Source organism: Panthera onca, chromosome A1 (assembly GCF_046562875.1).
Source record: "Panthera onca isolate mPanOnc1 chromosome A1, mPanOnc1 haplotype 2, whole genome shotgun sequence".
Taxonomy (NCBI): domain Eukaryota; kingdom Metazoa; phylum Chordata; class Mammalia; order Carnivora; family Felidae; genus Panthera; species Panthera onca.
In genome coordinates, this window is record NC_138339.1 from 110,771,093 (window position 1) to 110,915,271 (window position 144,179).

At 38.9% G+C, this 144,179-nt stretch overlaps 1 protein-coding gene, 1 long non-coding RNA gene, 1 other non-coding gene and 2 pseudogenes across 4 annotated transcripts; 4 read left to right on the forward strand and 1 right to left on the reverse strand.

The window, feature by feature from the left end:
* Positions 1–23,823: 23,823 nt before the first annotated feature.
* Positions 23,824–109,917, forward strand: DEPDC1B (DEP domain containing 1B). Of its 2 annotated transcripts, XM_060635729.3 has the most exons (12): positions 23,837–23,941; positions 24,702–24,842; positions 31,445–31,710; positions 59,782–59,917; positions 65,363–65,490; positions 66,138–66,268; positions 68,192–68,239; positions 72,040–72,180; positions 97,106–97,272; positions 99,508–99,684; positions 107,455–107,640; positions 108,908–109,917. In XM_060635729.3, exons 3-12 carry the CDS (start codon positions 31,478–31,480, stop codon positions 109,067–109,069), a joined length of 1,509 nt encoding a protein of 502 aa, XP_060491712.1. In that variant the 5' UTR covers positions 23,837–23,941; positions 24,702–24,842; positions 31,445–31,477; the 3' UTR covers positions 109,070–109,917. The 2 variants fall into 2 exon arrangements, with proteins under 2 accessions (XP_060491711.1, XP_060491712.1); XM_060635728.2 differs by lacking the exon at positions 24,702–24,842 and having other exon boundaries at positions 23,824–23,941.
* On the reverse strand, positions 87,572–88,332 carry LOC132681359 (protein YIPF5 pseudogene; annotated as a pseudogene).
* On the forward strand, positions 102,836–102,966 carry LOC132682616 (small nucleolar RNA SNORA18). Its single transcript, XR_009611787.1, has one exon. It is a non-coding gene; the product is annotated as a small nucleolar RNA SNORA18 (small nucleolar RNA).
* Positions 109,918–111,161: 1,244 nt separating the features above from the next.
* Positions 111,162–117,584, forward strand: LOC132680179 (uncharacterized). The gene is made up of 3 exons (XR_009610565.2): positions 111,162–111,801; positions 114,955–115,025; positions 116,333–117,584. It is a non-coding gene; the product is annotated as an uncharacterized LOC132680179 (long non-coding RNA).
* A 26,371-nt stretch (positions 117,585–143,955) lies between these two features.
* The window catches only part of LOC132674505 (tubulin alpha chain pseudogene), a 1,272-nt pseudogene continuing 1,048 nt past the window's right edge, over positions 143,956–144,179 (forward strand).

Consider the following 144,179-nt stretch of genomic DNA (forward strand, 5'->3'; position numbering starts at 1 on the left):
GTTATTGCACTGTACTACAGTTAACTAATACCCTAATAATATCTACCTTACTCAAACTCACTTACAGATTCCCAGTCTTTTCCTGTGGTTATGAAATCCAAAAGTCCTGAAACCCGAAGTTTGTAAGTTTGCAGCACACTTATTTGGTGGCCAAACCTGACTTGGGCGCTGAGAGACCATTTATCTTTTTATTCATCCACATAAAGTAACTATTAATATATTTCACTGCAGAAATAGGAATGTGTTTGGTTTTTTTTTATTTTTTTTACATTTTACTTATTTTTGGGAGAGAGAGAAAGACAGAGCACAAGTAGGGGAGAGGCAGAAAGAGAGGGAGACACAGAATCCGAAGCAGGCTCCAGGCTCTGAGCTGTCAGCACACAGCCCAACGTGGGGCTCGAACTCAAACCACGAGATCATGACTTAAGCTGAAGTTGGATGCTTAACCGACTGAGCCACCCAGGTGCCCCAATAGGAATGTGTTTGACTATGGGGTGCTGGCCGAACCCTGCTGTGATGTTAAATAATACGTGGTATATGTACAGCATAATCCTCTCAGAAATATCCGAGACTGCATTTAGTGATCCTCAGGGAATGGAGGTATTTTAATTTTCTAGGGACCCATAGGGAATGGATCTGAAGAGCCAGAGGGATATCTTTGGCTCCTGAGAGCTCCCCTCATACAGAGCTCCTGAGAGGGGAACTTCACCTTCCTTCTGATAGTATTTCTGGAGAAGTGGTACTCCAAGAGAAATGGCTGCACGGGGCATTTGGTCAAACAGGGTCAGGAAGAGCCTGGACCCTAAGGTCCTAATGTAGAAAGGAGCTGCTGAATCCAAGAGGAGAGGGAGGAGGGTCCACAGACATCACAAGGCCCATCTCTAAAAGTCAGATGAAAAAGGCACATGTCCACCCCCACCTTCCCACTTCACAGCCCACCCTCCTGTACCTGGAGAAAACTGGAAAGAACTGAGGGTATAGTTTCATTGGTTGAAATACATAAGACCAAACCGGTAAGGAAAAGTTCAGTGTTAGAAATTTGGACTATAATAAAAACAGTTTTATTTTTTGGAGTCATGAGTTTGTGGACTAAAAATCATCTCTGACATATAGACGTAAAATTACATCTAGTTCTCACAAAGACGATTTTATTTTTGGTCTTCTTTTTATTTTATTGAAATCAACTGCTCCGGGTCTCACTTCTTGGAGGTCTTTGAATCGTCATTGAAGCCTGAGGCTACTGATGGAAAACTCACCTCAGTTTCTTCTGGTTTCTGTTCGTTCATCGCCCTGTGGTGTTCTGTGGATGGATTGCTTACATTATGGTACTTATCCGTGGGTTTTTCTCCACATGTGTACTGTGTGTCTCTCCAGCTTTCTTCTTTACACTATTTTGCAGGTGAATGGAGATAAATTCTTTCCACCATTCTCCTACTCACAGTAAGAGTAGTCACAGTTGCCGGGGGGAAGCTTTAAGACTGATTTTAGGAGTATGGATCAGTTTCATGCCTACAGGCAAGGTAGCCTAGCATGGCAATTCCTCATTTAAAACACATTCCTTTTGTCATTATTTACTTCTTTCACTGGAGAGCACTTTTCCATAAAACCTCAATGTATTTTGTCCCAGTGAAATCAAACCAAGAGTTACTTTAAGGGAGTTACTTTAGCCTTTAATTAGAGTTACTTGAGCATTTAATTTCTTGTCCCTGGCTACAAGAGGGAAGGGAGTGTCTGTTGCTGCTGGATGGTAGTGGTGATGGTGATGGTGGTAGTGATGCGACGTGTGATTGTTTTTCATTTCTAGTGGCCTCCTTCCCCACCTGAGTAACTGCCTCTTGCTTCCTTCTTGGCTACTACTGACTATGAAGACTCTTCTTGGTGTCCTCGGGTGGAACGCATGCCTCTCCAAACTGAACATAACTACTGCTTCAGAATCTTTTGCTATCTGAGCCAACCAGGCAGCCCTTTGTTGTCATTTCTTAATAGGCTCTGATACTTTAGGGTTGTGAGACCTGTACTACAATTAACTTAATCGTGTTTAATTCACTATTGTGTGCTTGTATCATTTTTTCCTTCCTTTTCTTTTCTCAGCTTTATGGAGGTATAATTGACAACTAGGAATTGTACGTTATTTAAGGTATACAGCTTGATGTTTGTATACATTATGAAACGATCACCACCGTCAAGCCCATTAACATTTTATCTCACATAATAACTATTCTCTTACTTTTTTGTGGTAAGAACACTTAAGATCTACTTTCTTAGTAAATATCAAGTATAAAATACAGTGCGGTTTAACTGCAGTCATCACACTGTGCATTAAATCTCTAGAACTTATTCATCTTGCATAATTGAAACTTTGTACCCTTTGACCAATACATCCCCATTCCCCACCACCCCAGCCCCATCCGCTGGCAACCACCATTCTACTTTCTGCTTCTATGGGTTTGAGTACTTCAGATCCCACATTTAAGTGAGATGGTGCAGTGTTTGTCTTTAAGTTGTCTGGCTTATTTCACTTTGTATGATGTCCTCCAGGTTCATTCATGTTGTCACTAATGACAGGATTTCCTTCTTCTTCTTTTTTTTAATGGTTATTTAGTTTTGAGAGACAGAGTGCAAGTGAGGGAGGGGCAGAAAGAGAAGGAGACACAGAATCTGAAGCAGGCTCCAGACTCTGAGCTGTCAGCACAGAGCCCAATGCAGGGCTCGAACTCACAGACTGCGAGATCATGACCTGAGCTGAAGTTGGATGCTTAACTGACTGAGCCACCCAGGTGCCCCGGATTTCCTTCTTTTTTAAGGCTCAATAACATTCCATTGTATATACACATACCACATTTTCTTTATCCATTTGCCCATCCATGGACTCTTACGTTGTTTCTGTATTTTGGCTATTGTGAATAATGCAGCACTGAACACGAGGGTGCAGATAACTTGTCAAGATAATGATTCCACTTCCTTTGAATATATACTCAGAAGTGGGATTGCTAGATCATAAGGTAGTTCTTTATAAATTTTTTGAGGAAACTCCATACTGTTTTCCATAATGACGGTAACAATTTATATTCCCATTGCATTGTGCAAGATGTGGATTTTCTCCACATCTTTGCCAACACAAATTATCTTTCATCTTTTTGATAACAGCCATTCTAACAAAAGTGCAGTGATATTGTTGGCCAAGACATAACTAGGGAAGTTACTGAAATCAGAGGGCTAAAAGCTATCAGCAGAGGGAGGAGAGGAAGAGACAAAAGCAGAGAAGGAATGTATTTTGTTTTGAAGAACCAACAGTTCCAGCCAAGCAGATGCCGAGCTAGGTCTTTTGCCTGATAACCCTTGTGAGGTGTTTTGCCTGATAGTCCCTTCTTACGAGAGCCAGTTTGAGCCAGATTGGAGCTGAGAACCTGCACAGAAGCCCCTCTGAGTTACCTTCAGCTCATGAAATTACCTTTTAGCTCATTATAATACTGAGAGCTCCTCCTATGTGCAGGGCTTTCCACCATTTTCTGAACATACAATGTATGCACTAGAATATTGACCTGGTAGGCATGCACAATTGAAACTTAGTTCCTCAGTAATAGAATAAGTTCCTTAATATATATGGAAGCTCCCTGCCACCACCCCCAATACACTGAATAAAAGTTTCCTGGACAAACTCCACAGGGAGACAGCACTTTGAGAGCTATACACCCCCCCCCCCCACACCCAGGTCTCTTTACTTGTAACAAAGTAATAAAAAAGTTATTTGCTCTCAACACCTCCTTGGGTTGTGGCCAATTTGATGCACCCCAACTGGCAAACTTGAGTTCATTTACAGTATCTCATTGTGGGTTTGGCTGGAATAATTTTTATTTTCTCATTTGGGGATGAAAAAAAACCCCTCATTTTTGTTATTAAAAACAGTATCTTCCCATTTTAAGAATTTATACCCCAAGAAGCAAAGATTATCAAATTGCTAGAAATAATTTTTACTATAAAACATTCTGCTCGAGGTGCCAGGGTTGCTCAGTTGGTTGAATGTCTTAACTCTTGACGTCAGCTCAGGTCATGATCTCACTGTTCCTGAGTTCAGACCCCATGTTAGGCTCTGGGATCTGCACGGGCAGTGCAGAGATTGCTTGGGATTCTCTCTCCCTCTCTCTCTCTGCCCCTCTCCCACTCATGTGCTCTCTGTCTCTCTCTCAATAAATAAATAAATAAAATCATTCTAGTCTTTGCTTTATTTTTTTTAATGTTTATTTATTTTTGAAAGGGAGAGAGACAGAGTGCAAATGGGTGAGGTGCAGGGAGAGAGGGAGACACAGAAACTGAAGCAGGCTCCAAATTCTGAACTGTCAGCACAAGAGCCCGCCGCGGGGCTCCAACCCACAGACCGTGAGACCATGACCTGAGCCGAAGTCGGATGCCCAACCGACTGAGCCACCCAGGCACCCCTACCATTCTGGTCTTTAAACCATTAGTGTATTTAATCCAATCATATTATCCAGTTTTAATTTCTAAATTAATCTTTGGAAGGAATCTGATTCCTTTTTTTTTTTTTTAATTTTTTTTTAATGTTTATTTATTTTTGAGACAGAGAGAGAAAGAGCATGAATGCGGGAGGGGCAGAGAGGGAGACACAGAATCGGAAGCAGGCTCCAGGCTCTGAGCCATCGGCCCAGAGCCTGACGCGGGGCTCGAACTCACGAACCGTGAGATCGTGACCTGAGCTGAAGTCAGACACTCAAACGACTGAGCCACCCAGGCGCCCCATGATTCCTTTTTTTTTAACGTCATATAGTAATTTCTACCTAATGTGGTTTTGTTCCCTTTCACAGGGTGAAATAAAGAAAAAAAACATCTTTTTCTCCAACAACAACAACAAAAAAGGGAAACTTAGATATTATGTTATTAAATAAATTATATATGTTTAAATACTTCTAGTTGCTTTGCCCTAAACTTTTTTTTTTTTTTTTTTTTTTTTTTAATGTTTATTTATTTTTGAGACAGAGAGAGGCAGAGCATGAACGGGGGAGGGTCAGAGAGAGGGAGACACAGAAACTGAAACAGGCTCCAGGCTCTGAGCTGTCAGCACAGAGCTCGACGCGGGGCTCGAACTCACAGACCAGGAGATCATGACCTGAGCCGGTTGGCCGCCTAACCGACTGAGCCACCCAGGCGCCCCTGCCCTAAACTTTTAATAAAAAATCATGTCTCCAATACACTGAGATTGTAAAACTGAAGAATGAAACCTGCTAGTCTAAAATATTTCAGTAATGTCAGATTACAGAATGTTCTTAAATTAACTTTTTCAAATGCATTCTTGTAGGGGATATGTTTTTATGGCTGTACATACGCAGTTGGCAAACATACATAAGACAGTCTTATAACCAAAGGCAATATAGACTAATATGGAAAAAGACGTGGAGTGTGCAGATAAATAACTCTTTACTGAGATACATGAAATGAGAGAATGGGACAGAGCATTACCATGGTTTATAAATGAGTGGGTGTGATCCTTCAGCTTTGTGAGGACTACATTTCAAATTCTTCCCCTCTAAGCAGTTGGTTATTGATAATGTATTGATCCTTCACAGTTTCTCCTTTCCTTAGGTTTACAATAAAAGGAGAAAAAAAGTTGTTAAATGAGGCAGAAATGTGTGGTTTGTGTGTTTAGAGGTAGTAGACAAAAGAAGGGTCTGTGTATCTGCCTAATTCGGGAAGCCTTTAAGGAGAAGAACACCAAGACAGGCCCATAATGATTTTCTTGTTAAGTTGTCATACTTTTTTACCACGTTTACAGTGTGAAACTCCCAACACTCATTGACTGATTGTAACCTTGCACACAATGTGGAAAATTAGCAATTTTGTTCTAGTGTAAATACAGAGTGAGAAGAAACATAATTATTTCCATTGTTTTGGGGTTTTTTCTCCTAATCCTTCTTTTTTTATTATTTTTAAATGTTTATTTATTTAGTGTTTATTTTTGAGAGAGCACATGCATGTGAGCAGGGACGGGGCAGAGAGAGAGACAGAGAGTGAGAGAGAGAGAGGAAATCTGAAGTGGGCTCTGTTCTGACAGCAGAGAGCCCAATGCAGGGCTCAAACTCACCAACTGATCATGACCTGAGCCGAAGTAGGACTCTTTACCCACTGAGCCACCCAGATGCCCCTATGATTCTTTCATCTTAACAGTAAGACAGCAAAACAGAAAACTTTCATCCTATGACCCGAGCCAAAGTTGGATGCTTAACTGACTAAGCCACCCAGTTGCCCCTCCTAATTATTCTTTTAAATTATATTATTTTTTTCCCACCTCAATTTAAAAGGTAACATAGGCTAAGGTTAGAAAATGTGGAAAACACAAGAAGTGAAAAATCTACCATATTCTATTCATCGAAAGAAATTAATATTTTGTTAGAAGTTTCAGGTAACTATTGGCAAGTAATGCTACATATCAATCAACTCCAAAGTCTCAGTAATTTATAACAACAAATATCTATTTTTTTCCACTCGTGGGTCTGTGCGTTGGTTGGACTGATTTTGGCTGGACTCAGTTGGATTTTGCTTCAAACAACCAATGTGGGTTAGGTCCCCTTCATGGGATTTATTTTGGGGGCCCAAATAAGACTGAAGAGCTTGAAGGGCACTACAATTTTCCAGTGAGTTGATATGGTGGGATGCATGTTGGGCTGGGTAACAGTGGGTGGGGCTGTAGATGAAACAACATTGGCCTTAAGTTGATCGTTACTGAAACTGAGTTTATTATACTGTTCTTTATACTCTTGTATATTTTTAAACTTTTACATAATAAAGAGCTAATTTATATCCAGGATACTGCCTTTACTATTAGCAGTTTCTTTAAACCAATCTTTAATGTCTACACACTGTAGCAATAGTAGTATAGCAGTTATTGTTGTTATCTGGTAGCAAATACTGTATGTTAGGTATTTAGTCTATAATCCTGTCATGGTCATGAGTTGCTCTTAAGATCAAAGGGCCTATCAAAGGCCCAGCAACTTTTATTGAAGCTCCTGACTTGTTTTATTTGTATCATTCATTGTATTTTACAGTGATAGATACAGACAAATCTGTGGAAAGCATTTTAATAGTGGACCCACCAGGATCACCACATGAGCCACTCTGCCTGCCACCTCTCCCTGGAATAATCATACCCAAAGCAATTACATGGTTTGTTTACTCATACCCCATCTGCCACCTGTGTATTTACTATAGAATCCCGAAGTTTATTGGCACTATAACTAGCCATGCCACTCTCCTGTTAAACCTCAAGAGAATCCCTGTTAGTGGGCACTGGGCAGAAGAAGGGCCCTCTGCCTCTGACCCAACCCTCCTCCATCTACTACTGCGTCCAAGAAGAGAACAACTCCTCAGTGAGGGGTTTCATCACACTCTCTTCCAGTCTGAGCTCTAAGGAACTCACAGCCAGTAGGGCCATATCTTCTTTCTCACACATGCACAGTCCTACAGGGCATCTTCTTTGTCATCAAACATTATGGTAATGTCCCACAGACATAGGGCATTTCCACGGATAGGAAACTCAGCCTTAAGATCTAGAATGATCTGCTTCCAAATCCTATCAGGACTTCACCCATAAGAATAACTCTACCAGTGGTGGGGAGTCTGGGTGGTTCAGTCGGTTAAGCAACCAACTTCAGGTCATGATCTCATGGTTCATGGGCTAGAGCCCTATGTTGAGCTCTGTGCTGACAGTGTGTTGCCTGGAGCCTGCTTCGGATTCTGTGTCTCCCTTTTTCTCTGCCCCTCTCTCTGTCTCAAAAATAAATAAACATTAAAAAAAAAAAAAAAAAGAAGAACTCTAACAGTGGAATGAAGAGTTCCTAGAAAGTTTGACTGGTTGCTGGATATTCTAAATTGTTTGCTTTTTAAGCACCTATAACCCCAACAAGTCTCCTACCAGACACAGGTGAATCAAGTCTTAATCCGTAGTTAAAGTTATGTAATGATTTGCAGTGCTAATGACTTAACTATTTGTTTCAGTTACCTACTGTTGCACAACAAACTGCCCCAAACTTGTGGCACTGAAAGACAACTAACCATTTGTTATGCTCTCAGATCAGGACAGGACACAACATGCATTGCTTATGTCTACTGTGATATCAGGGCCTCGGTAATGAAGACTTAAAAGGCTGGAATGTCTTGAACGGCTGAAGGTTGAAATCATCTGGAGGCTTTTTCTACATCTGGCATCTAGGCTGAGATGATTCCAAAGCTGGGCTCAGCTGGGACCATCATTCATGCACCAATATTTGACCTCCCACCAGCTTGGCTTTTCACAGCATGGCGGCTGGGGCTCAAGGGGGAGTACCCAGTGAAGGAATTTACGTAGAATGAGCAGTCTAAGAAAACTGGGGCAAAGCTGTGAGACCCTTTAGGAACTAATTTCAGAAATCACTCAGTATCACTTCTGTTCTGTTAGTTGTAACTGTCACAAGCCTACCAGATTCACAAGAGGAGATTTAGAGCTCACCTCTTAATTGGAGGAATTTCAAAGTGCTTTGGGGCAAGTTTAAAACCGAGACACAGAGGCACCTGGGTGGCTCAGTCGGTTACGTATCCCATTCCTTATTTCGGGTCAGGTCACAATCTCATGGTTTTGTGGGCTCTGCATGTGGTGCTGCGCAAAGCCTGCTGAGAGATTCTGGCTCCCTCTCTCTCTGCCCTTCCCCTGCTCATTCTCTCTCTCTCTCAAAATAAATAAATAAACTTAAAAAAATAACGTTTAAAACCACCACATCGGTGTTCAGTGGCTTCCAGCTCCAGTGGGAACTGCTGTGCCTTCAGAACTCCCCAGGTAAGGTGCTTTGCTACCGGCATGATAATAAATATGTATGCAACTTATAACTCCCACCTGGCATTGCAGTCTTGAATAGAGCACTTTAGGAGGCTTGCCTTTTTTCCATAAAGGCCCCAGCATTCTTTTCTCTGAAACAAAATGTGTAGTTCATCCATCTCACTTGTGTTTTCAGAGCTTTTTAAGTGCTCAGTTTGAAATGCTAGAGCATTTCAAATGTATCATTGGTTTCAGCGTTACGGATGGAAATGTTTCCTCTGGCTGTCCAGCCTCCATTTTCTCACATTAAACGGATACGTCAGTTTGGGTTCTGGTCCTTGCAGAGCAGGACAGAAGCATTTTTGACACCCCTTCTGCTGTAGTAGCCACACAAGGTCCCTTCACTCTCTGTCCTCACAGAGGAAGTGACCAGAGAGCTAGACAGGGTTCCATCCTGTCTCCCCAGCCCCTGCTATCAATCCTTGGACATATTCATTGACTACTTCTGCTTCATCCCTGGCAACCTTCTTGTGCCCATCCTTTACCCACTTTTCTATTAATGTCTTTGTTTTTTTTAAGGAAAGTCTCCTTTACATTAGCATAGCAGCGCTTGGCTTCCATTTGAAATAAAACGTTTTTAAAGTTTTTTTTTTAACTTTCTTCTTGCATTTATTTTTCTTTTTTTTATCTCCAATTTTCACAATAAACATATGCACTTTTAAAATTTTAAAAAGTAAACACACACCTGTTAGGATGACTACTATTAAAAAAAATAACAAAATAACAGGGGTTGGTGAAGACATAGAGAAATTGAACGTTGTGTGGCTGCTATGGAGAAAACGATGGTAGTTCCTCAAAAAAATTAAAAATGCAAGTACCGTATGATCCGGCAATTCCACCTTTAGGTATGTAATCAAAGGGACTCAGAGATATTTGTACACCCAGCATTTGCTACATTAGCCAAAAGGTGGAAGCAACCAAAGTGTGCATTGACCAATGGATGGGTAAACAAAATGTGGTCTATGGGCACAGTGGAAAATTATTCATCCTTAAAAAGGAAGGAAATTGTGACACATGCTATGACATGGATGAACTTGGAGGCCATTACAGTAGGTAACATAACCCAGTCACAAAACGACAAATACTGTGTTGTTCCACATATATGATGTACTCAGAGTAGTCACATTCGTAGAGACTGGGGGTAGAAGGGTGGTTACCAGGGGCTGCGGGAAGGGGTAGTTGTTATTAATGGGTATGGAGTTGTGCAATATAGTTGCACAACATTGTGAGTGTGCTTGACCTCTACTGAACTGTACGATCAGAATGGTGAAGACAGTGTCTTTTATGTTGCCTCCTTCCCATTTGCATTTACTATGTCTGTCAGATTTGGTGTCAGAGCTATGCTAGTGTTTTGAAAGGAGTTGGAAAGCTTTTAAAAAACCTTTATGACACTTTGAAATAGCTTATGAATTGGATGTGGTTTTAAGGAATCATTCAGGTTATTCTCTGGCTCCTTTCCTCCCAGCTATGTCTGCTAACATTCATCTCTCACACATTCCCCGCCCCCACTTTACTATAGACTTCATTCCTTCCTGCTCTGCTTTCACCATTACCCCTGCTCTCTATTTCAAATCATTTCCACCGCTGGGACAGACCAGGTTTTTTTCATGATGCCACATCTTATGGTGGGAAAAGGGCAGATCCTATAGAGTAAGGGCTGGGTGTGGCAAGTCCTGTGCTCAGCCCTCCATTAACCTCTCATCCATCCTTTCCTCCTCCTCAAGAGAGCCAAACAAGGGAGCCTGGGTGGCTCTGTCATTTACGCATCCAACTCTTTTTTTTTTTTTTTTTTTAATTTTTTTTTCCAACGTTTTTTATTTATTTTTGGTACAGAGAGAGACAGAGCATGAACGGGGGAGGGGCAGAGAGAGAGAGGGAGACACAGAATCGGAAACAGGTTCCAGGCTCTGAGCCATCAGCCCAGAGCCTGACGCGGGGCTCGAACTCACGGACCGCGAGATCGTGACCTGGCTGAAGTCAGACGTTTAACCGACTGCGCCACCCAGGCGCCCCTAAGCATCCAACTCTTGATTTTGGCTCAGCTTGTGATCTCACAGTAGTGAGATGGAACCCCATATCCAGCTCCTTGCTGAGTGTGGAGCCTGCTTGAGATTCTCTCTCTCTCTCTCTCTCTCTCTCTCTCTCTCTCTCTCTCTGCCCCTGCCCTACTCTTGTGCACACTCACAAGTTCTCTCTCTCTCTTAATAAAAAAAAAAAAAAAAAAAAAGCCAAACAAATTTCTACCTCCTATCCCATCTCTTTCCCTTCCTCCAGAGACTTCCACCCTACTTGTGACGTATGTTTGGGTTTTGGGTTCTTGTACCTTTCTGTTCCTAAGCTCTTGCTGAGAGATCAACTCTGATCTCCCCTTTGTGTTTTCCCTACTGTATAAAAGAAAAGCGAGGAGCAGAGAGAGTGGGGGCTGGGAGGGAGATCTTAGGGAGGAGCCCATTAATTAGATTTCCCATTGTCTTTAGAAACTTTTAGAGAGCTGAACATGGGTGTGTGCTAGCTTCAGTGACAGGAAGTGACAGTGATGTTTCACAGCCACCACTCTATAACACATTACTTGGCAGCTCTCTATGCACTCCTGCAAAGAGCCTGCCATCTGGAGGGTAACATGCATCCTTTCCCCAGCCAATCTCTTCTGTATTAGCCATTATTCATTTGAAAATGTAGATCTAATTATGCCTGTCTCCTGCTTAAGTCCTTTAATGGCGTCCCTTTATTTGGAATATGGTAAAGACTAAACCCTGTAACTTGCCCTGAGCTTCCTATGGAGTTAGCATGTGCCCAGTCTTCCAACAACCCGGCTAGCCTCTTACCCTAGCTCTTGGCTGAATAAAGATCTCCACACCCTTCTGTTTTCTCAAGTTCCTCCCTTAACCTGGGTTTGGAACCTACTTGACTGACAACCCCCCTTACCTTCTGCTACCACCATCACTACCCCCAACATTACACAAATCCCCTACCCTTGGACTGAATAACTGCTCTCCATTTTTCAGTTCATATGTTTAATGAAGCTTTCCCAACTACTCAGAGTATATCAGATTCCCTGTTGTACGCTTAGAACTCTAGAATCATGTGCCTATATTTAGAGTGCTTACGGTATTTTTAAATATTTGTAGGGTCATCTGATGCATATTTGCCCTGCTCCCTAGACTATGTGCTCCATGAAGCCCACGAATGTGTTTGTTTTGCTTCACATTTTATCATGGGTGCTTAACATAACACTGTGAACAATAAGCATTAAAAAAATATTTTGAATCAACATAGAAATGTGAAGATAAGGTGTGAGTCTGTTCTTTATCACACTGGGTCATGTGTTGAGGTGTAGGGGGATTAATTCACAACACCGCAAATTCTCCTGCAAACATGGAAATAGATGCAGGAATCAAGCAGGTAAAGATAAAAACATTACTGTTACTACTGAACAGAAATGGTATGATAAATGCCATCTCTACTTAAAAGGGATGTCGGCTTCTTGGAGAGATTGTTGATTTCATGTCTAGAGAAGGAAATATACAAAGTGAGCCTGAAGTGTCTTGCAGTAAAAATAAAGGCCCTTCCTAAAGGCTAATGGAGACATGTTGAAAGAACACAAGAGCTGGTTTCAAAAAGACAAATAACAATAATGAATCATAATTTGTCAAATAAGCAAAAATCCATTGGTCCATAATGATACTCAAAAAATCAAGAGGGGTGCCTGGGTGGCCCAGTCAGTTAAGCGTCCGACTTCAGCTCAGGTTGTGATCTCATGGTCAGTGAGTTTGAGCCCACATCCGGCACTGTGCTGACAGCTCAGAGCCTGGAGCCTGCTTCGGATTCTGTGTCTCCCTCTTCCTCTGCCCCTCCCCCGCTCATGCTCTGTCTCTCTGTCTCTCAAAAATGAATAAACATTAAAAAAAAATTTTTTTTTAATAAAAATTAAAAAAAATCAGGAAACGGGAAAAAAGTAGGAAGTGGAGTAAAGGGGAGAAAAGCTCCTATTTATAGTGGAATGTCTGTTAAAAAATGTAGAAGGAATGGCAGAATTAGAAAATTGCTGTTGGCAACCACCATTGTCATAACTGGTTATCAGTGGATGCTAAGACCATTGGGTATAAGTATGTTGGGAAACAGGATATTCATATGGTTTAATAGTATCATCCTGCAGATTATTTATTCTGTATAAAGTAAAAACATACCTTTAAAACAAAGAGTTCAGGTGGGTGCCACCTTAACTAAGTGATTAAACTTAGCATTGGAGACAATGGGGCAAACTGACTTTATGATCTTCCTGATGTGATACAACTGGAACCATACAACATCATCAACATGGTATTCTTGCTAAATATTTAAGTTGAATCTTGGGGAAGCATCATGACTTTTGGGGTATTCTGCAACATACTCTGGCTCTTTTAAAGTTGTCAATGTCTTGTAAAAAGGAGGGAGATTATGCTAGATTATGGAGAGTAAAGAGACAAGTAAATGCAGTGTGAGGTCCTTACAATAGGTATAAAAGAGATTTTGTGATGATTAGAAAAATTTACTTTTTTAAAAGTTTATTTATTTTGAGAAAGAGACAGAGAAATCATGAGTGGGGGAGGGGTAGAGAGCGAGGGAGAGAGAAAAAATCCCAAGCAGGCTCCACACTGTCAGTGCAGAGCCCAATCCGGGGCCTGAACACACAAACCTCAAGATCATGACCTGAGCTGAAATTGGATGCTTAACTGACTGAGCCATCCGGGTGCCCCCAGATAATTAGCAAAATTTAAATATGGATTGTAGATTAGGTAATATTAGTGTATCAGTGTTAAACTTCTTGAGGGTAAAAATGATATAATGGTTAAGTAGAAAAATGCCCTTGTTTTTGGGAGATACCTATTGAACTATGCAGCTTCAGCAGTGGGTGGGGGGAGGTGGCAAATGAAGCACAGCGTTAACAATTAATGAAAGTGGGGGCACCTGGGTGGCTCAGTTGGTTAAGTGTCCAACTTCAGGTCATGATCTTGCGGTTCATGGGTTCAAATCCCACATTGGGCTCTGTGCTGACAGCTCAGAACCTGGAGCCTGCTTCAGATTCTGTGTCTCCCTCTCTCTCTGCCCCTCCCCCATTTGCACTCTGTCTCTTTCTCTCTCAAAAATAAATAAACATTAAAAACTACTCCATTAAAAAGACAATTAAAAGGGGCGCCTGGGTGGTTCAGTCGGTTAGGCATCCGGCTTCGGCTCAGGTCATGATCTCGCTGACCGTGAGTTCAAGCCCTGCGTTGGGCTCTGTGCTGACAGCTCAGAGCCTGGAGCCTGTTTCAGATTCTGTGTCTTCCTCTCTCTTTGACCCTCCTCCGTTCGTGCTCTGTCTGTCCCTGTCTCAAAAATAAATAAACGTTAACAAATTTAAAAAAAAAAACAATTAATGAATGTATGTGGAAAGTTATGTAGGTTGATGTTTTCCCAAATTAAAGCTGGGGAGGTAAATGTTCGAGGAAGATGGCTTCAAACCTGTTGACTAAGTGGGATTGCTGAAACTTCCTTATACCTAAATTAGATAGCCTTACCTTGTCGTTGTCACTTGTGCACAACCATAGGCTTCTCCCAGCTCCTGTTCCCTGTGCCCCTTGCCATAGGGCCTATCATTTAAAAAATTGATGTCTCCGAGTAGTAGAACAGATTTGGCACATTTTGTAGGCAGGCGGATCCCAAATCAAACCCAGCAGAGCCTGAGCCATGCTTGCTGTCTCACCTCCTGAACTCACTGCTCAGAGAAATTCCAAGGCCAGAAATATGGCTGTAGAGCAATGGTTCTCAAACTAGATTGTGCTTTATAAGCCCTTGACAGTCTGATGCCTGGGCCATTCCCAGAACAATTACAGCACAATCTGTGGAGGAGGAACCCAGGCATCAGTAGTTTTTGAAGCTCCCCAAGTGATTTCAAAGTACAGACAAGCTTGAGAACCACTACCCTAAAGAAGTCTCTCTGTGTGGAAATCGCATTAAGGCAAGGCTGGCAACACCAGTCAGAGAAGAAAAGCTATCCACCAGGGGTCCTCAAGTTGTAATAGGATGCAGGCTCAGAAAGGGAAAAAAGGCTCCTGGGAGCTTACACAATCTAGAACCCTTGTGCCCATAACCATGCAGTCCCTACATTGCTGGAGTCTCTATCCTTGGCCAAAGGCTTGCACAACTTTTGTAGCTATTTTGTAGACCTCATAGGATTTTCTGCATAGACAATCACATTGTCTACACATAAAAACAGTTTTGCTAATTCTTTCTAATCTGGATGTTTTTTATTTTTTTCTTGCCTCATTACAATAGTTAGAATCTCCAGTACAATGTTGAATGAAACTGATGAGAGCAGACATCCTTGTCGTGCTGCTGATCTTAGGGACAAAGTGTTCACTCTTTTACCAGTAAGTATGATGTTAGCTGTAGGATGTTCATGGGTTCTTATCGCATTGAGAAACCTCCCTTTTATTCTCTGGTTTGTTGAAGTGTGTGTGTGTGTGTGTGTGTGTGTGTGTGTGTGTGTGTGTGTTTAAATCAGGAATGGATGTTGGATATGGTCAAATGCTTTTTGTATTTTTTCTTTTCCCTTATCTTTAAAAAAGAACTTTTAAGAACAGAAATTGCAAACATAACAACAGTAGACAGAATAGTCATAGGGAGCCCTCATGTACCTATCATCCAGCTTGTTAGAAATGTAAAGTTCTCAGACTGCCAAACAATCCTACAGGACAGAAACTCTGGGAGGAGGGTCCAGTAATCTGTGGCTCACCAAGTCCTCCAGGTGATTCTGAGGCGTGCTAAAGTTCTATATCCACTGCCGGGAAGAGTAAGGAGGCTTGGAAAAGATAAATACATGGCGATGATCACACCTAACATTTTAAACTGCAATTCCTGATTATCTTCAAGTATTTGCTCAGTGGTTCCAACTCGCAGTTGTCTCTTTTAAAATTTTTTAGTTATTATTTTTCCACTTGGTTGAATTATAATTCAAATAATGTCCACACACTGCAATTAGTTCATGTGTCTCTTAAATCTCTTGGGGTTGTCCCTCCATCCTCTGTTTTCCCCCTTCGTTTCAGTGGCAAACACCTGCTCATTACAGCCTCTCCCACATTCCGGATTTTGTTGGCTGCCGCCTTCCATATTCTTCCATCCTCTGCATTGCCTGAAAACTGACAGTGGAGTCATAACAGTGAGGTGTGGCCAGGTTCAAGTTCTACTTGTAGCAGGGGTAGGGGGCAAGAATCCTTAGTAGATGGAATTGTGGTCCTTTTGCCTTTAAAAGCTCCTGGCCCAAACTGGGTTCTAGCTATCTGTACTGCAGTTCTGTGATTATACTCCATGCTCTGCCTCAAGCCCATGTCCTTGTACCTCCTCTGTTCCCATCTCCTTGAGTTCTTTATTTTTCCTGGCCCAGTTTGGAGACCTGACTTGACATTGCTTATGGCCTTTATTGAACATTCCTTTAGGATGCTACTTCTGGTAATGTCAGCTGTGAGTGTAGAACACACGGAAGGCACTCTCTCCTAGAGTGCTGCCCAGGCTCTCAGGACACCTCTTGGAGGGTCCGCAGAACCTTACCAGCAGCTGTCAGCTGGCCTGTGGGAGGGGGTCAGATTACAACATTTCTGTGGTCATTCCTCTCTTGTCCCTTCTCCCCAGAGCCGTTACTTTCAGGAGACCTGGAGTCAGGTCTGGCATCAGTATTTTCATTAGTTTTCAGTGTTCTGGTGTGTGGACAGCCTGAGGGGGGCCACTTCTTAGTGAACTCTGCGTAGATACTCTTCCGCCTACTCCCTCCTTGGAGCTGGAATCAAATCACTGTCCTGTTGTTAATTCCAGGAGTACCCCAATCAGAGATTTTTTAGAGAGAGCTATATAAGAAAATGCATTCAAACAGGTTTGAATGACTACAACATTTCTGTTTAATTTTAAATGAACGGAGAAGTCTAAAAATGGTATATGTCGGGACGCCTGGGCAGTTCAGTAGGTTAGGCATCTGACTTCGGCGCAGGTCATGGTCTCACGGTTGTGAGTTCAAGTCCTGCATTGGACTCTGTGCTGATAGCTCAGAGCCTAGAGCCTGCTTCGGATTCTGTGTCTCTCTCTCTTTCTGCACCCCCCCCCCCACTCATGCTCTGTGTCTCTCTCTCTGTCTCTCTGTCTGTCTCTCTCTCTCTCAAAAATAAATAAGGATTAAAAACTTAAAAAAAAATAATATATCTAGTCAAGCTGGAAACCACTGTGTTTTATCCACTAAATAAAATCCTTTCATCCCTTCTCCCTCCACATTCATAGTTGGTTTTTGGGTTGCCATATAGATGGACTAAATTCCTAGTAATTTGTGAGTTGACTCCTGTTCCCTCTTTGGTCTGGGATAAACTCCTTCTTGTTTCTTTTTTTTTCTTACACAGCAAAAGACCTGTGACAGTTATCCTTGGGGGTGGAGACCGGAGGTGGTGTGAGAATGTCTGCTCAGGCCATGTTCTGTTTCTGGATTGGAGTGCTTGTTACCAGGGTGTGTTCACTTCGTGAAAATTCCTCAAACTCTCTACAGATAATGTGCGTGTTTTTTGTCTATATATGTTACAATCCAGTGAAAAGTTGAGAGAAAGAAGGAAGGAAGAGAAGAAAGGAAGGAAAGAAGGAAGAAAGGGATCTGTGTCAGGAATGAACAAAAGAAAACTATGAAACAGAAAATAATCATCATTAGTAAGGACAAATGTTTAAAATCATTTTTTAAAAAATACATCCAAACCAGTTTCAGTTCCTTGTCCCTGAAAGAAAATAAGAGTGTCAATGTTGTAGGCAAACACAATAACCATTGTTGCCTTTGTAAGCCCTTCCAGATAGCTCAACAAGTACAGACACCCTGCCCCAACCCCCGCTCACAGACCTTCCTTGTTTGACAACAGCTTTTGCCACACAATCTCATTTGCATCCCTGCTCCGGCTTAGTAATGCTCACCCTGTCCCACTTACTCTCTGGGCTCCTGCGTGTGTTTGTGGTCCACAGGCCCTGGCTACCAGGATTATCTGTTGCTGCTGCCAGAAGAGGAAATACCCCATTCCATACCTTACCTTGCAGGATGCAACCCCTGCTACTACTTACAAGTGTCTGGCAGTGAGACCTGAAAGTAGTGTCTTCTCAAAGTTCTGCACATTATCCTTCTCTGTCTACTCTACTTTTATTTTTCCTTGGAAAATTGAATTCTTTTTTGGCTATATTAACTACATTTGCTATTTCAGGGACCACTTGTGATGAATCTTTTTATTTTTTATTTATTTTATTTATTTTTTCTAAGTAGGCTCCATGCCCAGCATGGAGCCCAACACGGGGCTTGAACTCACCGCCCTGAGATCAAGACCTGAGCTGAGAGCAAGAGTCGGATGCTTAACCCAGTAAGTCACCCAGGCTCCCCTGTGATGAATCTTTTAAAAATGCAGACGACGTCATCCTAGATTTTAGGTTTTTCTTAAAAGTGAGCTTAGGTGCTATGGTCAAGGCAATTGATCTACTGAAGCTGGAGTTTATCATTGGTCCTTTGAGAGCTAGTCAAAAGTTCGGTAACATGTATTGATTTGCAATTCTGGTGAGGCTAAAACTGGAATCTGGTGCCTTTGGCAGTAAAATGGAAGAGAATGTCTGTGATAGATGTCCAGAGCGTAAGCTTATAGACAGGGAACCAAGAATGGGGACAAGCTCCAGGGCAGCCTGGGGAAATGATGCAAGTGAAGTGACAAGAGTGAGCAGAAAAGCCTAGATTCAGGGGTGAAGCAGCAGGTTTGAGGGCCAAAGAAACAGGTCAGGCAGAGTAGTAAGCCCAGAGGTCTGAATGGGACAGTGGAGAAGTCCTTTCTTCTCTCCATATTCTTCCTTCCTCTAAGTCCTCATTTACCTGTAGGGTTCCAACTTACCCAACTCTGTCTCTCCTGCCCTTTTGATTTAATATTTTCAACCATGAGTCATCTCTATTTGGATGTTTCACTGTCAGTCAAATGCTGCATGTCCAAACCCTAACTTCTTTTGGCCTTTGACATTTATGGCTTGGGTGAATTCTCAAATACCAGTAGATATGTTCCCCATACCATGCATAAACATGAAGAGTTGAGAATGTCAAGGTCATATTGAGTGAGGGAATACCTACTCCTACCTAGGTGGTTACGTAGGCTCACTTACAATCTGGATGACATACTCTTGCACACCAACCTCCAAGGGGAGTTTTAAGGTTTTGCCTTATCAAAATTAAAAATCAGTACATGTCATGGATCTCTGGAGTCACTGGTAAAGAGTCAAACCATAAATACCTATGGAATATAGATACCTGTAGGTACTTCTGTGGGTAGAATCCATAAAACTGAATTTTAAACAAGCTACTTTGGTGGTTCTTATGAATAGTAAAGTCCCTTCTCTTTGTTCCTTCTTGCTTATTCAGACAAACCCTGTTTCATTGTGACCAACAGTACAGTCTTTCTGCCAGTCTTCCAGGTGTCATTTAGAGCCATATGTGGCCTTTTCTTCTCCCTCATCCTTATAGCTAACCGTTCAGTAAGCACTGACATTTCCACTATCCCCTCTATTGCTGTGTAGTAGCTAGAACAAACATTTATTGAGAGCTTGTGTGTACAAGATGTATCAGTTACCTATTGTCAAATAAGAGAGTACTATACATTTAGCAATGAAACACACTCGTTTCTTAGCTTATGTTCAGTAGGTCAGAAGTCTGGAGTGAGGTGGCTGTGCTCTCTGTGCAGCATATCAGGTGTCAGAAGCCTGAAGTCGAGACATCAGCCAGGCTTGGTTCCCTTGTGGAGGCTCTGGGAGGACATCTGCTTCCATGTTCATTCAGGGTGACAGAATTCTGTTCTACTTCCAATCTCTGACTTCTGCAACCAGCTTAGAGAAAACTCTCCTCTTAAAAGGCTCGTGTCATTAAGTCAGGCTCATCTAGCTAATCTCCATGTTCTGAGGTCAACTGATTTGATATCATAGGCAAATTCCCTTTACAGCAGCACCTAGGTTAGTGCTGATAAAATGGGAGAAGTAGGCACATTGGGCCTGGGAATGTTCGAGACCATTTTGGAATCTGCCTACCATACAAGGGAAGCAGAATTCTCAGAAATCTGCATGTATTTCCTTAAGTAAGTCTTTCAATAGCCCTATGAAGCAGATACCACTCTTATTTCCAGTTTTTGGATTAGAAACTGACACACAGGAGTCTTGCCCAAGGCTACACAACTGTTTTCATAACACTCCACTGCTCTTCGATTTTCATGTCTATGTTCATTTGACTACCTTCTAAATGGCTTCCCTGTTTCCACAATCTTCCTCCTTGAAATTACGCAAGCCAGACCAATGTTAGTTAAAAAATTTTTTGCCATCAAGTGGCTTTCCTAGATATAAAGAATCATACTTAGTTATAGCAGCAAAGAGGCATGGTTAATGTGCAAGAAACTGAACTTATACTCAAATATGAGAATCCATTCAGCTATATCCTTGGCAAAGGTTTTATTATGCTAACTTAGCACACAATTATGTAATTGTGAAGGGGCAGGAGGTGTGTGTGTGTGTGTGTGTGTGTGTGTGAGAGAGAGAGAGAGAGAGAGAGAGAGAGATTATAACACAAGGCATCAGATGTGGATTGTGTCTAAGAAAAAAACAGAATAGTAGGTTCAGTAGCAAATTTTATAGGTTATATTGAAAATATAAAAGTTAGCTATTATATTGCAGAGTACATGCAATATAATTAAGACATCAACTTAGAGACAGAATGAATTGATTTTTAAGAGACAAATAACTTATAAAGTTTCATTTTAATTTGTTCATCCATTTATTCCTTCAGCAACTGTTTGTTGAATGGCACTATGTGCCAAGCACTGTATCAGCCACATTTATTTATTGTTTTCTATTAGAGTGTTGCAAGCTTCCTAACTGGTTTTCCTGCTTCCACCCCACACCTACCCCCATTCCAGTCCATTACTCACACAGTGGGGAGAGTGATACTTTAAAGAACCCACTGAGATATTGGCACACTTTTAAAACTTTGTAATACATTTTCAACCAATTCAGAGTAAAATCCAAGTCCTGTGGCCCATAATGTGACCTCTGCTCTCTGTGTCCAAACTCATCTCCTCCCCTCTCCCTTTCACTCATTCCACTCCAGTGACACAGGCTTCCTTCCCATGTTCCCTGGGTGGACAAGCATGTGTCCACATCATGCTTTCACACGGGCTATTATTCCATCATCTTAGAAGGTCTGCCCCCAGACAGCTAGTCTTTTGACTCAGATTGTTTACTCAGCTGTCACTTCGTCAGAGAGAACTTCCCTGACCACTGGAGCCAAAATAGCATCCTTATCCCCTCACCCTCTCCTCTTTCTTCTTCTACTTTCCTTCCCAGCACTCAGTTATCCCTTGATATAGTATATGTATTTTTATGTATATAGTTGGCTTGCTGTCTCCTCCCACCCTAGGATGTCAGCCTCTGGACTTTGTTTTTTCTCATGAAGTATTCCAGTGATTGGAAGAGTGTCTGGCACATAGTGGGAATTCATACATATTGAATAAGCGAATGAATGAATGTAAATCTCTATTTTTGTGGTATTTATTTTTTAAATGCTGAAATAAAAATATTATTTAACAGTTTCAATGAAATAGTATGGTTTTACATTTTCCATATATTTTTATCCTTTCTTTGCCACCCATATCCCCAAAGAATATGATGCCCTTATTAGTGAATAGTATTGATACAATTTCTGGGGGAACATTTCCCAGTAGAGTGATGACAGTACAGACTAATAAGTATGGAAATCAAGTCACGGATTTTGCAACTTTTAAGAACCTCAGCAAATGGACTGTCTTGATAGCTTAAATGCCAAGGAACACGACTGAATGGGGTTACAGCATAATCCAAATGGCTCAAGTCTAATATAAGCAGTGAGTGACTTGGGTTTCAGCAGAGGAGTTCTTTCAAAACGACCCATCCAACCTGCCGTGAGACCTTTCAGGCAGCAGGAGGAATGAATGCTGCAGTCAGGAACCCTCTGGGCAGTGAGGGACTTGCTCCCAACCACTCCCTACTCAGTGATTGAGAAACACAATTTCCAAACCCACATTAAATACACTTGGTGCCTATGTTGCTTTTTTCTCCACAGCCTGGAATTTCCTAATGCCAGTGATAAGTTAGCTGGTGATGGTGAAATTGCCAATACTCACTGTACCTTATAAAGATGTTCTGAGGCTGAGTCAAAGTTTCTACAGGATCTTGATGGTGTCACACTTAAATGTGCCAGAGAAGAGTATGTACAGCAGTTTCCCAATTGTTTTTATGTGATGCTGAAAGACCGGTAGATTATCAGCAGCCCAATTTAAACTCCAGTCACAAAGACTGTGGCCTCTGATATGTAGATCATTTTGAAATATGTTTTTCCAGTAAAGGTAATTATCTTGTGTATGGCTCATGATGGACTCTTGGGAAAATGCTCAGGAGGCAGGGAATGACATTTTGTATCAGATCGCAGTTTACAACCCCAGTGGCTGGTGACAAGTCCCGGATGGATAAGGTTCTGAAGTTACATTTCTTCTTTCTCTTGTGCCTCATTGGAATCCTTTCTGATAAGGATTCACTCAGTGGAAGCAAAAATTACCTTTATATTATCTGTATTGTTTTTTCTGAATATAAAAGTAATACATATAAGTCATCTCTGAATTTTTCTGGGCTTTCTAAAATGCAGCTAACTATATATCTAAAGGAGCAAATGGAGGAGGGCTGTCATGAAAGTGGGGGTTTGATCTTATCCCGGGTACTCACTGAGGTGACCAGATATGAACTTTTTTTTTTTTTTTCATATTTGAACTTTAAACTCCAGTTGTAGGTATAGAGTGGTGACCTCATTTTTCCTTTAACAATAGCAAATCAGACCAGCACTTCATAGGCGGAAAATTCTGAGCGGAAAAACAGCCCTCTGGCAAAAGACAGAAATTTTTAGGCTGATATAAAATATAGAATTCAAATTCAAGGGATAGACCATCAAAAGAAAAAATAGATGAATTGGCACTCTTCCTGCTCTTTTTTTTCATTAAAAAAAAGTTTATTTATTTTGCGAGAAAGAGAGAGAGAGCGAGAGCAGGAGTGGGGTAAGCACAGAGAGAGGCAGGGAGAATTCCAAACAGGCTTAGCTGTTAGCGCAGAGCAGGACATGGCGCTCTATTCCATGACCCCGGGATTCTGGCTGGAGCCCAAACCAACGAGTTCAGATCAAGAGTCCCACGCTTACCTGACTGAGCCATCCCCGTGCCTCCCCTCTCCCCCCCCCCCCCCTCCTTTTCCCTCATTTTATTTATTTTAGAGAGAGAGCCAGTGGGGGAGAGGGGCAGAGGGAGAGAGAAAGAAAATCTTAAGCAGGCTCCACGCTCAGCACAAGCCTGATGCGGGGCTCAATTCCACCATCCTGGGATCAGTACCTGAGCTGAAACCGAGTTGGATCCTTAACCTATTGAGCCACGCAGTCATCCCTGTTTCCAGCTCTTTACTGCTTCTAGGGGCTGTCGACACTCTTTGGGGCCAGGTGACCTTATCCAGTGTTTCAGTGTCCCTCCACTTGTAGATGCCGTCCACTCGCTTCATTTCACTGCCCACTTCTCCCAATCCTACTAGTAGCACCTGCAGGTTCACTGCACATATGGAATGCTGACTCGGATTTGTTCACAGTCCACGATTTCCATCACCGAATTATACACTCTTTATTGACCCTCTACCAAAGAAAGCGTATGTATGCCGTTGTCTGAGGTGCACATCCTGGCGTGCGCCGGGTGGGATAAGGGAGTACAGCCGACTCGGTCCCCAGCTGGTCTGAGCTCACAGGAGACGCCAACGCAGCCACCAGTCGCCTACCAGGCGGGGCCCCGCCCCCGCCCCTCAGTTCCCGTCACGTGTCTCCGTGTCGCCCAATCAGCGTCTGTAGCGCTTAGGCTCGCGATTCAAACTGCTGCGCCGCCAGCCTGCAGGGATCCACGCAGGGGCGGCCGGCGCCGCCACTGCTTACCAGCTATGGAGCACCGCATCGTGGGGCCCGGCCCGTACCGGGCCACCAAGCTGGTGAGTGACCATGCCGGGGCTGGGCGCAGCCGCCGGCCGCGTACTGGTCAATCCTCCCCTCTACAGGGCTGGCGGGGCCCGGGTTTGGAGGCGGGACATATTTCGGCCGGTGCGGACGGGCCCCACCGGAAAACCGGCCGTTTTCCGGAGGGTGCGCTAGGAAAGGCTTACCGGGTCTGGAGCTCAGCACGTCGTTGGGGTGCGTGCAGCTTCGTCCCCAGACGTCGGCCTGGTTCTCGGCAGTAAGTGACGCCTTCCGATATAAAGCATCCGAAACACTAGTGTGACCCTACCCCCCACCCCCTTTGTCCTCTGGAATCGAACGCCTGCTGCCGGGAGAGGAAGGACCCACCTAGTCCGTAACCTCACGGCCACCCACCCTTTCTAACACTCACCCTTTGCCGCAATCCAGGCAGGGCGTGTCTCCGTCTTGAGTGTCTCGTGTGGTGACACTTGCAGTTCTTTCTAACGGTGCCCCCGGGATGGTGGTGGGTCTTAGCCGCTTTTCTGGCTCCCAGCGTTTCTGGTTCTGGCAGCACCGACCTAAATCAGCGGTTGACCCGAATGGATGTGAAAGGGACTTTGCAGCCCCTGATGGTCCCGGGTGCTGTCTTTTCTTCTGGGAGAAGAACTTTGGTGTTCAGGGCTCTTAGGTGTAGTTGATTTCTTTGTGACCTGGAGCAAGTAATTTTAGTGCTTTGCGTTTCAGAGGATTACTGTAATGGAGTAAGTGGTGACAATTTGTCAATGTCACTGGCAGGTTTTTAGAAGCTTTGTATGAAAGCCTGCTGATAATTTGGCAGGAAGGACATCGCTCCTTGGTCTGTTACCACTTCTGGCCACGTCTAACTTGGGAATTCGTTTCATTGTTCTCTGCCACCTAACGGATATCCAGGAAAAGGTAGGAACAGCACGGGAGGAATTATTGCACTCATCCTTGCAAACAATCTGTTTGTTACAGGCATTCATAATGATTCATTCATTAAAAAAAATTCAGCAAATATAAATTTAGAATTTCCATTGGGCTAGCCTCTTAGAGGTGTGGATGGTGCTGACAGAGAACAAATAAGGGTTTAAAAAAATCGTGTTTTCATATCTGCTTCCACTTCACAATTGCTTCTACCATTTGAAACCATCTGGGGTCGGGGCTATTAGTAGGTCCATCTTTAGGGATGAGATATAGATTGTGCTTCATCAGGAACTTTGAAAAAGTTTACTGTCCTTTGTGGAGGGAAAAGTCACATCCCTCTTCCCCCAGTTTATTCACAGTAGTTACGCAAGGGAAACAGAGAGGCTCAGGATCTTGGAGTAACTAGTTTTCATCCTTCCTGCTTTAGACTAAAACAAGTTACATCAGAATTGGAACTGTTTTTAATCTCACTGAATTGTATGAATCACTACTTTTCTTGGATGCAGAGTACCTATGTAACGAGACACCGCTTCATTCTGAGTCACATTAAAATATTATCAAAGGAATTTATAAAGGAATGTGTTCTTTGTCCTCCAGAGGCTGTCATCCCCCAAGGAGTGATATACAGGTCAAGTTTAGCCAAGCCTGATCAAGTTAAGCAGAAAATTACACGAATCATTAATGAACGCACCTCAATTTTATCAGAATTTCCCAGGTAGTCAGTTCATTTGTCACCTTTATTCTGTTTGAGATCCTTGATCCTAAACTAAGATTTTGAAAGCCCAAAAAACATTAGCAAAATTTTTTTAAAAAGTGAGACTTTCTGATTTATCAGTAATCTCAGTCATCTTTCTCCCTCATTATAAAATGTATGTTTCCCCAAGCATAATTCACTTGTGTCTTACACCTCTTACCAGGTAAATCATGAAGTTTGTGACCAGTCCTCTCTTTACTTATTTATCCCAGCTCCCCTTTCCATCTCCCTCTCCCCACTTACCATTTCCCTCTTCTCCCAGCATCACCCTCAACCCAATCTTCAGGAAAAGCTTGGGAAAATCTGTTGGCATTCCAAGAGCAGACCATTACTTCCTCCTTTCATGCCTTGCTGTACTTTTTCAAACCATGTACAGCTTCATTTTCTAAAGCATCAAAGTCTTATCTGAAAATAACGTTTTATGGATTTGGTGAATTTTTTATGCCAAAAATCAGATGACAGATTCTAAGTCATTACATGATGAATGTGGAAGTTGATTAGCAACTTACTCATCTTCTTTGAAATAGCTTTCACTTTTGTAACCCACATACAAATACAGTTTACCCTTAAACAGTATGGGGGTTAGGAGTGCCCACCCATGTGCATTTGAAAATTGGGGGTGTTTGCTGGCTCAGTCAGAAGCATCTGACTTTGGCTTAGGTCATGATCTCATGGTTCCTGAGTTCGAACCTTACATTGGACTCTGCTGTCAGCACAGAACCCATTTCAGATTCTCTGTTCCCTCTCTCCCCTGTACCCCCAAAATAAACATTTTAAAAAAAGAAAATCTGTGTGTAACTTTTGACTCACCTAAAACTTAAGTACTAACAGCTTACTATTCACCAGAAGTCTTACCAGTAACATAGTCAATAAACACATACAATAAAACCTTGGTTTGCGAGCATAATTTGTTCCGGAAATCTGCTTGTAATCCAAAGCACTTTATATCAAAGCGAATTGCCTCGTAAGAAATAATGGAAACTCAGATGATTTATTCCACAACCCAAAAATATTCATATGAAAATGATGACAATCCTGTAATATAATACAAAATAACAAAGAAAATACAAAATATAAAGAAAAATAAACAAATGAACATGCACTTACCTTTGAAAACCTTCCTGGCTGGTGTGAGGGGGATGAGAGAGGAGGGTTATGGTGTAGGATGACTTTCACTGTCATTAATGGAATCACTGCTATCTATTGGCTCAATGGAATTTTTTTCTGCATAGGGGCCATTGTATACACTCACATCGATGTTGACTACAGTCCAGTATTAATAAGCTCTTGTCACATACTGTATTTAATGAGACTGGCAATAAGGCAGCAGAGGATAGGGTCTGTATCTGCAGGCAGCCTGACCTAGAATGAAGCAAAGCATTCCTAAGCTTACTCTTGTATGGAAAAGCAAAGGACCGTCCATAGGTGCTTTGAAGTGACAAAAAATACACTGGTGCCAGTTGTGGGCACCTTCCAGCGTTCTAAAAAATCATTGATTTCTGCTAATCACCATGGCCTGAGACCGAGTGTCCGAGCACGGGAGATGATCACCCACAATCCCACAGAGAGAGAGAGAGAGAGAGAGAAGAACCATTGGGTCAGTTGTGATCATATGATGTTTGGTGTCACGTGCAACTCATATTGCAAGACACCTCTTGTTTAAATTTATTAGAAATGTTTGCTCATCTTGTGGAACACCTGCAGAGCAAGTTACTTGTAATCCGGGTTTTACTGTATTTTGTATGTTTATGTATTATATACTGCATTCTTAAAATGAGCTAGAGAAAAAAGTTATTAAGAAAGTCATAAGGAAGAGAAGATACGTTTACAGTACTGTACTGTATTTATAGACCAAAATGTGTATAAGTGGACCCACGTATTTCAAACCCGTTGTTTAAGGGGCAACCATAGTTGATCAGTTTAATAGAAATAATGAGGAGAAAGAAAATAGCTTTTTAAAAACTCCTATTATCTATGGATTCTTTCTTTGAACTTAATTCTGAGTTATTTATAGCATTTGAAGCAACTGTTAAACTTTAAAACACAGCTGTCATTGAATCTGAGAACTAGAATGGATGTGAATGATTGTCTAGTCCAGTCCCGCCATTCTGTTGAGACCTAAAGGGGTGAACTGACTCGATTAGGCCTGTCTTGTTAGTACGCGGCAAGTACAACTAGATCTAGAGTTTGGTTGTCTCTGCTCCCAGGTGCTATATCATTGTAGCACCGTTATCACAATATTTTTGGTACTAAGAAGGAAGGAAATAGAATAACTATCCTAGAGAAAAGAACAGGAAGCACATTTCAACACTCAGTGCTGTATTTTGTAGTTTGGCTCATGATGTGAAGCAAAAACAATTGTTTGATTCCTTATTTCAGATCCCTAGTTTAAGGGATAAATAAGTAAAACAAAAAAAGTCTTTTAATCACAAAGAAATCTGTTTTATCCCCTTTGCTATAAAGATTATCTCTTCAAATGTAATATGTTGTAGAACAAAATCACATTCTGAAGCTCTGCCTTGTTCTTTGTTGATGTAGGTTATTTTCCTTCTAAGTGTGACTGAGAATTGTAACTTGGTTTAGGGAGAACTTAATTCTTTTTTTTACAGAGTAACAAAATAGCAACATTATTAGTTCTGGAAATAAGTGGGAACAGAAATCATGGTTCTCACTAGGTTTTAGAATTCTAAAGCATTTCATGGATTAAGTAAATATAATCCATAATGATAAATGCCATTAAAAAGCAACATAAATTAAAAGTTCTTTTTATAATTTATTTTTGATAAATATGTCTTATTAGCAAATTTCTAGTGCATAATGAAAACCAGCTGTCCACAGAGTCAGTAAAAGTGTTATCATAATGAATTGTTTTTTTCTCGGTGGAAAATGCGTTGAATGAAAAGCTCATACAGAATAGTAAAAGTATGTTCAAAAAATTTTTTTTGGAAAAAAAAAAGACTGTAGGTGACCTTGACCTACAAGAAATTTAAACTTAGTATTAATTGATTGTAATCACAATTAATTAATTGTAATTAATTAATTGTAATTTCCTGTGGTATAGTATAGCACAGGAAAACACAAGTAGCACAGTGGGATAAAAAAGAGTTCAGATCTTGATTCAGAACAGAATCAAGGAAGATACTATGTAAGGTAATTTACTATTTCAATTCATTGAAAAAAGGGTATTCTTCCTCCTCCTATAAAAAATTCCAGTTGTAGATTCAAACAGTAAAAAAAAAAAAAAAAAAAATCACTCTAAAATATTTGATGAATACTTTTAGTACATCAGGATGGGAAAATGTCCAACTTCCTTCCTCTAAAGGGGAAAACCCTGAAGCTATAAAGAAAAAGAAGATATATTTGTTTCATTAAAGCATCATCATCAACAATAAAACCTTCATGTAGCTAGAGACTACATAAACAAATTGATAAGCCAGGAGAAAACATTCTTAATATATTTTAAAAAAGATTAATATTCCATATTTTTTAATTCAATACACCTTTATTAAATACATGTACACTGCCTTCAGTTGTGGGGATATGGAACTGAGCAAAATAGACTAACTTTCCTGACTTCTTTGTGCTTTGACTTAAATGCTAGATATAAACATTTAAAAAAAATTAAGAGACTACCCAATAGAAAAATGTCAAGTCTCAGATGAGTAAATGAAAATTACTAAAGATGAAGAGAGCAACATGCAAACAAAATTTAAGCGATACCATTTCTTGAACGCAGATTGGCAGAAACAGTAACATCTAGATGATAGTAACATCTAGTGATGGACAAAGGTAAGGTAGGATGCGCATACGCTGCTGGTATCACTGTAAATTGTTAATCTGATTTAAATATGCTGATCCTCTCTAGAAATCCATTGTAACAAAAATAAATAAAAACATTGGTCCTTTAGGTTTTTAAAATAAGAATATTTTGAAACAACAAATACTCATTATTTGAGTACTCATTGAAACAACTCATTGAAACAACAACTTATTCATAAGAATGAGTAACAACTCATTGAAACCACAATACTCATTGAAACAACAACTTATTCCTAAGAATGGGCTGGATCTACAGGTATTCATATAGAAAGACATCCATGCTATGTTCAGTGCAAAAACAAGTTGGGTAATGTGTGCAATAGGATTGATCGTATTTCTTTAAAAAGGAAGCAAACAACAGCAGTAATAATAAATAACACACATATATAAAACAGGAAAAATCTATATATATGTGCATATGTTTGATAGGTATGTGGGATTGGAGAGAGACTGGGCAGGCTCAATTGTATACACTTCTGCATTTAATTTGTTACAGTGTATATTATTACTTACCTAATTAAAATAAATAGAGGAACTGCTTACCAGCTTGAGTCAATTAATAGGCATGTTTACTTCTGTTTTGAAATATTGGATCCCAGGAACCCATGTCTCCATTACATTTATTAAGTAATGTATAAAGTACGATGTATTAAGTTTAACTGATAATGATTATGATAATTCAGTCAACCTAAAATAAATGCAAATCTTTTTTATTAACTCTTCCCACTCCCAATATGCTTGATCAGGACTAACGTGAAGGCTAGGTGTCAGCAGAGAATAAACAACAACAATGGTTAAAAATATGTGAATATTGTTTAAAAGTATGTTTATATTTATAGCTATAGGTGCTATAATGAAATGACCACTTAATGAGGAAACCACAGAACAGATTTCAGATTATATTCTGAGACTAACTGCCTGAGGGACATGTGCCATTTTGCACATCTTCCTTGGGTCTTGATTTTGCCCCAATTGCTTTCTAGCCCTAGAATAGTTTGAGCCCCAAATTTGTTGTAAGAGATTACCCTGGGGGTGCCTGGGTGGCTCATTCCAACTCTTGATTTCAGCTCAGGTCATGATTCCAGGGTTATGGGATCAGGCCCCTTGTCGGGCTCCGCCCTGAGCGTGGAGTCTGCTTAATATTCTTAAGATACTCTCTGGCTCCCTCCACCCCTCTCCCCCACTCATGCTCTCTCTCTGTCTTTCTAAAAAAACAAAAAAAAAAAACATCCAAAAATAAAAAAAAATCAAACTATAATTATTAGAAAAAGATTTTCTGATTTCAATGGGAAAGGAGGTGAAAAGTAAAAATTCACTTTGTGCAGTGATACAGAAAGAGAAGAGTGGGAGAAGGGACAGTGGTTAGAAGAGTAAGACCATGAGGTTTTAATACTTTTAGGAGTACTGGCAGGAAGCCTAGAGTCCTAAAAAGAAATTGGTATAATTATGTAGGAAGGATACCTTATGTGAACATTTCATTTAATTTACGGAAGGGGGATGAAGGGGTGGATGTCTAGATTTTTTTTTAAGAGGAAAATATTTTGCAGGAGTTTTAAACATGTTTTGACATCAGGACTATATCTTGTACATATACCTTTTCTTCTCTCCATTTGATGCTTTTCATGTAATAAATGATACATATTTGCTTAATGATGTAAAATCATAGTAGAGCTCCAAGAAGTGAATTAGGCATATTGGGCTCTGGTTTATCAATTTTTTTGATCATATGTTTGTCATTAATGTAAAAATCCATTAAATTCACATAATGGGACAACTTTCTGGTCTTATCTCCAGTAAATACCTATTGAATGAATAAAATACAGTTTTTTAAAATATAAAATACCGTTTTAAAAGTTATTTTTCTTTCAAGTGTGAAGGTTGTAAATAAAAAAAAGTCGAGGCTGTCATTAAGACGGTTTTCTAAGTGGAAAAACTGCATTCATCGTCTTAAATATTTGGGATGTAATAACTTGAACAAAACCAGTTGATTGCTACATGCTTTTCTCCCTTTTTTCCCCAGTGGAATGAAACAGTTGAGCTTTTTCGCGCTAGGATGCCCTTACGGAAACATCGCTGTCGTTTTAAAAGTTATGAACGCTGCTTCACGGCGGCTGAAGCTGTGGATTGGCTGCATGAGCTGTTGAGGTGCAGTCAGAACTTTGGCCCCGAGGTGACCCGCAAGCAAACAGTCCAGCTGCTGAAAAAATTCCTTAAGAATCATGTTATTGAAGACATCAAGGGAAAATGGGGTCAGGAAGATTTTGAAGACAATCGTCACTTGTACAGGTAACGGTGACAAGTAAACCTTAAGGGGGAGGACGGGCAGCTCTGGTCAGTCTCTTGAAACTGCCTCATGTGGAAGAATCTCTCTTGTCCACTGGAATGATGCTCGTCCTTGTGATTTGTTGAGTGAAGACCTGAATGTGTTGTCACAATAAAGCCTATTGCCGTGTTCTTAGGTCTGTAGAGTGCCCCCTGGCCGTGTTTTGTTGTAGTGAGTTTTCAGAAAGGACATCTTTTCTTGCCTTTTGCGCATCTGGGAGGGTGATCACAGTGGCTCAGTGCTTCTAGAGAATAGGAAAGGGTGAAATAGCTCTGGGCCGGGCCTCTCTGGCAACGAGAATGTATTTATTCAGGGGGTTAGCGGCAGAGTGGGTCTGATCTTTAGGCAGATCTCAGAGCCTGTATGAAGCGTTGTACTAGAATTCCCTGATGTATGTCTGCTTTCCGCCAAATGTTTTTTCTCATGTTTTAGTGCTATTTTGTGATTGGTCACTTACCACCCGATCGCCCAAGGGAAAAATGCATGTCTCTCGCTCAGACTTTCCTTCTCACTACATGCTAGGTTGTTTTACTGCTGGAGGCGGAGGGGACCTACCTAAGTAAGCTTTGGGGACTGGGAGAGTATTAGAGGAATGAAGCTGCACATGTCCTGAAAAGAGTAAGTATTGAGTTACTGACAGGCCTACCAAAGGGGTGAGAACCTGAAAGGGATTAAAAGAAGAAATGGAGAATATGGATCCTTAACATTTGTTTTCTTTTACTCCAAAAGAAAATTAGGCATGCTCTTACAACACATTTAGTAAGGGAGTTTGGGGTCCCTGGGACCCATGACTTTGAGCAGAGAAAACCTGTTTATTTCCTCCCTGAACCATTTGTTTGGCTCTTTTGTGGACTAGCTGCTGAGGAAGCTCACAGAGCAGTGTGAGGGTTGCCACCAGCCCCAAGGCTAAGACCAGACACTGCTGCACATTTAGCATTAACTTCTTTTTTTTTTTTTTTTAATTTTTTTTTCAACGTTTTTTATTTATTTTTGGGACAGAGAGAGACAGAGCATGAACGGGGGAGGGGCAGAGAGAGAGGGAGACGCAGAATCGGAAACAGGCTCCAGGCTCCGAGCCATCAGCCCAGAGCCTGACGCGGGGCTCGAACTCACGGACCGCGAGATCGTGACCTGGCTGAAGTCGGACGCCTAACCGACTGCGCCACCCAGGCGCCCCAGCATTAACTTCTTTATGGAGTTTCATCGGCAATCTCCAGCTTCTAGATAGCAAGACTGTCATGGGACATTTAGTTGTCTCTCCATTTGGCAGTTATTTCTGGCTTGCTCATCCAACTTTTAATTAGGATCTTGGGTGATTTGAGCTTATTCTGAGACCGTAGTGCTTGTTAGCGTCAGGCAGTGGAAACTCCAGCCCTGGTTCTGCATGCCATACTTCCCTGGGGATTTGTAAGTGATTATTTCTCTTGGGAAACTGTAATTGCTTGTACCCCGTCACAACTTAGCTAGAACACTTCTGAAAGATTCTCTGGATGAGTAACTCGCAATCTCTTCTCTTGTGACCACCTTACGTTGGGTAACATCCCTTGCATCTCAGGAGGCTTTCAGGGTCCTCAGAAGAGTGAAATGGGAGAATGCTCTAGGAGCCGGCCCCCCTGCCTTGGCAGAGCATGCTTCACATCAGGATGAAGATTTAATCAGGTGTCCCGATTTAAAACATCGAGTGTACAGCCAGAGTACATTTGTCCTTTAAATAGCGATTTTCTCTTCACTTTCTCTAATACTTGTGAATCATAAACGGAGCACTATTTTTTTCTGTTGTTTACCACCTGAAAACTCATAGCTTTCCATTTGCCCAAGTGGAAGTATTCTGAGTTAACCACTGGTGTTTGCCAATTTCTCAGATTACTGTCAGATGAAATCTATTCAGATAAGTAAAGCATTTGTTAAGGAGCATGTGCCCTGAATTGAGAGTGAGCTAATGAGAGAGGCGGCAGCTGTTGCCCGCGTGCAGCTTCCAGGACCGGAGCTCGGATCCTCGCAGCTGTGTGCCAGGGCTCCAGAGAAGAGTGGGACGGGGGCTGCCCTGCCCGCTCTGCTTGCACCTGCTTTCCTAGCAGAGTACGTCCTGCTGCCGGATTATAATGGAAGCAGATGAGGGAGATGAGGATCTAGAGGCAGGTTAGATTTGAAAGTAGATGGAGAGTCAGTATGGTGGAGAAATTCCAGAACATGCTTCTAAATATCAAGCCTTCCTAGGTAGTATCAAGGAGGCTGGAACAGATAGCCGAGGAGTCTTGCTGGCAAGGAAGGAGCTAAGGTACTCACACACTGATGATGTGCTGACTTGTCACGTTATTGTTATTTAATTCAGCATCTGTCGATGTAGCATATTATCCTGATTTTAAAGATTAGGAAGTTATTAAGGCCAAAGTTACTAACTTCTGCAGAGTCACTCAGCTGGTAGTAAGAGTAGGATTTGAATTGAGATGTCTGTGTCTGAAGCCTGTGTTCTTACGATAGGCTATATTGCCTCCATTTCCACAACGTGAGATTGACTTAGGTTATTAGATAGTGATTGGATGAGTAAACACACAGTAATAAACAAGATGCATTTGGTGTACCCAACATGTGTTTATGTATTTACAGAATTCCAGTAATGTTTTAAGTACCAGGTAATACAGTTAATGATCCTCTGTCTTCAGGAAATTGTCAAAGGATGACTGGGTGGCTCCGTTGGTTTAGCGTCTGACTTCAGCTTAGTTATGATCTCACGGTTCATGAGTTTGAGCCCAAGATTGGGTTCTCTGCTGTCAGCGGGGAGCCTGCTTTAGATCCTCTCATTCCCTCTCTCTGCCCCTTCTCTGCTCACGTGCTCTTTGTCCCTGAAAAATAAGTATTAAAAGAAAGAAAAGAAGTTGTCAAATAAAGGAAGTGAGGTAAACATCATCAACCTAAGCACTTACAAATATAGCAGGAGGTGGTGGTTTCTTGGGTTTGTGAATTACAGAAAGCTACATGAAATACCAAAGGCTCTTACAGCATTTTTTTGAAGACAGAAAACACACACACACACACACACACACATACACACACACACACACACACGCATGCACACACAGTATATGTGGGAGAATTTTGTAACAGAAAGTTAAGCTTTTATTTTGGAATGTACCAAATTTTATTTCTAGTTCTTAAAGACTGTGTGTCATATTTCTTCTGTGACTACAGTTACATTTGTTAACCATGATTTTTTTTTCCCCCAGAATCGAAGATGTAAGTATAGAAAATAGAAGGAAGTAGTGAATTTTAGCGTGCAAGAAAGGAAAGCAAGATCCCAATATCTGAATGTCCATCATTGTCAGAGATGTTGCAGAGAACTGCCTAGAGCTAGTTACCGAACCACATCCTTCTTGTTAATAATGCCATTGTCTGGAAAGAATTCTGAATTTGCTGCTACTAAAGACCATTTTAGATTTCACTAAAGGGTCTATGTAGTTGAGCCAGATGCTTTCATCTGTGTCTGACAAAGTTTCCTGGTCCTATACCTCTAATGAGGAGAGGCATTGATATATATTTGTATGAAAAATTTCAGTTTATGAAGCAATTTCCCTTCCATGATCTCCTTTGATCTTCATGGCGACCCTGGGAGGTGGACAGGGTGGATAGTTCATCCAAAGAGAACCAAGGATGTTTCTCTTTGAAATATCTAAACCAAACACCAGGAGTGTTCTAGTTAAGGAAAGTTCATGCTGATCATCAAATGTGTCCGTTTATTTATGTGAACAGGCAGTTATATAGGAGTATTTAAGACTAATGTAATGGGTCATATAAAAATTGAAGTCGATATTATGATAATTGCTTGTTTTGAATGATTTAATGAGAAAAGTGTTTGTCCTACTGTAGATTTTTAGGAGGATGAGGTTCCTGGTCTGGTGAGATACCTGGCCCTTGACCTGTTCTCATTACTGATGCTAGCTCTGGTGGATCATGTAAGTGGGAAGGTGTTTGGTGTTCACAGACAGGAATTTGCTTGGCTCAGCTTTAGTGGTTGAGATCTGATGTGTAGGGAACCACTTCCTCTATTTTCCCACCTCTCCCTGTCCCCTTTTTCTCTTCCTTTGTTTCTACCTCTTTATGTGTGTCTCTCTCATGTTCCTACTTCTTTCTCTTTGTTTCCTGTATTCTTTCTGTTCCCTTTCCTTCATATTTGCTTTTTTTCCTGTCCTATTTCCAAAATACTAATTTTAATTTGAAACTAGAATTTGTTAGGTAGATATTGCCAGCTCTATTGAATAATGTTACTTCCACATTCTTAATTTACAAAAGCAAGACTCATGCTGCCCAGTTTTAAGACTTATTACATAAAGCTACAGTAATGGAGACTGTGGTGTTGGTGAAGGAATGGATGCTTAGATTACTGGCACAGAATTGGTGGTCCAGAATCACGCACAAACTTGGCCACTTGGTTTTTGACAGAAGCGTAAAAGCAGTTTAAAGGAAAAAAGAGTAGTCTTCAGCAAATGGTGTTAGAACAATTAGATATATATCCTCTATATTAAAAAAATGAACCTCAAATGTAAACTGTGTACTTTATGCAGTGAATCATAGATTTAAATGTAAAACTAGGAAAAATTTAGAGAAACCAGAGAAGCTCTTTATGCCTTGGGGTTAGGTAAAGAGTTCTTAGACATGACACCAAAAGCATGATTCATAAAAGAAAAAAAAACATGATAATTTGGACTTCATCAAAATTAAAAACCTTTGCTCTGTGAAAGACGCTATTAAGAGGCTGAGGAGACAAGGTACAGATGGGGAGAGACTTTGCAAGCCATATATATGACAATGGACTGGTATCAAGAATATATAAAGAACTTAAAAAAACTCAACAGTAAGAAGACAAACAACCCAATTAAAAAATGAACAGAACACTTAAATGAACATTTCACCAAAGATAACTCAAGAGCTACTGATGCCTAAAATGATTTTTATGATTAGTATTAGGGAGATGCAAATTAAACCTGGATAAGATACTACTACATATTTATGGGAATGGTTAAAATAAAAATACTGACAATATCAAGTGCTAGAGAGGATGCAGAGCAGTTGGAAATCTGCTCTACTGGTGGTAGGAAGCTTGGATTGGTTATCACCGTGGAGAGAAGTTTGGCATTTTCTTTTAGAGTTGAACCTCTATGTACTGTATAACTCAGTATTCCCATGCTTGGGCATTTACCCTAGAAAAATGAAAACTTATTTTCACACAAAAACTTGTACATGAATATTGATAGCAGCTCTATAGTAATTGCCAGGAGCTGAAAACAAACCAGATGTTCTTCAGTGGGTGAGTGGATAAACATTTTACATCTATAAAATGGAATGCCACTGTGTGTGTTGGGGGGAGATGTGACTGTAAAATCAGAGGAGTGAGTTCTTGGGAAAAATGGAACTGTTCTGTTTCCTGATTGTGGTGGTTGTACAAATGTATACATGTATTAAAATTGATAGAATTGTGGACCAAAAAAAAACACATCAATTTTACTGTATGCTAATAACATTTTTTTTAATGCTGGAGATTTGAAGATCTCCGTTTGTACCTCTGGAGAAATAAATTTGAATTGTTTAGGTCCGTGGCTCTTTAGTCACATCCTGTGGCCCTGGGAAAATTTTTTCATTATCCATTTGAAGGGAACACTTTTACAGACCTCACCTTCAAGTTAATGGACTATGGCTCCCTCTAGTGGGCATCCTGTATTCTCATAGTAAGCTCAAAATGTGTGTGTGATTTTGTTTTTCTTTTGTTTTTATTCTTTTCATCAAATCCTGGGTCCTTGTCCTGTCATAATTGGAGGGGCCAACATGGGGGAGAAGTAGGGGGTCCATACTTCCTGTGTCTCTCAAACAAAGAAGTGCAGAAGCCAAAGGACTTTGAACATCAGAGCCTGGGAGGAAAAGAGACTGAATCTACCAGGAAAAAAATGGGAAAGCTGGAAAAAAGATAGGGCTACTGCAAGGAACAAATCAAAGCACACCTGGTGGAGGGTCCAAAATATCACTATGAGTACAGTAATAAAATAACCAAAGTCACAATAACAGAAAGCAAGTAACAGTCTGCGAAAAAACACCTCCTGAAGGGCCAGGCCCTGGACAGTGTATGACCCTCCTTTAATATAGCAGTGCTCACAGGTGCAGAGCACACAACAAGTTTTTAAAATGAGTAAGGGACAGAAAACTAGCCCAAGTGACGAAACGGAAGAATACTCCTCAAAAGAAATTCCAGGAAGTAGCCACAGCTAATGAATTGATCAAAACTGATTTAAGCAATATAACTGAACAAGAATTTAGAATAATAGTCATAAAATTAATTGCTGGGCTTGAAAAAAGCATAGAGTACAGCAGAGAATCTATTGCTACAGAGATCAAGCGACTAAAAAATAATCATAATGAATTAAAAAATGCTGCAAATGAGGTGCAAGATAAAATGGAGGTGGCCACAGTGCGGATTGAAAAGGCAGAGGTGAGAATAGGTGAATTAGAAGATAAAATTATGGGAAAAAAGGAAGCTGAGAAAAAGAGATTAAAAAAAAATCCAGGAGTACGAGGGGGAGAATTAGAGAACTAAGTGATGCAATCAAATGGAACAATATCCGTATAATAAGAATTCCAGAAGATGAAGAGAGAGAAAGGGGCTGAAGGTGTACTTGAACAAATCATAGCTGAGAACTTCCCTGATCTGGGGAAGGAAAAAGGCATTGAAATCCAAGAGGCACAGAGAACTCCCTTCAGACGTAACTTGAATCGATCTTCTGCATGACATATCATAGTGAAAGTGGCAAAATACAAGGATGAAGAGAAAATTCTGAAAGCAGTCAGGGATAAATGGGCCTTAACATACAAAGGTAGACACATAAGGGTAGTAGCAGACCTATGTACTGAAACTTGGCAGGCCAGAAAGGAATGGCAGGAAATCTTCAATGTGATGAACAGAAAAAATATGCAGCCAAGAATCCTTTACCCAGCAAGTCGGTCATTCAGAGTAGAGGGAGAGATAAAGGTTTTCCCAAACAAACAAAAACTGAAGGAATTCATCACCCCTAAACCAGCCCTACAAGAGGTCCTAAGGGGGACTCAGTGAGTGAAATGTTGCAAGGACCACAAAGTAGCAGAGACATCACTACAAGCATGAAACCTACAGACATCACAATGACTCTAAACCTGTATCTTTCAATAATAACACTGAATGTAAATGGACTAAATGCTCCAACCAAAAGACATAGGGTATCAGAATGGATAAAAAAAAAAAGACCCGTCTATTTGCTGTCTACAAGAGACTAATTTTAGACCTGAGGATACCTTCAGATTGAAAGTGAGGGGATGGACAACTATCTATCATGGTACTGGAAGTCAAAAGAAAGCTGGAGTAGCCATACTTACACCAGACAAACTAGACTTTAAATTAAAGGCTGTAACAAGAGATGAAGAAGGGCATTATATAATAATTACAGGGTCTACCCATCAGGAAGAGCTAACAATTATAAATGTCTATGCACTGAATTGAAAGCCCCCAAATATATAAAACAATCACAAACATAAGCAACCTTATTGATAAGAATGTGATCATTGCAGGGGACTTTAATACCCCACTTACAACAATGGATAGATCATCTAGACACAGGATCAATAAAGAAACAAGGGCCCTGAATGATACACTGGATCAGATGGACTTGACATATATTTAGAACTCTGCATCCCAACGCAACAGAATATACTTTCTTCTCGAGTGCACATGGAACATGGAAAAATATTCATGGTCATGGATTGGAAGTATAAATATTGTTAAAATGTCAATACTACCCAATCTACACATTCAGTGCAATCCCAATCAAAATTGCACCAGCATTCTTCTCGAAGCTAGAACAAGCAATCCTACAATTTGTATGGAACCACAAAAGACCCCGAATAGCCAAAGTAATATTGAAGAAGATGACCAAAGTGGGAGGCATCACAATCCCAGACTTTAGCCTCTACTACAAAGCTATAATCATCAAGACAGTATGGTATTGGCACATAAACAGACACATAGACCAGTGGAATAGAATAGAGACTCCAGAATTGGACCCACAAATGTATGGCCAACTAATCTTTGACAAAGCAGGAAAGAATATCCAATGGAAAAAAGACAGTCTCTTTAACAAATGGTGCTGGGAGAACTGGACAGCAACATGCAGAAAGTTGAAACTAGACCACTTTGTTACACCATTCACAAAAACAAACTCAACATGGATGAAGGACCTGACTGTGAGACAGGAAACCATCAAAACCCTAGAGGCAAAAGCAGGAAAAAACCTCTCTGACCTCAGCTGCAGCAATTTCTTACTCGACACATCTCCAAAGGCAAGGGAATTAAAAGCAAAAATGAACTATTGGGACCTCATGAAGATAAAAAGCTTCTGCACTGCAAAGGAAACAGTCAAGAAAACTAAAAGGCAACCAATGGAATGGGAAAAGGTATTTGCAAATGACATATTGGATAAAAGGCTAGTATCCAAAATCTATAAAGAACTCACCAAACTCCAAAAAACATCCAAAAAACAAATAAGCCAGTGAAGCAATGGGCAGAAAACATGAATAGACACTTCTCTAAAGAAGATATCCAGATGGCCAACAGGCACATGAAAAGATGCTCAACGTCACTCCTCATCAGGGAAATACAAATCTAAACCACACTGAGATACCATCTCATGCTGGTCAGAGTGGCTAAAAAGAACAAATCAGGAGACTATAGATGCTGGCAAGGATGTGGAGAAACGGGAACCCTCTTGCACTGTTGGTGGGGATGCAAACTGGTGCAGCTGCTCTGGAAAACAGTGTGGAGGTTCCTCAAAAAATTAAAAATAAATCTACCCTATGACCCAGCAATAGCACTGCTAGGAATTTGCCCAAGGGACACAGGAGTGCTGATGCATAGGGGCACTTGTACCCCAATGTTGATAGCAGCACTTTCAACAATAGCCAAATTATGGAAAGAGCTAAATGTCCATCAACTGATGAATGGATAAAGAAGTTGTGGTTTATATATACAATGGAATACTACTTGGCAATGAGAAAGAAGGAAATCTGGCCATTTGTAGCAACATGGATGGAACTGGAGAGTATTATGCTAAGTGAAATAAGTCAGGCAGAGAAACACAGATACCATATGTGTTCACTCTTATGTGGATCCTGAGAAACTTAAGACCATGGGGGAGGGGAAGGGGAAAAAAGAAAGTTACAGAGGGGGAAGGAGACAAACCATAAGAGACTCTTAAATACTGAGAACAAACCAAGGGTTGATGGGGGGTGGGGGAGAGGGGAAAGTGGGTGATGGGCATTGAGGAGGGCACCTGTTGGGGATGAGCACTGGGTGTTTATGGAAACCAATTTGACAATAAATTTTATATATATAAATAAAAAGAATGAACAGAAAAATAAATAAAATGACGTGATAACCTAGATCTTTAAGGACTTTTAAAATTCTAAATGTTTATGATTCCAAATATTCAGTAGTTTTCCCACATTTGTCATTCTAATGCAATATGACATGATTCATTTCCTCCCTAACTTGGCATCCTCTGGAGAGATAGAGTATACATATATGAAAAAGATAAGTAGCAGAAACAGGGTGTTATTTAATTAATTAGCCAAAATGAACCAGAACAAGTAATAAATTAGAGGTGTTACACTGATAGCCCTTGGACTGACACATCTGTTTTGTCTCACTGGCATAGTGTTTTTAGTGATTAAAATGTTTTCGTCTTGTTTTTTTTTTTTTTTTCCCAATTTTGGGTATTTTGGGAAGATAATACTTTAATGTAGTTCAAAATTTACAAAGTATAATAGAGTATTTGCAATGAAAAAATCTCCATTCCACCTCTCTCCTCCAGCTACCCAGTTCCTTTCCCCAGAGGCTCCTAATAATTCTGAGCTTTTCACAGTGTCTTAAGAAATTGTGAACCTGAAAGTCTTTAGTTGGGGCAAACCCACTGCACTTGATATTCTTGCCACCATTCCCTTCCATTATACCGCACTGTATCATGGTGATGTTGTCTGCCTGGCCACTGCAGGATTTGTGTTTGTGACCCACTTGCTGTGGGAGTGTTTTGAGATCTCATGGAGCAGGAGGTGGAGGACTTCAACCTGGGTCCCAAGAATGTGGTGGGATCTGGTTAATGAGAAGAGAGAGGGTATTTCAAGTGACGAGGATAGCAAGACTGAGGCTATTGTTCAGAAATGTCTAAGTGGGCTTTCCTAGGAGAGGAGAGAGGAGAATGGCCTGACTGGAGAAATTTAAGGTCAGGAAGTCATAGGGACAAATTTGGTGCAGTTTCTTAAATATGTGGTTGTGGAGCAGACTTTAACTTTTAAAATTTATTTTTAATCGAAGTATAGTTGACATATAGTATTATGTTAGTTTCAGGTGTATGACATAGTGATGAACAGTTATATACATTACAAAATGCTTACCACGATTAGTGTAGTTATTCTCCGTCACCATACAGAGTTATTACAATATTATTGATTATATTTCTTCTGTACTTTTTATTCATGTCTTATTTACTTTATAACTGGAATTTTGTACCTCTTAATCTCTTTGCCTGTTTTACTAATTTCTCTCCCCTCTCCCCTCCAGCAAACACCAATTTGTTCTTCGTCTTTATGAGTCTGTTTTTGTTGTTGTTATTGTTCATTTGTTTTGTTTTTAGATTCCGTGTGTAAGTGAAATCATATGGTATTTGTCTTTCTCGGTCTGCTTTATTTCACTTAGCATAATACTCCTTGGGTCCACCTATGTTGTTGCGAATGACAAGATTTCATTCTTTTTTATGACTGGAAATCCATCCTTTCTTCCTTCCTTCCTTCCTTTCTTCCTTCCTTCCTTCCTCTCTTTCATCTTCTTTATCCATTTGACAGTTGATGGACAGTTGGGCTCCTTCCATATCTTGGCCATCGTAAATACTTCTGCAATAAACATAGAGGTGCATATATCTTTTTAAATTAGTGTTTTTGTTTCCTTCAGGTGAATACCCTAATATGGAATTACTGGGTCATACGGTATTTCTTTTTAATTTTTTGAGATACCTTCATGTAGATTTCCACAGTGGCTGCACCAGCTTACATTTCCACCAACACTGCACAAGGGCTCCCTTTTCTCCACATCTTCCCAACCCTTGCTGTTTCTTGTCTTTTTGATTCTAGCCATTCTGACTGGTGTGAGGTGGTATCTCATGGTTTTGATTTACATTTCTCTGGTGATTAGTGATGTTGAGCATCTTTCCATGTGTCTTTTGGACACTGGTTATGTCTTTGGGAAAATGTCTCTTCAAGTCCTTTGCCCATTTTTAGTTGGATTATTTGGGGTTTTTGCTACTGAGTTGTAGTTCTTTATATATTTTGGGTATTAACCCCCAATCAGATGCATCATTTGCAAATATCTGCCCCTACTTAATGGGTGGCCTGTTTGTTCTGTTGATGGTTTCCTTTGTTGTGCAAAAGCTTTTCAGTTTGATGTAGTCTCAAAAGTTTATTTATTTATTTTTTGTTTCCCTTGCCTGAGGAGGCATAAATATGTTGCTAAGGGCAATATCTAGGAAATTACTGGGACTTTAATCCATTTTGAGTTTATTTTTGTGTATGGTGTAAGAAAGTGGTTCAGTTTCATTCTTTTCACATGTAGCTGTCCAGTTTTCCCAGCACTGTTAATTGAAAAGACCACCTTTTCCCCCATTGTATGTTCTTGCCTCCTCTGTTGTCTATTAGTTGACCCTATAGGCTTGGGTTTATTCCTGGGCTGTCTTTCCTCTTCTTTTCATCTACATGTCTATTTTCATGCTAGTACCATACTGTTTTGATTACTATAACTTTGCAGTATAGTTTGAAATCTGGGTTTGTGATACTTCCAGCTTTGTTCTTCTTTCTCTAGATTGCTTTGACTCTTCAGAGTGTTTTGTGGTTCCATACAAAATTTAGGATTAGTTGTTCTATCTAGTCCTGTGAAAATTATCATTGGAATTTTAACAGAGATTGCATTAAACCTGTAGATTGCTTTGGATAGTATCAACCTTTAAAAAATTTTTATTTTAGGGGCGCCTCGGTTGGTCAGTCGGTTAAGCGTCTGACTTCAGCTCAGGTCATGATCTCACAGTTCATGAGTTCGGGCCCCACATCAGGCTCTGTGCTGACAGCTCAGGGCCTGGAGCCTGCTTCTGATTCTGTGTCTCCCTCCCCTCAGCTCCTCCCCTGCTCACACTCTGTCTCTCTCTCAAAAATAAATAAAGATTAAAAAAAAAATTAAAAAAAATTTTTTTAAAGTTTATTTATTTATTTTCAGAGAAACAGAGACAGCTTGAGTAGGGGAGGGGCAGAGAGAGAGAGAGAATTCCAAGCAGGCTCCCCATTGCCAGTGCAGAGCCTGATGTGTGGTGCTCGAACTCATGAAACCATAAGATTATGACCTGAGCTGAAACTGAGAGTCGGACGCTTAACTGACTGAGCCACCCAGGTGCCTCTCAACATTTTAACCATATTACCTTCCAATCCATGAGCATGATGTATCTTTTCATTTGTTTCTGTTGTCTTCAATTTCTTTCATCAGTTTCTTAGAGTTTTTAGAGTGTGTCTTTTACTCCCTTGGTTAAATTTATTTCTAGGTATTTTATTCTTTTTGGTTTTTGGCTGTTTTGAGGTTTATTTATAATATCCCAAATATATAGCAGTCTGTATTAAGTCTATGGTCACTTAAGTTTGAACACATTCTAAAAACCGACATTTATATTCTCCCACCTGTGTATTTTTTTCATTTCAGAATTGCCTTATACTTATTGGCCTTTTCTACTTAAAGAAGTTCCTTTAACATTTCTTGTAAGGCTGCTTTAATGGTGATAAACTCCTTTAACTTTTGTTTGTCTGGGAAATTCTTTATCTTTCCTTCAATTTTGAATGATAACCTTATTAGGCTGAGTAACTTGGTTATAGGTGTTTTCCTTTCAGCCCTTTGAATATATTATGCCACTCCTGTGTGGCCTACACAGTTTCTGCTGAAAAATGAATTGACAGCCTTAGGGAGTTTCTGTTGTTTATAACCACAGCTGACCCTTGAACAACACAGGGTTTGACTGCATGGGTCTACTTATACGTGGATGTTTTGCAGTACAGAATTATAAATGTATTTTTTCTTTATGATTTTCTCAATAACATTTTCTTTTCTCTAGCTTACTTTATTGTAGGAATGTAGTATATGACATATAATACACAAAATATATGTTAATTTGACTGTTTATGTTCATCGGCAAGGCTCTGGTCACTGGTAGGCTATTCGTAGTTAAGTTTTGGGAGAGTCAAAGTTAGACTTGGGTTTGGGGTGCATGAGGGCAGTGAGTGGGGTGTCATTGCTCCTAACCCCCACATTGTTTAAGGGCTTCATTGCTATTTTTCTGTTGCTCCTGTTAAGATTCTCTTTTTATTTTTAATTTTGGGCATTTTAATTATTAGGTGTCTTATTGGGACCTGGATGGCCATTTCTTTCCCCAGGTTAGGGAACTTTTCTTCAAATAAGTTTCTGTGCCTTTCTGTCTGTCTTCTCCTTCTGGGACCCTTATAATGTGAATGTTAGTATGCTTGTTGTACCAGAGGTCCCTTAATGTGATGTGGTCCCAGAGGTCCCTTAACCTATTATCATCAGTTTTTAAAATTCTGTTTTCTTTTTGCTCTTCAGCTTGGGTGTTCTCTCTTACCCCATGTTCCAGAATGCTGATTCGTTCATTTGCATCCTTTAATCTGCTCTTAATTCCCTCCAGTGTGTTTTTTATTTCAGTTATTGCGTTCTTCAGCTCTGGTGGTTCTTTTTTATATTTTATCACTTTGTTGAAGTTCTCACTAAGTTCAATCATTCTTCTCTCCAGTCTGGTGAACATCTTTATGAGCATTACTTTGAACTCTTTATCAGGTAGATTGCTTATCACTGTTGTATTTAGTTCTTTTTCAGAGGTTTTGTTAATTCGTTTGGAGTATATTCTTCTGTCTCCTCATATACACTTTGTGTGTATGTTTCTGTGAATGAGGTGGTTTGGGCTGGCTGTGTGCAGCCGGAGCTGGAGCGGGGTGGAGGACCCTGCAGAGGAGACGTGCAGGTGGGATGGCTGGAGCTAGAGGAGGCATGGGCCGGGAGGTTTCCCAGAGTGGACCATGTGGTAGCCCTTGTTGGGCTGGGTGGAGCTGGGACAGGGGTGGGTGGGGTGGCCACCTTGGCAGCATGGCTGGAGCTGGTGTGGGCCAGGGACCCTGCGCTTGCTGAGGCAGCAGGCTGGCTAGAATGCCTTGGCCCTGCCCCCCTCTGTGTTGTCAAGATAGGGGAGGAACAAAAACATGACCCTCACTGGCATCTCCAGCCTTCGAGAGAGTTTCAGCAGTTCCCGCACTGTTCCATGGGTGCTCTAGAGTTAGTAAACGGGATTCTTCCACTCAAAGTCTAGTTGCCCTTGAAACTGCTATTTTTGCTGTGCCCCAGGTTGTGCAAATCTGCTGAGAGCCCTCTGTTGCTATCCCTTCCTTCTGCAGTTTATAGTGTGTGGGGGTGGTGGTGGTGTTCTCATCATCACCTTGTCTCTGTCTCTCCTGCCCGTTCTCTGTGTGGTCCCTCTATCCTTGGGTGTGCAGAAGCTGTTCACTGACCCTCAGTTCTTTAGGAGCAATTGCTGTACATGTAGGTGTAGATTCCGTTTGTCTCTGGGATGAGGTGAGTTCGGGGTCTTCCCATGCTGCCGTCTTGGATCTCTCCCTTCACCCCTTTGCATTTAGAATCTATACTGATGTTTAGCATTTTCTTTTATTGAGGTCTGGAGTCTAACTCTTACCTTTGTCAAGGCACCTGTCAATCTGTAAGTCCTTGCAGTTCTTCAAATACATCTGCGGTTAGTGAACATCTAAATCTTTAGGATTTTTCCTATATAAAGTCTCTGGGAGCTTAGACCCTCTGGAGCTGGATGAGTATCTCAGAGTCTCTGTACCCACTCCTCCCATAAAAGTCAAGAATGAATGTCCAGGTTTCCATGTTATAGTTGTGGGGTACTGATAAAAAACATATACTGGACATTTCACCTTTTTTGCTGCCAAACATTTTAAGCTCCTTTTCTGTTTTGTGAGATTCCCTGTTTTTGTGAGCCTTGGAGGGAAGCAGAGCCCTGTCTTCCTTGTAGAAGCCGAGGTAGGTGAGATTCTCCGTCTTTCAGCAGTTAGGGTTCAGGGACCTGTCCTGCCCTTGGCGGTTGATACACTCCTACCTACGACTTTGAATGTCAAGTGAGAGATGTGAAGGGGAAGGGACAGCTTAGAATTTCTTGTGACAGCAGTGGTGGCCTGCAGGAGCAAGGGCAGAGCACATAGAGGCAAAGGCATGCAGAGGCCATGGTGTCAGCCGTCGCTCTCTCACTAGACTGTCCCTTGTGGTTCCTGCTCTGTGTGCTGCTGTGGCTTCCTTTCTCCCTAGCACTTTTTTTCCCCCTTTCTGATGCTAGTTCTCCAGCTCTCCCTCCTATTGATTTTGTAACCTACTTGGATATTTTCAATTTTTTTGTGTCTGGTTAAATTAGTCAGAATTGGTTTTTGCAACCAACAACTCAAACTGATACGACAGGCAGTGCCTGTTGAAGGAGCAAAACTGGGGAATTGTTTTGGGCAGAGGAAACAGTGCCATGATTATGGTGTGTATATAGACTGCCCAAAAGGTAAGCAGCAGTGCAGTCTGTCCCAAGCTGTGGGGATGGATTCCACCTGAGGACCCTGGCAGTCCCTGAGGTGCAGGAGCAGAATCCACTAAAAATAAGCTGTAAGCTGGTTCCACTAAAAATAAGCCGTAAGCTGATCTCTGCCCTGGGGCAGACAGTTCTATACCAGGCTCAGCTCATCCTGAGGTTACATTATCGCTGCCCTCTTTGGATGTAAAATGTGCCAGGGAAAGTAGGTGTGTTAAACAGAGTATTGAATAGACTGTCTTGACTTATGAAAAGCATCTACTGGTTACTGATAAACTTTTGTGGCATCCTCATTTTTAGGCTTTTTGGTGATTACCTCAGGTTAATTTCGAACCTATGTTTTATCTTTCTACCCTGGCCATTCATGTGTGGTCATATTCTTGTGTTTCATGTTTTGTGTCATGTTTCTTTTTCCCTTCACTTTGTATTTGTTTCACCCACTTGGTCTTTAATTCTTTTTTCCTTTAATCCTTACCCAAGTTTCTTTCCTATGAATTCATGATGCCTCGTGACTATAATTAATAGAGAATGGAGTTTCATCAGTAGAGAATCCAGAAAAATCAGTGAACATAACCTACTGAACACTCCCCTTAGAAGAAGAGAAAGGTATTTTGGCCAGAGAAGGTAGATTGAACAGGAGTTCTTTTTTTTAAACTTTTTTTTTTAATGTTTATTTATTTTTGAGAGAGAGATAGATCGAGAGCGAGCAGGGGAGGGAGAGGGGGAGGGAGAGAGAAAGGGAGACAGAATCGCAAGCAGGCTTCATGCCATCTGCACAGAGCCCGATGTGGGGCTTGAACCCATGAACCATGAGATCATGACCGGAGCCGAAATGAAGAGTTGGATGCTTAGCCAACTGAGCCACCCAGGCGCCCCAGGAGTAGTTCTTAAATACTCTGACCTCAAAACAAAATGATCCCATGGGGATCCATCAGTTTTTCTCAGTTAACCCCAGGCCAGAAGTTTCTGAGAAGAGTGGGAACTTACCTTGAGGTGCAGGCTGTAAGAGTGACTTGTGAGGGCTGTGGAAGGGTGGGGCAGGCCACTCTCTGAATTTGATAAGCCTGCAAACTAGCAGTGGGAGAGGCCTGACAGGTGTTTTATGGGAGTGTCAGAAAGCATAGTCTGTTTCACCGTTTTTGTTTTTTAATGTTTATTTATTTTGAGAGTTCATGTGCGAGCTGCTGAGCAAGCAGGCTCTTCACTGTCAGTACAGAGCCTGACATGGGGTTTGAACCATGAACTGTGACATCAAGACCTGAGCTGGAGTCAGATGCTCAACCGACTGAGCCACTCAGGTGCCCCTGTTTCAGTGTTTTTATGCAACTGGTGTCCAGTCAGCATTTCACCACTTGCAAAATACTTCTGGGTTCTTTTTGGTGTTGGTCCTTGTTTGTTACGGTCCTTGTTAGTTAGATCCTCAGGTGTGCTGCTTGTTGCTGTCCTCTTTTTGCTTCCCTTACTCTTCTCAGGCATCTAGGAGTACCTACTTTATGCCAGGCACAGTGCTAAACACTTTGGATGCATGACCCATGCTTCAAAGAGTTCCATTTTAGTTAGGAAGACTGATAAATCTGAATTCATTATCACAGATGCCATGATTAGGGTGTGTTATAGGAGGACTGAGGAATCAACTTTGCTTGTGTACGTCAGAGAATATTTTGCCCAGAAGTGATGCTTGGGTTCAGTCTTGATGTGTCCGTGGGTGTTTGCCAGGCAAGGGAGAGGGTCAATCAGGGTGGAGGGAATTGCTTATAAAAGTGGTCATCACAAGTGAGCTTGAAGGATATAAGACCGTGGAAGGTGTTATTAGGAAGGGTGTGGTGGAAGATAAGGCTGTGAAAGAATTTGCTGTTATCTGTGTCCCTCACACCTGACACAATGCCTAGTATTCATTGAGAAAGAAGTTCAAAGGTTAATAAGGTCCCTTTAAACTGAGAAGTTAAGCAATAATCACTCCACCTGTTCCTGAGTCTGAGTGGCTCAGTCTTTTCCCACATCAAGTGAGCTGCAGTTAAGTATAATTGTGAAGTCAGTAATGGAAGGACTGTAACAAACACACTGGAGTGAGACAGGCCTGAGTCTGTTAGTTCAAGTCTCTGAGAAGAGAAGGAGATGCCATGATGGGGCTAGATGTGAAAGGAAATTAACGCTAGTATTTGGGGCCTGTCTGGAATGGTTGAACGGGGAAGGGAGCAAGGGGCTGGGACTCTGATGCAGGTCTGATCTCTGGGAAAGCAGAGGGGAAAGAATTGGGCAGGAAGGACCTAAGATGATAGGGTGCAGTTCTGAGAAAGTCTTGGCCAGGTTGATGGGGAGTCCTTGGACAATAGTTGCTTTCTAGAGGAGTCCTATGTCTTCTGGTTGAATTGGCCCAGCTCCAATACCCACCGTGTACTCACTGAGGTGCTGGAAGCATTGTGGCAAAGCCTGAAAGGCACAGCGGTTGGAGCCTGGGGACTGTCTTGGAGGCTGTTGGCCTCTTGAAGGGAGGTAGGGACCGTGCACCTCCATGGCTGGCATAGTCAATCACTTGTGCTGCACACATCTGCTTCTCTTTGCGTGGGCATGGGACTTTCCTCCTGAGACGACATGCAGGAGATGGAAATTACTGAGAAGAATATATCCCTTGTTGCCACAGCTGGTCTTAGGGCTACAGCTTGTCCTCATCCTCTTTCTTCTCCTCTTGCCACTGTAAAGTTCCTCACCCTCAGCTATCACCTTGACAAGCTTTGGGTGTGTTACCTCATAGTGTGACCCCAAAGTTCATTCCTGAAAGTGTCTGGACCTTTGACAACCATACACTTCTCAGGCTGATGTTTCTGTCCATACCCATGTACAGTTACAGTGGGACAAGGAAGTACCAATAGGTGCCATAGGTGTTCTTTTTTTGTTCTTTTTTTTTTTTTTTCCAATATATGAAATTTGTTGTCAAATTGGTTTCCATACAACAAGGTGTTCTTGCCCCCACAGGTGAAGGGCAGCCCACCCTCCTCCTGCTGGTCAGGATCAGTTACCCCTACCATGACAGCAGCCCCTCTTCTTGTCTCTGCTCCTTGCTGCAAGGAGTCTAAAGTGTACTTGCTATGTCTCCTGGCAGGAATACTTGTTTCTCTTTTGGGAACAGGACCTCTAACTGCAGAACCAAGAGTTGTGGGGATGGGTCACTGGGAGGGATGGTCAGTAGGGCTCTTCTTACTTCCACTCCTTGATCCTGGGCCGTGTACTCTTGCGGATATGGGACATAACATCATATTAAGTCCTGTGACTTAATTTATATATTGTTCCACTGTCCTGTATGTCCAGCTTATCTCCAGTACAACAGTCTTGATTACTGCAGACATATAATAACTCTCAAAATCAGTTAGTGTAAGTCCTCCAACTTTGTTATTTTTCAAAATTATTTTGACTATTCTAGTTCTTTTGCTTGTCCACATAAATTTTAGACTCTCCTTGTGCATTTCTATAAAAATTTCGTCAAAATTTTTAATGATATTGTATGGACTCTATAGATCAATTCGGGGAATTTGACAAATTAACAAAATTGAGCCCTCCAAATCACGAACATAGCATAGCTCTCAGTTCATTTAGGTCTTTAATTTCTCAGCCGTGCTTTGTTGCTGTGCATGTACTTATGCTGCACAAGTTTTGTTAGATTTAGATCTAAGTAGTTCATGTTTTTTGCTGCTATTGTAAATAGTGGTGACTTTCTTTGTAGATCTCACACATTTCTTTAAGTTATAGATATTATATTTTCTTCTGTTGTAAATGGAATTCATTTTCTAAATAGTTATTGCTAATAAGGTAAGAGTGTCTTTCAGACCAGATCACATTTCTCCCTTCCTTAAAAAAATCTTATTTGATCCTTTACTCATAATGGAATCTTTATTCATATGGAATAAGGAACGATTTCTGATCTCAGAGTTCATGGCTTCCTTAGTTTGGCAACTGTTCCAGCTTCATCTTTTATTCTCATTCCCTCAGTTACTTTATGTTTCTGATATACCTTTAAGCAGTTTTTGTGAAATATAGTCATTTACGGTTTTTCAGCATTTACACAATACTGTACTATATACCACTACTGGTCCTGAACAATACATTGAATGGGTACAGAGGACATTGGAGCCCAGCAAATTGCTACTGGTTTGCCTAATGCATGGGTTTCTTGGAAACCACAGTCTCAGAGAGGTCAGCTCCTATAATCACTTTCTGCCTGGCTTTTCTTGTACAGAGGCTTAGGTGACTAAGGCAAAGAGGCAAGCTGGCAAAAGCTGTAGATGCTGCAAATTTCTGCTGATGCTAAAGAAACAATTTTAGCATATGTAATGGGAAGAACTTTGTTAGTGCATTGTGTCATTTATGACTCAAATTTATTAAGATTTATAAACTATGTTCTCCTTGCAGTTTAGATGCCCTAGAATATTTTAATTGATTGATTAGTTAATAAATTCTAATTTGTTTTAAGTAAATTTGTCAAAATAAATTAAGTTCTGGGATAGTTTATTACTATTTATTTTATTTTTAGTGAGACAGATGCATGAGCTGGGGAGTGAGGCAGAAGGAGAGAGGGAGAGAGGGAGAGAGGGAGAGGGGGAGGGGGTGAGGGAGAGAGAGAGAGAGAGAGAGAGAAAGAGAATCTGAAGCAGGCTCTATGCTCAGCACAGAACACGATGCAAGGCTTGATACCATGACTCTGGAATCATGACCTGAACCAAAATCAACAATTGCATGCTCAACCAACTGAGCCACCTAGGCACCCCAGAATGGTTTATTTTTAACTGCTTTTTTTCCAACCAAAATTTGGCAATACAGGTAAGACCTGGATTGTTGTTGTGTTGGATGATTAGCTGGTGCTGATTCCTTTTCTGGTCTCATTTTATTCAGTGTACAACTAGATCATTTCTAAGAGACTATAATTTTGGAATCCATGATCATAATGCTAGAATTAAATTTAGAATTTTAAAAGCAAAGACCAGTATAACCCACTGGAGGGAGCTCTGCTCTTTTTAAATGTTGTCAGTTGTATTTAAAATATATGCCATAGGTGAGTGTATAAACTATCTGAATGGTTTATATAAGAATAGTAAACACCTGTTCACTGACAATTTGCATTTTCTTCTCCAAGAGATCATCACTATCCTGCCTTATGTGTTAATCATTTCTTTGCTTCTCTCTATTGTTTTAACACTTATCCTTGGATCGTTTTGGCTCCTGAAATATTTTTCTCTGCTTTGAAATTTATATAACAGATATCAAACAGTATGTATTCTTTTCTGACTTTTAGTTCTCATGATTTTTGAGATTCATCCATGTTGGTGTATTTAATTATAGTTAAGGAATTTTCTCAGCTACTTTATATTTTATCAGTATACCACAATCCATTTATCTCTTCCTTTTCCAATGAGATTTGGGTTGCTTCCAGTTTTTTGCTTTTATAAGCAGTGCTGCCATGAACATTTATGGACTTGTCTCCTTTTGTACATGTGTAAGAGTTTCTTTAGGCTAACCAGAGTTACATAGAGTGAAATTAGTTTAGAAGATACTGCATATTTGTTCACCTTTACTAGGTAATGCCAACATAGCATAGCGGCTATGCTAAGTTTTATCCAGTAGTAGAAAACATTTGATATTGACTGACTTGATCTTTTGCCAATCTGGTAAGTATGAAATGCTGTCTTGTTGTGATATTATTTGATTATTGATGGATCAAGTGTCTTTTATATGTTTATTCATCATTCCTGGTTCCACATCTGGAAATGCCTGGTTCATGTGTTTGCCCTTTTTCTATAGGATTTTTTTTCTTATATGTTTTTAGGAGTTAAAAAAAAAGTATATTCTGGATATTAATCATTTTTGTCAATTATTTGGATTGATAAAATTTTTGTCAATTATTTTGTCAATTATTTGGATTGCAAAGATCTCCTTTTTTTCATTTTATTGTGTCTTGATAAGCAGAACTTTTTTTATTTTAATGTAAGTGAATGTGTCAATCTTTTTTTAATAGTTTATATTGTTTTAAAGTTTTTAAAATATTTATTTATTTTTGAGACAGAGATGGGGGTGGTGGCGAGCACAAGCAGGGGAGGGGCAGAGAGAATGGGAGACAGAATCTGAAGCAGGCTCTAGGCTCTGAGCTGTCAGCACAGAGCCCAACATGGGACTCGACCTCACGAGCCATGAGATCATGACCTGAGCCCAAGTCGGGTGCTCAACTGACTAAATCACCCAGGCGCCCCATTTACTTTATGGTTTTTGTATCTTGCTTAACAAGAGTCCTTTTATTACTGAAAGTCAGAGAGATATTTTCTTATATTGTATTCTAAATTTTAAGGTTTTTACCTATGATTTTTATTCATGGTGTGAATTTGGGATTGTTCTGGTATTCTCATTCTGAGAAACAACCTTTCTCAAACATTAGTGGCTTTAAGCATTTTATTCTGCTCATAATTTTGTGTCAAGAATTGAGCAAGAGCACATCTGGCAGTTTGCCCATTACCCATAAAGCATCAGTTGGGCTGCACAATTCACTTCCAAGAAGACTTCTTTCTCTGCTCAGAGTTGTGGTTGGTGCCTTTGTGCTTCTTGGCCCCTCTCTCTTTTCTCATGAGATTTGATTGTATCGGGCATCTTCACATGGGTTATACTTTTCATGACGATGGTGTTAGGGTGGTCACTATTCTTATATGGTGGCTGGCTTCCAAGAGGTTATGTCCCAAGAATGAGCATCCCAAGAGCAAGTATTTGCTTGCAATAGGCTAAAAGAGGAAATTTACAATAGGCTAAAAGAGGAAACTGCCAGCTAGGTAAGGTCTATTCCTGGAATCAGCAAAGTTTCACTTCTGCCATATTCTATTTGTCAAAGCAGCCAAAGGGCCTGTTCACATTCAAAGAGGTAGAGAAATCATCTCATCCTGTTGAATATTTGACCTCATCAAAGTTACATTGAGGAAGAGTCACACTGGAGAAGAGTCACATTGGGGAAGGATGGGCAATACTGTTGTGGCCATTCTTGCAAAATACACTTTGGCCACAATGGCATTCATTGGCAAACTGCATTCATCCTCTGCATCATGACTCTCTAAATTTGTCCCATTATGGCATCACATAAAACAATGTTAGCCCATAGCACTTCTAAAATGCAGTTGAACATGTGTCTGCCATTCCTTGATTAGGGCCCAGTTCTGCTTCCTGTGAGTGATGGTACATGGTTCCTGGCTCTTCCCCCTAGAGACTTGTCTCTGCACACTTAGTCCTTTTTCCTTTTCCATAAAAAATGGCTCATGTTTGCAGTGAAATAACTTTCTGATAAACTTCCTGCTTACAGAAGCTTGAGATTCTTGACTGGTTTTTTTGCATTTTGAACTGTTCACTTTTTAGTCCAAGTGGATGGTGATTCTGCTAGTATTAGTGTCTTAAAAGTGCTGTGGCTTTTCTGTGAATTTTATTTTGATTTATTCCATTAGACAAAAGTCACACAAGTGTCTTTGAAACAGGCTCTTTTCTACCTGGGCTACTTATAAGTCTGCCATGATATAACACCTTCAAGATTCTTAAACTCTAACTTTAACCAAGATGATCTATAAGGTACTGCCTTAAATCTTTTTAAGGTTATAGTAAAAGTCTTTTATAGCCATGCATGCAACTACCCAAGGACCATGTCTTACTAGAAACATCTTGAATTTGATATTGGTTGTAAGGCCATTTTACTTTGAGAACCTTTTGTTGAGAGAGACTGGGGATGAGAAATAGTTTTGTTTATGAATCAAGTCATAGCTCTTTTATGTTTCCTTTAAATTCTGCTTAAAATTTGAAGTGGTCCTTCTTTAGTTTATCTTTGTCCGTCCATACCTGGTTATCAAGACTGAAAGAGACTGGTTGGCACTTTCAACATTCATCTTGGAAAACTCCTTATCCAAATCCACCTTTCGTATTTTCCATGTCACTGCAGGGGACAATTTTGACTGGAATTGTTGCCACTAGGCAACATGGGTCTTTCCTATACCTCCAACCTCAGCCTTCTCACAGCCCTTCCACGTTCCTGTAACAAGTCTCCCTGAGGCTCTTCAGAGGTCCACTGACTGCCTGTTCTGATATAAATAAATTTCTGTTCAGCTTATCTGTTGTTGTGTAACAAAACTATGCCCAAACACAGTGGCTTAAGACAGTTGTTGTTTTTACATAATTTTGTGAGTCAGGAGTTTGGAAAGTCTTAGCTGGACATTGGCTGGGACTGCTGAGGCTGGAAAATGGACCTCCATGATGACCTCTGCATGCACAAGTCTGGAACTGCCATATACTTGACCTCAAGTTTCTTTCCATGCAGTGTCTCATCTTCTAGGACCTCTTTTTGATGCTTAGGTGCCTCGCAGTATTCTGGTCTCAGAGTACTCCCCCTTCTTTACATGATGGCTAGTCTATATGAGGGAGCTTGGGAAGAAGAGTGGAAGCTCTTAGAGGCAGGAAGGGCATTCCAGGCCATTTTAAGGCTAATGCCCAGAACTGGCACACCCCCCCCCCCCTTTTTTCACACTTGAAGTATAAAATTTATTTCTTAATGATCTGAAGCAAATACAGGCTGTAGAACTGGCACCCTCTTACTCTTGCCATCCTAGTTACCAAAGTCCTTGGAGGGAGTCTCACCCAGAACCAAAAGAGTAGAGAAACACACTCTGCCTCTTGATAGAGTGGTGGCAATACCACTTGCAGAGAAGGATGTGGGAGGGAAGTGCCTTTGTAAAATATCTTTGGAGGTGCAGTCTACAGCAGGGGTGCAATTTCACGTTTCCCATGTGTGAAACTCTTGGACCAGAACTCTTTATTGAACAGTCCATACATTCTCACTGATCTGTAATGTCTGGTCTGCCATAAACCAGGTTTCTAAATAAGTGTGTATGTTTGTTTTAGATTATCTGGGCCCATGATTTTCCACTGGGGGCCATTTTGCTGGGGACAATGTCTGGAAATATTTTTGGTTGTCACACTTGGGAGGGTGTGCTACTAGCATCTAGTGGGTGGAGGCCAGGGATGCTGCTAAACAACCTATGGTACACAGGATAGCTCTCCACACAAGATTATCCAGCCCCAAATGTCAATAATGCTGAGGCTGAGAATCCATAGTCTATGCCATCAGTATAGCCCTACCATATTATCTTAATTAGCCTTGATAGCTGGTAGGGTAAGTCTCCTCACTTTGTTTTTCTTCTTTAAGAATGTCTTGATTGTTTTTGGCCTCTTGCATTTCCATGTAAACTTAGAATCAGTTTATCATATTTCATAAAAAACTTTATATTCTAATTAGAATTTCTCTGTAAGTGTATGTCTTCATGAGGAATATTTACATTGCCATTTTGCTGTTGAATATTGATATTGAATCTTATTTACCAATATGATACATCTATCAATTTACTTCATTAATGTCTTTCAATAAAGTTTTGTGATGTCCTTATTAAAGGGCTTACACATCTTTTGTGCAAGATGGTTTGTTCGCATGGCCAGTTAGTTGTGAGTCTTTTAATAAGTTGCTTTCCTCTTTTGGGCCTTGATTTCCATAAGTAAAGAACGTGACAGTTGGATTAGATCATCTGTGACAGCCTTTGAAGCCTGAGAAGACATGATTAAAGTGTTAGAATTAAATGGAAAACTTTCAATACACACAATAAAAACAGTCCATGAGAGGGAGCTCTTCTGCATTTCATCTCTGGCCAGGTGGCTGCAAAGACACCACATCTGTTATTGATCTTCCCAGGGCATCTTCTCAGGGCAAAGGCAGAAAGTGACTCCCTGGTATCACTTCAATTACAGTTCTCCACTTAGGAACTGCTGCTGTGGGTTTTGGAAGCTATTACTTGTTTCAGGGTGTGGGAATACAAGAAATGCATTTTGAACCCAGGAGGACATTTATGGATCATCCAATTTAATCCCTTTGTTTGACAAATGAATAAACTTATAGACACTGTTATTTTCCAGAGGACACAAAGACTGTTCCGGAGAGAACTAGGGCTGGAGCACAGGTCAAGTTTTCACAACTTTAGTTGACAGAGTTGGAGGGATAAGCAGTGGGTGTTAGTGGTGGGGTGAGAGTAGGGATGGTGTTTAAATTTTTTTTAATGTTTATTTTTGAGAGAGGATGTGTGAGAGAGAGAGAGTGAGGGGAGGAGCAGAGAGAGAGAGAGAGGAGAGTATCCAAAGTGGGCTCTGCACTGACAGCAGAGAGCCTGATGTGGGGCTTGAACTCATGAATTGTGAGGTCATGACCTGACCTGAAGTCGGACGCCTAACCGACTGAGCCGTCCAGGCACCCCGGGATGGTGTTTAATTTTTAAAGAACTGAGAAGTGGGTGATCTCCGAATTCCCTGGAGACAATTTGCTACACCACACATGTGTTTGAATGTGAGAGTGTTTATGTGTACCTGAGTGTGTGCCTACGTGCTGTATGTTGGCAGTAGGACTTGTGTTACGATTGTTGGCTTCTTAGAAATAAGCTGGCTTAAGTAAAAGCCAGCCTTTACTTAAGGAGTAGGGGCAACTGTGTGGCTCAAGCAGTTAAGTGTCCAACTTTGGCTCGGGTCATGATCTCACTGTTCGTGGGTTTAAGTCGTGCATCTGGCTTTGTGCTGACAGCTAAGAGCCTGGAGCCTGCTTCGGATTCTGTGTCCTTCTCTGTCTGCTTCTACCCTGCTCGCACTCTTTCTATCTCTCAAAAATAAATAAAACATTAAAAAAAAGAAGTAGAGTAACTTTTATGGGCTTTAGAGATTTAATTTATATTTTGGAATTGTTTGAAAATGCCTGTCTTTTAACTTGATTAAAAAATTTAAGCTTTCAGTTTATTTATCTTTAATTTGATTTAATGATTTCATTTTTTTCTCATTGACTTTTCAAATAAAGCATAGTCATTGCATATTTTTTTTTCAGAGAAGATGAAACTTATCTTCATTAGCCATCACTTTTTTTTTTAATGTTTATTTATTTATTTTTTTTGAGAGAGAGCGTGCAAGTGGGGCATTGAGAGGGGGAGACACAGAATCCGAAGCAGGCTCCAGGCTCTGAGCTGTTAGCACAGAGCCGGACTCAGGGCTCAAACCCAGGACTACAAGATTATGACCTGAGCCAAAGTTGGATGCTTAACCAACTGAGTCACCCAGGTGCCTCTAGCCATCCCTTTCAAGTCTATTGTGACTATTTTTGAAATGTTGCTTCATAGTGCTTATTACTTGTGATTCTTCTGATTCACCTCAGTACAAACTTTTTTGGTAAACTATAGGCATTTGAAAACTATTTCTGTCTTCATTTGCCTTAGGAATAAGATCTTTCTAGTTTATTTGGATTATTTTTCCTACAGGTATCATGGATAAGATTTTAAACCTTTATTTTGGCTTAAATAAATGAAAAGTAAACTACCTACTGACTTCCATGTCAACATGAAGAACTAGAGATCTTGTGTTACCTTTTCAATGTCCTGCAGCCTGTCTTTTTCTAACAAACTAACAAGAACAGTTACTCTGAGGAAAGTATGTATTTAGTTACCTTTCTATTGTTGTTTATCAGGTATGGCCTAGACTGATTTAAGGAGAGTTAGCGTATTTAGGCTTCTCTGTGTTGGTCCAAGGAGTGATGTTGCCAGTGACTTGGCGGTATGGGGACAGAGGAGGGGATCAAAAGGCAGAAGGACACTGGGCAGCTTTCACCTCCTCCAGGACTGAGGCTTCCATCTCACTGTGAAGTGTTCCATATTCAAGGGAAAGAGGATTGATTAATCTTCTTTTGAAATAGTTATAAAAATGAACATTAGGGTAAAAGATTCTTGTGCTGATATGCTCTTCCTCAGCAAGTAGCGCTGAGCATTCATTGGTCCATATTTTCTTTTGCATACGTACCACCTAGACATTTCAGAGAGTTGTGAGGTACTAAGGATTTCCAGCTGGGTGAAAGAACTGGCTTGCTCCAGCAGTCCATTAAGAACATCTTTATTCGTGAAAATCACTTGATAAGAGAACAAATTTTATTTATTTATTTATTGAATAATGTGTCACAGGTTTGATTCCTGTTTTTCTTCATAAATGTTTTCTAGTAGACATAATGAATGAATTTTGAAAAAAGTCGTATGTTGGGCCTAGTGAGCCATGTGTAATAATTTGAGCATTCATACTCTGATTGATAGTGAGAATTCCATTATCTGAAGTTTGGAATTATTACATAAATTCTCAAGGACAGAAGAAATGGGGGTTGTTGTTAAAATATCTGTGTCTCCCATTGACTGAAATAATAGAGATTTCCTTCTTGGTTTTTAGATTTCCTCCTTCCTCACCCCTGAAACCATATCCAAAGAAGCCTACATACCAAAAAGATGCTATAAAATTTCCAGAATGGAATGACCCCCCACCAGGGACTTCACAAGAGAACATCCCAGTGAGGCCACTTGTGATGGTAAGTGTGTTACTAAAAGAGTGGGTGGGATGGTCCGGGTGGAGTGGGGCGATGGTGGTGGCAGTGGCTGGGGGCGGGTCTAGCAGCTACCAGAAATAGGATATGATCTGTGAACCACCAGCCTTAGTCTTTTTTCTACTGGTCCCTTAGGAACAATGGTCTGAAAGTACTTTAAAATATCTTAGGTGTCCGTAGCTGAGAGAACAGTGACAAGGAAAGATTAGCTGTTGAACTCTTGCCTGTTGAGGCTTTGGCATATATATGGTACCTATTTTCATATGTTCAGAACAAGCAGGTTTATGTGACAACTCCCTTATAATCTCATTCTCTTGTGTTCTAGAATTTACTCTTCTCCCTCTTTGTCTCCTGGATTTTGTTCTATTACTAGTTGAGAGTGAGAAGGTTAGGATGTGAAGTATTGTGGAATGACCCCTGACACTATAGATGATCAAAGGTAGATTCTATTAGTTTTGGAAAACCTAAGCTTATTGTTGAATAATCTAATCTTTTTGGTACTCTTTTTCATTAAAATATTCCCAGTAGAAAACTACCATGATTGAGACGATGCTAAAACATAAAATACAAAGAAAAACTTTTATATGGCAGTTTTTAAGAATTGTACTCACACCAGTGTTTTAAGTTAGTCTAGTCCAATAGGACTAGATGTCCAGTTCATACGTTTGTTTGCGAAGGTAGGATGTACATATTTTTAGGCAATGTAATTAAAAGAAAAAACACTGGGGCGCCTGGGTGGCGCAGTCGGTTAAGCGTCCGACTTCAGCCAGGTCACGATCTCGCGGTCCGTGAGTTCGAGCCCCGCGTCGGGCTCTGGGCTGATGGCTCGGAGCCTGGAGCCTGTTTCAGATTCTGTGTCTCCCTCTCTCTCTGCCCCTCCCCCGTTCATGCTCTGTCTCTCTCTGTCGCAAAAATAAATAAAAAAAAAAAAAAAAAAAAAAAAAAAAGTTGAAAAAAAAAAAAGAAAAAACACTTATTTTTTAAAGAGATTGTATTTTCAGTTTGAAGAGAATAGCTAAGAAGCTTAGGCTTTATCAAAGATAATTCTAGAAAGAGAGTGGCACCAGTAACAGAAATAAGGACTCCTTTAAGGACTTGCAGGTTTGTCAGGATGGTGATGAATTTGGTTTTAAATATGATTGGTGATAAACCGGGCTTACCTTAAATGGAAGTGTCTCATAGGCAGATGGAGATAATGATCCTGGAACTTAAAGGCAAGATCATATTTGGAAGTCATTAATTACTTTATTTATTCAACAAAGATAATATTGAATCAGCGTCTACTGTGTGCCATGAATTGTGCTAGGCTCCACAGACACAGTAATATGTGATACAGTTTTTACTCTAAAAAGGCTCATAGTCTAGTGAAGCATACAGTACCAAAATAGATAACTAGAAAACAGAGTCAAGTGACTTAGGGTATTTGAGGACTTTTAATTAATTCCTAACAAGGAGTACTTAATTGAGGTCTAGTTGATAGTTTCTGTCCCAGAGAAAATTAGAATATAAGTTCCATGAGATCAGGTACATTTTTTTCTTTTAACATTTGCATTTTAAACATCTGATATGACCCCATTGGCAGAGTGGCTATTCAACAGACATTTTTTTCATTATAAGGTCTTCAGTGTTGTTTATACAAAGGAGATAAAATCCCGTAAATTAATATGTATTTATGTCATCGATAATAACTACTTTCCTTTTCTATTCCACTTGGTTCTATGAAGTTGTAATATTCCTGGTATCACCTGCAGAAGACCAAATGCTCATTAGCATACTTTAATGCTCTAGTGACAATGACTTCTGTCTTTTCTTGTCATTTTCTAATTTTTCAGGAGCCCTGAAGTGGTAGACCGATGTCCTAGATTCATCAACCATTTTAACCCAAAGCTTATCCTTTCCCGGGTTGAAATGCCCAGAGTTTAAGAGACCCCCAAAAACGAACCACCAGAGTCCAGAGTCAAAGCTAAGCAGCAAGGGTCATTTATTGCAGGTTCGAACCTGGACCTCTGCGCCCCCGTTGCCGGTGACGCCAAGAGGCCCTGAGAGAGGTTTTTACACCCCTTTTATAGACAGGTACAAACAAGTCATGGGGAAATCAGGAATTTTCCACAGTTACAGAGCTGCGATTGGTTGGTGTTTAAAGTTGGACACTTAACAGTATTCGATTGGTTCCTGCCTTTAGGTCAGACCACAACTGGGGGTACGGGTATCACAATGATTGATCAGGAATACACGGATGTGCCAGGCAACAATGATTGATCAGGAGTACACGGATGTGCCAAGTAACAATAGTTGATCAGGAATATACGGATGTGCCAGGCAACAATGATTGATCAGGAATACATGGGCGCGCCAAGCAATTGTACAGAAGCGGAACAAGCTGGTTAAGCTTGGTTAGGTTTCAGTTTCCCGTAACTTAAGCTTTTAAGTTTCAATTTTCTCAGGCCTCTCAGGGTCATCTGTACCTGTATTTGTTTTGATACTTTTGTCTCGCCTTCTCTTTCTTATACATCCCCCTTAATTCAAGTGGTAGAGGTTTGAGCTCCCTGCTCATTGTAATTCCAGCAAAGCTTAGGCTGCTACCTCTTGAGCATGGTTCACAGGAAGAATGGCAGAGCAGGATCTGTGTCCCCACTCGGGCCTTGGTGTAGGTTTTAGAATGATGAGGTTATTAGTCAATAAAGAAATGTCATCTTTCTTAAAAAGAACTTCAGCTCATCATTTATTTCTATTTTACTTTCCCTGTTTCTATCTTTGCTTCCTCTTTGCTCGGTGGTTTTTTTATCCTGTCTTTTCTCTTGCCTAGCTACTTACACAGATAAAAAATAAAATACTAAAATGAAACCATTGTGTTTGCTGAGGGGCAGAACAGTATGGAAAGTAAGATTGTGCACTCTGGAGCCAGTCGACCGGGTTTGGATCTTGGCTCCTCCATTTACTATTTATTTGGACTTGTTTCTCTGTTTTAGTCCTTGTGTTTGTGTCTCAGTTTTCTTATTGGTGAAACTGAGATGATAATAGTACCTTCTGAGGTAGGCTTGTTGTGAGAATCAGGTGAGTTCATATCTATAAAGTGCTTAGAATGGTGTCTGGCCCACAGGTAGTCAGTAACTGTTAACTGCTTTTGCTGTAATTCACTTATTCAATAGAATTGTTTTCAGGCAGAGATGAAAAAAAAAAATCACCCATGATATCATCCAGAGAGAATTAATATTAACATTTTTCTTCTGTATCCTTTTTTCTGTGCACATTTTTACCTCCAAAAGGAGATCATGTTGAGTTTTTTGTGGCCTGTGTTCTTCACTTACAACAATGTTTTGCTTCTTTTTTCATGTTACTATTAAAAAAAATTTTTTTTTTAATGTTTATTTATTTTTGAGACAGAGAGAGACAGAGCATGAACGGGGAGGGTCAGAGAGAGAGGGAGACACAGAATCCAAAGCAGCCTCCAGGCTCCGAGCTGTCAGCACAGAGCCCGACGCGGGGCTTGAACTCACAAACCGCGAGATCATGAGCTGAGTTGAAGTTGGACACTCAACCGACTGAGCCACCCAGGCGCCCCATCATGTTATTATTTTAAGTTTATTTATTTTGAGAGAGAGAGAGAACAAGTGTACAAGCAGGGAAGGGACAGAGAGAGAAGGGGAGGGAGAGAGAGAGAGAGACAGAGAGAGACAGAGACAGAGAAAGAGAGAAAGAGAAGAGAAGAGAAGAGAGAGAATCCCCTGCAGATTTTATACTGTCAGAACAGAGCCCAATGAGGGGCTTGGACTCATGAATCGTGAGATCATGACCTGAGCCAAAATTATGAGTCGGATGTTTAACCAACTGAGTTACCCAGTCACCCCCTTTTTCCATGTTTTTAAACATTTGACATCATATTTAGTATCTGTATCTTGTCTAACATAAAAGCAATATAGTTTATGTATCTAGTCCCTTACTGTTAGTATATACCATGTTTCTAGTTTTCTGGTAAACAATGTAATGAGCAATGTCTTTACAGATAATTAGTTGAGTATGTCCATGGTATTTCTTTAAGATAAGCTTTTGGAGACGCCTGGGTGGCTCGGTCAGTTAAGCGTCTGACTTTGGCTCAGGTCATGATCTCACGGTTTGTGAGTTCGAGCCCTGCATCGGGCTGTGTGCTGACAGCTCAGAGCCTGGAGCCTGCTTCAGATTCTGTGTCTCCCTCTCTCTCTGACCCTCCCTCGCTTGTGCTCTGTCTCTCTCTGTCTCTCAAAAATGAATAAATGTAAGAAAAAATTTTTTTTATAAAAGGTAACTTTTGGAAGTAGATTTTTTTGTGTGTGTGTTGCCTAGTGGCAGTTTTTTTAAATATGAAATTTATGGTCAAATTGGTTTCCATACAACACCCAGTGCTCATCCCAACAGGTGCCCTCCTCAATATGCCTCACCCACCCTACCTTCCCTCCCACCCCCCATCAACCCTCAGTTTGTTCTCAGTTGGAAGTAGATTTTCTAGGCAAATGCAACAATTTACATGCCTGCCTTCAAAAATGAACACCTAATTTAATTTAGATACTTAAAAAAAATTCACAAATCTACACGGTCTTCGACTTTCTTTTGTAATTCAGTAATTCTCTAAAAACAAAATCATAAAACAACTTTCTGGCTCCTTTCATCCAAATTTATAAGATTTTTCTGTAATGATACTTTTGTAAAAAACTATTACAGAAAATCTTTATAAGTGATTTCTTACATGTTTTGTCTGTAAAACCTCAATGTTTCTCTTTGTGATTATAAAAAGGAAGTTTTAAGAATTAAACGTTTAGTAGACTATGTGAGAAAGGAGATACTAAGAATGTTGAACTGGTAAAGCTGTGTGGCTTTGAGCAAATTATTTAAGCTCTCTGAATTTTAGTTTTTCTTCCTACTGTCTCAGTTTTCCGGGGAGCTCTTATTTTTTCTGCCTTCTGCAGTTGCCTAAGATCTGGGGGCTGCTCTTTAAATTGTACTTATTTGATTTTTGCTTATAAAAAATAGAGAGTTCTTGAAAGTAATAGACTTTAATTTTGTTTTAAACAGTCACTCGGTTTGGACAGCGTGTGAATATGGATAGGTATTTTTTTTTTTTTTTTTTTTTGGATAGGTATTCTTTGACTTAATTTTGAATTAATACAATTTTATTTCATGGCTACCTCGTTGATTAGTTGAAATTCCCACAGGAAAAAAATAGCTAGTCAATGTCATGTTTATTGCTATAGTTCTTTTGCAATTTACAAATACCCACTTATAATATGACCTGATCTTTAACAGTTATACTTCTCTGCAGTCAGTACAAAGAAAGTTAGTTTATATTTCTAGTTATTATTTTAAATCAAATTACAAATAACCAAGTCAAAGAAATTTCTCATACTACTGCCTGTTGAAATATTTATTCTCTTTTTCTTTCTACTCTCCCCCAATTAGAACTCTGAGATGTGGTTCAAGCGTCACAGTATTGCTATTGGAGAGGTGCCGGCCTGCCGTCTTGTCTACCGCAGACAGCTGACGGAGGCCAATGTAGAAGAGATATGGAAGTCTATGACATTATCATAGTATGTGCATTTGATATTAATGAGAACTTTCAGTGTTTTTTTTTTTTTTTTTTTTGTGGTTTGCTTCTCTACTACTCTCTGCATATTTAATTTTCTGAAATTATGTATTAAAAGCTTAACTTTGCATTATTTGCAGCTATGCTGCTTAGCGAACATAATTTAACTGAATTCTGGGAATTTTCTCTTGTCATTTATAGGACAGTTAAGAATAGAAGTTTAAAAGTTCTTCAACTTTCTAGTAACACTGAAGTTTTATGTTTAATGAAACACAGTGGTACATTTCATCTCCTAGATAGTTGCTGTACTATAGGTAATTAAGGTAAATGATGTTACAAAGCATTTTCGTTCCCTCACAAACATGTACTAATAGCAGTTTCTCATCATTGGGTAAGCTATTTTCTGTTTTTATCGTATCTTATGAAATGTTTTTCCTGGCATTGAAGGTGTTATATTAAATTAGTGAAGCAACATGTTAATGACCCAAGGATCTTTTAAATTTCTTTTGTCATATTTAGTTTCTAGCCTTTTTGCCAAAGATTGTATAAAATGCCTAAAAGCAGCACATTTTGAAGATTGATCTTTTACATGCCGGGTTTTTGGGTAATAATGATTTTTTAAAAGTAATTAATTATCATATATCTTTTCAGTTTACAGAAAGTCCTTGGCCTGGATTCTTTGGAAGAAGTCTTAGATATTAAACTGGTCAACTCCAAGTTTATCATCCATAATGTATATAGTGTGAGCAAGCAGGGAGTTGTCATCCTTGATGACAAGTCAAGTAAGTACATAAAAACCACTGTGGTCCCATTTGATCCACTATGCTGGCTGCACAGCTCCCTCAGCTTCTTTTTGACCATTCCTCAAACCCTCAATGAAGGTACCTCCTCATTATGTATAGCCTTCTCTCACTTTCATGCCTTTTAAATGATTGTGTGCATAAAGGAGATGTCATGGAAGGTCAAAGCCTCAGCACAGTCCATCCAGAGGCTAGTTCAATGTTAGTCACACTGGGCATTAAGTGGTTCTATATTATTCACAGAAAATCCCTGAAAAGTAGGTAAGTTTAAGACCTGAGTGCTTAAGTCAGTTAGAACTGGGTCTTGGAGAGATTAATTTTAGGTTTCAGGTGAGTTTGACTGATTTTAGGTTCTCCCCGACCTTTTCATTATGGCGTCTCTGTGGTAGATTTTCCAGAATAGTCTTGGTTTATGTCTTTTTTTTTTTTTTTTTAATTAATAAGGGTAGTTCTGTAAATGCTGAAGGTGCTTCAATTTTTTTTATACCTTTTATTCCAAGCCAGTTTACAAATCAGGAAAAAAAGACATTAGGCAGCTGCCTATCCTCTTTTTTTGTTTGGAAAAATAAGGTCATGGTACCCATGGTGGGCCAGAATCCCCTAACTGATTTACTGATTTTAAAGCTTACTTCGCTTGGATCAGGGATGGACCAGAATTAGATGGGTTTTTTGAACAGTTCTTCCTTTACTTCCAACCCTTGGTCCTGGAAATAGCTGGAACTAGAATGACCTTTGGATGTGGGAAGATGGTGTAGTACTTTTGGGTTTTTATAAATTATTATTAAATTTAGAGCTGGAGTCTCCTGGGCAACAAGATGGAACTCTACCAGAAGGAGCCTCAGCAGCTGTGAGAGGGGAAGAGGTTTTTCTAGGCCATGTTTCCTGACAGGAACAGAATGTGTCATTGAAACTTGAAACACTTCTTTCATATAGTCTCTGTATCGGGAATGATGGACATTAAGGAAACAAACGAATTTGTGACCTTGTGAGTTGTCAGGTTAATATCAACATATAAAATTAACTTACATAGAATGATGGAGGTATTGCCTTTGAAATACATCTAAAATCCTTCCACATTCTTTGAGTGCAGCAAACATGAATACTTTTACCTACCAGTTAGATGACCAGTCATCTTTTGTCTTATCAAGTTCTTCAGAAAGAAGAGCCTCAGGTTCATTAGATCTAACACAGTTCAGCCAGTATCCTTGCAGTTTTTAGAAAGTGGAGAAGGGGAAGCATGAGTGATGGTCCATCTCATCAGAGGTCCATCTCATCAGAGGAGGGGAGAGACTCCAGAAAAAAGGCTCAGCTGGGACTTTTTGTAGCCGTGTTAACAATTATTATTTTAAGACTGTCCTAAAAGGAGTAGCCTATATTAGTATGTCAGTAGCACTTTCTTGCCCTGAAACATTTTGAAAATTGAAATGTGTAAAATGATACTTATATTGGACATTGGACATACAGAATTTACCTTTTTTTTTTTTTTTTTTTTAGCTGTTTGCTGAACTGAATTCACAAATACAATTGATAACTAATATTTTTGCTTTTTCTGTTTTTTCTTTTCCTTCTTTAATTCCTAGGATAACTGATTTGTTAGTTTGCTTCTTTGGAATAAACTGTCAGATGTCTACTTTTCACCAAAGCTTCAACAGGTGCATCTTATCCTTAGAGAAATTTGTAGGCATGATTTATAAAAGCATATTGGAACACTGCTGCAAAAGAAAAATTTCCATGTTTTTAAAACATTCGGCTATATTCATAGGTGATTTGTGGTTTGCGATTAGCAGATAGGTTTCATATTATTTGGGCAAGTTATATATTCTTATGATACTATGTGTGTATATAATTCTTTGAGTTATATGCAGTTGAGTAAAATATCTTCTTTTTATTTTCATTTCTCTGCAGAAGAACTTCCTCATTGGGTACTGTCAGCTATGAAGTGTTTGGCAAATTGTAAGTACTAATTATCCTCCAGTTTTATGAGATTAACAGAAATTAGTGCCCTGAATTAGAAAATATTTTTGCTCAATGGCCTGAACATTGATTTGACACCTGTGAGACTGGCAGTTAATTATTTTGGGACTTGTGTGCTTTTAGTGATGAATTTGTGACTCGGTGAAATGGCTGAGTTATAGAACATTTTTAAAGGTATTTTGTGCTTCTTTTTTCTAGTGCATATAATCACACTACAGATTTACCCATACTACTACTTCTGACTGCTTCATCACAGTAAAGAAAAATTAGTAGTATTGAATATAATATTGTACAGATAGCTGCCTGTTGACTGTTTACACATTTTTATTTCTAAAGCATGTATTTTATTCCTAAAACATATATCCCTAAATATGCCCTATATTTACATCTCCATTTGCTCAGCAGATCCTATCTACTATTGGCTTTTTATAGGGCACCAGTTGAAGTGGGAAAGAAATATTTTAGACTAGTCTGACTGATAAGCAGGCTGGTTTGGAAGGAGAAGAACTTGGCGTGCAGAGAAACAAGAAGGGATGTTTCAGTAATTGGATGTAAAATGAAGGGGCCTGGATCACAATGGTCCTTCTGAGGATTTTCATAGGCACCCACAGTCCATTTCACAGGCATGTGATATCCACATCATCGGATGCTGTAGGCACTGTGAAAAATGTATTATAGTATCCCACTAACATTGCCCTTTTTTTCTGGGGATTTTTTAGAAGGGTTAACCCAAAGAAGGGATTCTAATAGTTAATGGCTTAACCCAAACAAGTGATTTTAATGAGAAGAATTCTAGTTCTTTTGCTAATAGTGGTGATATTTGGTCTATGAAGCCTTTAAGCCTCACAGATGGCCTGAGAGAGGTACCTTTTGGGTAGAACTAGCATGTACAGAGACAGGTATAATAAAATTATGAGTTAGTAGACCCTGAATGATTTATTTAATTGATGTTAGTTTTGTTTGATTATAGAATGAAATTAAGATAACCAGGCAGTTTACTGTAGGTAATTCCAGTCATAATATGTGGACAATGATTATATACTATCATTCTGAATATGAATACCAATTATTAGCTTGTATGAAGCCCAAGGTTCTCTGTGTTTATTAAATTTTCATTGGTTTTGGTTAATATTTTGGGACGTCTGAGACGTAGAGTGGTTTTAGCTTGGGAGAGTGCTTTTTATTATTCCCACTCAACCATTTGAGGTAAATTAAATTTAAATTATATCTTTGGACAGAGTTGGCAATGATGAGATAGAAGGTCTAAATGCAAAGTTAAATTACCCATTTCTAAATTCCTGGCAAACCAAGCTTTTGATAATTGATGAACTGGGAAAGAATAGAAGAAGCCAGTATGACAAATCTAGGCTATAATATGTTGTATAATGTATATTAAGGTGGGATTATGATACAGATTTTTCAGTGATCAAAACGTTGTGAAGAGTGTAACTTTTCCTGCAAGTAAGATGTATACATAAAGCCACAAAAACTTCTGCAGGAATATTATAATAATTGGAATTACTTATTAATGGAGAGGAAAGATGTAAAGAGCAACTTAATAATGTTCTCCATGTGTGTGGTGGTGTTATATTATTAGGTGGAAATTCTTGAGAACAGGGACATGTCTCACATGTATCAAGTGCAGTGTTTTACAGATAGTTGGCATATCCATAAAAATACTTATTTATGTTTCAAAGACAAAAAAAGTGACCAAAAGGCAAGAACATCCTTTTGAATAGTTTTGTGACATTATTAAATTTTCCAAATTCTCCTTGGCCCCTTGAGTTTACTTTGAGTCTATCAAAGTGATGACCTGTTACTTATCCTTCTTATCCTTATTGAGTCTAGATTCCCATTACAGTCATGTAATAGGGAACAAAAAGGATAGGCTGGCTGGTTTATGTGATATTTTGAAGGCTTCTTGCCTCCTTTTCTGTAAATTTCCTGCCTACCTCTTTCTCTGAGGCCCATTGGTAGACCATGTGCACATAGGCCTGCATACTTTCCTTGTCCAGCCTCATGGTTGGCCACAGCATGATGAACTGATACTAAGTATAAAACCAGGTTAACTGTGTTTTCTTTGTGCATGTACATTGCATTCAATAAAAAAAAAACAAAAAACAAAAACGAAAACGGATACAGACAACTCTTTTCCAAGATCTGTCAGGAATAACACTTATAAAAGCTATTCCGAAGTTCAAGATGATTAAGAAACAGAAGATCTTAGAAATATGGCCTCCTCTCATGGGGCCTACTATGCATTTGCATTTGTATGGAAACTGTTTTTGTTTTTGTTTTGCATATTTTTAGCAAGAATGATGAAATGTTTGTTCAGGGATACAGCTGCTTACAATCAACCGCATACTTATCTTGGGAGGAAGTAATTCGTGGCATTATGGATTAGTGAGACATTAAACTAATTGTTTCAATCGATGAAGCTTGGAGTATTTCAAAGGAGGAAGCAGGCAAGAATGATGGTTATGTTGGCTGCTAGGTTAACATGGTACCAAACAAGAGTCTCTCATAATTTTCATTATTTTAGTCAATCAAATTAAGTTATTTTATGACAAGTGTATACAGAATATTAAAAGGTGAGAGGGTTTTTAAGGAGACCAAGAAAAAGCCATTTTCACTTTGTCCCATTGGCCTTGGGATGGGAAGGCCCAGAATGTTTATCTGTTCTTTTTAGTTTGATCCTTTCTCTTTAGTTACAGTGGTACTGGAGGAAGGCTTTCTTTTAGTTTTTACTGGCTTTATCTTTCACTCTCCTCTGAGGGTAGAGTTCTGTTTGGATCTAGTTGTTTAGTCTTGTATTCTGCTAGCCCAGAACTGGCCATTGCACTTGCACTGCTTCTCCCTTCCACACTGTCAGAGCAATTGAGAAGACTGGCCAAACTCTCCCTCATGAGGCTACTTGCCATTTCCCCAAGGCGTGGGCAGCTCTGGTTTGTCTCTCCACTTGGCAATGTCAATCTGTAGTCTGTGTGTGGATTCTTGGGGGCATTTACTGCTATATCTGTAGAGGGCTAGGCATTTCTTCTTGTTCCTCTTTGGTCCCGGATACAACTGGATCTTTGCCTTGCTGTTTGCATGGGATATGGCTGGGACCACATTGTTCCAGGCTTCTTATTGTTACCCTAACTTTGGAATATGCTTTGCCTGATACACTATCTTTTAAAGGTTGGTTGAGGATCACATAGAGTTTTACAATCAAAATGAATCACAGGACCCAGTGTAAAATCTCCTTTTTAGAATATCTTTATGAAAAACAGTGTAAGTTTTTATTAGTCTGAAATAATTTAGTTAGAGGCAGAAATAGATTAACTCAACTCTGATTCTAGGATTTCATAATATAGCAATGACAAAATACTAAAAAGCTTTGAAAATTGCTTTATAACTTGTCTATTACATATGTGAGATAATTATCACCTTGGTCAACTGTGTTAAGCCTAGGAAAACATCAAATATTTCAAACAAAATAATCATTGTCTACATTTAATAAAAATGCCTTTCAGAAGATGTAAAAGAAAGAGTGGGTTTCTCTTAAAATGCAAGTAAGCCATTGATTTTCCTCCTTGTTTTATAATAGATTTCGATTTAGACATAAAGTATTCATGTAAGCAAATGTATAATGTCCTTTTAAATAACGTCAATTTTCCCCATGAAAACTTTTGTGATCTTGAATATCTATACACACCATACATATGCACAGAGACTAATCCTCATAAGTGATCGTCCCAGTAATGTTTCTTCTTTCTCTCTTTCTCTTTTTTTAACAGGGCCTAATTGTTCAGATTTGAAGCAGCCTATGTATTTAGGATTTGAAAAGGATGTCTTTAAAACTATAGCAGATTACTATGGTCACTTGAAAGAGCCTCTACTTACATTTCATCTTTTTGATGCCTTTGTCAGTGTATTAGGTAAGTTGGAATATAATGAACGTGTGTCTGTATTATTGATATGGAATCATTTCATTTTCCAGTGTCTTGAGATTTCCATTAGTCAAACCTCCATAGCGTTTCTAAAATAAAAAGGGATGAGGTGCTTGCCTGGTTACAGTCCTGCTCTGTGAAGGAGGAAAAGAAAATGGTTAAGCTCTGTTAAGAAGCTCAAGTCAAGGACCAATAGTTTTTACTTGATAAGAAAGAATAATATGCTATGTGTCACTTTTGTGCAAAACAGTACAACTTCTTTGGTAGAGAAGAATGTCAGTTTGATATTGACTGTTGCAGTAGATATACTCCTCTGGATGTGCCTTTATGAACAGTCATGTATGGGAGACAGATTTTCATTTAGAAATCTAATTTCTTTTCATAGAAGGAACAGGTTTCTGTAGGGCTATTTGTTATTTGTAACATGAAAAATAAATATAGTAACTTTATCATTCTCTGAAACTTGTTACTATTCTTCACATAGATCTGTATGTCAGAATTTACAGTGTCACAAAAGCAGGGTAGAGAGGAAAAAAAAATCAGTGTTATTGCTGTAGGCCTTTTTGGTATTGTTCCTTTCTTCTTGCATATCAGATTTTCCTGTTGCTATTGTGATTGTTCAATAAATATTATTCTTTTATTGTTTGCTTTAATGACCGATCATTGTGTAGATATCGTACTCTGTTGTGTAAATTAGTAGGAATTTGCATGCTCTTGTTCCTGAGTACTGGGGAGCTTAGCCCCCTGCCCTGCCCTGCCCCGCCCTGCCCTTTCTTCTGCTTTCCATCTTATTGGAAAGTATGGATGCCACCATAGAAAATACTCATAGTATGAGTAATTTACCTGATCTCATAGTACAGTACTTTAAATTTTAAGATTCTGTAAGTTTTCTGATAAGAAGAAACAAAGTACAAAACTATAAATCATGCGCTTAAGAGTGAGGTTGTTTTTAGAGGGATTAGTATTGGGAACAGATGAGAGGATTAGGCCTGTTACAGGTGTTTGAGACCACTGGGCTGTCTTGGTATTTTGTTTTCAACCAAAGGGGATCGAGTGCTTATGTCCTTTTGAACATCGTACCTAATGATGAATACTGGCTGTTGTTTAATATGCATTTGGATTCATTGAGTAGATTCTTTTAGCCACTCACTGCCATGTGCCACTGGTAAAATAAGAATTCTAAAGACTGGAATAAAAATTACTTAGGTTTTCTTTTCATTTTCCATTTTCATAATGTTATGTAGTAAAAATGATCTGGTTTGGAAACACAAGTACTTGGAACTTTTTTTGGAGAACAGATTCCAGTGTGAATCAGCTGTGTTTATGACATCACTGATCTGTTCTACCACAATTGTTCATTTTGATCTCTGCTAGGAATTAAAGCTGATTATTTCCAAATTGATGTCAGAATCAGCCTCCTTCTAAAGTATCACTTATACAGGGTTTAGGGTGGAGAAGGATGGATAGATTGGAGAATTTTGGCAGTTAAGTATCAGCAAGAATAGACTAATGTGTGCAGATAGTCAAGATTTATTATCCTTCTCTGATCCAGTCCTTCTCAAGTGAACATGTTTGAGACACCTTGCGATGAAAACCATATATTTTAGATCCTCATGCAGTAAAAGGAGAAATATAAAGACGTATAGATTATCATAAATTTGATCATTTGATCAATGAAGATCATCTAGTATAGTAATCTTGTTAAGAGTCTGTGGGAAAAGGTATTATATATAGATATGTGCAAAGCAGATATATAGGTTGAATCTTGGTGTGGTTGACTCAATTCTTCAAACCTTTTGACTTACTTGGACTGCAGTAGGATGCTATTAGATTAGATAAGTAAGTAATAAAGTAGGTAATCAGCATACTTTGTGTAGCAGCTAAAAATCCTATAGCATTTTCAGTGGAAATAGTTTTCAGTTTAATTAATGGGCTTTTTTGAGGTTGATTCTCTTGCTTCTAGAATGAAATAATGCTAGCTTGATGTAAAAGTTGTGACCTTGAGAGCTGTTAGTCATTGATATGTGAAAAAAAAAAAATCTAAGAGTTCTTAAACATAAAAAAAAGAAAAAAGAAAAAAAAGATTTTTTGGAGCTATGAGAATTATTCTTTAATCACTAGAAAATGATTTAATTTGGGTCAGCAGTCTGACCAAACAACATAGCTGTATATAATAATAAATTTTCATTTCTAAAATGTCAGTTTGTTATTAAGATAGAATTTGGCTGACTCTTAAGTGGGGTGAATGAGATGGTGTAGCATCCTTCACTCCATTCCATGTGTACCCTAGAATCCACTGAGCTGTGTAGCTTGCTGTAATTTGTCATATTGAGGAAAAATGGACACCCGTAGGAGGCACAAAAAGGCATAGCAGCAGGGGATGGTGTTTGGACAGTTGAGAGACTTGTGGGTTGTATAATGTTATAATCTTAGTTCCCAAACTGGTGATCTCTGGGCCAGATCTGAGTTATAAATACATCTGATTTGATCTCTGTGTTTTGTTTTATTTTGTTTTGTTAATGTTTATTTATTTTTGAGAGAGAGAGACAGAGACAGAGATGGAGACAGAGTATGGGCGGGGCATGGCAGAGGGAGACTCAGAATCAGAAGCAGGCTCCAGGCTCTGAGCCATCAGCACAAAGCCCAACGTGTGGCTTGAACTCCCGAACTGTGAGCTTGAGCTGAAGTCAGACGCTCAACCGACTAAGCCACCCTGGCACACCGACCCCTGTGTTTTAAAAAGAAAATGTAATTAATTGCCAAACTTTAAGAAACAGGAAGTTCAGATAAGAATTTGTAAATTTGTGAAGAGAAAAAGTGGAAAATGTGGCTGCTCTGGGCTTGAATTTACATGGGCACCAACTGTCGCATCTGTGTGGCTAGTGCCACCACTAGAAGGAGCAAGTGTTCCAGGGACACAAACTCCAATTTGCAGTGCTTCCCACTGCTTCTCAGACTCTCAAGCTAAGTTCACTTGACTCTTTGCTCATTTATCCCTTTTGTCTGCTCCTGCAGGCACTTGGGCTTTTGGCTCTGGTTTATTTGCTCAGAGGCTGGAATACTGAGTAGCTCTTTCCTGCTCCCTACCTTCTAAAATGTCAAGTTTAGAAAATGCCATTGAAATTCACTAGATTGATCGTACACTGGATTATCAAACTAAATAGCTGAGATCTTCTATGTATTTTTTAAGCCAGAGACACCTATAAGGGTTAACTTTCCAATCTTTGATTCTTTTGTCTGATGACTTCTCAGATATCCTGTGGAGCTATATGCCATCATGGACTTATTTCCTCTTGTTACGTTCTTCAAGTTATCTTAGGGTCTGTGTCCCATAGTAATTCTTAAGGGAAAACAATTCTTTTTTTCAGAGAGTGCCTAGTTGGTTTGCTTGACCAGACAGAGGGCTCTTGCCCATGTTAGTCCAAAGTTCTTGCTGGTGGTTCTCTTTGCTCTCAGAGCCCAGGGCTTATGGCTGGAGTTTTTGAAGATGTAGATGAGTCAAGGTAAGGATGTTGAATCACCTCCAAATAAAATGACTACTGTTAAGTCAGTTGCTGGAATAAAGTGGGGTTAGTTGCTCCTTAAATATAGCAATTTAGGAAAGTGCCTAGGTATTTCTTGGCTATAACAAAATATCTAAGCTGTTTGTAAATATACCAGTAATCACTAGGATAGCTGATAAAACTTCTGGGGGAAAAAACTTAAGACTTTTCTCATACCATTCATCAGGATAAATTCCAGCTGAATTAGAGAATTAAATGTAAAAAATGTACATCTAAAATATAGTTGATGTTGGGTGGGTGAAGGACTTTCTCAGCCTGAAAGCAAAAGAAGTCATAAAAGTGCTATAGCAGTTTGGGACTCTTCATGTAGGAAAGGGCATCATGTTGTGGTAGGTGAATCTGTGTCTACTTTTAAGCAATTCAAAGACGACTTGTTTGTGTTTCCTTAAAAGCCCCTAGAGAAATAGTCTCTCTTGATATGTCTTTCTTTAGGCAGGGAGTTCTGACCAATTGATGTGTAGTCTGAATTCTTTTGCCTTAGTATAAACCTTTTCCTTTTTATACCTCTTCTCTGTGAAAATGAAACTTTTTTTTTTTTTTATTCCTTTCGTTGTTCGAAAACTTGAGTCTTCTTGAGTCTCTCCTTCTCTGGCTGAACAGACTCGATCCCACTGGCCTTTTGGGGAATGCTGGGCCCTTTCAAAAGTCTTCATATTTCACTATTTTTTTTTTTGAAGCTCCCATAAGGGATCGCTTATTGATAACATAGCATATATTAGTAGAAATGCCATTTCTTCTTTACAGAAATAAAAATTTGTGTTTGTAATGATTTGAGAATGGAAATCTGATGTAACCACTAGAGAATGGGAAGGAGGGTGACAAAGGTAGTTGTCATACAAAGCACTGACAACTCTGAAGCCTGTCATCTGATCTTCATGGCTGAGGTGTCACCTAATCTCTAATCATAGAGAATATTATTTTAATTTTACTTATTTTTATCATAAGGAACACTTGGATTTTTTTGAGTATTCAATTATTTATTCACTCATCCTTCATCACTGGGGCTAAATAATGAAATGTTTCCCTGATTGAAAAAGTCTCAAAGATGAATTATTTGGTGGATTATTATCTTTTCATTATTTTATTCTTTTTTTGTTTGTTCATTATTTTATTCTTATTTTACCAATGGAAACATCTCCAAACTCAAGAACTTGGTTTGTTCACTGAGGTGTACCCACTTAGATGACTCACTCTGCCTTTCTAGACCCTGTTTTTTTCATTGGTAAATGGCAGTAATGCCTATTATACTTTTAGATATGAAAACATGAAATTTAAAGTAGTGGGTTACACTTGTTTTCCTACTAAGTTTCATTTTTTTTGTTTTGAAAAATACAAAAAAATGGCAAAATGTATAAATTAAGATAGGATAATCATATGTTGCTAGCTAGCCATATCTTCTTTCAAATGATAGCAAGATTTTTTTAATGTGAAACTACTTGTGATACATCTTTATAATCCATGATTGGGATAAGCACTAGTATATCATTCTGAAATGCAAGAAACGAGTTACCTTTGGGGCTGCCAAAGGTACTTGTCATTTTCTTGCAAAGGAAGACTCAGTATTTTTATGGTGATGTTGAGGTTGAAGAAATGATGAAAGATGAAAAGTTACTCTTTTAGCTTTTGTTCAGCAAAGTGAAATTAATCCAAAGAATAAAGTAGTTAGTCTTTTAAACTCTTTGGTTATAAAATGAGGAGAGCCTACTAATATCCCTCAGGAGCTCTTAAAACCTAAAACAGCCCCCAAGAAGCTCTTTAAAATCAGTAGTAGTTTATGATCTTGAAGAATCCAATAGTATTTGTTGAAGATGTGCTTTGAGTTCAACTGTATACCATCATGTGTATTTTAAAACTAAATTCTCTTGCAATCATTTCCCCGAGTTCTGTAGTGTGCTTTTGTCAGTAACATTTTATGAAAGAAAATAAACGTAATGGTCAGCAATGAGAAAGAAGTTAGGAAACAGAGAAATCAGATTAAACTGTTTTTGAGAATCTAAGTATTCTGCATGTGTTTGAACTGAGGAAAGCATTATGTCGCACTCCAACATTCAAAAGCAGAACTAAAGTGAGTCCTGCTTTGACATTTGGACAGATTGAAAAATAACATCCTTGGAACTGGTTGCCAAGAAGGACTGAAGTATTACAGGCGCTTCAAATCTCAGCTTTTCCCCATACGTCTTCCCTTTGATCATATTCATACCACTTCATGGATCACCCATGTGCTAAGGATTTCCACTCCTTACTTTCATCCTCGATCTGTCTCCTGAGCTCTGACCAGAATATCTCTCTGGCTCTGGCTGTGTATTCCTGGATGTTTGTTATACAAGAGCCTTGGTTCAAATTCAGGAGTCTTTGTAAGCCACTATTTCAGAAACTGTGTGTTGGATGTGAATTCTCTGTAGTAGAACAGTGTTAAAAAGACAGAATATACATAGTAGGTATATTTGTAGACTTTGTTTTAAATACCTATGTATATGCGTATATATTGTGACGTAACATATATTTCTTAATTTTTGTTGTAGTAAAAAATTTTTGAAAAAACCCCTACTTTAAATTTCATCTCCATTTACCTACATAGTAAGATGACTATGAGGATTTAATGAATGAGAAAATCTCTCAAAGTGTAATATTTCTCAGATATTACTAGTAATAGTAGTTAATGGTGAAAGATGCTTATGCTAAATGTGGTTTGTCCTTTAAATTTCGATAAAAAAATAACTTTTTACTTATGGATCATATATATTTTTTTAAGTTTATTTATTTTGAGAGAGAGAGGGTGGGGGAGAGGGAGAACACAAACACAGAAGAGGCAGAGAGGGAGAGAATCCCAAGAAGGCTTGGTGCTGTCAGCCCAGAGCCTGATGTGGGGCTTGAACCCATGAACTGTGAGATCATGACATGAGCCAAAATCAAGAATCGGCCACTTAACCTACTGAGCCACCCAGGCGGCCCCTATGGATCATATTGTTTAGAGTTACATTCAATTTTTCCTTCTTTTTGTGGTGGAATTAGCATTTTAAAGTGGTTTGGAGGTTTCTTCAGGGTTACACTACATTGTAGTTTTACTTGATGAGAGAGAAATGAGGAGAAGAAATGGTTTTATGTGCTCTCTCTGGTATAAAGGAACTAGTTTCAGATTTCACTATGTTGAGAAATTCTCTTCTTTTTACCATCTACTTCTGCCCCCAGTTGAAGAATGCAGAGTGATATTTTGACTATCTGCGTATGAAATATTTGTGCATATTCTTTGAGCCAACATTTCTACTTATAGGAATTTATCCTTAGGAAATAATTGGCCACATGGACAAAGTCAGTAATATAGAATGGTATTGAGGCGTGTCTGCCCTAGACCATGTAAGTAAGCTCACACCCCACTTTGCCACTAACTAGCTGTGTGATTTGGGCAAGTGACCTCATTTCTTTAAGCCTCACTGTCTTTATCTGTAAGTGGGATTAATGATGGTTAAATACCTTATAGAGTTTTTGTAAAGATTAAACGAGATAATGTTTAGTGTTTAGAACACTATTAGGTACATAATAAAGTATGTTTAATGTTAATTCCATTAATGTTAACTATTTTCTTCTCCCATAAAAAAATTAGTTTTATTATTATATATATTATATATATATTATATATATATAATATATATATATTAGCTGCTCTTATTTTTTTATTCTGATTTTTAAAGACAGAAAAATAAGCTTCAAAACCACTGTCACGCTTTTAAAATTCCTTTCTGTAGTGGAAGATCTTGTACTTTAGTTCAAAAAGTATTTTGTGAAATTCATGTGCTTTTACATGTAGTAGAACTATCTACTCTCATCAAGATTAATGGCATGGAAGTGTTGCAAATTGCCACATTCTACAAATATTTTTACTTTTAATCTAGTCTTCTATTTTTCTCTGGCATGTATAGTGATGTGATAAACTGGGGCACAGTTAAATGTCTTTGGGACCATGTTTTTCCCCTTGTCTATAATATCTATATTTCTAATGCTAAGGGAATTCTAGGACTATGACTTTTTATGCTATTGCCTCTTGAAACTTTCCAAAATATTTAAAAAGAATAATTTATAAAGTATTCCCCTGCCAGTTTTCTAAACTTCCTACCAGTTAATATTTTTGTGATTACAAGTTGTGGCTTTGATGTGGTTGAGCAATGCTATTAGTTTATGTCTCCTTTATTCCCTAGGTTCAATTTCTTTTAAAATATAGATTTACTTAATGGCTACTAGAGCTTGAAGACTTTTTTTTTCAGATTCCTGAAGATTTTGGTGGTAGACTCCTTAATGATATAACACGATGATGGATGGCTGACAGATAAACTTTTTAAACCTACTCCAAAATTATTATTTTTTTTCTTTAGGACTCTTAGAATAGTCAAGAAAAATATATCTGTCAGTGTTAATAAAGGATATAGAGTATGGTATTAATTCAAGAGTGTAATCTTTTAATTAGCAATTAATAATTGCTGACCGTCAATTTTAAAACTAAATTAAAACCAAGTAGAGTTTATTGGAAGCAGGTTGATGATTATATGTTGATAATTATGTGTGTAAGGGAGGAAGAACACATTGGTGTGAATCCCAGGTGTATTTTGTGTTTATTTATTTTTGAGAGAGAGACGGGGGTGGGGGAGGGGCAGAGAGAGAGGGAGACACAGAATTGAAAGCAGGCTCCAGGCTCTGAGCTGTTAGCACAGAGCCCAACATAGGCCTTGAACTCACAGACTATGAGAGGATGACCTGAGCTGAAGTCGTATGCTCAATTGATGAGCCACCCAGGTGTCCCCCGGATGTATTCTTGGGGCAAGTCTTAACTACTTTGGCATAGCCTTTTTATAAAACAGTTTGGCATTTCTTTAAAAAAGGTTAAACATTGCCATATGAGTCAGCAGTTCCACTCTTAGCTATATACCAAACAGTCGATAACATATGTCACACAACCACTAAATGTTGATGGCAGCATTATTCATAACAACCAAAAAGTGGAAATAATGGAGATCTCCATGAAATGATGAATGAGGGAGGAGCCAAGATGGCAGAACAGCATGGAAGCTTTTTGTGTGTCTCGCATCCATGAAATACAGCCAGACCAACACTAAACCATCTTACACACCTAGAAAACCGATCTGAGGATTAACACAACAATCTGCACAACTTGAACCACTGAACTCAGCAGGTACGTGGTGGGGAGAGGTAAACTTGGGGAGCGAGAAGCCACGAAAAGGGAGGTGCTTTTGTGGGTGGAGAGAGGACAGATACGGGGTGGGGGGATATGGGAAAAGCACCCCTCCCAAAAGCAGCTGGAGAGAAAGTGGAAAATTGGAAACAGCCGCAGGGACTAAACTGAAAAGGGAGAAAGGAGAAAGAAGAGGGTTTAAATTCCATTAAGACTGTAAACAAGGGGAGCGCAAAGACTGCAACTCCACAGCTTGATACCTGGTGGTCGCAGGATATATTCAGTGTGCTGAATCAGAAAAATATGCAGCCAAGAATTTTTTATCCAGCAAGGCTGTCATTCAAAATAGAAGGAGAGATAAAAAGTTTCCCAGACAAAAATTAAAGGAGTTTGTGACCACTAAACCAGCGCTGCAAGAAATTTTAAGGGGGACTTTTCTGAGGGGGGAAAAGATGAAAATATATATATACACACCAAAAGCAACAAAAGATTAGAAACGACCAGAAAACACCACCAACACTCCAACTCTATAAGCATCATAATGACAACAAATTCATATCTTTCAGTACTCACTCTAAATGTCAATGGACTCAATGCTCCAATCAAAAGACATAGGTTAACAGAATGGATAAGAAAACAATATCCATCTATATGCTGTTTACAAGAGACCCACTTTAGACCTAAAGATACCTTCAGATTGAAAATAAGGGGATGGAGAACCATCTATCATGCTAATGGCCGATGAAAGAAAGCCATGTTTATATCACTCAATCTAGACTTTAAAATAAAGATTGTAAGAAGAGATGAAGAAGGGCATTATATCATAATTAAGGGGTCTATCCACCAAGAAGACCTAACAATTGTAAACATTTATGCTCCAAATATGAGAGCACTCAAATATATAAATCAATTAATCACAAACATAAAGACACTCATTGATAATAATACCATTATAGTAGGGGACTTCAACACCCTCCTTCAGCAATGGACAGATCATCTAAACACAAAATCAACAAGGAAACAATGGCTTTGAATGACACACTGGACCAGATGGACTTAACAGATATGTTCAGAACATTTCATCCTAAAGCAGCAGAATATACATTCTTCTCCAGTGCACATGAAACGTTCTCCAGAATAGACCATATACTGGGACACAAATCAGCCCTAAGTAAGTACAAAAAGATCAAGATCATACCGTGCATATTTTCAGACCATAATGCTATGAAACTCGAAATCAACCACAAGAAAAAATTTGCAAAGGTAACAAATACTTGGAGACTGAAGAACATCCTAGTAAAGAATGAATGGGCTAACCAAGCAGTTAAAGAGGAAATTAAAAAATATATGGAAGTCAATGAAACTGATAACACCACAACCCCAAACCTCTGGGACACAGCAAAGGCAGTCATAAGAGGAAAGTATATAGCAATCCAGGCCTTCCTAAAGAAGGAAGAAAGATCTCAGATACACAGTCTAACCTTATGCCTTAAGGAGATGGGAAAAGAACAGCAAATAAAACCCCAAACCAGCAGAAGACAGGAAATAATAAAGATTAGAGCAGAAATTAATGCTATCGAAACCAAAAAAACAGATCAATGAAACTAGAAGCTTGTTCTTTGAAAGAATTAACAAAATTGATAAACCACTAGCCAGTTTGATCCAGAAGAAAAAGGAAAGGACCCAAATAAGTAAAATCAAGAATGAAAGAAGAGAGATCACAACCAACACAACAGAAATAAAAACAATAATAAGAGAATATTATGAGCAATTGTATGCCAGTGGGTAATCTGGAAGAAATGGACAAATTCCTAGAAACATATATACTACCAAAACTGAAACAGGAAGAAATAGAAAATTTGAACAGACCCATAACCAGTAAGGAAATCGAATTAGTAATAAAAAATCTGCCAAAAAACAAGTGTCCAGGACCAAATGGCTTTCCAGGGGAATTCTACCAAACATTTAAGGAAGAGTTAACACCTATTCTCTTGAAACTGTTCCAAAAAATAGAAATGGAAGGAAAACTTCCAAACTCTTTCTATGAAGCCAGCATTACCTTGATTCCAAAACCAGACAGAGACCCCACTAAAAAGGAGAACTATAGACTAATTTCCCTGATGAACATGGATACAAAAATCCTCAACAAGATATTAGCCAACCAGATCCAATAATACATTAAAAAAATTATTCACCATGACCAAGTGGGATTTATACCTGGGATGCAGGGCTGGTTCAATATCTGCAAAACAATTCATGGGATTCATCACATCAGTAAAAGAAAGGAAAAGAACCATATGATCCTCTCAATAGATGCAGAGAAAGCATTTGACAAAATACAGCATCCTTTCTTGATAAAAACCCTCAAAGTAGGGATAGAAGGAGCATACCTCGAGGTCATAAAAGCCATATGTGAAGGACCCAACGGCTATATCATCCTCAATGGTGACAAACTGAGAGCTTTCCCCTAAGGTCAGGAACAAGACAGGGATGTCCACTCTCACCACTGTTATTCAACATAGTATTGGAAGTCTTAGCCTCAGCAATCAGACAACACAAAGAAATCAAAGGCATCCAGATGGGCCAGGAGGCGGTCAAACTTTCACTCTTTGCAGATGACATGATACTCTATATGGAAAACCCAAAAGATTCCACCAAAAAACTGCTAGAACTGATTCATGAATTCAGCAAAGTTGCAGGATATAAAATCAACACACAGAAATCAGTTGCATTCCTATACACCAACAATGAAGCGACAGAGAAATCAAGCAATCGATCCCATTTACAGTTGCACCAAAAACCATAAAATACCTAGGAATAAATCTAACCAAAGAGGTAAAAAATCTGAAAATTATAGAAAGCTTATGAAAGAATTTGAAGACACAAAAAAATGAAAAAGATTCCATGCTCCTGGATAGGAAGAACAGATATTGTTAAAATGTTGATAATACCCAAAGCAATCTACATATTCAATGCAATCCCTATGAAAGTAACACCAGCATTCTTCACGGAGCTAGAACAAACAATCCTAAAATTTGTATGGGAGCAGAAAAGACCCCGAATAGCCAAAGCAATCTTGGAAAAGAAAACCAAAGCAGAAGGCATCACAGTCCCAGACTTCAAGCTATACTACAAAGCTGTAATCATCAAGACAGTATGGTACTGGCACAAGAACAGACACTCAGATCAATAGAACAGAATAGAGAACCCAGAAATGGACCCACAAACATATGGCCAATTAATCTTTGACAAAGCAGGAAAGAATATCCAATGGAATAAAGACAGTCTCTTCAGCAAGTGGTGCTGGGAAAACTGGACAGTGACATGCAGAAGAATGAACCTGGACCACTTTCTTACACCATACACAAAAACAAACTCAAAATGGATGAAAGACCTCAATGTAAGACAGGAAGCCATCAAATCCTCAAGGAGAAATCAGGCAAAAACCTCTTTGATCTTGGCCGCAGCAACTTCTTACTCAACTTACTCAACTTCTTGCCTCTTGTCTCTGGAGGCAAGGGAAACAAAAGCAAAAATGAACTACTGGGACCTCATCAAAATAAAAAACTTCTGCACGGTGAAGGAAAAAATCAGCAAAACTAAAAGGCAACCGACAGAATGGGAGAAGATATTTGCAAACAACATATCAGATAAAGGGTTAGTATCCAAAACTTGTAAAGAACTTCAACACCCAAAAAACAAAGAATCCAGTGAAGAAATGGGCAAAAGACATGAATAGACACTTCTCCAAGGTAGACATCCAGATGGTCAACTGACACATGAAAAAATGCTCAACATCACTCATCGTCAGGGAAATACAAATCAAAACCACAGTGAGATACCACCTCACACCTGTCAGCTTGGCTAACATTAACAACTCAGGCAGCAATAGATATTGGTGAGGATGTAGAGAAAGAGGATCTCTTTTGCATTGTTGGTGGGAATGCAAGCTGGTGTAGCCGCTCTGAAAAACAGTATGGAGGTTCCTCAAAAAACTAAAAATAGAACTACCCTACGACCCAGCAATTGCACTACTAGGCATTTATCCATGGGATACAGGTGTGTTGTTTCGAAGGTGCAAACATGCACCCCAATGTTTATAGAAGCACTATCCACAATAGCCAAAGTATGGAAAGAGCCCAAATGTCCATCGATGGATGAATGGATAAAGAAGAGGTGGTATATCTATACAATGGAGTATTACTCGGCAATCAAAAAGAATGAAATCTTGCCATTTGCAACTACGTGGATGGAACTGGAGGGTATTATGCTAAGTGAAATTAATCAGTGAGAGAAAGACAAAAATCATATGACTTCACTCATATGAGGACTTTAAGAGACAAGACGAATTAACATAAGGGAAGGGAAACAAAAATAATATAAAAACAGGGAAGGGGCCAAAACAGAAGAGACTCATAAATATGGAGAACAAACTGAGGTTTGGTGGAGGGGTTGTGGAAAAGGAGATGGGCTAAATGGGTAAGGGGCATTAAGGAATCTACTCCTGAAATCATTGTTTTACTGTATGCTAACCAATTTGGATGTAAATTTTAAAAAATAAAAAATGAAATTAAAAAACAAACTAAAAAGAAAAAAAGTGATGAATGAAAATATTTAATATATCCACACGATAGAATATTATGCAGCCATGAAAAGGAATGAAGTATTGTTACATGCTATAACATGGTTGAACCTTGAAACATTATTCTAAGTGAAAGAAGCCAGACACAAAATACCTTATTTTGTATGATTCCATTTATATGAAATGTTCAAAACAGGCAAATCTGTGGCTGTGATTAGTGTTTTCTACAAGGTGAGGGGAGAAGAGAATGGGGAGTGAGTGTTAATTGGTATGAGGGTTTCTTTTTTGAGTGACAGAAATATTCTGGAATTAGATAGTGGTGATGGACCTAACTTAATAAATATACTAAAAACTGCTGAATTGTACATTTAAAGATAATTTCATAACAAAAAACAGAGAAAAAGAACCAAATTGGACTTTAGGACTTAAAACACAATATTATAAGTGGAAATTTCATTGAATGGGTTTAGGAACAGATTAGACATTGCAGAGGAAAATATCGGTGAACTTGAATATACAGTAATAAAAGCTAGCCTAAAGAAAGCACAGAGGGAACAGGGTCCAGAAACAAAACAAACAACATGCGTCAAACATAGCCCTAGTGACATATAGAGCAATATGAAGTAGTCTAATATACATGTAATTGGAATCCCTGAAGGAGGTCCTTAAAAACTAGCTCATGTATTATATATTTTTTAAACCACATCCCTATCATTCTTGGAACACTTTCTTATTTTCTGGCAGGAAAGGTCCTTATTCTTTCTTTCTCAGGCATTTCTTCAAGGATTCTTGCTTCCTGTGAGTAGAGAATGATATATAGAAGCCAAGATTTAGTAGTTGTTGTGTTCATTTTTATTGGAAATATTGTCTGTAGAAAAAATAATTCTCCAATGACATGAAATGAGTGACCCTGAAATCTGATTTCCAAACTTTCACTTTAAGTACTATTTGGGAGGAGGATAGTGGTTAAATTGTCAGTGTGGAGAGTAATATAAGAGACATCTATGTGCCCATCACCCTAATTTAACACATATACTGTGCAGTGATACAAAACATCTATGTCTTTCTTATATCTAGAAGCTGAACTACTGGGCTGTTTGCTATTTACATCTTTACTAGTTGAAGCAAATTGCTTTCCAGAGTCACAGCAACTTACACATATATTAGAAATATATTTCTGTTGGACCATTTTTTTTTTCTTACCAATACTTGGTTTCATCAGGCATTAAATTTTTTTAATTGGGAAAAATTTAATTACTAAGCATCAAATGCACTTTACATCAATAACTGCAGTACTGAAATTGTGACATTTTAAGTATTTTTCTCAAAAAAGTGTTGATTTCCACCCCCCCCCCCCCCCAGGAAACTTGGAGATTCAACTATATACATTAACATGGCCAGTCTATGTCATTATGGTTTATTCAACGCTAATCTCAACAGGTGTTCATATTTCCATCTACAATAAAGTAGATTGTGAACTTCTTATATTGTTGAATTTTAGCAAAACTCCATGAGATAATTTAAAGGAATATCAAATTTTTGAAGGGCAAACTCCTAAAACTCTACATTGGGATTGCATTTTTGCTTCAAGCTCATCTAACTGGAGAATACAGGCGATTTTTCTTTCTTAATCCCTTGGAGAACTATTTCTGCAATAAGTCTTGTGTCTTCTTAACTATGACTGGGTGGTTTTGAGAAAGGTTATCAGCTCTGTGGTTAGTTTCCCACAGTTGTTAAAATTCTGTCAAAAGCATTTTAATAGTTTACAAGAAAAAACACTTGGTTTTTCAAAGGCCACAGGAACAGGAAAGAAATAGCACTTCTTATTTGTATAAGCACAAACATTTAAAGCTACTCATGCTGCAGGTAAATCCAAGATAGTATTCAGAAGTTCTATAAAAATGAACAAAAGATAATCTTTACTTCTACCGTGCCAAAAGCCAAAATTTAGATCTGCATGGGAGATGCTCTGTAGCAGTTCTCTGGTCTAGTTTAAGAGTTCAGAGTCCTTTTTGGCCCAGTGATGTCCACATGCCAGATAAATTCAGTTCATTAAATGGAAATTAGGGCAAAGACTCCGTTCAACAAAGCACAGGGATATGCTACTAGAAGTGGCTGTTCTTCTATGGCTAATGCAGAATTAAAAATTTTGGAAGGGGAAAAACTGCACCATCCAATAATTCCAGCAGTGAGTGACTCTTGCCATTCCTTGCAAAGAAAATATCACTGCAGAGCTGCAAAGTAGGATCATGGGAAGAAGACAGTATCCACGGACACTTGCCACACAACCAAATGAAACACCTGTCATACTCAGCTTAGTAGACAAAAACATTTCTAGACATCCAAGTGCACTTATGCCACATACATAGCCAAACTGGATTTTGCCAGCCAGTAACAATGTGGCTCCAAAGGCAAGGCAAAAAACCATTGGTCGTGCCAAATCAGTCACATTCATGATGCTGCCATCTGCCACTTGTAATGGATGTAACACTGTTCATGTTTTTTGCCAGATGTGGTCACAATTGATACCTGATTCTTCTAATAAAGGTGGCTTATCCTCAAAGTGTTTTCCATAGACAAGCTAATGTGTTAGAGTGTATGCCTGAGTTGGCTGGAAAATTGGCCCAGTATGTGGCTGTTATGGCTGCCTCATGTCTAGAGGGACAAATTGGCCTTGCTGTGAGTAGTCATAGCCAGCAAACTGTTTGCTATAGGGTCCTCCACTTCCTCCATAGTCATAGGATTGCTGTGATTGGTCATCGATGCTGTAACTTGTCTGGTAGAAATCTGTGTTTGTTATCAAAGCCTTTCATTGTACATGATCAAACGTGGCAGCAGTGTCAGCAACCCCCCAAAACCCCCAAACGTGGCTTAAGATCCCCAACTGGCCCTGTTGCTACATGTTACAAGGCCAAACAATTGCTGGGGCTTTTTAATTTTTGCAATCTGATGTGTGTGAAAAGCAATCTTGTTGCTGTTTATTGGTCATATGGATTTCTTCTTGGGTGAAATACTTTTTCTGTCTTTTACCCATTTTTTTCTCTTGGTTTCTTCTTTCCCTTTTCTTTCTTTCTTTCTTTCGTTCGTTCTTTCTTTCTTTCTTTGTTCTAAAAATATATTCTAGGTACTAATTCTTTATACCTTGTGTCTTGCAAATATTTCATAGTCTGTGGCTTCTCTTTTGGTTTTAATCAAAAGGTAAAAAAAAACCTTTTATGTTCTATTTTGGTCAAATTAATTTACTTGTGTATCTTAAGAAATCTTTCACAAAGAGATTCTGTACTTTTAAGATATTTAAGTTTTGCATTTTTCATGTTTAGGGCTCTAATTTCTCTTGATTTGTTTATTTAAATGAATAAATAATTTATTTTAACTTTATAAAGTTGACTTTATTAAGGTATAATTAACATACATAATATACAATTAATATGCACTCATTTTAAGTAGTTCAGTGAGTTTTGATGAGTTTATACTAGCATAATTAGCATTAAATTAACAGGTCATTTACATTAGTTCTGAAGGTTCTCTTGTGCTCTCTCTTAGTCCCCAACGCCACCACTGGCACCAGACAACCAGAAATAGAAGCTTTTTATCCGATAGATTAGGTTTTATTTTTAAGCGTTTCATACAAGTGGGATTATACACTATGTACTTTGTATCTGGCTTGTTTTGCTGAGTATTCTAGTGCATGGATATACTACAAACCATAATTGGTTTATCCACTTACTTGTTGCAGAACAGGTGGATTGTATCCACTCTTGGGCCATTATGAATAAAGCTGTATGAACATGTATCTTAACTCCTTTTGAGTAAATAGTTAGGGGTGGAATTGCTGAGTCATATGATAAATGTATATTTACTTTCATTATGAAACTGACAAGGTATTTTCCAAAATTGTTGTGCCATTTTACATCCCCATGATGTGTAAGAGTTTTGGTAGTTCTACATCCTTGTCAACATTTGATACTGTCAGTCTTTTGTTTTAGCTCACTTAGTAGGTGGGTAGTGCTATATCTGTGGTTTTTAGCTGTATGTTTCTAATGACTAGTTATATTGAGCATGTTTTCATTTGCCCAATGGCTTTTCTGTTATCTTCTTTTGTGAAGTGTCTATTGAAATATTCTGCTTTTTATTGGCTTGTTTGTTCTCTTATTGAGTTGTAAGAGGTGTTTGCATACTCTGCCTATAAGTCCTTTCTTTGATTATGTATCGTAAATATTTTCTCCCAAATTGTGGTCTTTTGTTTCTTTTCCTTAACAATGTCTTTGAAAAAGCAGAAGCTTTTAGTTTTGATGAAGTCTATTTTATCATTTTCTTTTATGGTTCATGCTTTTTGTCTCAAGAAACCTTTGCTTACCTTTAAATATCATATTTCTTCACATATGTTATCATGTTACCGTATCCTTTTTTTAATCTTTTCTATCCTTTCTGATATTATCATCATCCATTTTGTGTGATATATTGTTTTATAACATTTGTAATAAGCCCTACTGTATGTTATTTTTTCTTTGGGCAGGTAATTTTCTTTTAAAGAAATTAAGGAACACAAAGCAATCTTTTTTTCACATATTATTCTTTTCATTTATTCACATATTAATCTTTTCTGGGAATCTTCATTCCCTTATGCAGATCCATCTGGTATCATTACTATCTGGTATCATTTTCCTTCTGCTGGAATAATGTCCTGTGACATTTTTATGGTATAGGTCTCTTGGCTGTAGATTTTTAGTGGGAGGTTGGGGTTCTGAAACGTCTTTCTTCATACTTAATTCTGGAAAGTATTTTCAATGGATATAGAATTCTAAGATAATTTTATTTATTTAGCACTTTGAAGGTGTCTTCTGGCTTAAGTAGTTTCTGAAGAAAAGTCTATGGTCATTACTTATTTTTGTTCTTCTGTTTGTAATGTGCCTTTTTTTCCCTCTGACTGTTTTTGAGATTTTCTTTATCACTGATTTTGGGAATTTAATTATAATGTGCTTTTAAGAGTTTTTTTGTGTTTTTTGCCCTTTGATTCATTGAATTTTTTTATTCTGTTGATTTATCGATTTCACCAAATTTGGAACATTTTTAGCAATTATTTCTTCAAATATTTTTTTCTGTGACTCCTACTTTTCTAATGACACAGAGTTTAGGTCATCTGATGCTTTCCCACAGTTTGCTGCAGCTCTGTTTATTTTTTTCCCTACTTTTTTGCCTACTTTGCTTCTATTTTGGCTGATTCATTTACTGTGAATTTAAGTTTTCTTTTTTTGAAGTGTTAATCTGCTATGGTTCTCACCTAGTGAGTGTTTCTTTTGAGGATGAGGATTTTTCATTTCTAGAAGTTCCATTTGGTTTTTCTTTATATCTTCCATTTTCTCCTTCCTGTATTTATATATTTTCTAATAATATGAGAACATAGAATATCTTTTGTAACATACTTTTCTCTAAGTTCTTTATCTGTGGCTATTTTTATGATTTTCTACTAATTTTTTCTCCTGCCACGGGTCATACTTTTTTGCTTCTTGGTATGTCTAGTGATTTTGTTTGAACAAAATGTTTTCCCTTGTTGAGTATCTGAATTTTGTTATCTTCCTTTGAAGAGGGTAAGCTTTGTTCTCTTAGGCAGTTAATTTAATTGAATTTCTTTTTGATGCATTTGTGTCTTATTTTTAAAGCTGTTTTTAAGGCCAGATTAGATTAACCTTTACTGAAGTGAAGTTTGGTCCTACTATTGAAGCATAATCCTGCTGGGCTTTCTGTGGAATGCCTTCAGTGATCAGCAGGGCTCTCTTCTATGTGAGCTCTGGGAACTGTTCAGCTCAAAGCTCACTGGTTGCTTTTTGTATGACCTCCTGGAGTTTTGCCTTAATCATGTGTATGCATTTCAGTGTTCATCAGAGTCTCAGGGGATTTCTATGCAGGTTTATGGAACCCTTCTTCTGTTTAGTTCCCTGCAGTTGGAACTCTGCTTTGCAATGTCCAGCTGACTCAGCCTCCACAAACTCCAGTCTGTCTCTTCCGTCTGCTTGAGCTCTCTGTCTCTGATACATGTTTTAGAATGTGTCTCTAGGCATAATGTGGGGAAATTGTAGAGCTTGTTTGTTTTGTTCTCTTTTCTCAGGAATTATGGTACTGTTTCGCTATCCCATGTATAGAAATTGTTATTGCATAAAATTTGTCCAGTTTTCTAGCTGTTTGTGGAGGGAGGGTTAGTCTGGGCCTTGCTGTTCTATCTTGGTTGGAGTCAGAATTTTCTGTATTTTTAATAATTTAATTTTAATGATTTAATTTTTTTCCTGACATACGGTTATTAGGTTATTCCAAACACCTTTTTTGAACAGACCATTCTTTCCTTGCTGATTGGTGATGACATTTCTGTGATATATCAGGTTCCCAAGCATACTTGGGCCTGTTTCTAGACTTCCAAATTTGTCGTGTTGGTCTTTTATGTTTTCTCATGGTAGCATCATACTGTTTAATTAACTATAGCTTTGTAGCAAGTGTTGCTTTCATGTCAGGTGAGTCCCTACTCCTAATTCTTGCCACTTATGGACATGAGATAATTTCTTTTGTGTTTTTCTCAGTGAACTTTTTATCTATTTGAATTATTTGATTGGAGTAAGCAACCAAAGCAGGTCAGCTGTTGTAGTTCATCCTTGAAATCTTGTGTTCAGCCACACAGTTGCTATATCAGTTAGCAAATTAAACGCTGTTGAAAGGTAAGCCTTTTGCCTAAAGAACAACTTTCACCTAAGTTTTAAGACTGTAGCGTTGTACATTATACATTAGTAGTTAATTCTAACAAAGACTTCTATAATCTTTAGGTTAACAAGGGGCCAACTACCAAATATTGTGATAATTCTGTCATTGATGGCAACAAAGGCATCCACATTCTTTCAGCTAAAAAGTCAAGAAAAATTTAAGGGTTATAGATCCTTCTAACATCAGTAAGTCAGACATAGCTGTTTTTACCTAATAATAATGTGGGCATGAGATTGTTCCAGTGAACCAAAAAGTCATAATTGTGAGTCTTTCTGAATTACGCATGGTCAAGTTGACATAACCATTGCATGAGATGATGTTTACATATGTTTATATTTTTTTCCATCCTCTGTCATAGGGTTATGCAACTGCTGAGGCATATAGGCTTGAGGAGGGCATTCTTAGATGATTTGTTACTCAGTAATACAGTTCTGCTGGGGCATTGTGGGACTTTATTTATTCTCTCATCACAGAGATCCAGAGCCAAATTCATGTCTGTGTACTAGTGCACAGTACATTTCTTAACTGACCTTTTAAGAAAATCTAGCCAAAGTTGCATCTGATTTGCATCCTATTTTCCACCCTGGTATTAGTCTTAATGCTTTAATTTAATAGTAGTAATTGTAGTAGTAGCAGCAGCAGCAGCTATCATCAATGCTATTAAAAGTTTCAATTCACGTAGGCTTTCTTTTATAGCCTATGGGCCCTCAGTTCAGTACAATGATTCGGTTTTATGGCCGTCCACCACAATTTACTGCTGGGTTAATTGGGATTCATGGAGGTTAAGTGACTTGTCCAAGCATATACAATCAATGGGACCGGGGACTTAAGCCAGATATTCTAGTTCCAATCCTAGCAAGGGAGGACTCATTGTTATTCCTTCATTCATATAGTCATTCATTCACATGTTCACCACAGAAAATATTTAGTAAGCACCTGTGATCTACCAGGTAGTGTTCTACCTGTTGGAGGTATCAGTAAACAAAAGGAATCCCTGCCCATGTAGAGCTTACATTTTATTAAGTCAGAGGGGAAACAATGGTAGATAACAAAAAAGTAAATTCTGTAGTATATTAGGAGGTGATAATGTATAATTAGAAAAAATAGAGGTGCCTGGGTGGCTCAGTCGGTTAAGTGTCTGGCTCTTGAATTTGGGTTCAGATCATGATCCCAGGGTCATGGGATGGAGCCCTGCCTCAGGCTAAGAGTGGAGCCTGCTTGAGATTCATTCTCTTTCTCTCTTTCTCTCTTTCTCTGACACCCCTACCCTCCCACTCATGCACACTCTCTCTCTCTAAAAAAAAAAAAAAAAGAACAAGTAGGGGGTATTAGGAGTACCAATTTTTATACCTTTTGGGAGGTAGGAACACCTTAATTTTTTAATTTTATCTGATAAATTATTAAATTATGTCAAAATGACAGAATTTGTTGTAAACCTTTCAGAGTATGTTGTTTAGAACAATGTTCTGCTCCTTGCCTCCCTCCCCAAGAAGCAGTGCTGTAACGGACAGCTAAGTTATAAGATCAATTTACAGAATATACTTAATTCATTATGAATTTTAGCTGTAGTTAAAATCTAATGGTACTGTAGGCCTAATCAGTCCCTACAGTGTTTTGTTTTGTTTTGTTTTTCCTTCCTCTGGTAAAATGCATTCCAGGCTCCAGGAGGGAGTATTAGGAGCCTCATAGTTTCATGTTACTCTTCAAGCTTTGGGCATAAGCAACTCTCCTTCCTTCCACATTCTGGAGTGTTGTTCAGCAGGAGCTTCCCTCATTCAAACTATTGATGGTGGCTCCTCCACAGCCAGAGGCTGCGGCATTGTTTGGGGCAGATTAGGAATTTAATGGAGGAAGGGATCAGTAGCATTGCTTCTCTTTTTACAGGAGGTGGGAAGTTGGCAATTGGAATGAATTGCAGGGAGTTCTCACTTGGGATCCGTGGCAGAAGGAAGGGAGTCCCTGGCTTCACAGGGGGGCCAGTGAGTTATTGGGATGTATGCGAGTCAAGGGTGGACTTTGTCTCCTATTTGTGTAGGTTTGTGTAGATTAATTCCTGAGATGGATTTACTGATACATTCTCACCCTAATTTTCATAAAACCCAGAATCATGACCAACTCCAAGTTTGGGATTTAAGCAACTGGAAGTTTAGAATTTAGACTTTTTAAAAGATTTGATGAATGTAACTTTTATGTGTTAGTTTAACAGTGTCCCAACAAAGAAATCTGAAAATTAAAAGAAAATTGATGTAGTCTTGATCTTTTCCTTTTTACTACCTTATTTTTATAAGGTTTATTATTGTGATTTTCTTCATAAATATTGTACTGGAAATATTGTTCCATAACTTCAAAATTTACCACTTTTAATAGCCGTGTAATACTCTATCGACAAATAGGTATTTGAATGTTCACCTGTACTTTATCAGGAAGTAAGGCTTGCCAAAGGAAATGGATTATGCTTTCAATTAGCTTGCTCTCTCTTTCGTAAAACAATACATATATACAATATACATATTGTATATATACATGAATCATAATAAAATAAGGTAAAATCTGTCAAAAGGTGTTTATAATTTGGAAAAAGAAGGGATTTGTGGGCTAATGTGATAGAAAGCTTTATGGAAAAAGTAGAAGGCTTTGTGGAGAAAGAGATTTAGAATTTAATTAGTTCTTACTAGTTCCACTTCTTCTATCTTACCCAGACTGTCATCATGCTTCTCATCTTCCTCCTTCTGTGTTACCCCCTTACAATCTCTTCTCTCTAGAGCTAGTAATTCAGGTTAATGATTCCCCTGCCCAGAACCCTCCAGTGATTTCTGAGGTCACTCATAATAAAACTCAAAATTCTTAATGGTAGCCTACAAGGTTCTGCCTGGTGTGGCTCTTACCTTCCACTCTAACCTCCTTTCCTGTTTGAATGCTCTTATACACTCCTCTCTCTTCACACTGGCCTCACTGCTTTTCCTCACACACTCCAAACATACTCTCGTGTCACAATCTCTGTCATTGCTCTTTCCTCCACCTTGGAAATTTGTCTCTCAGATAACTTCTCTGTCTTACTCTCATTTCTTTCAGATCTCTGCTCAAATTTCACCTCCTTAGAGACCTTTCCCAAAAAACCAGAAATGTTTTTCTGAGCACATCCCATCACTCCCCTGCTCCTTTCTTTTTTCTCCATAGCATTTTTCCACCTGCCATATGTTTGTACCTCTTTGCTTATTATCTGCTGGAAAGTAAGCTCCATGACATCAGGCAAGGATTTTGTTTTTATTCCCTACTGTATGTCCTCTTCTAAAATAGTTCCTGGAATACAGGCAAGGCTTACTAAATATTTGTTGGATAAGTGAAAGAAAGAATTAATATTTGATCATAAACCTTTTTTCTTTTCATAGACCTGATTATATAGAGTTCAAAGAAGGTCTAGTGATGAGAATCAGCAGCAGTATTTTCAGTGAACATCTAGGATTGAACTTGGTGTATTAAAGCTCCCCTTCTGCCTCCTTTTCTCTCCCATGCCCACCCACTGCCATCAGGGCCAAACCCAAGCTCCTTAGTCTGGCGTTCAAGGCCTTTTTGGATCTCATCTCTGTTGACCTTTCCAGCTTTACTTCCATGCCAAGCCTGTGGTGTGTCCTAAGGAATGACTTATAATTTCCCTAATGTTACCCTTGCAGATGTCTCTTGAAGCACCTCTCATATTTTGCCATTTACAATTTTTTTTTTAATTTTTTTTAATGTTTATTTATTTTTGAGACAGAGAGAGACAGAGCATGAATGGGGGAGGGTCAGAGAGAGGGAGACACAGAATCTGAAACAGGCTCCAGGCTCTGAGCTGTCAGCAGAGAGCCTGACGCGGGGCTCGAACTCACGGACTGCAAGATCGTGACCTGAGCCGAAGTCGGACGCTTAACTGACTGAGCCACCCAGGCGCCCCCCATTTACAATTTTTTAATGGGTGTCTCCTCATAGCACATCAGCTCTTCAGAGTGAGGGACCTGGCATATTTTCATATTTCCAGGACTTGGCACAGTTCCTGGCATATCATAGATGGTCAGAAATACTTACTGGGTGCCAAAGATGGTTTTGCCTCTAAGAGAAACCATTGGGAACTTGAAGAGGTTGGACATGGAACAAATAAATTGATGAAAGCAGTTTTTTCTCATTAGAGGGTTTGGATGTGGATGTGTCTGGGGACAAATGTGGTTGAAGAGAGCACAGTATTAGAGAACCATGATTTTTAGCACAGTATTAGAAGACTGTAGTTTGGTTGAGGAGGGCTGGCATATAACATGATTGAATTGGTACACTTAGCTACGAAGAACAGCTTATGTGTGAGGAAGGGTTATTTGGTGTGTGTTGTTTGGAAAGAAGTGCAGCCATCTGGCAGTGGTCTGACTGTAGGCCAATCGGACCTGTTTTCAGTCCGTGAGAATCCTGTTAGATGGTGACCCTGCTCATCCCAGGGACATAATACAAGGGGGCAATTCAGAGCAGCAGTGGCACATTCATATTTTTGCTCATGCTGTCTTCATCCTATAGTAACTGTGAGTGTTGAGTGTTAGGTTAGACTTAACCTGACTGCTCTTGGTTTGCTGGGAAAGAATACTACACAAAATCTGAGAGAGGGAAATGGCTGTATTTGTTTTATATATTTGTCATCCTTAGTTGATGGTTTGTATTTTCGGTGCCAATGCATTAGATCTATAATCATTTGGCCCAGTGTAGTTGGATATGTGTACATGTTCTATATAATTTTAATAGTACATAATTTGAAAAATGTAAACATAATGGAGTCAAGTTGGCTATTGGTTTTAAAAGATTAAAAACTTCTTTCTAAATCAGGTTTGTTACAGAAAGAGAAAATGGCTATTGAAGCATTTCAGATTTGCTGCCTCCTCCTGCCACCCGAAAATAGGAGAAAGTTACAGCTGTTGATGAGGATGATGGCAAGAATCTGCCTAAATAAGGAGATGCCACCCCTGTGTGATGGCCTTGGTACCCGAACACTGGTAGGTTGATCTCTACCATCTAACTTGACTTCAGTTTTGGCAATAAAATCCACCTGAGTAGAGTTTACTAGCTTGGCAGCCAGAGGAAGGTGCAAGGCAGGCTTGCTTGTAGAGCCATCGCTTGGAAACCACCCCGACACTAAACACTTTGGGTGTTAGTGTCTTAAATAACATAATGCAAAGTGGAGAGTGAGTAGGGATAGGCTCTGAGTTTAAAGGGGTCTGCTGCCTAGGGCCTACTGTCAACATAAAGAGAAGGAAGGGTGGACAGTGAGGATAAGTGGTCTCTCAAGAAAACAGTATTCTTTCCTCCAGGACAAAAAGGGTTGTGAAGCATTTGTCACTATAACAAGTGGACGCAGCCTGTATAATGAGGTGAAGAGGAAAGAAGTAAAATACAGAGTTGGATCAGATAGCCTGGCAGGGAGATTGAGAACTTGTTCACTCAGGTTATGATCTTAGGGTCCATAAAATATTCTCAGTTTTGCTTACCAATGTATGCTAATTTTCTTTTATTATTTTTTGAAGTTTTTGTTTATTTATTTTATTATTATTTTTTTGATGTTTATTTATTTTTGAGAGAGACAGAGACAGGATGCGAGTGAGCTAGGGGCAGAGAGAGAGGGAGACACAGAATCCGAAGCAGGCTCCAGGCTCTGAGCTGTCAGCACAGAGCCCGATGCGGGGCTCGAACTCACAAGCTGTGAGATCATGACCTGAGCCAAAGTTGGACGCCCAACCAACCGACTGAGCCACCCAGGCGCCTCTATCTATCTATCTATCTATCTATCTATCTATCTATCTATCTACCTTTGAAGGAGAGAAAGAGCAAGCAGGGGAGGGGCAGAGAGGGAGGGAGGGAAAGAGAATCCCAAGCAGGCTGTGCTCTGTCAGCGCAGAACCTGATGTGGGGCTCAAACTCACGAACCGTGAAATTGTGACCTGAGCCAAAGTCAGACGCTTAACTCATTGAGCCACCCATGTGTGCCACGAATGCTAATTTTAAATTCTACTTTGCTAATGTTAGCATGTCTTTTAAAATAGGGTTTATGTTTAGAATTTCTTATTACAAAAATTTTTAATTTTCCTCAAAATTGGAGGCCTTGGAGCAAATTTGATGCTTCTTTGAGGTGTATGTCCTTTTCACGTCCAGGTGAACCATGGTGTACCTCTGGGGGTCCTCTGGTCCAGTTTTAGAAGTGTGGGGTAAGATCAGAGGAGCACTCAGTGCCCAGTAGAGGGATTCTTGACCTTAGTTTTGGTTGGGTAGATAGGTAATGGGGCTAATGGGCCTTTGTGAAGGGCTGAAGAAAACTTTGCACTGTTCCCCAGAAGGATACACATGTAAAATTTTGCATACAATTTCAAGGCATTCAGATTCCCTAAGGTCCATAGTCTCCAGGTAAAAAATGTCTGTCTGCGTGTCTCTCTGTACACGTACATGTGAATGAAAAATAAAGGATCCTCTGCAGTAAGTTGATGAAATGAAGTCTAATTAAGCAGAATTACATGATTTCATGCTTGTAGGTTTCAAAATAAGATTGTCAGCAGTAAAATTAGTAGGAAAAGGAAAAAGTATCTATCCAAAGGATAGTATTAAAGAAGGAAATAGTTAATATACCTTCTATGAAAGCAGCTACATAATATTTTTTATATTTCTGCTTTTTGTAAAGTCTCATCATTTAACGAACTTGTTACAAAGTCTAATGATTTTGTCCAAATGTGATTGTCAAATGTACACCCAAAATCCTAGAGAAAATTACAGTTAACTGGGAAAAAACATAACTGTTGAGGCATATATGTTGTGCTAGCAGATTTTTTAAAAAATCAGTAGTGAAATAAGGATATTAGTAAACTAAATGGCTTTAAAGTACTTTGAACTTTGAAATGCTACATGATTCAAGTAATGGTAGTGATAATAATTTTCAGAATTCGTTCATATATGTTTAAAACTGTCTGTAAAGGGGTGTGCTTTAAAAACTGCTCAGACAAGCATGTCTGCTGAGTCTCTGTGAGATGAGACGCATCTTCTGTTTTACTGGTTGATAAAAATCAGCCCATCTCAGATGACCAGGTATGGCCAGGTGCCAGATTAGATGTGTACCCTGTCCTGTGGGCCATTTCTCCCTGACTAGTCACATTTGTTTTTTGCAAATTAGATGGAACTCAGTTCATTGTAGGGAAAGAAGACTTCATCTGTGTTTCATTAAAAAATACCTCCCCTTCTTGTTTCAGATGGTTCAGACATTTTCCCGTTGCATCTTGTGTTCCAAGGATGAAGTAGACTTGGATGAGTTATTAGCTGTGAGGTTGGTGACATTTCTAATGGACAATTACCAAGAGATTTTGAAAGTCCCTTTGGCCTTGCAGACCTCCATAGAGGAGCGTGTGGCTCATCTACGAAGAGTCCAGGTAAAGAAAGGGATGTTACCAGTCCTTTAAAATTGCCAGCAGAAAGTCATGTAAACTTGCTAGGTTTCTTGGAACCTCTTGTTGGGAAGAAGTAAGTGAATAAATCTGTACAAAGTGCTTCCAACAGGGCTTGCTGCATGGTAAGCTCTGTATGTGTTTGGTATTATTGAAAACTTACAGAATGCTTACTTGGTTTGGTTATGTAATCAATACTGCATACTTCTGACTGCAACTTCCTTAAATGAATTTGTTTAGAATCTGCATATACTTCCTGATGGAAATGATTTATGTGTAATACATGTCTTGATCATAATCGCCCTGTGACTGACATACTATTGATATTTGCATTTTTTCGATGAGTGAGCTAAGGCATGGAGAATTTAAGTCACAGAGCCAGGATTCACACACATAAACTCAATTTCCAGAATCCGTGGTCTGTCATACCACACTGCCTCCATAAAACGTGGTGTGGTAGAAGAATGGCCTTAGAGCCGTAAAGTCCTGGCTGGGCCAGTTCCTGGTTTTCCCTTTTCCTGATTTTGTGGCCTTGGGCAAGTCTCTTAACCTCTCTGAATTTTAGTTTCTGCAAGTGTTAAAATGGGCCATACCTGCTCTATAAAATTGTTGCTAAGAGTAGAATACTGTATTGTAAAACCCCTAGCATAAATGTCTGACTTACAGCAGGTACTCGTTGAAAGGTAGCTTTTACTATTGTTCTGTTAAAATGATGCAGAAGAAATGTAATGCATAACTATTATGTGGGCCCCAAGTGGGGTTTGTATGTCAGCCTGTGGGAGCAGAAACTTGATAAATGCAAGCAAAAGGTCTGCTTACCTCCTTTGGAATGATTGGCCCTCTTTCTGCTTAAGCACTTTTTGAGGTTCCACGATTAAGGACCAGTGAGCTGCTACCTCCCAAAGTATTTTCAGGGTGAATAACTGTTCACCTGTTTCAGCATGCAATTTAAAAATTAAAACAAAAAATTTTGGGTAATTGTCAACCTAATCTATTGAAGGAATTTGGAAACTATAGAAAATGTACACCAAAAACTCTAAGAGTAACACTATCTATTCAGTTAGTATTATTGTCTTTCAGATGTTTTTCTGTGTCATGTCTTGTCTTGCCTTGCCTCCCCACTTCTCCCTTCCCTTTCCTTCCCTTCCATTCCCTCCCCTTTCCCTTCCCCTTCCCTTCTCCCCTCCCCTTTCCTCCCCTCCCCTTTCCTCCCCTCCCCTTTCCTCACTCTCTCTCACTCTTGCTCTTTTCTTTTATACCGTATTTTCTTTTGATAGTACAACAAGAAATATTTCCCATATCACTAAATATTCTTGACTGACACCAGGGTTGTTGAGAGCTCAGACCCTGGAGCTAAGTGGTACTTGTGTTCTTGATATACCCTTTATTGGCCCTGTGACCTTGGGCACATTTTATAAAATGTCTCTGCTTCAGCCTCTACCTGACATCCCTCTTTTCTTATCTGTAGAGTGGGATAAAAATGGTCAATACCTACCTCCTGGGGTTGTTTTAGGGATTGAATGGCTTAAGATGTGTAAAGTGCTTAGAATAATATTTATCACATACTAGGCCCTCAGTTGGTAGCTTCTGTTAATATTATCATCATCATTAGTGTTATGTCATTCCACAGTATTGTTATTATTGATAGTATAGTGTTCAGTAATATGGATATATACCATAATTTATTTAAATGGGTTTCTTTGGTTAGATTGTTTCCATTTCCCCCTCTGTTTTGCAAACAACCTACCAGTAAATATTTTTGTAGCTAGATTTTTTTTTGGGGGGGTGTGTGGTGGTAATCCTTGATTATTTTCTTTTTTTTTTTTTTCCAACGTTTTTTTTTTTTTTTTTTTTTTTTTTTTTTTTGGGACAGAGAGAGACAGAGCATGAACGGGGGAGGGGCAAAGAGAGAGGGAGACACAGAATCGGAAACAGGCTCCAGGCTCGGAGCCATCAACCCAGAGCCTGACGCGGGGCTCGAACTCACGGACCGCGAGATCGTGACCTGGCTGAAGTCGGACGCTTAACCGACTGCGCCACCCAGGCGCCCCAATCCTTGATTATTTTCTAAAAATAATTTGTTTTTATTTATTTTGAGAGAGAAAGAGAGAGAATCCCAAGCAGGGTCCATGCCATCAGCACAGAGCCTGATGCAAGGCTCCATATCACAACCATGAGATCACAACCTGAGCTGAAATCAAGAGTCAGACACTCAATGGACTGAGCCACCCAGGTGTCCCTGTAAGAATAAATTTTTATGAGTGGTATTGCATGGTCAAAGGCCTTGAGTGTATTTTAAGTATTGATTGCATATTGCCAAATTTCCCTTTAGAATGATTATGCCAATGTATATTCCCATGAATTGTCTAAGAAAGTGTTCATTTCTTTGCACCCTTGTGCTACTTTGGGTATTATCATTAACACATATACCTTTGCCGTTTTAATGGGTAAAAAGTATAACCTTAGTGCTGTTTTAGTTAAATCTTCCCTCCGCCCAATATTTCTATGACCCTAACCTATAAAAAAGGTAAAGAAGAAATACTTCACTGAATTTCTGCAGGGAGAATTGATAGCAGTAGCTATGTTCCTCTATATGCTTGCTGGGTTTGTGTGTCCCATAGCACAGGCATATGCTGCAGCAGCTTATAACTGAGCCCTTTGCTCTCAGTTGAGGATCAGAAGGCTGAGCTGTGCTGATTCATTTAACTGCACATTATCATGATCTTGAGGAGGGCACTGCTCTGGCACTACATAAAACCAGTAAGCACTCATTTGTCCAATTACATTTTCTCTGTTGGAAGTACTCAGTAGAATTGCTGACCAGTTGTTTCAGTATTCAGAGATTTCTGTTCTCTCGTGGACTACTCAGCCCCTACAGCATGTGAGATTTAGGGAAGTGCTTCTCTGAAAATGAACAATGTTACTTGGATTGTTCTGGGGAAATTACACAGCTGATCCTGGGATAGATAAATTGTGAGGTATGTGTTGTTTTTGACACCAACCTTTTATCAGCCTTGACTACAGTCCTCTTCTTCCTTTGCTATCTTTAATCATAGATATCTAGAATTTTCCTTACTAGGCTTCTGGCTACAGAAGAACAAAAGGTATTATATTTTTGGGAAGATGGAACACTTTAACTGAGGTCTATCCTGATGGGGCTTTGTCTCTAGACCTACATCATTGGAAACTCCTCATAGAGTATATGTATGGTTTTCTGTATTCACAGAACTATGTGTTTAGATCTGTAGGAAGAACTGCAAGACGTCTTTCTGCTAAAACTATGTGAAAGATGTAATAGTCAAATTTTTTAAGTCTTAGGTATTGGCATATCCCAACAATCTGTACAGTTTTAGGGTGGGATAGTTTAGGGGTGATTATGATTTGCACTCATTCACATTTAGAGGTTGTCTGAAATTGAGCACCAGGAAGATCAGATCCATCTACTCTGACGCTAAATGTGTGGCGAATTTTTAAAGTCTGTCCATATTCAAGTGGAGATCAAAGAAGTCCAACTGAAAAGAACTCTGGAGTGACAGTGACAACTGTGGATTGAACCAAAGTGCTTTTCAAAAGGGCTATGTTGAAGATTATGATTCTGATTTTGGAGAAACTGTGGTGATTGGCAGTGCAAAGAATCACATGTAAAATTCTTTAATTAAAAATTTATTGACCTAAGGGGCGTTCAGGAATCTACTCCTGAAATCATTGTTGCACTACATGCTCACTAACTTGGGTGTAAAGTTAAAAAAAAAAAAAAAAAAAAAAAAAAATCATTGTCTACTAAAGTCTGAGGCCTGTGTTTTGTTAGGCTTGCTTTCTGGAGATTTAGGATTTGATTTTAGTGGGCCATGTTTCCAAGTTTCTTTGTATGCCTTATGATCTTTTGTTGAAACTTGGGCATTTGATAAAACACCCACATCACCTCTTTGCAGACTGGCTCCATGCAAAGAAAAGTCTTCCCCTTCAGCCTAGCATGAAGGCCTTTATTGGGCATGGGTCTTCTTTGGGTCTGTGGGTGTGCTTTGTACCCAATCCCCCTGTAAAAATGTCTGCTTTTTAAATGTATTAATTTCTATAAGAGTTTCACAAGTCCAAATCCTAGACCATTTGACCACCTTCGTATTGATAGACTCCACTGTTGTTGTTTTTTAAAAGATTTAATTTTTTTTTTTAATTTTTTTTTTTTAACGTTTATTTATTTTTGAGACAGAGAGAGACAGAGCATGAACAGGGGAGGGGCGGAGAGAGAGGGAGACACAGAATCTGAAACAGGCTCCAGGCTCTGAGCTGTCAGCACAGAGCCCGACACGGGGCTCGAACTCACGGACCGTGAGATCATGACCTGAGCCGAAGTCGGACGCTTAACCAACTGAGCCACCCAGGTGCCCCAAGATTTAATTTTTTTAAAGTAATCTCTACACCTAACGTGAGGCTTGAGCTCACAACCCTGAGATCAAGAGTTGCGTGCTCCCCCGACTGAACCAGCCAGGTACCCCAATACAATCCCATTGTTATTTATGGTTTGTGGTCATCTTTAGCAGTACAATTCATTCTACCTCTCTCTTTTTGAGCACAGATGTCATCCTGGTAATCTTTGGCAAGAAGGCACTGGCAAAACCGTGATGTAAATTTTTGGAATTAAGAATAATGAGAAATTTAATAAAATTTAATAAAAAATAAAATTGGAGGAAAAAATATTTGAACTTGTATGCACATTATGATGCTCAGAATGTATAATGATGACAAAATTACAAGTTGACTTGAAAATCCACAATTGCAATGGGATGTTTTAATATATCCTATCAGCAAATGGATAAGATAATATTTGTTAATATCTAACAGTTAATAAAACATTTTAAGGAACATGTACAGAAAAAAATTATTACCTAAAAAAAGGCTTTAATTTCTTTCTAATTGAAGTATAATTGCCATAGTGTTACATTAGTTTCAGGTGTATAACATAGCCATTCCATAGTTCTGTACATTACTCAGTGCTCCTCACAATGAGTATGGTAACTATACAACTTGTTACATTATTGACTGTATTCTCTATGTTGTACTTTTCATGTCTGTGCCTTATTTATATTTTCTAACTGGAAGTTTTTACCTCTTAATTCCCTTCATATTTGCCTATCTCCCCCCATCCCTGTGCCCCTTCTTCTGTATATGAGAGTAAAGTTGGTTTTTTTTTTGTTTGTTTTTTTATATTCCAGATATAAGTGAAATCATATGGTATTTGACTTTCTCTATCTGACATCACTTAGCAACATATCTTATAGGTCCATCTATGTTGTCACAAATGGCAAGATATCATTCTTTTTATGGCTGAGTAATGTTCCATGTATATACCACCTTTTTTTTTTTTTGAAGTTGCAGTATAGCTAACATACAGTGCTATATTAGTTTCAAGAGTGTAATATAGTGATTCAACAGTTCCGTACGTCACCCAGTGTTCATCATGACAAGTGCACTGTTTAATCCCCATAACCTTTTTTACCCATCCCACACCATCTGTCCTGTGGTAACCATCAGTTTGTTCTCTATAGCTAAGAGTCTGTTTCTTGGTTTGTCTTTCTCTTTTTCCCTTTGCTTTTTATTTATTTATTTATTTATTTATTTTTGGTTTGTTTCTTAAATTCCACATATGAGTGAAATTATATGGTAATTTTTTTCTCTAACTTATTTCTGTTAGCATTATACTCTCTAGCTCTATCCTTAATTGTTGCAAATGGCAGTAAGGTTTTGTTCTTTGTGTGTGATAAACATAGGTGTGTGCATATTTATTTTCAAATTAGTATTTTCATTCTGTTTGGGTAAACATCCAGAAGAGGAATTACTGGATCATATGGTAGTTCTGTTTTTAATTTTTTGAGGAACTTTCATACTATTTTCCACAATGGTTGCACCAATTTACATTCCACTAACAGTGCACGAGGGTTCCTTTTCTCCACATCCTTGCCAGCAGTTGTTATTTCCTGTCTTTTTGATTCTAGCCATTGTGACTGGTATGAGGTGGTATCTAATTGTGGTTTTGATTTCTGTTTCCTGGATGATTAGTGATGTTGAGCATCTTTGCATGTTTCTATTGGGCATCTGTACGTCTTTGGAAAAATGTCTTTTCCAGTCTTCTGCCCATTTTTAAATCAGATTATTTGTTTTTTTGATGTTGAGTTATATAAGTTCTATATTTTGGATAGTATAACTTTATTGGATATATCATATGCAGATATTTTCTCCCATTCACTGTGTTGTCTTTTTGTTTTATTGAGGGGTTTTTTGTTTTTGTTTGGTTTGTTTTGATTTGGTTTGTTTGTTTGCTATACAAAATCTCTTTATTTTAGTGTAGTCCCAGGAGCTTATTTTTACTTTTGTTTGCCTTGCCTGAGGAGACATATCCATAAATATGTTGTTTAGGGTAATGTCCAAGAGATTATAGCCTATGTTTTCTTTTGGGAGTTTTAAGATTTTGGGTCTCAACTGACTAAGCTACCCAGGTGCCCCGGACCATTGTGTTTTCATTTTCATTTGTCTTCATGTATTTTTTTTTTAAATTTCTTCTTTGATTTCTTCATTGATCCATTGGTTATTTAGTTGCACATGTTTTTGTTTATTTCAGGTTTTTTGTTTTTTTGTTTGCTTTTGATAACTGATTTCTACTTTTACACTGTTGTGATTGGAAAAGATGCTTGATATGATTTCAGTCTTCTTAAATTTATTGAGTCTTGTTTTGTGGCCTAAGATGTGATCTATGCTGGAGAGTGTTCCATGTACATTTGAAAAGAATGTGTATTCTGCTGTATATGAATGAAATATTCTGTATATATTTGTTACGTCCATCTAACCTTGTTGATTTTCTGTCTGGATGACTTCTCCATTGATGTAAGTGGGGTGTTAAAGTCTCCTATTATGATTGTATTACTGTCAGTTTCTCCCTTTATACCTGTTAATATTTGCTTTATGCAAATTAAATATATATATTTTTAAAGTTTTTACGTACTTATTTGTGAGAGAGAGAGAGAGATTGAGCAGGGAGGGGCAGAGAGAGAGGGGTACAGAGAATCTGAAGCAGGCTCTGTGCTGACAGCATAGAGCCTGATGTGGGGCTAGAACTCATAAACCATGGGATCATGACCTGAGCAAGGTCCAATGCTTAGTCAACTGAGCCACCCAAATGGCCCTGAAATTAAATATTTTTAATGGATGCTCGTTTATTTATAGGTCTTGGTATTATGTTTCCTCTTTTTTCTTCCTTCTCCCTTTTGCCCTATACAATGTCTGAATATTTATTTTCTTGATTTTCAGTGTTAACATATTTGGAGATGGTTGTAGAACTTCTCTCTACATAACAGCCAAGCTATATGTGTTTCTCTGTCCATCCCCAAGAAAGAGTATCAGATTCTCCAGATGTGGGAAGGGATCAAGTGTGGTCAATATTATAATTGTTTTGAATCATTTTTGTCAACATGTTTAGTTTATGTTTCAACTTAAGATTTTATTTAAAAGAACACGCAGGTTTTTTATTTATTAAAATGGATCTTGGGTTTAAAAAGGTAAACATCTCTTACTTAAAACTGTGGCTGTGATATTTTTTTTGAAGTTATAGAAACACTGTTACCTTTTACCAAAGAGTTTTCCCCAAATTGAAGAATGATGTGGTACTCTTAGTAGGAGATATGCTGTATTTGATCTGAACTAATTTTTGCAGTTTATGTGAAAATATACTTATTCCATTCACTGTTAATCCTTTTGCCTTAGATAAAATACCCAGGAGCTGATATGGATATCACTCTATCTGCTCCATCATTTTGCCATCAGATCAGTCCAGGGGAGTTTGAATACCAGAGAGCATACGGCTCTCAGGAACCTCTGGCAGCCTTGCTGGAAGAAGTCATAACAGATGCCAAACTCTCCAGCAAAGAGAAGAAGAAAAAACTGAAGCAGGTAAAAGAAGAATATTCTTTAGAAGTCATTTCTTCTGCCTGCTGTTCTTATATTTTTTCTTTTTATTCTCTGTTTTACTAAGTTTCATATAAATCTCATCTTCTATGACATAGCAGTTTTGAAAGTATATTACTCAATTTATACATTCCGGCAGTCTCATTGTTTTACACAATTGTGGTCTGTTTTCCACGTCTTTATTTTCCAGTGTAGATATTTTACCATTGTTGAACTCTTCATTTGTGGAGCTCTTCTCTATTATTTGTCCTTTGTTTTGGTATGCGGCTTGATGTGTTAGTGGAGTAATTACTTTAAATTCAGAGAAGCTATCAAATGAGGACAGGTTCCTTTTGATTTTTTTTTGAAAGGCAAATTATACTGAATTTGCAAATAGAAAATGTGTAAAACTGGAAAGGCTTTGGTTTTAGATCACCAGTATCAAATTGTTTTTTTGCCTCAGGCAGCACTAAAAGTTTTTAGTTCCTGCTAGGAACAAGGTTTAGGGTTTCATTGAATAGTGTTTAACTCACACTAGATTTGCTTCGACCATTCTTAAAGTATTGATTCCAGATTAAGTGAATTGTTTTTATTTTTGAAGTCTGACTCCTGCAAGCTTGATCCCTGATCACATCATGCATATAGGATTATACACAGATCACCAGAGTTCTAGACTCCCAATCGTATTTTTCTCAGTAATTTTGGAGAAGAGTTCAGTGTTGAGGATGAAGGAAAAGCATATTGCCTCTCTTTAAGCTTTTCATAAAGTCATATATACTGGAATGTTTTCCCTTCCATTTAAGCAGAAGCAGGTGGGACTGAGTTGGAGAAGCTGGGAGATCGTGAAATGTAGTTGGGCCAAAATTTTCTTTAACTGTGTAGAACATAAGTTATTTTCAAGTCAGGATTACTTGTGAATATTTTTAAAGTGAAGTCTATTTATAGTTAGCAGTGGGGGAAATTTTAAGAAATAAGACCAAAATGAGAAGTGTATTTGAAGCTTTGATCAAATTTAAATTGAATTAGATCTATAGCAAGTGGAATCAAATGATCTTACCAAAAGAAATGGATTTGTGTTGGAGTGAATTTGATTACGATTAGTTGTCTTGTTATTCTCTTTTCTGATAGAGAACAATAAACATTGAAACAAAACAAAAACAGCTTGTATGGAATCAGATCAGAAAGTCTTTAATTTTAAAATTAGATCGCCTAATTTTATTGGCCCTTATGTGGGGTTTTTTTGACTCATCTTGAATCTTTTTTTTTTTTTTAGTTTCAAAAATCCTATCCTGAAGTCTACCAAGAACGATTTCCTACACCAGAAAGTGAAGCACTTCTGTTTCCTGAAAAACCGAAACCGAAACCACAGCTCCTGATGTGGGCACTAAAAAACCCTTTCCAACCATTTCAAAGAACTAGAAGTTTTCGGATGTAGTGCTTACATAGCTCTTAGAGATCTCTGTTGCTGTTGCCTCGAGCAAATTGGTGGTTATAGGAGGATTATGGCGATGGAAGAAAGAAGAGCAGAAAATAGAGGCTACGGAAAATAGAAAGTTACTGGACTTCCTAAAATGTTGAGCCATTATCAGTATTTTTGTAAAACCCAATGCTATTTTTAAAGTGTACAAATCAGTTAAAAGTTGAGACAAATGTATAGTGGTATGGTTAATATGCGTGTCTGTAATTGTTACAAAATTTGTGGGTAGTTTTATTTTTTTATTTGTTATCTTTCATGGTGTTAATAAAATAACTGTACATTTCAGTTACTGATGTCTTTGTTATAACCAAGTTTTAAAAATAGTGTATGTACTTGAATAAGAGAGACACTGGGTACTGCTACTGTGATGCTCTTGACTTCACAGCTTAATAGTTGTGACTTCTCTTTGTGTAAAATTTGGTTTTCATTGTTGTACAGAGAGTCTTAAGGCTCCACATTATGATGACTGTGTCTTTTATTGCAGATTCGTTGGATGTTATGACAGCTTTAACTAAAGCTGGTTCTTTTAGAACATATATTAACTGGTGTTCACCTATATTTGGGGTTGACTTTCATTTGCCTGCAGTGGTATCATTTCAGTCTTGGCTGGAGATGGAAAATTGAACTGAGTAATCTTTTTGGGTCCCCTTGTTCCTGTGATTGTGAGTCAGGTCTTTGTTGTTTCATGAAAAGCACAAATAGGTTAAGTAAAACAAGACTACTTCCTTTGTATTTCTCCCACCTTCCTCATCCTTTGGAAAGTAAATGGAATGTAAATAAATACTGGTTTTTGTTTTTTTATGCTCTGTGGTGTTTCTTTTTTGGTATTTATTTCGTTCAGTTAGAAAACATCTTCAGATGCTGAAGTTCATCATCTTGGCCAGTGTCCTCACATCATTCATTTATTTCTATGATAAAATGAGTGATGTTAGGCTTTTTATGAGCCTTCAGGAGCCTTTGTCCCTTGTGGCTAAGTGATAGGATATCTCTTGAGATTAGAGTACCTAAAGACCCAGTTTGCTTTGCCCTTTTGCAAATAATGGTACACTTAGATTGAAGCATCTGGAAGCCTTCTTCTATAAGTAATTGCCCTAAATTTTAAGAGTAACAGTCACTAGTTGGCTTTGGACTGAATTCCCTTGCCTTTGCTCTGGCCCTGTTCTTTTGTTGCAGAATGCCTCCTACATGTGACTCAGATTTTGTTTACTTACAAGTGGATAAAAGTATTCTTCTTGGTTTGGATACCACCTTTCCCTCCGAATAGGTAAAGGAATGGGAGATTTTTAGTATTTCAGGATTTGTTTTCAGATCTTAGAATGATGTTTAGAGCAAAGAATAAGTCTACTTCTGCTTTCTTTGCGCTCCGGTAAACCTTCCCATTGACAGTGTCTAAGAGTTCTTTTTGCTTAATGTCCTCACCAAAACTTGCTATTGTCAGAGTTTGAATTGTTGTCAATGTGGTGGGTGTATAATGGTATCTCATTATGGTTTTACTTTGTGTTATGGGTATGGTTTAGCCAAAGACTTCTACTGTATATGTTTTTTTACTTTTTCCATTTTTATTCAGATTTTAGTATCAGCCTGTCAAGCTTTACACATGTGTGCACACACACACACCTCTGAGATTTTGATTTGGATTGTACTGAATTTATAAATCAATTTGGAGATAATTGCTATATTTACAATATTAAGTCTTCCAGTGGATGAACATAGTTTATCTTTCCATTTATTTAGAATAAATGAGAAAAAAAAATCTCTGCAAAGGTTTGCAAATCGTTTGTTAGATGTGTTCCTAGGTATTTGATACTTTTAAAAAATATGTTAGTATCAAAAATTTCAAGTATACGCAAAAGTAAATAGTATCCATCCCTAACTTCACTAGTTATTATTTAACTGAAAAATACCTCTTGTTTGATCCTACTGTGAAGGGGGTTATTTTTAAAATTTCCACTTTCAGCTTCTTGCTTATATATAGTATAAAACTGATTTTTGTGTACTGATATTTGTATACAAACTCCCTGCTAGGCTTTCCTGTTTTTTTTAATGTTTATTTATTTTTGAGAGAGAGAGGAAGGCATAGAGAGAGGGGGAGACACAAAATCTGAAGCAGGTTCCAGGCTCTGAGCTGTCAACACAGAGCCTGATGTGAGGCTTGAACTCAAGAAACGTGAGATCACGATTTGAGCTGAAGTTGGACTCAACTGACTGAGCCACCCAGGTGCCCCTAGTCTTTCCTATTAATTCTAAACATCTAGTGTGTTTTTTTAATTTCCTACATATTCACTACATAATAAGCAAACAATGACAGTTTTTGTTTTTCATTTCTGCAGTCTGTGGCATTTAAAATGTCCCCAGTGACCCCTGCCTGTTGGTATTTGTGTAATCTTTCCTTGAATGTTAAGTTGGGTGTAGTGACACATTTGTAACAAATAGAATATGACAGAAGTGATAGGATATCTCTTGAGATTAGAGTACATAAAGACCCAGTTTTCATCTTGCTTGCCCTCCCTCTCTATTTCCCAGGCCTGCTCTGAGGGGAAAGCCAGATGACCTGTGGGAGCTGCTCTTTGGAGAGGCCCCTCAGGCCAGGAACTCCTGTCTCTGCCTTCTAGTGAGCGAGGACGTGCGGCCTGCCAACAGCTGTGTGAGCAATCTTGGAAGTGGCTGTTCTGAAGCCTGCCAGCAGTCACGTGAGTGATCCTGCAAGCACACTCTCTCTTAAACCTTGAGGTGAAGGCAGCCTTAGCTGACGCTTTGACTGAAGCCTGAGGTCCTGAGCCAGAGGACTCAGCTTCATTGTGCCTGGATTCCAGACCCACAGAAACTGTGAGATAATAAATATTTGGCTTTTCCAGTCACTTAATCTGGGGGTAATTTGTTATGAAGTGATAGATACGATACACCTTCCAATTCGTTTTCCCTCTTTTTCTCCCTCCCTCCCTCCGTCCCTCCTTTCTTCCTTCCCTCCTTCATTTTTTAGAATTATTATAAACTGTCACTCTTTATCTTTAGCAATGTACTTGTTTGCAGTCTTTCCATATTATATTTTAGTTGTGTCCCTTATAACCATCATATAGATTATTTTTTAAGATGCCAACTTGACAATTTTTGTTTCTAGTCAAAATTATGTAACAAATTATATTTAATAAAATTCTATATTTGGGTATAAACATTTATTGATGTTTTACGCCTCTATGTCTCTACTTTCTTGACTTTTTTTGGATCTTACACCTAATTTCATGTTTTCTTCTAATTTGAAACTCAATATTCTGTTTCTAATTTTCTTATTGGGTCCCTGGAAATTACATTTTACATACTAATTTATCAAAGTTTAATGTCAGTAAATACCTTTTACCCTCCACGGAGGCTGTTCAGGGACCTTAAAGCACTAACAACACCCTCCCAAATGAGGTATTATTCTTCTGATATATTTTAACTTTATAATTTTTAAACCTCATACTATATTGTTTTTATATATAGTATTTGTTTATTAGACTTACCCATGTTTTACCACATTTCTCCTTAGAGTACATTCTTCAGAACTTAGTATTTGCTGGTTTTTGTCTTTTTCATTTTGCCCTCATTCCTTTTTTAAATAAATAACTTTATTAGATGTAACTCACATATCATGTAATTAACCCTTTTAAAGTATATAATTCAGTGGTTTTTAGTATTTTACGTTTTATGTTTTTCTTATATCAAAACTTGCCATTATAATCATTATTAAGCGTACAATTCTGTATAAAGAATGCCTTCATTCTTTACAAATATTTCTGCTGCTTATAGAATTCTAGGTTGAAGGTTTTTGTATCTCAGTACCTTGTAGTCATTCATTTGTTAGCTGGCTTCCATTGTTACTGATGAGAAGTCTGTTGACACTCTTTATAGATAGTGTGTCATGTTTTGGCAGCTGCTGTTTATGATTTTCTCTTTATCTTTGGTGGTCTGAAGTTTACAATGACATTTCTGGTTTATATAATGTACTCTTTCAGTGATTATTCTGATTGGTTATTTGTGGGGCTTCTTAAATAAGAGGATCAAGGTCTTTTACTCTCTTAAATATTCCCTTTCTCACAATCTCTCCTCTGCTTTTGATTCTTTAAACATATTTTAGATCTTTTCATACTATTCTCTGTTTCTTAATCTCTCATGTACCTTCCATATTTTTGCCTTTCTGTGCTGCATTCTGGATAATTTCTTTACTCTTTCTTCCATTCCAGCACATTTCTCTTCAGGTATGTTTAGTCTACTATTAAATTCTTGTATTTGCTACTTTCGAATTTATATCCAATTTACAGCTCAGGAAACAAGACTCAGTAAGGTTGGGTAACTGCCCTAAGATCACCCATCTTGTGAACAGCATAGTAAGCGGTCACGACCAGCTGTGACTGCATTGTCCAGGCTCCTGACTCCGATGTCTTATTGTCTCCCATTGAGCATTGTTTCATGGTTTTTATGAGCACCGTTTGATATTTGTGTATAAGCTCAGACGTTGTATAAAGACGTTTTTTTGGCCTATGCTTTGTAAAACTTAAGAACTCAAATTTCTTTTTTATTGGCAGTGTTTTCAGTGCCCTAACCTACCTTGCCAAATTCATTTCCACTCTTTTTCTGGTCACTTTCTATGAATATCTACTAAAGATTTTTCACTGAATTTCCTACATATCCCTATAAAAAAAATTGCAACAGTGATGAAACTAGAGTGTTTGGTAGAAGCTCTCTGGTGCAGTCGTGTATTGGCTTTGTAGGTATGCCTTTTAAGGTATTGTGATAGGCAGGATGAGTAGAAAATGTCATAGGGATTATCATTGATCTGAGAGACTGCAATCAGGAATTTATCAAACGAGTGTTCCATACAGAAAATTTGAGGGTTCTAAGGCACATTTCAAGATTGAGTATATCCCATGTAATGGAATTCAGCCATTCTTCATTCTCATTTCTCATACATCATTGTGTTCCTGAATCTACCTTCAGGGAAGTCATATTTGGGCTCTAGCAAATGCAGCAGATGTATCAGTCATGACTTAGCATTTGTGTCCTCCCGGAGCTCTGTTTGGATTCCCACAGCCAGAAGAGCGTTTCTATACATTTTTATAGGAAATGTAACTTAAAAAGAGCCAGTATTTGTGAACTGTTAATGTATAAGAATAGGAAACTGAATATTTCTATGTTTAGAAGAGCACAAAATCTTTTCGCATGATTGAGAAAGGAATCAATTAAAATGCCTCTTTACTATATGGGGTGGCTGAATCTTTAACATCTTTCCTTTTGCCTTGAAGAACAAAAACGGACATTAAACATTAAAGTCCTGGAGTAATTTACTAAAACCAATATTGTTACTAAATAAATATTTATTTACGAAATAATTATTATTTACTACAATGAGTAGCAAGAGGCAATTCAACTGTATGTCTCTCCATCATTATAGCATTGGCCCAAATTTGAAGTGTTTACTTCAAAATGAAGCATTGGAAATTCTAATTTTGTGGCATTTGGAATCATTTTGCACTTGCATTTACTTGCCTAAGACAACATAACCTGCAAAAAAGTATACTACCTTGAATCATTACATGTTGGGTCTCCCAGGCGAACAAATTACTGTAAAACAAACTATGATTATTAGGACTTAAAGAAAATATTTGCTCCTGGGTACGCAAGTAATTTGTAAGTTGGGATCTGGTACAGCATTAATAAACAGAGAATTTGCTTCTTTTTATCAACTTGAAAATGCATTTGTTAGTTAATTTTGTAGAAGAAATATACTCCCTGGGATAACTGGAGTGTATATTCACTAATTTAAGAATATAATGAGTAACTTCTCGTGGATTTTTTGTGTGTTTTAGTGTCGGTATAACCTCAGTGTTTCAACTTTCCATTTGAGGAAATGAAATGGGAACAACAATGAGATAATAAGGTACTAGCCCATTAAAAAATGAAAGTTGTTGCTTGTTCAGTGTACGTTTGTGTTGCTCTGTAAGTTTCATAATTCAGTGAATCTAAGATTTAGTTAAAAAACTATAGTTTTTGCAAATTCCATCTTGGAGAATTGTTAAGTGAATTGTTTGCCTCATTTGAGGACCTAGAATAAATTATATTTCCCATAAAACATACCTGTCTCAAAGCAAAAAATAATATATGTGTTTGGCTGGGTGTATTCATTATATAATATCTCTGTTGGGTCTCTTCTTTCAAAACCGAGAACAGATTCCAGATACTTTTCTAGAGCATATAACAGAAGGTGTTCTCCCCTTTTCCAACCTCCACAAATTTTCCTTATAGCTGCCAGCCTCTCTCTCATAGTAATAACAAGGTAGTCTTGAGCATTCTAGTAAAACAAAGAAAACACCAGAGGACTGAAGATTATTTTATTTTCATAAGAACTAGGAAACTATAATTGATATTTAAAATAGAAGTACTTTTAATCAGTGTAGGGTTATCTGACATGGGAATGAAGAGGTCTTTTGCTCACTGTTTGCAACTAAGAACTTGTGCCCTTTGGAAGACTCTTTGCAACAAACATTTCAGTGATAATTTACTAAAGTAGCAGAACAATTTCCTGTGAAAAACAGTTATGTTAGGATAAAATGCAATCTGTGATTTTAAGAGCCTTTGATTCCAGTTTATTTATATATATATATATATATATATATATATATATATATATATATATGTATGTATTTATATTTTTAAAAAATCAGGTGTGTTTTAGACTCAGTTATTAAAAAAAGCAAAGTCATACCATGCGAACAATGTTTTGAAGATTAGAATCATGTGGCTGAAAGTTTCTTCACATGAGATCTTAAAACAGACCGTAATACGAGGCATAGAGGACAATAACAGCAGAAATGAGCCTTTTTGTCTACTGATTCTGCCTTTTTTTTTTTTTAATCAAACCTGGGATTTTGCCCATATGCAAGTTTGTCTTAAAGATTCAATCTTATTTAAAAAAAAAAAAGCTTTCTGATACTTAGAAAAAAATTTAAGACTTTTCTAAATGGCATGTAGAGGGTGGTAAAATCTGATTGGATAATAATGCTTTCACTGTTTACCTCTTAATAATTATCTGAAGCAATAATTAACATTTGAAACATACACTGACATCATTTGTAAATTTCTTTGAACTTTCTACTCATCCAAATGCCAAGTATGATTAACCACCATTATTGGTTAAAGACCATAAAGGCTTTGATTTCAGAAAGTTCCTCACTCTTCTCTTCACAGAGAATGGAATTCACTGATCTATTAAAAGCTGTTGGAGGTGTCTGGTTTAGGAAGACTCTTCACAAGTCCTGACCATCCAGGACTTGGGACAGATGGACCCAGTGGGAACAGTCTTGTGTTGGTAATGATTGTACCATAAAGGAAAAGCTAGGGATTTTATTTAAAAGTTATGTATATTTTATATAATTTGTAATCCATTAGTTGTGGAAAGAAGAAACTTAAAAACTGATAATCTTTATTGTAACATAAGTAACTATGGGTACTGTTTTGACTCCTGTATCACCATATTTTTCTCCAAAACCTCACAGGGCTCTATTGCTTGCTAAACACTCTCCAAAAGTGGGCTATCTACATGGTGAGAATAAACAGTTATCTCAATGCAGCAGCGGATAATTTGGGTTAAATGTCAGATTACTAGATTTTAAAGTGAAAAAAATTGTCTACAAAATTGAGTTTGAGAAAAAAAAAAAACAACAGAGGTAGGATAATTTTGTGCAAGTCGCCTGTCTTTTCTACAACGTGGGAGTAACTGCCGGCTCTCTTTCCTTAGAATAAATCTTGGTTACCTCTTATTCCTCAGACTCATTTTTCATCTCTTTACCAAGCACCTTATAATAAGTGCAGAAGTAGAATCTGAGATAAAACGTGTTTGCAAACGATGCTTTTGGAGTTGACGACACCAACCTACTGCAAGGAGTCCAACAAGCGTAGCCCAGAAAAACACCTTAGAGGTCACTGAGAAGATTAAGTGACTTTACCAGAGATATACAGGCGAGTGGAGAGAACACTGTGAGCAGTGGTAGTGGTACCAGGGCATAGCTTGGGGAGACTTTCATCTCCCGCACCTGAAAGAAACAGAACTAAGGGAATGGTATATTTGCTGTGCAAATGTCAACCTTAAGGCAAGACTCTTAGTCCCTTCTTTCCATCTGAATTGTTACCGAAAGGTCCTTCCCACTAGAATTTGTAGCACCAATCTTGGTTAGTGAGTCACGCTAACTTGAGTGAATCACAGCCTCTCTGGGCTTTGGTTTCCTCAGTAAACTGAAGGGATTGGATTTCAGAGGTCACAAACTCCAATGTCTTCTGGGGACAGGAAGATAGTAGAGGTTGCGAGTAGTAGAAGGGCCAGTAGAAGATGGAACATTCAAGTCCTACGCCAAAGTATTTGAAATAAAAACAAAATGCCAAATGCCAGTGTTGGCCAAAAAAATAATATGGGCAGAGATGACAAAATTTGCATTAGGTGAGTTGTGAGGTCTCTTCTGGTTCTCGTGTTTCGTGATTTTTTTTTAAACCTTTTCCCACACTTCGCCCCTTATTGCTTTATGCTTATTTTCCTATTTCTGTCTCTTGAGCTCTTCTGCTTTTGTTTTGAGTGAAACACATGTTAGCACACTCAGTTCTATATGAAAATAGAAGAAAGCCTGTCAGGGTAAGTTTAAAGTGAATGCTAATGCATCATGAATTGCCTTTTTCCAAAAGAAATTTTATCTTCATCCTTAGGCTTGTTAGAATGTGCCTAACCTGGGGCATCTAGGTAGCTCAGTCAGTTAAGCATCTGACTTCACCTTAGGACGTGTTCTCGTGGTTTGTGAGTTCGAGCCCTGTGTCAGGCTCTGGGCTGACAGCTTGGAGCCTGGAGCCAACTTTGGATTCTGCGTCTCCCTCTCTCTCTGCCCCTCCCTGCTCACACTCTGTATTTCTCTCCTTCAACAATAAGAAAAAATAAAAAAATAAAAACATTAAAAAAAAAAAAAAAGAATGTGCCTAACTTAACTTGAACTGCTGTTTGTCTCTGTTTAGAGGATTAGGCTGGTTGGTTTAATCCCCAATAGCTACCAGAACATTTTTCTTCATCAGTGTCAATACTTGTGTTATATGTTTGCACCTGTCATCACAGTTGTTTACAAAATATTCACAAATTTTCGGTACTCGTTGTGCCAACCGAAATTGCCAGAGCCAGCCTTCAGTCTCTGTGCATATGTTTATTTTCACTAACAGGTGGCTTTTATGTTGTCATTACCTACATTGTCTTGTTGGTTAGACCAAAAAACAAACAAACAAACAAACAAGAACAAAAAATAAAAACCAAACAAAAAAAAAAAACCCAGTACTTTTCATTTCTGGAGCCCTTGGTGCAGTGATTTCACCTGTATTTTCTGACAAACTCTTTTCAAATCCCAGCGGGCAAATAGATGCAGATGAGGAGGCAGGTTCAGAGAAGTGCTCAGACACTAATGCAGAATTTCAGGTGTGCTCTTCTCTTTGATGATCCAATACTCTTGCATTTTACCACACTAATCCTGTTGCTGTCAGGTGAGGTATGTGGGCTTGATCCAAGCAGATCTCCGAAAGAGGGCACTTCTGGGGGGGTTCCCTCTATCCTCCATGTGTGCCCCTTCATTTTGGGGTCCTTTTCTCTTCACCCCCACCCCCCATGTCAGCCATGCTCATGTATGTACTGAGCATTGGTGTTTATATGAGATGCCCTTTACGAGCTGACAGAAGGGCCCAGTGTCTGCATGGTGCTGCCCTCTGACTTCAGGGTCTCCACTGTCATGCCGACTTTGCCCTCAGCATAACTAATCCAGGCTGCACTTCGTTTCTTCAGAAAGACTATTAGCTATCCAAATAATTAGAGCTGTTGCAGTTATTCTTTGTTTTGTTTTGTTTTGGTTTTTAGACCCTTAATATGCAGACCCTCAGCAATGATGCAGGAAGAAAGGTCTAATTCTGAAGGCATGTAGCAGTGAGGAAAATGCACATGCCTCCACGTAACTGTAGGTGATGACCTTGGAGCCACTGTGCCCCGTAGCATGCAGGGACACAGAGAAGAGAAAGGCAATTTTTCCAGGGCAGTTGGAGGCATAGGGAAGATGTCCCTGAGGAGATAATATTTAAGCTGAGCCCTGAAAAACGTGTCCACCAGGACGAAGGCAGGGCAAAAAGACATTTCCTAGGTGGGTCTGGTGCAAAATAAGGCACTAGTGGCAGTCAGAAGTCATTTGTCATTCCATGTTGTCAGTATAATACTAGTATTTTAATAAAGAGTCTTAAATGACTTTATCTAAAGGAGTGGTTGATAAGGGGATCTCATGACCTGTGGTAGAGCAGGCAGGGAATTATCTTAAGTGAGGAGCTTTACCGCATCTCTCAAGTAACATCTCCAAGGTGACTTCCTCTTCTACTTTATTCCGGCCCAGTACATCCAGACACCGTGCTCTCTGGAATTTGCTTTGGAATCCTGCTTAGGTTGGGGCTACATCATGGTTTCTCTTTCCAAGTTTTCACAAGGCATGCCTGTGTTCATTTATACTGGTGTATTTACGAAGGTTGCAAAAAATCATTGGTATTGATGAACCTTCCTTGTGCTTTATTTAAAAGAGTGATCCTTTTATTTGCCCGTTTCTATTTTACCCTCAACAGCCTGATATATTCCATGCCTCTGGGTCTGTACTGTTCCGTTTCATAACATTTAATGAATGTTAGAACTGGCTCCACAAATGCATCGCCTTAATCTTGTTGCCCGCAGTGAGATGCTTTTAATATTTTCTCCACATGCGAACTCTGTGTTTTCCTTTAGCTTTTCTTTCATTTCCATGTAGTTAATTCCCTTCGACTGCAGGCAGTCTGGATATTTATAGATTTCTTCCTTTCACTCTCTCTTCAATAATATTCTTTTTACATTCAGTGAACACATCCATCACAATAAATGGTCCTTTCCCCATACGTATTGACTTGCATTTATATAAACCAGACTCCCTTTTCATATCATTATTAACATTCATGGCAATTTTCAGTAGCTTGGCCACATGGGTAATAGAGTGAGCACAGAGCTTCAAGTTGTCCTGTTAGATCAAATGACTCATGTCATAATGCCTAGTTTCGAATTTTATCATTAAGTCAAAACCAAAGTTATGTAGTTTTTTTTTAATTGACTCAATATAAAATGAGAGTATTAAATAAGCATCTCTAAATTATTCCTCATTTCATTAAAATGTTCTTGACTTGATAGCCTTTTTATGTATGAAAAGATGCGAATATTCCCATTACCGGGGTTGAATATTTTCATAATCAAAAGCCCAATTTTATAAACTTTTATAGCCCCTCATAGATATAAGCAGGGCATTGAGTTAGAAGCAGTTAACATTGGTCATACTTAGATGCTATGCCTTTCTGTAGTTCAATTTTTTTTTAATGGAGTATAGTATAGTATAGTATAGTTTGAAAACTCATTTGGATGCTTCATTTATATACTAATGTAAAGAAACTCTTTTCCCATCACTATGCATGTTATCAGTTTGTAGCCGGTAAGGAAGGATGTAATCAGCAGGACTTGTATTGCTGTTCTTTAGGCAAAAAGATGTATCTAGAGATCATCAAACGTCTTACAGCTTGTGCAATTGTCTCAGAAGACATCTTTTAGAGGGACATCTGGGTGGCTCAGTTGATGGAATGTCTGTCTGACTTTGGCTCTGGTCGTGATCTCATGGTTCGTGAGTTTGAGCCCCACATCGAGGTGTGTGTGGCAGTGCAGAGCCTGCTTGGGATATTCTCTCTCCCTCTCTTTCTGCGCCTCCCCCATTCGTACTCTTTCTCTCTCTCTCTCTCTCAAAATAAATACACTGAAAGAAAGAAAGAAAGAAAGAAAGAAAGAAAGAAAGAAAGAAAGAAAGAAAGAAAGAAAGAAAGAAAGAAAACATCTTTCAGAGTAGCTCTGGGTGCTTTCGCAGACCTTGCAAACCTCCTGAACCAGCCATTCCGCGGGAAGACAGAGTCCCGTGCTTTCCTATGACGATTTTGACCGCTCAGCAGCTTTTCCAGGAAGAAGTGGCATTTCCATGATTCTACTTTGTTATATTCCTTTTCATTTTTTAATTGCATTTTGGAAGACCTTAAATACCTGTTTCAAAACCCTGCATCCTTGTTACATTTTTCTGTAGTATTCTGTGTGTTATAGAAATGGCGAAAATATTTTTGATTATTCTAGTTCTTTTTTTTTTTTTTATTTTGGTAGCAATCTTTTTTTGTATCTCTAACGTAACTGAAAGTGATCAGTTAATTTTTGTTTTTAGGATTCATTCATCTCTGCTACCATATTTTATTCCACCTAAGACATTTTTTTCTCCACATTTTAGCATCTCTGAAACTAGGATGCATCTCTCAGTTGGTGGTGAGTCATTGTTTAATTGGCAGCATCTAAAAATTTTTTTAGTGGTGGAAAAATTAATGGTGTCCCAGATTTTATAAAATGTGGCATTTTATTTCTATCTCCTTTCTAAGCCACTTTATTAAGTTTTTATTGACCTACAAAAAGATGTACGTTTCTAATGTATACAGTTTTATGGGTTTGGAGATAAATATACATTCATGAAAATCAGCACCACATCTATGCCATAAACATCTTTCACCTCCAAAAGTTTTCTTCTACCTTCTTTATTTTGTGTGTGTGTAGTGTATGATAAGAACACGTAACGTAAGATCTACCCTCTTAGCAAGTATTTAAGTACATACTACAGTATTGTTACAGGCACTGTGCTGTTCAGTAGGCCTCTAGGGCTTATTCATCTTGCATGATTGAACTTTGTACACTTTGACTAATACCTTCCTATTTCCCCTCTTCTCAGTCCCTGGTAACCATCCTTCTACTCCCTGGTTCTAGGAGTTTGGCTACTTTAGATTTCTCATATAATGGTATCACAACGTATTTGTCCTTCTGTGGTCTGCCTTATTTCATTTAGCATCGAGTTCTCCAGGTTTATCTCTGTTGTCACAAATGACAGGATTTCCTTCATTTCTTAAGGCTGAATAATATTCCATTGTATATATACACCACATCTTCTTCATGCATTCATTCATCTGTCAATGGACGTTTAGGTTGTTTCCATATTTTGGCTATTGTGAATAATTCTGTGGTGAATGTGGGGGTACAGATATCTCTTTGAGATTCTGATTTCAATTCTTTTTGATGTATTTTTATTTCCTAAGGACAAATAATGGGAAGCGGTTCATGGTCTCAGTGACTTTGTTTATGTATCAAGCAAACATTCCTGAGTGTTCTGTGAGCTTGCTTCTTTTCTGTCCTGTTATTTCTTATGCAAGTTTATCTTGCCCTTGTTCACTTATTTATTCATTATCTTCACTTAGTAGAAGTGTTTAACAGAGGGTAATTTTTTTTGAAATGTTCTATGTACTCTCCTGTCCTGAATTTCTGTGTATATGACTTTATTCCTGGTCAGGCCAAGGCATCTTTCTGTAGTGAGGGTAGGAGTGTGAGAAACTATGGGACTAGGAGTGGGATTAAGACTTTTATAATAAGAATGCAAAGATTCAGTGTTCAGCTTTTAACTATGATAGAATTTTGTTAAAGTTTTTATTTAGATTTTAGTTAGCATACACTGTAATATTAGTTTCAGGTGTACAATACAGTGATTCAACACTTCCATCACAAGTGCACTCCTTAATCCCCATCACCTATTTCCCCCAACCTCCCCCCACCTCCTTTCTAATGACCATCCGTTTGTTCTCTATAGTGAAGAGTCTGTTTCTTAGTTTGCCTCACTCTTTTTTCCCTTTGCTCCTTTGTTTTGTTTCTTAAATTCCACATAGGAATGAAATCATATGGTACTTGTCTTTCTCTGAATGACATATTTTGCTTAGAATTAGATTCTTTAGCTCCAACCACATCATTGCAAGTGGCAAGATATCATTTTTTTTTTACGGCTGAGTAATATTCCATTGTGTGTGCTGTTTCCATAATTTGGCACTTACAGATAATGCTGCAATAAACATTGGGGTTCATGTATCCCTTTGAATTTTGTATTCTGTGGGTAAATAGTAGTGCAATTGCTGGATCATAGGGTAGTTGTATTTTTTAAAATAGTGTGGGCAGCATGGAAAGTTTGACTTTGTCAAGAGAAGGAAGGAGTTTCTAAATTTCTTTTTTAAAAATTTTTAAAAATGTTTTATTTATTTTTGAGAGAGAGAGAATGAGAATGAGCAGGGAGGAGCAGAGAGAGAGGGAGACACAGAATCTGAAGCAGGCTTCAGGCTCTGAGCTATCTGCACAGAGCCAGACCTGGGGCTCAAACTTACTAACTGTGAGATCATGACCTGAGCTGAAGTCAGATGTTTAACTGACTGAGCCACCCAGGTCCACCTCTAACTTTTTCTTATATGGGCCCTAATGCCATTTCTGAAGTTAGAACCCTCCCAAAGGTCCTGCCTCATAATACAGTTGCATTGAGATTAAGGTTTCAGCATATGAATTTTACTGGGGGACATAAACACTAAGGCCATAGCATGAATAATGTAGAAATCATATAAAATCTTAATTAAATTAATTTATCTCAATTTGAAAAAGAGGAGAAGCAAAGAGAGAATCAAATCCAGAACTAGTATAGGTCAATAAAGTCCTAAATGTTACCATTTATTAAGTACCAGATTGAATCAAGAGTTAAAAATAGTTGTATAATTAAAAAGTGGAACAACTATGTTGTGAAAAATCATGTATCATCTTGACAAGTTAAGTGGACTCACTTTATTAAATGTATGTATTTATGATTTAAATGAAAATGATTATAGTATTTGTTATATATTTTATAGTTTCTCATTTTAACTTTTAAATCAAATATTAATCTTGATTGCATCAGATAAGAAGTTATCCAATATGTTTAAATTTAGTTAATTTAAATCCTGAGTTTCTTACTGCCCAGCAGGATAGTCTAGTTAGGAAGATGAGACTAGCAACCATAAATAAACTGCTTTGATTTGCCTTCCCTTCTCTCCCTTCTCATGCCATCTCCATGTAGGGAGAATGAATTTTCCACTCCACAGCTATATACAATTCATCAGACAAAATAGCCACAATGTGGGCTTGTGTATATGTCTGTTGGCCATCTGTATATCATCTTTGGAGAAATGTCTTTTCAGGTCCTCTGCCCATTTTTAAACATTTATTTATTTATGTATGTATTTATTTATTTAGCAACAGAGTGTGAACAGGGTGGGGGAGGTGCAGAGAGAGAGAGAAAGAGAGAGGGAGAGAATTGCACCCAGGCTCCATGCTGCCAGGTGCAGAGCCCTATGCAGGGCTTGAACACACAAACTGTGAGATCATGTCCTGAGCCAAAAACAAGAGTTGGATGCTTAGCTGACTGAGCCATCCAGTCACCTCTTCTCTGCCTATTTTTAAATCAGATTGTTTGTTTTTTTGGTGTTGAGTTCGGCTTGAAACTTGAAAGGGAGCTCCTTTTCTGTCTCTTATTGCTTTGGCTACTGCCTCTTGAAACAAATCACAGCTGTGATGGTTGAGCAAGTCTGTGAATATACTAAAAATCATTGAATTGCTCTTTTAAATGGGTGAATTGTATGGTATGTGAAACATATAAATAAAACTGGTACAAAAACAATCACTGGAGAAAATAAAAAACTTCGTGCCCAGTTCATGGAATAGATTTGAAAATAAAAATGTATTCCAGCATCCACTAAATGTTAGACAATTATACATGGATGGATATGAGTATCAAAAGTGCACGGCAACTTAAAATAAGATAATCCAAACATTTGCTTCTGTTTAAGGTCATAAAAATGCTATTCCAAATAGTGGTTTTATTTATGTAGGTGTACTGTCAGGAGAAAGCTATTTTGTTTTTATTATCATAGTGTAGAAAATATAATATTGGGCAGACCAAAACTGAATTGTAGTTTCTAGGTTTAAAGTAATTAAATTATGGATCTGGAAGCCTGTCTTTTTCTTATTAAAATAAAGAATTTCGGGGTGACTGGGTGGCTCGCTCGGTTGAGCGACCGACTTTGGCTCAGGTCACGATCTCATGGTTTGTGAGTTCGAGCCCTTCGTTGGGCTCTGTGCTGACAGCTCAGAGCCTGGAACCTGCTTCTGATTCTGTCTCCCTCTCTCTCTGCCCCTCCCCCACTCATGCTGTGTTCTCTCTCTGTCTCAGAAATAAACAAACATTAAAAAAATTTTTTTAAATAAATAAAGAATTTCTAGGCTCTTCATGAGGTCCCATTATGCCTGGGCTCGTATAAAATGCATACCAGATAGGTAGTAGTAAGACTGATTTTAATTTACAAAAATAGAAATAAACATTGGCATTAATTTCATCCTTTTAAAGAGTGAGCTCTTAATGTTAAAATGCACTCATTTTAACAATGTTTCCATTGTTCAAGACATTTTTGGCACCATTTTCTTTAACTTCATAATAATCATGTCTCATTCATGTGTCTGTGAGTGTGTATGTCCATATATAGTATTCATAGTATTCATTAGTATCATCACTTCTTTCCAAATGCCTTTTGGCTGTTTCAAAACTCAAATCTACCCTTAAAGGCAAAAAATTTTGCCAGTATTGAGAATATTCCAAATTATGTGCTAAATGGGGCTCACAGAAGTAGTTGGAAGATTAATATAGAAGAACTAGGCTCAGGAATTTGGCAGGGACCTTGGCCATGGAGGACACAACAGAGGTCATGTCACAGAGCAGTGTGGTTTAGAATGTCCATAATAGCATGGCCACCATTAGACTTTTACCCCTACTGGTACCAATTGGCCATGGAGTCTTTTCTCAATTCCGTTCAATGCATTAGTCCAGCTAGGGGTGTTGGTGCAAGCTGAGTGTGTGTGTGCTCTGCACCAGACACCAGTTGGTGGGGATGTGTGAATCCTTTGGGAAGAGAATACTGTTTCCCCCTTTAACATGTTCACAGCCAAATTCACACAATGAAAGATTTCCCTACCAATGTCCCTTACAAATGTGTTTATGTTAAATATTGTTTATACCACAGATGCATCTTTGGATTATTTTATCAGTTAAAATGAGCATGTATTAGTTTTGCAATTAAAAAAGTGTAATACAAAATTGTTACTAAAAAGAGATGTTTTTCTTTCAGGGTCTAGGTACAGAGTTAGAACCTGGGCTGTGATGTTGGGCTGTTACCTCCCTAGCTCACTGTTCCACAGGCTCTCTGAAGGAAGGAGAGAGGCTTGACCTTTAGAAAATTCCACTGAGTGCTGCAGTTACTTACAGGCAGTGTGCGTGGTGGGAGAAATCAGGCAGAGAAAGAAATAGTAGTAAAATGTGCACACTTCCCTTTCCCCCCTAATCATCAGTGAGCTCCACTCAGAACTTCAGTTTAATCTATCGTCTGATTTGGAAAGGACAAAGTATATTAAAAAAATAAATAAATAAAAACAAGACAACAAGAACACCATGCTGGAAAGGCAAGTGTTTTGCTTTTCTTTGTTAAGAGGCCCATGTTTCTAAACCCCCCAGGGACCCCTCGTGGCTGTTGTGACCATTGTTAGTTGGAGAAATGTGAGCTTAGGGAAACTCAGGGGAAACATTTTTCTTCATTTTCTTCTCAAAATAGAGGCAGGAATAAGGCAGAGGAAAATATAAAGGAGTAAATATAGCCATTGTCGCCTTAGGATAATTGGTGATAAAGTGCTGGTGGATCTTATTTTCATTCAATCAAGCCATTTACTAATTGGCTGTCCTTGGAATGGTGGTTTTCTCAGCTTTCTCCTTTGCTTCTATTTTCCTATGAATGTCCTTTTTTAGGGGTAGGACAGCTCTACTCTGGCGAATGATCAACTATTCAGGCAAGTATATCTTGTTATAAGCTCATTAAATTTCTTGTCATTTCTTCTAGTATGCAGGGAAGTGCTATTTACAGCACATTTTTGCAAGGTAGAACCCGTCTTATGTGAGATGCTGTGGAAGCTTCTGCTTTGATAATTAGGCTCCTGCTTTAGTCAGAGCCATTAAGAGCTCTGTATAAACTGCCCACACCTGTGGATGGGCAGTGACCTGTGCGTTTCCTTTAGCTTCAGGTGGAGATGCCATTTTGAGATGCTTCTGGAAGTCTTTCTCAATTTACCTTAGAGCAGGGGTTCTCAAACTTCAGTGTGGATTAGAATCACCTGGAGGGCTTGTTAGAGCCCAGATTGTTAAGGTTGGTTCTGTAGCTAAGGTTGGTTCTGTAGATGCGGCCTGATAATTTGCATGTCTAACAAGTCCCAGGTGATAGAGATGGTGTTGTCGCGAGACCACACCCTGAGACCCATGAGAGTTTATGCTCCAATGGGCTTGTAAACCCCCTAAATAAAAAGGAGAAACCAGTGCAGTGAGTCATAGAATTAATTTTTGCTACATATGCCAGAGTTCGGAGTGTTCTGTGAGGACTTGGGGGAACATTTCAGGTAAGCACATACAATTCCTTTCACCTAGGCATTTAACAGTGAAATGGCCTTTCAGTTTTCTAAATTTATTGATCCCATAATGTTATTTAATGAATTTCTTCTTTTTTGCATTAAAACAGTAACCTAATTGTTTTCTGTTCAGTATAAGAAATATATTATTTCACATAAGCTACAATTGACTTTTTAAGGGCTCTTACCCTATAAAACACTTGAGAGCTACTTTAACATAGAAGAGGTGTGGGCTTCAAAAAATTCTCTGCAAATGTGTTGCAATAACAGTGATTTCACTGTCGAAATCCACTTGTAAAAGCAGACTTGACTTACTGTGTTGGTCCTATCTTGTACAAATGGTCAGAGTTGCTTTTTAAAAAATGATGTACTTCATGATTACCTGAACCCCATGGAGATTATGAGCAGACCAAGGCCCAGGAGCGTGGTTGTGGGCTCGTTTTCACCTAGGTTTTTTAAGTGAATTATTTATCAGTAACATGTTTTAGGCTTTTTTGCCTCTGTATTGTATATTTGTTTTCTATGTCCTATCTTTATTGTCTTCACTTGGGTTCCTTGTGTTAATTTGCTCTTGATTCAGTTGTGTGAGATAAACACTTAGCCTGCAGCCAGATTTCATCTTTTCTAATAAATGCCTATAAGGCTATAAATTTTCCTGTAAGCACGGCTTTAGTAGCTTCGGTTGAGTTTTAATAGGTATTATTTTTATTGTAAGTCAGTTTGAAATGTCTTCTAATTTCTATTGTGATTTGAGTCTGTGAGTTCTGTAGAAGTATATATCTTAACTTGTGAACCTATGGGAGTTATTTAACATTCTTTGCCTATATAATGGAGTTGTGAGGAGGATTAAGTGAGCTAATATCACTAGAATGCCCTGCACCATGTCTGGCAAAAGTCCATTCACAGTGAATGGTGGCTACTGTTCCCCACCGCTTCACACCCCCTGCTGTGCTTCAGCAGTCCAAGGAAGAAACTTACATAGCTTTCCTTCTTATACAATAGTTTGGGTTGGAAAAGTCCCTATTTTCTATCCATAACATATATGAAGCACCCACAGTATTTGTACTTGACAAATTTACCCTGTGGAAAATTTCTGACTGATGGATCTACCTATTTTTCAGAGCTGACTCTCCTGATTTTATTGCATAGTAATGAGTATGAGAAAGTCTGATTCTAGTCTTTATTTTGGGGACTTTGTATCTTAGAGTGTAAAAAAAAAAATACATTTTTGCTTTAAAACAATCTATGCATCTTGGTTCTTTGTGTGTATTTAATGAACATAAAACTTTTACTCACAACTGTATTTTAAGAATTGTTGCTTCCATAGCTTGGAAAATGCTGACTTACATGTATTGTAATTTATTTCTGGGGGCTGGCAGGTTACATTACAGGGTTCTGTGAGCCACCATGGTTGAGTGTGAGCCACTCAAAGGTTTTTGAGTGGTTTCAAAAACTCTTCTTTGGGACTGTCTCATGTACAGTCTTAATAAAACTGGAAGATATACTGCACAGAGGATAGGGCAGAATTATGTCCTATACCACCAACTATGTGAACTTGGGTGCAGCTTTATTCACTTAAACATTTTGGGGGAGATGTTTGGTAGAGTAAACCGGTTTATTTTCTGTTTTTTTTTTTTCTAAGTTTATTTTTACAGAGAGTGCGTGCACACAAATTGGGGAGGGGCAGAGAGAAGGAATCCCAAGTAGCCTCTCTCTCAAAATAAACATTTTTTAAAAAGGTAGAGAACCAGAAGTTAGTCTGGGGAAACTATTCCAATTTGTACACTGCTAAGTTTGTTTTCATTAATTTCCAGTCAAATGGTAATTGTCTGCTGTCAACAATACATTTACTGCATATCAGTTACCAGTGCACCATACATAGATTTTTTGAGAGGAAATGTACAAAATAGAGTTTATCAGAATTTCTGATTAAGATTCAAACCTGTTGCTATACTGCAAATAGTATGTATGTGAGCTCACGTGTTTTAAGCTTCCTAGTGTATTGGATTGTTTCAGCACTTCCCATGTATCCTATGCTGCTGAAATTGCATGGTTCCAGAGGAAATGGCTCACCCTATTGCCAACAATGAAGGAAAGCAGAAGAAAGAAGTGTCGAAGGGACCAAACTCCTAATATTCACTAATAAGTCAGTGTACGCAATCTAAGAATTGTTAAAGGAGATTGGTAGTAGGAGTAATTGTGTAGGTCAATAGAATGTAGCAGCAGTTTGAAAACTGATTTGAGGGGCGCCTGAATGGCTCAACTGGTTAAGTGTCCAACTTTGGCTCAGGTCATGATCATGGAGTTTGTGGGTTTGAGGGGCTCACGAATATGAGTCCCACGTTGGGCTCTGTGCTAAAAGCTCTGAGCCTGGAGCCTGGTTTGGATTCTGTGTCTCCCTCTGTCTCTGCCCCTCCCCTGCTCGTACTCGGTCTTTCTCTCTCAAAAATAAACACACATTAAAATTGCTCTTGGGTAAGTTTTGACAAACTATGGACTGGGGACCAAATCCAGGTTACTGCTGGAACAAAGTCATGGCCATATATTTACATAATGTCTGTGGCTATTTTAGTGTTGTGAAAGTAGAGTTGTGTCATTAAGATGGACTGTAAGGCCCTCAGTGCTGAAAAGTATATACTATGTGACCCTTTATTAACTAAAGAGTTTGCCCGCTCTTGTTTTTGTTAGGTTCTGATGACAGATGAATTATGTTGTAGAAGTTAGATATTTTATACTTGATATTATTTAAGTTATTAAATAATTTATGACACTATTGATATGAAAGAAGTCTCCCTAGAGAGAGAGAAAAAACAAAAATTGGATGAAAGAAGGTAGCATAAGCTTCAAAATAAAAAAACCATGTCACTATATAAACTAAAGGCTCTGATGCTCAAAATCATGAAGATAGGGCAAAGAAACAAGATAACCAAAAATTACAGTTAAAAAAACTGAAGGCAAGACACCCACATGTCTAGGAGAACCAGGACCTCCTCAAGCAGAAAGTGAAAAAGCAGATGGAAAATGAATATGACACTGTAGACACAGCCAAGTTTTATAGTCAACAGAAGGGTGTGAATGTCAAGACTGCATTATGACCAGGTTATTGATTTTGATACAACCTGCCCTTTTTTTGTTGGGACTTGTTAGGGTGAGCAATATTTCATTCAACAATGTTTAATGACTTTTTCCAGAATCATGATCCCGTCATACTGACAGAGGACCCAACAGAACGTACAATGGACAAAAGAGATGGTTCTTAATGTTTTGTAAAATGTTGTCCTAGGACAAGGCACCCAGCAAGTATTCAGCTAAAACCATAGGAATAAAAGTATTCTAGAAATGTATCAGGCAACTAATAAAAATATATTTTTTCCCCAAATTTTCTAACCCTTGTTATCTTTATCACTTTTTACACATTTGTACTTTGTTGTATTTTTTTCATTTAAAAGAAGTATTTACTTTTTATTGTAGGTCTGTATCTTACGGCATTAATGTATATCTGTATCAAATATCCTATACATACTTGTCTCGATATACTTTTATACTCTACATACAAATTCTACATATATTGTACATATGAAAGCATATTAATAGTGGATATTTAATTTTTTATTTTATATCTGATAAAGGTTGTCTAGTCCCCTTTCTGTCTTCTGGGTTGAAGGTTTTCATTCAATGAGCATCTGACCATTGTGCATACCTAGGAAAATAAGTAAGGTGAAATTTGAAGCAATAAAATTAAAATTGAAAAATCCTTGAGCAACAGCTAGCTTACAGTTCACTGAAGTAAACAAATTGCTTAAGCCATTTTCAAAGCCTTGATAAAATGGCATCAGCATGATTTAAATGTGAGATTAGTTAATATGAATAGCAATTAGAATTAGATTTAGCTTGTCCATTTGGAGTTAAGATGGAGAGCTCTTAGGGGGAATCTTTTATTGCACACAAAAAAGAAATAGGAGAAAGAAAGTAACTGTATTTCCTATACTTTTCCTGAGGTTCATTGCTTTGCAAGATCCTCAGGGAGCAAAGAATAGATGAGTAATGTGAAAGAAAACTATATAAAGGATTTAATTATTTCAAAAGTGCCCATTTTTTTAAAACCAGGAATAACTACAGAAGCTTTTATGAAAAAAAAAAAAAAAAAAAGGAATTAGCTACTTAGGAAAACTGGTAACAAGTACAGCAAGTTTTGTAACCTCATTCAAAGGTCCTCAATCTGAAGAGTCCAGTTTACTTTTTGATTGTCATCTAGCCTGTCCTTGATGTTTGTCTGGTTTCCTAAAGAAGAGCCTCTCTGGTGACCCTGGAGGGACCATGGCCCTGGGTATATCTGATACTCATGTAGGCCATCACACCAAAGTATTCAACAGAAGTCTGCTTTCATTTGCAAAATTTGCTTACATTTCCGCCGCCGCCCCCCCCCCCCCCCCCAACAGAATCTCAGCCTCCCAGAATGTTGGGGACACAGATGTTCAGAGACCATTTCTCTCAACATGCTGATAGTACAGATGAGCAGAGAGGTCCAGGGTGGTGAAGGTGCCTTCCAAAGCTCTAGTCTCTCTTCAAAGAGCTGGAACCAGAGGGACACCCTGTGGCATTTTCCATCACACTTTCCTGGTTATTATCTCTTTTGAGGTGATCTTTACCATTGATTTAGAATCATTAAATCACATTCACAAAGCATACCCTTCAGGCAATTGGATGAAACAGACTATTACAAAACCTCTGAGAAAAGTCATCCACTCTCCTCTCAGATGTTTTTCAAAAACAATTTTTATTAAAAGCAAATCAAATGAAACCAAGGAATAGATAAAATGTTAAAAGATTTTGTGATTTATTGGGTTTAGTTCTTGGTTTTATTTTCGCTTCCCTTGGATACATTTCAGGAGCTACGCTGGCAGAGCTAAAGCCACTTTTAGAAGGCAGAGTTTCAAAACTGCTGTATTAAGACATAACTCACATACATTTAAATTGATGTATTCAAAGTGTACAGTTCACTGTTTTGAGCATATTTTTCAGAGTTGTACAGATTACCACAATCTGAGAACTTTTCCATGAGAAATCCCATATCCATTAGCTGTCTGTCCCCATTCCTGCTCATTCCTCTTGCCCCAGCTTTAGGCAATGCTAATTAACTTTCTGTCTGTATAGATCACTCTGTCCTTGAAGTGTCATTCAAATGGAATCCTACAATGTATGGTCTCTGATAACTGGCTCTGATTTCTTTGAGTTAGCATGAAACTTTAAAGATGCATCCATGTTAAAACATGTAAATCTATTCCCTCTTTTTTAATGTTGATTTTTTAAAAATTATTTTTGAGAGAGAAAGGGACAGAGGATCCAAAACAGGTTCTTTGCTGTCCTGAGGCGAGGTCAGATGCTCAACCGACTGAGCCATCCAGGTGCCCTATGTTCATCCCTTTTATGGCTAAATAATCTATTTTATGTGTATACCACATTTTTTTCACCAGTTGATGGATATTTGGATGGTTTCTACTTTTTGGCTGTTATGAATCATGCTACTATGAACATTCATGGACAAGTTGTGTGGTGTATGCTTTCATTTCTCTTGCATGTGTTGCCTAAAAGTGGAATTTTTGATTATATGGGAACTGGATGTTTAACATTTTGAGCAACTGTCAGACTGTTTTCTGAATTTTAGGGGTGCCTGGGTGGCTCAGTCAGCTGACACCTCAGAGCCCGGAGCCTAATTCGGATTCAATGTCTCCCTCTCTCTTTGTCCTTCCCCTGCTTGCACTTGATCTGTCTCTCTCTCTCTCACAAAAATAAACACTACATTTTTTTTTAAAGGCAAATATTATAATTCCAACTGTGAAACATCCTGTTCAAAGTCCTGTAGTGTTTTGATATTCGTTTGTGGGGGGGGGGGGGAAATTAGAAAAATTAGAAGTTTTCTAAAGGGGATTCTTTCTTCAAGGGAACTGTATCACTCAGTGTCCAGAGAGGAGACCAAAGTCACACCAGTAATTTGAATAGGGAAAATTTAATATGGCGAATTATTAGTTAGAAAAACCTGTTTAATTACAAAAGGGGTAGATTAGACTCTAAAAAACAGGAATACCAAGTTAGGAAGTAGCTACGATAACTACCACATAATAAAGTATCTGTGGCTACTCTCTGTAGAGCTGACAGTCAATCCTCAAGGAAGGAATTCATATAGAGATGGTTCACTCACCCTCATCCCAAGGCTGAGATCCAGATGTTACTGGAGAAGGACAGGCTGTGTGTAGCCCGCTGCCTGGTGCAATTCTTTCAGGTGTCAGAGGCCAAGGCTGCTGAACAGTCAGCTGTCTTTTGGGGTGCCAGCGGTCTAGTACCATGAGCAGGAAAGTGCCTACTATGGTTTGGCAAATCTGCTGGAAGGGGGTACCACTGGATGTTCTACATATTGCTGGCAAGAAAGAGGTCTCCTGGGATGGAAGTGAAACTCATTTGGAAGCCCTCATTGGGAGCTGGTGAAATTTGCCGGAGGGCAGGTGCCACCGGGTCTCCTACATGCAGCTGGTGACAGAAGACCCAGGAAGAATGGAAGAATATTCATTCTGCTATACCTTGCTGTTTCTCCCCTTGAATTGTACCAACAAAACAAAATATGGCACCAGCTGTCCGGGGAGAGGTGTTCCCAGGGTGTAGAGTAGGGCAGGGAAGGGTGGATCTGGAGTTGGGAGGTAATAAATCAATGACTGGCAGTGAACTACTATGGCACCTTAGTCGCCACACACATCCTTTGATAAATATTTGAACTTTTTAAAAAACAATTTTAGTGTTTTTTTTTTTTCGGAGCGCCTAGGTGTCTCGGTTGGTTAAGCGTCCGACTTTGGCTCAGGTCATGATCTCACAGTCCGTGAGTTGGAGCCCCGCGTCAGCCTCTGTGCTGACAGCTTGGAGCCTGGAGCCTGTTTCAGATTCTGTGTCTCCCTCTCTCTCCGCCCCTCCCCTGTTCATGCTCTGTCTCTGTCTCAAAAGTAAATAAATGTTAAAAAAAAAAAAAACAATTTTAGTGTTTTTTAATGTTTATTTTTGAGAGAAAGCAAGAGAGAGTACAAGTGGGGGAGGGGCAGAGAGAGAGGAAGACGCAGAATCTGAAGCAGGCTCCAGGCTCTGAGCTCTCAGCCCAGAGCCCGATGCAGGGCTTGAACCCACAAAGAGTGAGAATGTGACCTGACCCCAAGTCGGACACTTAACCAACTGAGCCACCCAGGTGCCCCTTTAAAAAAGTGGGGGAGGGAGGCAGAGAGAGGGAGGGGGAGGGAGGGAGTCACAGAATCCAAACCAGGTTCTTGTCAGCTCTGTGCTGAGCTGTCAGCACAGATCCTGATGCGGGGCTCAAACTCCCAGACCGTGAGATCATGACCTGAGCTGAAGTCTAATGCCCAACCTACTGAGCCACCCAGGCACCCCCACATTTGAACTTTTGTACATCACAAAGCCAACTCTGTTCTTCAGAGAAGAGCAGAAGTTCTCACCCCTTCCTCTGAATGAGGAGACATAAAATGTCAACAGTCATTTGTATCCTTAGCTGCCTGTATTACTTAATTTCCAAATTCAGTCACAATCCCATTGGGTGTTCTCTTATCTACAGGCTAAGTTAAACAACTTATTTATAAAATAGTGAAGGGAAGAAAGGAAGAAAAAAGAAAAATGGTTAATATAAACTCCTACAAACAGCATAAAAGAGAAAATACAAACTATACAGTTCTTATTTCAGTAATTAAGAGGCTGTCATTACTACCTGTGGTTGGTCTCTTTTACTGCCTGCCCTTGTTCTCATTGCCTTTAGATCAGGGTTCTCTACCTGGTTGAGTGACCCAAACCTTCATTGTAAGGGTCTGAGTTCTCAATAATAGCAGTTTTGAAAAAGTTGATTCCTATAGTTTAACATTAACTTTGCTGCTGCTTCCAGAGGGTCCCTTGTATGTCAGATATAGTCCTCATTGCTTCCAGTGTTTAGTAGCATCCCCAGTTCTCTTGGTAAACAGAATCATTTCAGCCAATAGAGGTACTTCTTTTTTTCTCTGTTGACTGAGTGGCATAAGGAGTTCAAAGTGGCCTTTTCCCCCACAGTTTAATGGAACCATTGTTAGGTCCCTTGGTAGAAGTGCTACCTCCTTGAGAACTTAGACCTCCAAGTCAGCAGTGCTCAGAGTGGCTGGGAAGGGGAGCAAAAATTCTACAAAAGGATTGTTAGGTATTTAGTGAGAAGAGCTGCTTTTATTTCCACCCTTTAAGTTCCAGTTCCATGTATTCTGGTTATGGGGGAGAGAGCACCATACGAAGTCGGAGTCAAGGCATAAGCTTTAGTCTTTCACAGTGTTTTGTCCCAAACAGAGCTATAACTGAGTGGTCAGTAAGCCATCCAGAGTTTGAATCAGCCCAGTTGCTTTGGGCAATGGTGTATGTGATGGAAATAACATAGGATTAGTTGGGCATAAGTCCACTGTTGTACTTAATTTGCTATGAAATAAGTCGATCAGAAGCAGTGTTGTGTGGAATATGATGATGGTGGATGAGGCATTTTTTTAGTTCATGGGTGGTTTTTATAGGGGTGTTACAGGCAGAAAGACCAATCCCTATCCAGAGTTTGGGTTTAGTACAGTGAGGATTAATCCCCATTCTCTCCTTAATGGAAATAAGTCCAAGGTAATGAAGCTGTTACCAGGTGGCTGGCTGGTTCCCCTGGTAAATGGTACCACATCACGGGCTCAGTGTTGATCTCTGCTATTGGCTGATGAGAAAATAGGCAGTAATTGTAGCCAGGTCAGCCTTACTAAGGAGAGATCTGGTTTGTTTTTTCAGAGCCTCCAACCCTGATACTCTGGCCACTAAGCTCAGGGGGCCTTTGAGTAACACTGGAATATCTTGGGAAAGAATGTGACTGGTGTCAGCCAGCATGGTTTTAAAGAACTTCCGTAGATGGGGTGCCTGCGTGGCTCAGTCAGTTGAACATCCAATCTCAGCTCAGGTCATGATCTTGCAGTTTGTGAGTTCATGTCCCATGTTGGGCTTCATGCTGACAGCTCAGAGCCTGGAGCCTGCTTCAGATTCTGTGTCTCCCTCTCTTTCTGCCCCTTCCATGCTCATGCTCTATCTCTCTTTCTCCCTAAAAAATAAACATTAAAAAATTTTTTTAAAAGAACTTCCATAGCGGATGCCCTTGGGTAGGAATTCACATACAAGATAAATTTCTTCCCACTATGCCCTCTTTGAGAAGTCTTCCCCATACCTTTTCCCTTTCAACTCAAGCTAGGTATTTGGCCACCAGACCTAGAGTTTTTTCTTGCTAAATCCTGTTAACAGATCACCATTACATCCCTGGTCCCCTTCATTGTGAGTGTGTTCTCCTGGTCTTTGGTGGTAAATTGCCGCCTCATGCCTTCTCTTCCTCTGGAATCCTATCTTCCCATTGACATCAGGGGTCTCCTATCAGTGAAACTCTTCATGGTCACTCTTGGTCTGCAAGGTGAGCAATCCTTTTTGAGGTTACAGGTGCTCTACCCAATTGTATACTTACCAATGTTTAATGAAGTGAGTATATTCTGGGCCTTGGGGAATATAATTGGGACTGTGCAGGTAACACATGATAAATCTGCTTGAACGTTCCTATCTACCTAAGCTTTGGTATTCCCTGATATTTCAACCTCATTACATGTAGACCACTTTTGAGACCAAGTTTCAGTCAACCAGCCACATCAGTTGTTATAGCCATTTCTCTCTACATGAGCTAACACATTAAATTCAGAATCTCTAGTAAATACACTCCTATCAACAAATGTAGCCCAATCTAACATTGTTTGGTCCTCCTATTCTAACACTCTTAGAATCTACTTCCACGTGTATTTCTTAGATTTATGCCAATAATTTAGCAAAATCTTTGAGTTCTTTTGGAGAGTGAGCTCTTTGCTCCCGTGTTACATTGTGTGCCTGACACCCTGAAGCCTGATAAGAATTATGCTTTTGGAGAAGAGAGTGGCTACAAGAGGCTGATGTCCCCAGACAAAAGAGGGCAGGCTACTTCCACTGATAGGGAGGACTCAGGGGGAACCGGCCCTTCAGGTTTGTAAGTTTCATTTCAGTATAACTAGCTGTGGTCTTTCCACATTCTAGGACTTCATTCTTTCCAAATCCGTGCTGTCATTTTCACATAAGAGCCTGGGCAAGATTGTGACTTCTGCTGAAGTTGAAAATTCAACAACCTACATTTAAATTTTATGTTTGATTTTTAGCAGGGTTTCCCCTGCTACGTTCAACACGAGAACGTACGTGGCTACGTTCAACAAGAGAAAGCAAATGTCTCTAGACTTAGTGATGCCAGACAGTTAGTTAAACAATACTTATATTGGCCATTAGGATGTCTCATGATACAGTGGTTGGAATACTTTCTGAGGATGACACGATATATCAAAAAGAAAACAGAACTACGTTCAGTTCTGTCACTCACCTGCTTTGTTTACTTTTTATGTCTTAATGTTTTTTATCTGCGGGAAATATTTTATTCTAGGAAATGTGGATAATGTTGAAGATGACTCGGTCCTAAGCACTTGTTGGGGGGAATGATTGTCTACACATGTGGTCCTGGTCCTGAGTCCCTGGGCCTTGCAGAAGCCTGCCCAGTCACTCCCAGTGCCTGTCTGCATGGCATTTTTACTGTGGTGTCTTGTCTTATTACAGTCATCCTCTACTTGGAGGGCTGTGTTGGTACAGTTTCCTACTTTTCTGAAGGGCTGAGAATCCAGAATCCCTGCATGGAGGCTGGCTGCAGCCACTGTCTTTCTGGGGGACCCTTTTCTTAGGACACCCTGACCCCTAGGCTCTGCTCTCCTTTGTAGAGAAGCCTTTTTATTTTCTTCTGGAGTGGTGGTAAGGTGAGGTAAGAAATTCTTATCTTTTCCTTTTTAGTTTGTCTCAGACACTTTGTAAAGACCTCAGTTCATTTTCTTAGCCTTAAGTGTTTATTGTCACACACATACTCAGAAATCAATGCTAGGAAATTTCAGAGGCCTTGTCTGCTTTCTGCCTCAGTTTACCACTTCTCTAAGACAATGAACAAAGAACTGACCATATGCTTGTAAAAGGGGAGTATTTAAAAAAAAAGTAGATAATATCTCAACTCCTTCCACCCTTTCATAAATATTGATAGATCCTATTTGAAAATTTTACAAAGTAAATTCTAGAAATTATAAATTATACATTATATAATACATATGTTACAAATGTCATTGTGGCATAAATATACATTGAAATTACTTCCTTTTAAGCACTTTCTCTTGAACTTTGAACATTTTGAATTGGATTAAGAATACAGAACAAGCACATCTCTTAAAAGTGTCAGACATGCTAGATTTCTTTCTTGGCTCCCATGGAAAAAGTAAACACAATATAAAACACCCATTAAATTTTAGAGGTTAAGAATGTCTTTTATGTAAGTTATGCTAAAAGAATTCTTTAGCTCTATAAACTTGTAGATTACAAATGAGTTACCATTTACAGAAGATGGCTGAGCATTTGTCAGGTGAAGTAATTTTCACACAGAGGTAAAAGACTTCTTGAAACAACAAGGATTTCCTTTAAAGTCTAACTTATTGACTGATATATTTGGAAAACAAAAAAAAAAACAACTGAAATTTCATGCAGCTAGTTTCAGAATGTGTAAAATTGTTGTAATTTCTTGTAATTGATCTGGTTTGATTATTGCCTGTGGAGTTGGAGGACAGGTCAGGAATGTCACAAGTGCTAAAACAGGAGTAAGTGAAGTGAGCTTATTGTGAACACGGCCTTTTTCCTTGAAAAGAAGGATGGCAGATTGTTATATTGAGAATTACAGAGTGGGAGGAGCACAGTAGCCCTTTGTACCCCTGAAAAAGAGTTTTCCTGGCCCCAAATCCCCCTCATTCCCTGCCCCCAATTCTTTAAAAACAAAAACAAACAAAAACACACCAAAACTCTTGCTGTCTTCTCTTCTGGAATAATTTCTTAGTTGTATTTATCACATCTTTAAGTATAGATGTGATAAGCAGTACAAATAACTTCGTGGCATGAAATTATGGAGGAAATAAATTTCCGGCTTTGTACCCTTTGGGCTGAGGGTAGCCAGAGTTTTATGTGGATGTCTGAGTTCCCCTCTCTCCAGTAGAGAATTAACTGGCTATTGTTGTCTAGAGCTGTGCCACTGAGCTACTGCACTGGACTGGTGCTGAGGGAAGACTGGAAAGTTGAAGGGTTGAGGTTGAACCACAGAGGATGTAGCAGTGCTGCGACCCCTGAGGATGGTGCCTTCTGAAGAGACAATGTGACTTTCAGTGACACATTACATTTTGGAAGAGCAAAGTATCATATTCACATACTTGGTTTTGCTGTGAAGAAAACTCAAGCCTTCCAAAAATAGAAAGCATGGTCACTGAAGATGAGGTCACATATCAGCAAAATGCAACTTTCTGTGCCAGTGAAGTTGTCCCTATTGAGGTCAGAGGAGAATCAGAGGGAATGGTGGATCAAGAACCAGATGAGTGAAAGGTGAGGATTTTCAGGAAGGGGGTGACCAGCCCTGCCACATGTTCCTGGCACAACTAGGGGCTGACCACTGGAAGGAACAACATGGGGACATTATGCCCATGATACACACTTTGACTCTGGTCGCAGTGGGCTCCAGAGAGAGCAGGTTGGGAAGACAAGAATACCAAGTGAAGACAACTCTTTGAAGCTTTGTTGACAGGTTGTTATTACACCACGTAAATTGCAAAGGAGAATTTTATGATCAAAGAACAGCCTTCTTTGAGATCTGGGTGTAATCGCTTTTGAGGTCATAGAGAGTCAAGGTCATCTGTGATTAAATCGTTCAGGAAAGTTCCTCCCTAGAGAGTTTACTTTCCTCAAAGAAAGTTTTTCTTACTGGAATGTCCTTTCTAACAAAATGCATCATGGACTCCAATGCAAAGCTAATGAAATTTCTTTCCCATACGAACTCGAGATTTGCATTTATTGATTAAAAAAACAAGAGCTTGTTGGCTTGATTTGGTGCTGGGTAGGATCCCACAGAGAGCACTTCTGCCTTATCACTTCTCCTTCCTTGATTTCCTACCATTAGTTTCCTCAGAGTTTCATGGAGTGTCTGCTAACAGCTCTGGCTTCTCCCCCTGCCATGTGGTGACCCTCCTCTTGGAACATATTGGCTCACTGGGTGGGGGGTGGAGGTCAGGAGGGATGAAATCATCGTTGCGCTTCACTGTCCCCTTTTCCTGAGAGGACTTCCACAGCAAGGGAGTCTGTATTTTTAGAATTAGCATGTTCTGTTTCAGTGTTGTGAACATTCATTTTAAACTTACTATATTTAGTAAAGGTTTAATTATCCACATAGGGAAACTAGTTTCAAGCTGTCACTTTTCATTCCTTGCTCATCAAAACAGCCCCCTGCAGCTGAGAATGGCACTTTCCCCTACACCTGGTGAGGGCAGTGGACAGGAACAATTGCACTACTGGAGCTGAGTGTGAGCACAGCAGCAGGGGAAGCTCCTCTCAGTGTCTCCCACCCCGTCTGGCCCCTCCTCTGTCACTGGGACCTTCCTGCTGCAGCACATCCTCTCTGAGCTGGGCCTGTGGGCGCTGGGTGTCTGCTCCAGTGCCAGGGAAATGTCTTCCCTTCCCACACAGGAATAATGATGAGATTTTCCAAAATAACACTCAGGTAACAGGATCTCTTTGTGCCGTTTACAAGTATGTAACATGTTGGAAAATGGCACTGAATGATGAGATTTCTTGGATTTTCTGAGATACCATTCATTCCTTTGTTTCCTTGCTCAGTTCTAGCAGGTGGATATAGACATGGATGAGTTGATGCATGGAGGCCACTGAAGGGAGAATGAGCAAGGGCCAATGGGCACTGAAGATGGTTTGAGACATAAATAGAATATGGTAGACATGCACTTACTCATTCAGGAAATATTTATTTATTGGTTGTGGGATAGTTAGGGAGCTTGGCACTACCTTAGTGGGGGACATACAGATGAATATGTTTTTCTAAACATATTCTAGTAAATGGATAATTACAGAGTGAGAGCTCAGAAGAAATGTCTTTGGAGTATGCAACAAAGGAGCCTCAGATGACTGGGTCAGCGGAGGGAAGGGATACTAGAGCTGAGACCAGATGCTGCTACCCAAACTTACTGTGTATGTGAGTTACCTGGGAATCTTGTTATAATGCAGATTCCTATTTTGAGCTGGAGTTAGGGCCTAAGATTGTGCATCTCTAACAAGCTCCCATCTGAGGCTGATGTTGCTGGTCCACGGACCACCTTTTGAGTACCAAAGTTTCTAAGGAGAGGTATAAGACAAAACACTGGTGCTGGGGGGAAATGAGTTTACAGGGAGGGACTAGCATATACATAGTCCGAACATGGGTTCTTTTATCCTCAGCTGAGGCACTGATAAAGTAATTGTTCCCTCCCTTCCACTATCAGTTCTCAGGATACGTGTCTGCCTGCCAGCACATTTTCTCCCTAAAGTTAATCTTTGTGTTCACTTTAATCTATACCTTTTATAAATACTGGGGCTTTGATTTAACAGGACATACTAAAGATATTTTTCTATACTTCTTAGAATTTTCCAGAAAGAAAAATGGAGGGCAGAAATAAGAATGTCACCTTTGATAAAACTAAAGACTAACCTGCAAAAGATAATACATGTGGAGAGCTGCCAATGCAGTAAAGATCAAGTACAGGTCCAGGAAGGCTCCTGGAAGGGGTGTTTGTAGGTGTAGATTTCAGACACAGTTGGAAGGAAAACATTTTCTTACACAGATGGCGTTCTGAGGGGGCAAAACCAATTTCTTCTTCTTTGGAATCATAGGAATGGCATCTACTTGTGGTGGTAGGGAACCTAGATCCCTAGACCTTACTTCATCACACAGAGAAATGGGAAAGGCAGAGTTGAATTAAAAAAAAAAACTGTGGAAATGCCATTTTTGTCTGTCTCCTGGTGAGGTGGGTGGAAGAGAAGCCAAGTTATGCCTTGCGCTGTAGCTGCCTGTGTTTGTTGGCTGGAGAGAGGGAAAAGCTAAAGTTAATTGCATATACAACCTTGTCATGATGGGTTTCTCCCTGAACCAGGGAGAATTTCTGCTAGCCTGGAAGTACTGCCCTGCCCCTTCCCAACATGAACTAGTTCCAAAGTCCCAGAAGAGTGTATGTAATTGACAGATGAGTACACAAAGGCAACCAGAACAGGTTCCATGTAAAGATGGTATAAGACAAAAGGCATGAGGGAGGGACAGATATATGTATGGCAGAAAGGGTTCTTCACAATAATAAGTGGCCACCAAGATGTTGAAAATGATGAGTAAGTAAATGGCTATGAATTAAGGCAAGTTAACAAAACAGGTGTAAGCAGAGCAAGTGAGAGCTTGGGGAAAATAATAGGGACATCACAGATGGAGATGAAACAAGAACTTCTAGAGCTCAGGAAGGAAGCAGAAGAGAAAAATAGAGCCGCCATTGAAATGCAAGCACCTTGGAATAAACGCAAAGGAGAACAGGCACTGCTGACATCCGTGATGAAGAGGGGAACAGGATTAAGAAAAGCAAGCAGGGGCGCCTGGGTGGCGCAGTCGGTTAAGCGTCCGACTTCAGCCAGGTCACGATCTCGCGGTCCGTGAGTTCGAGCCCCGCGTCAGGCTCTGGGCTGATGGCTCGGAGCCTGGAGCCTGTTTCCGATTCTGTGTCTCCCTCTCTCTCTGCCCCTCCCCTGTTCATGCTCTGTCTCTCTCTGTCCCAAAAATAAATAAAAAACGTTGAAAAAAAAAAATTAAAAAAAAAAAAAAAAAAAAAAAGAAAAGCAAGCAAAAATAGACTAGAAATGAACAAACATAGAACGGATGAAAGAGAATCCGAAAGATCTGGAAGGCAAAAGAATTGCAGCGTATGCATTATTGGTATCCTTTAAGAAGAAGCCTGGAGATGATACTCAGTAAAATGCTTTGGAAAATTAAATAAGACTTGAGTCTCCAAATGAAAAGGCTGCACTGTGGCCCAGAGAAAACTGATACAGAATGATTAGCATTGACACGTATCCAAGGACATTTACTGGCCCTTGAAGACAAAGTCTTTCATTTAGGCAAGAAAAACCAAAAAAAAAAAAAAAACAAAAAAAACAAAAACCAAAGAAACAAACAAAAAAAACTATTAAAAGGAAAAATCAAGGTGACATTATAGCAAAACAGATTACACAGTGGAATATCAAAAGCAAGAGAAGGGAATAAGAACATAAAATATGAGTACCCGAGTGTGCGACTTACCTTGACTCTTAGTTTGTTGGCAACAGTAACCAGGACCCAGTGTCTGCTTCTGTAGCTGGTGCCTGCTAAGCTGTAGCCACCATGTATGAGGGCATCTTCATTCCTGTTGGCCAGGCTGGTGGTCAGATTGGCAGTGCCTGCTGGGAGCCATATTACTTGGAACATGGCATCCAGCCTGATGGTCAGATGCCAAGTGAGAAGACCACTGGGGGAGGGGATGACTCTTGCATCTTCTTCAGTGAGATGGGTGCTGGCAAACATGTGTCCAGGGCAGTGTTTGTAAATCCAGAACCCACCATCATTGA

Coding starts and splice junctions, on each gene's coding strand:
- DEPDC1B (XM_060635728.2), top strand. CDS start 23,894: ATGGAGCACCGCATCGTGGGGCCCGGCCCGTACCGGGCCACCAAGCTG. Junction 59,918..65,362: donor CAGTGAGGCCACTTGTGATG/GTAAGTGTGTTA, acceptor TCCCCCAATTAG/AACTCTGAGATGTGGTTCAA. Junction 107,641..108,907: donor AGAAGAAAAAACTGAAGCAG/GTAAAAGAAGAA, acceptor TTTTTTTTTTAG/TTTCAAAAATCCTATCCTGA.